General features: G+C 35.1%; 1 long non-coding RNA gene across 1 annotated transcript; it reads left to right on the top strand.

Annotated features, from left to right (window-relative positions):
• Positions 1-3,904: 3,904 nt before the first annotated feature.
• Positions 3,905-99,248, top strand: LOC123652007. The gene is made up of 3 exons (XR_006741026.1): positions 3,905-3,974; positions 92,446-92,541; positions 98,970-99,248. It is a non-coding gene; the product is annotated as an uncharacterized LOC123652007 (long non-coding RNA).
• The last annotated feature ends 44,931 nt before the right edge of the window (positions 99,249-144,179 follow it).

Consider the following 144,179-nt stretch of genomic DNA (forward strand, 5'->3'; position numbering starts at 1 on the left):
TATGCACCACACATGAATCCTGTTTTCTCACATCCTGAGGAAGATGACAGTGAACCCCTTCTTGCTCCATCTGATGCCACACAATCACATCACATGTGTCTGAAGTACTAAGTGAATTACAAAACAGTTTGGTATATAATATGTAATAACAGAATGAGTCAGGCACTCTTTCATATACTTAACTAGGGGCCCAAGGCACAAATTTGTGCACCTTGAAAAGAACTGTGGGCTGCAAGGCTGCTGTGGGCACAGGGGTGGGTTTTGGCCTATCCTTCCTGCCCCTGCTTGGCCCCTTTCACCACGGCCCCTGGTCCTATCTCTGCTGGAAGCCCTGCTTCTGCCACTGCCCTGATGGTACTGGACCCACTCTCATCTCCTGACATTGAAAAGTGATTTGGACTGGCGCCAGGCACCAGCAGTGGGTGCCCAGCAGTGGGTGTGAGTCTGGCCATCACTGGCAGTGGATGTGAGAGGGGGCTGTGGGCCCTGACCCTCCTTCAGGAGCAGGGTGAGGTGGAGAGGCCCTCGGGTGATTGGGGCTGGCAACTGCTGCTTGCACCCACTGATGGCGCTGGCAGCAGGTACAAGCAGAGCCCGCACCAGAAGCAGGCATGAGCACTCAAAGGTGGGACCATGTGCAAGCAAAGAATTTTCAGTAACCATCAGAGGCTCTCCCTGATGACAGTGACCAGTGCCCCACTTTGGTCTGGAGCCCCCACTGCTGCTGACACCCGCCATGTTCCATGCGCATCCCCTGGTGGTCAGCGCAGGTCATAGTGACCAGTTGTTTGGTCTATTTGCATATTAGGGTTTTATATACTAGTATATAGATATGAATTACTCATTTAATCATATAGGTAATGAGGTGGGCACTGTAATTTTTCACTTGTTAAATAAAAATATAAGCAAGAGAAACTAAGTGAGTTAATAATAGTCCACGAAGCTTCAAGTAAACAGATTCAAGTTGAGGAAGTTTAGCTCTGGAACTTGAACCTTAACTCTTACCAGATATGGTGTACGTGAAGCTCATTGCTCTAGACCAGAGATTTCAACTCCTTTTATCTCATGGCACACATAAACTAATTACTAACATTCTGTGGCACACCAAAAAAAAAATTTTACTTTTTTTTTTTTTTTTTGCCAATCTGACAAAAAAATAGATACAATTTTGATTCGTTCATACTAGCACAGCTATGGTTGTTGGCTGTTGTCATTCTTTTATTTGACAATCTAAGGGAAAAAGATGTCAGTGCCCCTGACTAAATAGTCAGGTATTGCATCTATTAAAAAGCTTTGTGGAACAATGGTTGAAAATTGCTGCTCTAGATAATTGCCCAGTGAGATGCCAGTATGAAAGCCATTTGTAGTTCAGGAAGTAGTCACAGCATGAGGTTAATTTATTACTTCCCCCCCCATGGCCTGACTAAAGCAGTTCCAACCACTCTCAATTGTGATGCGCTCACACCTATGGAAAAGTCTATTACTGCCAAGAATTCATGTTGCTTCTGTCTTTTTGGATATCCTATGGGAGACAAGAGAGACCATAACAGAATCTAAGGGAGGTTATCTCGTTTTAAACTCTTGGAAGCAACAGCATTTGAAGTATACAAAAAAGAAAATTAGGAAAATGACAAATGCATTTATTAAGAACTGAACCAAATTCCCCCAGCAAAACAGTGTTCTCCCAAACGTTATAGCAACTGCTTGAAAGCCTGCCAGCACCAATCACTGAAGAACAAAACAAACGGTGTAGCATAATGCTTAATTGTCTCCTCGGACTAAATATATTTGACTATCGAGAGCCGTGACCTACCGAAGGAAGCAAGTGGAGCTTTCAGCCCCAGCGTCCCTCAACCAGAAAAGTGATGCTTAGCCCAGAGATTTTGACTTAGGAAATCCTTCATTAGTTAAGGCATTTTCCCCTCCTGTGTAAACATGTGCACTCCTTGGAGCAAAGCATATTAAGTCTCACTCATTACTCAGGCTCTGGTGGAACTAGTTAATTCAATCCCATTGCTGGCCAGCTGAGAGGAAGTCGATAAAGACCAGAAAGAGAGGCAGTGCAGAGTGTTGGAAAGACACAGATTTCAAGGTCAGATAAAATGATCTACATCTAGATCCATCACTTAGAAGCTAGGTAACAAGGAACAGATTATGAAGCCTCAGTTCTCTTCTCTGTGAAATGGGTTTGATGATACTTTCAGGGTTTTATTGTGATGATTACGTGAGATAAAGCCTTACATCAGGGAACTCCCTCTTGATTAGGCTCTTCCCTTTAAACTCCTCTAATTGCTGTCCTTTGGTCAAAGGAGTCTCTGTCAGATACAGACACCAGAGAAATTGCTCTGTATCAAGGGATGCACCTTCAGTCAAACTGTTAAAAAGCCCAGAATCCCCAGAGGGATCCAATTTCCCAATGATTCCTTGATAATAACAGAACAACAGAAAGTAAACGTGAAATATCTCCAGTGGCCTGTGTTCTGCAATCTACTGACATGGGATTTTTTTTCTTGCTCTGAAACTAGTTGGATATTTCCTACTTGAAATAAAATTGTGTTTTTGTTTAAGTTTAAAAAAACAAAAAACAAAGAAACAAAAAACACACCCAGGCTATAATATCTAAGATGTTAGTTCTGTTTTATCCTAATGTTTCTCTGGAAGCTGTATTGAGAGTCGGGAGTGGGGGTGGGGCAATTAGGTCACTTCTGCCTCCAGAGGTCTGGGTTGGCAAAAAAGGAGTAAGAGAAAGGACAAATAAAACAAGAGCGATTTGGAAGGAGGTCCTAAATACTAAATCAAAGAATTCGGCTCTTTTGAACCGTTCATGATTAGACCAGATTTATTCTCTTACTATCTCTCTCATTTTTTTCCTTTGTAAAATACTCTCTATTTAAAAATATTACATTATAGCTTAGCCGAAACTGGTTTGGCTCAATGGATAGAGCATCGGCTTGGGGACTGAAGGGTCCCCAAGGGTTCGATTCCGGTCAAGGGCATGTACCTTGGTTGCGGATATATCCCCAGTAGAGGGTGTGCAAGAGGCAACTGATGGATGACTCTCTCTCATCGATGTTTCTAACTCTTTCTCTCTCTCCCTTCCTCTCCTTACAAAATCAATAAAATATATTTTAAAAATATTACATTATAGGGTCAGGATCCCCATAAAATAACCATCACAAGTCCAATTTATTATCTGCTACATTGCTAAGGCTTTGCTTTTATAGAGCTACAAGCTAATGCCCATTCTTAAAGTTACAATTTCGTGATTAGTTAGTTTGACATAGTGCTGGGTCTGGGAGGAAAATACTGTCTTTGGGGTGGGAAGTGGGGAGAGAAAATATCTACTTTAAGTGAGAATAGACTAGGCAAAATTGAGTGGCATTTTTTTCAAGCTCTGGGAATGATTGAAGGCCACACTTATTGTAACTTGTATGTGCAGTAAAACCGACCTGCATGTTAGAGAATAAAACAAATGAAAAAGCCAAAAGCATCTCCAGCACTCAATTCATTGTTTCACTTTAGAGAAAGGACACTGTGACTGTAGGAAATGACTTTGAAGTCTCCTCACTAGCCACTCTGTCTTATACCCAACCCTTCCTGTTTTTCCTGCATATTTCTCCCTCTTCAGTCAACAAGGTTAAATAGTCAAATTAAGGTTAGAATTCCCCCAGAGGCATTTATTACTATTCCCTTCAAGCCAATCGGAATAGAAATGCTAATATCAATCCACAGATGAGGAGCATTGAGATGATGGGGAGGTCTTGGATCAGGGCCTTCTATGAAATGGCCCTCACCATGGCAGGAACCACTCTCCCTGGTTGCGCTTGGTGACTGGTTCTAGGGCAGCTGATGCATTGGTGCCTCCTTTTCTACTTCGATTGCCTTTCCTTCCCTCTCTGACTCTTCCATTCCTTCTTTCCCCAGGAGGTGAGGCGCGGCGAAGAGAGCAGGTCATCCCAGCGGCTTTCTTGAAGGTACAATTTTGATTATATTTTTGGGAATTTAAATGTTCAATTGACACAAGTGACATCCTCAATGCTATCTTTTTCATATTGCCTTTAATATATTCTTGACTTCAGTTGTCTATTTTGAAAAAAACAAAACAACATTTCTGGGGCTAAGTCTCATTTAAACTGGAAAAAAACACACAAAACAAACAAAAAAACACACACAGGTAAGTCCTCTGCAGAAACCAGCAAGCAGCACCGGTTCAGAGGCCTTCCCAGCACCAGCTCCTGAGGAGATCAAGGTAAGGCTGCATCAGTTGCTGATGCTTTCCATTGCTAACCTGCTGTTCTAGATCAGAGCTGCTGCGGAGATATTTGCCACAGTGAGTTCGCTCTAAAATGTAATGTTAAGATAATATTCCGTATTGGAGATGATAACCTCCTGAATGGTGCCAGTGTGGGAATAACTTGTCCCACATCCACACACACGTGTAAAAGGAGAGATTGTGGGCCTTGTTCCCCAGAGAGGCGGGGGGCATCAAAGGTATTAAAGATTAAACATGGAAGGGATGTTTTTACCAGCATTTGTCAAGTGATAAACCTGTGCACTTTTTCTCTTTCTTCTGATTATTGTAGTAGCTGAAATGTGTTTTTTTTTTCCCTTTGGGGAGGGGGGAAGGGGGGAAGGGAGAGTATAAAACAAGGCTTTCCAATACAGCTGAAAGCATACATTAAAAAAAACTCTGACTGAAATGTGGTAACTTGTTCATTCAAGAACAGCAGGAGCATCTTCCGGAGGGAAACCTTATGTTAGGTGCTGGGGCCCAGGGTGAACAAAACAGATGTCCTCTCTGAGCCCAGCAGCTTACATTATTAGCGGGAGAGAAGCAGGGAATAACCAAGTCAGACAGGACATCGACAGTATCCTTTCAGATAGGAGGGAAAAACCCGAGGAAAGAAAGCAACGTAAAGGGTGAAGTATTCTCTGCATGGAAAGCGGCTACAGTTTCAAATTGGGCGGTTGGAAAAGGCTTCTGATAAGGTAGATATTTAGCAGCCACATAAATAGAAAGTATCATAAAGAATTGTATTTCACTATGGAAAACACAGTGCAAGATTGTGATAAAGTATGTATGGTATTTAAGTAATTGTTTTGACTTGATTTTCGTACATGAAGATCATAAAACATTTGTGTTCCTTTTAGATGAATTATATAGGCATTTGCCTACAATCTAAAGTCACAAGTAACTGTGCTGTGTGGTGCTTTGTGGCCTTCCTCCATGCGGCCTCAGATTTCCCTCAGTCCCACGTAGCAATGGATGGGGAATATTGCTTTGGGTGCCAGATGATTAGCCCTGCAGGGTGTTTACTTTTTTATGGTTGTGTATTGTGCATAAAAATATAAAAGCAAGCTGGAGGTTTAGAACTTAGTTTTTATATAACATTGTCAAGTAGATTCTGTATCTGGGATGATTTTCTAATACTGCTTTCCTTTTTATACCTAGCGATAGCTTTTCTTTCACCGTTTTGTACTCTTCATTATTTTTGTTGTGTCAATGTCCAAAAAAGATGCTCTGACTTTTAACAGGCTCTCCTTAATTGACCTAATTATTCAAAATGTTCACCTTCAAGTAGCTATCTGGACCTTAACTATGTTTGTGATCGCAAGAACTAGATTATCACAAAAGATAAAAATTATTGTGTTTTGGCATGGCTGAAGATATTTACAAAGAAAATTTAGCACAGCCTGGTGCGGTTCAGTGCTTGAGCATTGACTTATGAACTAGGAGGTCATGTTTCGATTCCAGGTTAGGGCACATGCCTGGGTAGCAGGCTCCATGTCCCATATGGGGTGTGCAGGAATCAGCCGGTCAATGATTCTCTCTCAATATTGATGTTTCTGTCTGTCTCTCCCTCTTCCTTCCTCTCTGAAATTAATAAAAATATATTAAAAAAATTTAACACGGTATCATGACTGTGAATTATAAGAGGCTGTGAACTAGAACTTTCTCATTCAAGTTAAATTCCTCTAAGACTTTGAAGAATCAATTGTAACAGTGCATTTTCTTGATGTTGACACTCACCATCTACTGATGCATTTCACACTGGCCGCCAAAGAGTGGCATGTGGGTGCTTCCCCTCTCTGTCACATAGTCATTGGTCACATGGTCCCATAAGCTCAAAGTTGTTTGTTCTGTCTGTGGGGCTCAGTAACAAAGATGAATTAAAGTGCTGCAGCATGATAAAGGAAAAATCAGACTCGAAAAGGGCTACAAAACTCAAAGTTAAAATAGTAGCAGCAGTGCCCTTTTTGCCATGTTTTTTAAGTATCTTAATTAGAGCATAAAAAAGGTGTTCCACCCCTTAATGGCAGGAACATATATGTTTTTCTAATATATATCAGTGATTTAAAAATCTCTAACAATGGGTAGGTATCTGATTGTAGGAATCCTTTGAACACTCACATAGCATGTGAATTTTTAATGTTATAAAGACATACTAGAGTACATGTAATTTTCATTGACAACGTAGTGGTGCGAGAGCAACAGACCATGTGGTTATCCACATCCATTTTTATCACACTCAGAGAAAGTAAAGTCAAAGTTGTGTAGAAAAATTCAATAAAGTATTTCAAAGGCATTGTAACCTAGTTCTAAGTTTTTTAAGAAAGCATGTTTCAATCTAAAAGTCTAAGGTGAGAGTCACTCTGATGAAAGAAACCTTAAAATCTCTAGAAATGTGGTTTTGGGAAAAATCGTTTTAATTAGAAATAATGCTGAGCTCTTAGAAACTATATCTTCCAAAGCAATGTATTATAGCTCACATTTGATTTTATATTTGTGTTTGTATACAGATTCATAATTTATATAGAGAGACTAACTTTTCTTTAAGGTGACTATTTGCGTTATAAGCAAAATCTAATATTCAAAACATCCATATAATTTGGGGATGGGACCTAAGATTTTGACGTTAGTTTAGCAAAGGGAAAATTAATTTCAAAGGAATTAAGTTACCCCAGTAAGGAAAGATCATTCTATACTCCCAAATAAAACCTGTTTTTCAACAGACAGATTAAAAATTAAAAATCATTTTTTCTTCCCTCTCTGTCTCTTTCAGGAACTCACTATGGTTCTTTGTTTATATATTTATTTGTGTGATTTATACATCTCCCAACTTTTCACATCATCTAAACACCATTTGGTACTGCATTTGCTCTTCTTAAAGATAAAAAAAATCATTTTATTTTGTCAAATGATTTTTTAAGTGATGCTAAGTGAAACCACATTAAAAGTACTGTTTTGAAACATAGATTGGAACATGATAAATGCAACTCTGTGCTTCATCCCATTGAGAACATCTTGATAGTTTTTAGTCTTGATTTCTTAGGAAATAAATGGACGTGATTTACAAAAGGTCAACTGTGACCTTTCACCTACTATCACACCAATATTTTCAAATCTGTATGGTATTTCTACTTTAAACTCAACCCCCTTAAAACTCAACATGACTAAGCATGTACTTCTCATTCTTCCTCGCCCTGGCAAAAATAGTATTTGGATTTACCATTTTACTATTTCAGACTCTGACTCCTTTAAAAAAAAAAAGTGCCTTTGACTTTAAGACTCAGTCTCCAGGCTCTACTCTGATATCCTATCCTGAGAAGAATCTCTCTTCCTAGTATGTCTCCTCTAGCTCTTTCATGAGGCTTTTGGATCCTGACTGATCCATACTAGTTAAGAGAAATTCTTAGTTTAATGTTTCAAGTCTCACCTACCAATTACTTAGCCTACTGCAAACTACCATCTCATGTAATAGATAAATCCAACAGAAAGTTTTTCATTCTTATCCAACTGGATTTTTTTTTTAACATTAGATTATTCCCTACTTTTAAAGATTCTGTATTCCATTTGTTTTCATGACCCATTAGGCTTCAGTTCTATTTGTGTCCTGCTGACCACCCTTTTTCTTATACAGTATGCATGAATTGGTCGAGTTCATAGGGGCTTGTCTGTGTCTGCCACTGCTTTTGCTGATCACCACAGTTGTGACTGGCTCACAGGCATAAGGAGCGTTAGCTAGCCAAGTTGTTGGGAGCAAAGCAACACTGATAAACAAAATCATGCAAAGGAATAGGTCTTAGAGCATATGATGCTTTTAGGAAACTTTTGGTAGATTGAAAGATGAAAGTCGAGTATCTTTATGGGTATAACTAAAGAGGTGGGTTAGAGTCAGATTATGAGGAATTTCAAATGCTGTGCTAAGGGTTTGGACTTTGTACAGAATATTTGGGTTTTTAATAATAGATTCTAAACAGTGAAGTTATAAAGGTGCACTTGAATTTTAGGAAGACCACACTGGTGAAAATTTGGAGAATAATTTGAAATCGTGTAAGATTGGAGGTGGAGACAAATTGGGTGGTTAGTCTAAAATCCTAGGAGATTGATGATGAAGATTTAAACCAGAACTTTCTCAGTGAGATAAAGAGAATGGAATAGATTCAATAGCTACTTGGGTTGCAGAATTAACAAAACTTGAAAATTAATTAGATATGGAAAGGGGTTGAGAAAGATAGCAGATGAGTACTATTCTCACAGATAAATGATATTGAAATAAGGGAAGGTAGATAACATTTTTGAAAAAAAGATGCTGAATTTAGTTTTGGTCATGATTATCAATTGCATGAACAGCACTCAGGTAAAATTGTTCAGGAAGCATGTAAAAATGTTTATAGTGATTAGGTGATTTTTCCTGGGAGAGAAAAATATTCTTTTGGGGGAAATAGTAATAAAATAATAATAATAATAATAATAATAATAATAATAATAATACATACATACATACACACACACACACACACACACACACGACATTTGAAGCTATGATTATAGAATTATAGACCAGGGATAGAGAAAATAGATGACTCTATCAGTCAGGGTAGGTATGGTTATGCTACAGTAACAACCTGCTCAAACCACAATGATTTACGATCACAAAGGGTTACTTCTCTCTTTTGCTACATGTCCCATGTGGGTGGGCTTTGACTCTGTCCTTATTTCTGGGACACAGCCTTCCTGAACAACTTCTATGCAGAACAGCACTTGTGCCTGCTGGATACTTACAACTTCTGCTTATAATACATGAAATTACTCACATTTCCATGTCAAGCAAGTCACAAATCCTGACTTCTAAAGGATGGGGAAGTATAATGCTCTCCCCAGGGGAGGAGAGAGCAGACATTTGGTAAACAAATGCAATCTACCAGATTGCCAAGTCAGGATCTAAGAGATCATAAATATTTAAGTTGCTCTTAGAGAAAAAAAAAAAAAAAGCACCCTTCAAGAAAACTTAAAAGGAGTGCCCAAAAATATAAGTGGAAAACACAAGAGAAGCATCTTTCCAGAAAAGTGAAGAAACATATTTTGAGTCTAAGTAATCATGTATAATTGGAGGAGAATACAGGTATGTTTCTTGCAGAAGAACCACCTTGCCAGATGCTTTGCCAAGGGAAATGCAAAGGAAAGTGCAAGGAGAATGCATTAAGGCATGGTTTGGATATCCTCTCATATAAAGGCAGGAATGCTTGGTAAATTTCTCTTCCTAGTCAAAATACATGTTTTCTTAGAACACTAAGGATAGTTTTAAATTTCTCATACTCTAGGCTTGTTGAAGACCTTGGGACTGGTGGTTATTTGCCCCTTTCCCTTCAGGCAGAAGGAAAACTCCTACAGATGACTTTTTTTGTGCTATGATGTTCCGTTCTTTAAAATGTGAATACAATACTAATTACTTTTCTGTTGTGAAGAGCTGAGCAAGCTTCTAGAACTGATACCTGAATTTGCCGTTAATAAAAAAACCATGAAACATTAGGAAGTGGAAGTGGTTTTGTCTTATTCTAAAATAAAATGTGGAATTAGGAATCAAGATTTTAAATGTCAGTAAATCCAAGATATCTAAGAAATTAACTGGCTGTTGGTAGCTCTGCAGAGTCATAATAAATAAACTCATAGACTATGTATTTGTGCACCAAAAAATATATTGTGTTTCTATGGAAATCAACTGTGAATGAAAGATACAAGGCCCCTCTCCCCCTTTTGTAATTTACATTAAACTTGAGGAAACATATGTTAATCAATAAATTGTACAATTAATAATATAATTATATTATTGCTAAGTGTCAGGAGGTAGAAGTATGATTTCTAAAAGATGATTTCATCTAGTCTGGTTTCTCTGAGAAAGGGATCTGGTGTGGACAGTTGAAAGATGAATAGGCATTAGCAAATTGAAGGAATGCAGAGTCGGTTAAGGGTAATCAGGCTGGCAGGAGGGGGGCAGTTAGGGGCAATCAGGTAGGCAGGCAGATGAACAGTTAGGAGCCAGTGGTCCAAGACTGCAAGGGGTACCAGATTGCAGAGGGTGCAGGCTGGGCTGAGGGGGACCCTCTGTCCCTCCTCCCCCAAGCACAAATTTTGTGCACTGGGCCTCTAGTTTATTATAAAGGTGCATTTTATAACATCAAGTTAGCCATTTCTGACCTATTTTAATACAAAGATAATTTTGAGGGATTATTAAAATTGATTGGGTGATTTGGCATTTGGGAATAGATACTATAATATTAAGCAATTTGTTACCAACCACCTCTAAGTTTATTCCTGGCATTTAGTAATAGTGATGATAAAGATGATGAGGGGACTTATCATTTGCCATTAAGCCCTTACTATGTGCCAAGCACCATTCTATGTGCTTTATATTTATTTGTCTCCCCAAACCCTGGGTACTATTATAAACACTCTTACAGATGAGAACAATGAGGGATAAAATTCTCCCGTACTTATGTGTATATAGCTAGTAAATGAGAGAAACAAGATTTGAATACAGTTAGTAAAGCTGTGGAGTATAAGCTCTTAAACTTTTTATGATGGAATTGGGCTGCAGTGAATTCTGGTGTGCAGAAGCTAAAAGAATTTGACTAGAAAAGGGCAAAGGTCAAGGGTTAGGATTGTGCTTTGGGGACAAACTGCTTTCACAAAAAGCTAGTAACTGCCTCATAAAATGTAACCCTAGGTTTGTTATTAAGGCTGATGTTTCCTTGAGTGAGTGGCCCCGAGTGAGAGGTTGGAGATGATTAATCACAAGAGTCCTATAGTATCATAACCCTAAAGAAACTCTAGGCTAGGGGTTGGAGATCATTGCATGTAAGAAATATATTACAGTCATCTTTGTATTTTCAACATCTGGAAAGGGCTTGATGAATGACAATATGAAGTGAGTGTTTAGTGGGAAAATAAATGAATCTTATAGTTTTAAGTACAGTTGACCCTTAAACAACATAGGTTTGAACTGTGGAGGCCCATTTATATACAGAACTTTTCAAAAAAGACTATAAATGTATTTTCTCTTCCTTATGTTTTTCTTAATAACATGTTTTCTCTAGCTTACTTTATTGTAAGACTATAATTAATGCATGTAGCAAACAAAATAATGTGTTCATGGACTGTTTGTTATTGGTAACACTTTCAGTCAAAAGTAGATTATTAGTAGCTAAGATTTTTGGGAGTCAAAGTTACATGTGGATTTCTATGCTGGGGTCAGTACCCTGACCCTGTGTTGTTCAAGGGTCTTCCGTAGCTGCCAGGTGTCTTTCTGATGAGTTGTTGAGGAAGGAGATAAACTGTGTAAGGCTGAGGACTGAGTGTTTTGTTTGAAGTCTCTCAAATTATTGAGAATTTTCATCAGGTACAGTGGTGCCTCGCATAAAGAACGCCTCGCACAGCGAACGCTGCACACAACGAACTTCATTTCATGATTCATACAACGAACTTTGTTTCACACAACGAAGTTGCCCGAGCTTCCACGACTGCTTCGCCCGAGCTTCCACGATCGCTGCCGATGTATTGCATCCTTCCGCGCAGGCACTGCAGGCAGTCGTTAGTCACTGCGCTTAACTTAAGCACGTATCGCGGCAATCGTTCTTCATTACGAATTAAATCACGCACGTATCACGGCAGTCGTCCTTTTAAGTTAAACTCAATATTTTTTTTATATCATGGCTTCTAAAAAAAGCAGGAAGGTGATTTCTGTTGAAATGAAACAGGACAATGCTCAAAGGGAAGCCTCATCTGATAACAAGGAGCAACAATCAAACAATTAACCAATCCCAACTGCTGACATCAAGAACATCCTGGTCAAATGGAAAGCAGTTCAGGAGTTTACCAATGCCCACTATCCGGATTCAGCTGAAGCAAACAGGATCAACGATCTTTACTCCGATACTCTTGTCCGTTATTTCTGGCAGATGTTGGAGAAAAGAGAAAAACAAACGACTTTGGACAGGTTTTTCATGAAACCATCGGCCAAAAAGCAGAAAATGGATAAAGATGTGCAAGATTCGGTAGACTCTACTTAGTCTGTCTTAAAATTAAAAAAATGTGTGGTTTTTTTTTTAAAAATTATGTTTTTAGATGTATCTAAATAAAAATAATAACAAAAAATTTATCTTTTTTTATGTCATCTTAGCATATTTTATGCTACAGAACGAATTATTTTTTTTAACATGTATTGTTATGGGAAAACGCGTTTCACATAACGAACTTTTCGCATAACAAACTTGCTCCTGGAACGAATTAAGTTCGTTGTGTGAGGCGCCACTGTATAATTAAGAATGTGACTGAAGTAATAAATCTTGTGTTGTGGTGAGCTTCTGATTGATTCCAAATATAGCTACAAATACTTTGATGATGTGTTAAGATCAAATTCACTGTAGGAAAATTATAACATTTTATAATTATTTATCAATATTTCTTTTCCTAAATTTTTTAGTTAAACCTCATGCCATCTGTTGAAATTCAAGGGAAGATGAGACTACCGCCAATTTATATAGCAAATAATCAGAGCAAACAGAGAAGAGATGACTTGCTCACTTACAAAGTGAGTGAAGTCTAGTTGAATTTCTTAATCTGATGAAACCATACCAGGATTTTAAATTCCTAGTCAACCATACTGATTTTTGAGTAAAAGACACTTTCCACTGTCACGCACTATAAGAAACCTATTATAGTGCTCAGTTTGGTGTAACTTGTAGCTTCCACTTTTAAAAGCTTTGGGCCTGTTCATTTATCGCTTTACTGGCCCTACTTAATCCACTATAGATTCCAGGGACTATTAGACAGTGACTTCTGAGTGAATTTTGTGAGATGGTCAGCCTTAATATTAACTGTGTATTTTGAATTATAATCATGAAGTACCAGTTTATTTTCCCCCCAAAATATGAGAATTGCACACTATTTGTCAAATATGAGATTATTTCATTTTTGTTTGTAATAAGAGAAAAAGTATAAAATTTTTATTCAAACTCACTTTATCTTGTTGAGAGATCCTATAATTTCTAAAGAATTCTAATAAAGTGATGAGATTGATTTTTTTTTCTTTTTATTGAATTTATTGGGGTGACACTGGTTAATAAAATTATACAGGTTTCAGGTGCACAATTCCACAATACATGAGATTGATTTCTTTACATATTACTCTGTGAGCCTCTTAAATGCTTTGTCAATAAAATCATAGAATGCAGTTGGTGTGCTTATTTGATCTTGTTTCGAAAAAAGATTTGCCTTTCAGCTGATATAGATTTATTACTATAGCTTCTTTAAATTCAATCAGTTTTAAATTCAATTACTCATTGATTTTCTATTGAAAACTTTCTATGGGAACTATATAATGCTATGTTTGAGATCCTGGAAGAAATATTATATTATAGGCAGAAAGAGAGAGGAAGATAGACCTAAAGTAAAAAAGGTAATAAAGGATTCATATTTTCCTAAACATAATTTCCCTAAATACATACTACTGTGTTTCCCCCAAAATAAGACATCCTCCGAAAATAAGACCTAGCATATGGAAAGATAAGACATCCCCTGAAAATAAGACCTAGCACAACTTTGGGAGAAAAAATTTAATATAAGACACTTATTTTGGGGGAAACAGGGTAAATGGTGTATTTTGTTGGCTATCATGTTATAAATTATAAACTTGCTTTTCTGAAAATTTAAAGAATGTGTTTTCCCTTTTCATCTTGCATGTGTTGGATGCTGATTCTACCTTAAGGCCAATTATGATTAAATATACATTATTAAAAACAACAATAGAGTTAATTTTATGTCTTTTTAAAAAATGACATAGCAACTACATGTATGTTGGGAATAATATATGGAATTTGGATTAAAAAAATGGGAGATCAATCCTGTAATTAAATTGACTTTAGATTTGCTGATCACTAGAGTGGAGTCACATTAAGGAGAGGGCAAGGAAGGTGAGTTATGGGGATAGAGAGCGATTCATGTTATTGATATTGTAATGTGCTATTTACAGTGAAATGAATAGCTTTCTATAATTTATCTTGCTCATATGTCATATATTATTGTGTCAGGAAACACCTCAACTTCTTTGCCTATATTGTTTTTAATCCATAGACTTCAGTAGATATAGAGACAAATTTTTCTTGTTAACCATTTCTATTTTTTTTCAATTACATTGAAATTCATGGTGTAGGAGCCAACTAGAACATGAATTACATCTTTCCTCTGGAAGGAACTCTTTTAAAAAATAGAAGGGAAAACAAAACCAGTACCTGAATCTGTGAGTTTTCATGGTGCTAGACAACTTTAAGAAAAGTAGGAGGTTTGGGAAATGAAAGACCAATTTAAGAAGAAAAGTTTTACCTGGCAGTACTGTTTGTCTCACCTATGTAATGACCTAGTTAGAAGTTTTCTTTTAACACCCTATTTATTTCAGCAGTATTTCTATTCTGAATGGGTTGGAAAAGTGAGTAGAGTTTTTAAAAAGTTCTAAAAGTACGTAAAGATTTAATCATGTGTTAAAAAGTAAAATACTTTTTATAATTCATGAAGCCTTTTTTCACAATCAGAAAAGGAGGAAGGCCTCACCACCTACCTATACATTTGTTAAAATTATAAGGAAACCTGTACATTAATCTTTGGAGCAATTTTAGAGGAAAAAGAACATTGCTATTTATAGTGATGTCATTCATTGGTCTATAATTGCATGTGGGAATTGTCTGAAAGGTATATGGTTTTGTTTTAAATTGAGCAGTAGTTTTATGGTCGTTTTCTCTTTCTAACACTCGGATCTATAGAGAAGTCAGACTGTGTTCTATCTGAGGTTGCAGAGAATGGGGTAATTTCATTTAAAGCTGTATATTTGCTGCTGATAAAATGGTCAATATAAAATTGAACACCAGATTGCATGAACATTGCTTCCAGTATTTTTTTTAAAGTAAGTTAGCAAGAATGAAAAAAGTAAAACCTTTGAAGTTTTAGTAAGAAGTAGCTTAAAAATAAAGGGTAGAAAATTTGGAACAAGTTTCCGAAGAAGAGCTTAAAGGATCAATGGCATTTATAACAGTTTGAGCTTCTCTGGAATTAGATGCTAAAATGGAGAATCTCCAGTGAGTGGCTGGTAAGAAGTGCTCTTGGGAGCAGCACCTGTGAGGAAGTAAGGGGCGAGGGACTGGGCAGGGGGAGAAGTTGAGCTGTTTTCAGTTGCAACAGAGGGTTCATCTGGCACAAGTGGGACCCTGGATCTGGGATAGCCCTTCTTAGGTGTCCCAAATTGAGGTAAGCTGGTCAGGGCATTTGATGCAAGCTGTCCCTGAGAGGAGGGTGCAACTGTGGATAAGGCAGTGACCTCCCTCAGAGGGCATTTTATTATAGTATGAGCTCTCAGCAGTCAATAGTCTCTGTAGTTGAGAATGAGAATTTGCAATTCAGTGGGGGCTCTTGCTGAGTTCCCTTTTACAAGTGTTTACTTTCTGTAAGGATGAGGCATCCAGAACTGCAGAAACTAGGATTTCAGGAGCTGGAAGCACTAATTTCCAAACAGGAAACCAGGATTCTTAATTACCATGGTCTCTTCTTATCCACCATCTTGGTTCCACACAATCAACCTATTAAAGAAGCAACAGTCATTGGTTTGGGCTATATTCTGAGTCCTAGAGGATAATGCTTCATACTGTCAAGGTTATAATTTCTAAGCAAATGTTTGCACCTTCAAAAGTCCATTTCATTGTTCTCTCTGGCTAGCAGCTTCTGTAGGGATGGTATAGTATGTGATAGAACTACTATATCCCATGACCATGTTCCCACAACCACATTTCTTTAATATAAGTTCTCTTATATTAAGTATGATGTTACTTGGGAACCCATGTCATTCCGTTATCCTTCAGATCTTAACACTCATTGCTCTTTGAAGCCCTAGAGGTAAGAAAAGCAACTATTAATGATATGTGTAAATCAATCTCAATCAAGATGACTCACTGTCTTTTCAAGGACAAAAAATGTTCAATATAATCAACTGGCCACAAGTTCCTGGTTGGTCTCCTGAAGGGACGATACCATATTGGCAATGCTGTGCTATAGCTGGCTTGAGTTGTCTCTCAATTGGTGATGGTGCACATCTCTTCACACATCTGCATTTAGTAATATCTGGTTAGTAACTTATAATTTACCATGCTGGTAATATTAATATCTCAGAAATAAGAACTTCTTTTAATAATCAGTTGTTACATACTTACTAGTTTTCCACTGTATTTTGGTGCCTGAGATTTGGTCTCTGTAGCTGAAAATGTAGATATTTAGTACTGGTAATAATTGCATCAGCTTTAGTGAATGGAAATGCATGCTATCGGGCCCGTGTATGGCTTCTATCTCTCCCATCATAACTATTCTGTTCAGGACTCCAGAGCACTCTGGTAGCTAATGACAGAGGCTGGCTGATGTCAAATGGCTCATTCCATCTATGATATTAGTGACATTTCTGTGGTGGATGTTCTTGGATGGGTGTTGACATACAATACAATGAAATTCCCATAGATTTATTTACATACATTCCCCTCAGACCTCCTAGTCTTCCAATTTTCTCTTTCCATGCCCATGACCTAGTAGCCAAGTCATTTACCACCACTTATTAGATGATACATTTTCATATTTCAGGCCATTTTTCCCACACCAAGTAGATGGCCTACTCCGTCAGAAGTTCTGACCACTAAGGATTTCTCTTATGGCTGACATCCATGGCCATCCCTAGAGGAAGATAACCTGCATTTTCTGTTAATTATTCTATTAAATTCACACAGTGAGCTGATATACCCATGATTCCAGGTTGCCTCTTTTTCTTTCATGGTCTAGTCTTAAGGGATCATCTCCTGGCATACAGGCATTGTCAGGGGGTAAGAGACAGAACAGAGAGACCAAAATCTGTTTTTCCTGTTTGTGAACAGACCCTGTGCCATCTGTGTCTGTCCTTGCCTGATTCCACATATTCCATTTTCATTTTTAAAAGAGATTGTTGTTGGGTTCAGTACATTAGGACAGAATGCAATTCACAATGTGGTATTCTAGCTGCTTGGACATTTGGCATAGCTCTGCCAAGAGCCAGGAGGACAATACAGTTTGTTTTCAAATAACATTTAACTCCCTGCTGCAGATGGTATGGCCTTGATCATGAACCCTAGGAGTCTATGTTGCAATTTTTCTGTTGGAGAATTCTACACATTGTATCTTTCCCCACTATATCTCTATCTCTATCTCTATCTCTATCTCTATCTCTATCTCTATCTATAGTGTGTGTGTGTGTGTGTGTGTGTGTGTGTGTGTATACATATATGTAAAACCCTAGAGTCTATTTGATCATACAGCCCAAGAGGCAGGGATGCTTGCATTGAAATCTACACCTGCTATAGAGCTGTATTCTTTTCTTGGTTCCACTCAAAATTGGGAGCCTTTTGTGCAATCAGGAAATGCATTTTATATTTGGAGTAAATAATGGGTTTGGATCAGTGTTCTGCAATCTTGGATTATATTGCTTCTAGATTCTGAAGAGTCCAGCCAGGTGGTGTTGTTTCCTTAGTGGTGGGAGAAGTTATACCATACTTTGTCCTTTACAAAGGTATGTGTCCTGGCATACCTCAGCCCATAGGACATATAAAAACTTCACATATATGGACTGTGTATATTCAATGTATGGACTATTGTAATGTTCTGAAGATGATATAAATGTTGTAGAGTATTTCAGATACCATTATGACAAAGTGCAGTAAAGTAAACTTAGCCCTGGAGGAAAACTTGAAATGTATACTGTAGTCATCCCCATGTGAATGTGAACTGCTTCTTGATAGGTATGGGGGGAAAATGGGTTCAAATTAATGCTAGTGTACTTCAGGGCTATTGATTTTTCCCTAACAAAAATAGCACATCAGCCACAGAAGATGAAACTGGGGAACTACTTGGTTGAGTTTGCAGTAGTTCATTGTTATTCTTCAGGATCTGTATGGTTTGTGAGAGGGCTAGAATGGAAAAGTTAATGGGGTTATAATGGGGACCATTAGCCCTTTACCCTTTAAGTATTTATAATATTGTATACATTATTTGATATAGTTAGGTAATTTAATATCTTGACTGAAAGTAGGGTTAGTTTCAGAGACGTCCATGTGTTTTTTCCAACTGTAATAGCTCCTGCCTCATAAACCATAGGACCAATGTGGGGATTTTGACAACTGTACTATGTATCCATTCTAATTATGTATTAAGGGACGAGGGGAATTACTGTAAAAAAGATTTGTGGACCAAGTGGACCTGCAGAGGTCAGGCTTAGAAAGGACACAGATTACTGCTTGCCCTCCACAATCCTTACTTTTGACAAAGGTGGAGGTGAGGAATGGACGTGTAGATACTTCAGTTTTTTCAACTCAGAAAATTACTGTCCATGAGTCACAAAAAATACGCTTATTCATTTTCCTCAATGTAAAGTTCAGTAAATGGTCACAGATCCCTTGGGTAATGTGCTAGAGGACATTTTTCTACATACCCTTTCTGCAGTAAGAGAGTCCTTTCTCCAGGGACCTGGCCTATCATTTAAACAAGGGGTTCTGGATCTAAAAATTGACTCAGTTCTGGATACTCTGCAGGGATTATGAGTTTTAGGAGGTAGCCACCTTTAGCTTCCTGATTACCCAACCTTGATTTCTTTGTTTGTATTGACTGAATAACACCTTATCATGTCCCTATAGACACTGTTCTATTAGCCTTTTCCCAGGGTCTATGTGTCAGGCCACCCCTGCTACCAGTCCAGACTTGCTTCTCATTAGGATAATTGTTCCAACTCTGGTCTTTGGTTAAGTGACACCATATGGCCTTTACTATTTTGGGATTACATCATCCTTTTTGCTATCAGAAACCTATTTCTGTAATAGCATCTCCTACTGTTATCCTTGTCCTACAGAGGACAGCCACCACTGAGCTTCTTAATAATGTCAGTGCCTTTCTCACAGACAAATTTCTCATCACTTTTCTAGACAAAGGGTCCTCCTGGTTTTTCTGTGGAACATAGTTATCTGGTGAGTTTTTGGACTTTTCTTGTTTTACATAGCTTACTTCTGCTAGCATGCTTACTTCTCTGGGTCTTTTGAACTTTGCTTCTAACATTTTCCATGACATTTTTCACTTTCACTTCACTTAATTATGAATCATGACTTTTTCTATGATTCTAAGAGCCATCCTAATATAATTTTGTACTTGTCTCCTAGGTCCTTGCTAGGACTTTAAATATTGAATCAATAAAACTGTCCCCATTTCAATTAACTCAAGTTTTACGTGCCTATTCAAGAGGAAGGAGCATCAGTCATGGAAAAAGAGCAGTGACCCATGCTTACAGGACCAGAGGGGTCCTGGGGCATGTGGGGACTTGATATATTTTAGTTTGTATACACAGGTTTTCCAAATTTCATTTTATATCTTCACAGCTTCCCAATAGTAGATATGACCTTAACATAGAAGACTTGTTGGAGTTGAAAAGTCAATCTAACTGGGAGTTTTTTCTACTCTTAAGTCCTGGGTGTGATACGAATCATCTCCTATCTGCATGATGCAGGAGATACGATTGTTTTTATATTTTACCAGGGAAGTCTTCTGGCTTTCAGACTCTGGCTTGAAAAGTCTACCTTTTTATATTTTTTCTCTGATGTATCAATAACACACAGTAAGGGCCACGTGGTTCCATGGTCATTATAATTGCTACTACTCTGAAGCTCTCAAATGTGTCAGTATATTCACCAGCACATTCCCTTCTACTGATGTCCTACCCCAGCTCACCAGCAGGGAAAACCACATGCCAGAGTCTGTCTGTGCTTCATCTAAATCTAACACCAGTGATGGGGATGTTGTTTGGACAGTGGATGCAATGTTTCCAAAATCTCATGCTAGGCTCTGTTTCCCAGCACTAATTATCATAAGTCATTTCCTCCTGGAAATAGGATCCAGAATGGACATTTTCATGCAGTTGGTGTACTGGTATAAAATTGATACCAATAAGAGAGTGAGGGATGAGGGAATGGGGAAGGGAGAAATTGAATAGTGATGCATTATCAATAGAGGGGTCATCAGTCCCCAGTGGAGCTCTGAAACTCAAGTCCTTCAGACGTATTCACAATTGTGGCAAGGAGGATAGATCTCTGTACCCCAACATCAATAGTATTATTAGATATTGGCTGGGAAGAGTATGTAACCGTAACAGAGTCATCTCTTTTGTGGAGAGCTATTTCTAATGAGGAGGTCATTGTGATCAAGAGAAGGCAGCAGTTATTGCACCTGGGGATGAGTGCTTTAGCCCTAAAGGAAAGATCTGGGTGCCATATTAGAGTATCTACTACAGAGTCAGAAAGATCCAGACATATTAAGATTTTGGTATGTTAGATAATCTTTTATGCTTTCTAAATAATAAATGAGAGCAAATCTATTGTTGAGCCTTTATATATTTCATGTCTAAAGTTTCAAATTGGCATTATATTTTCATACATTTCCATATTTTAAAAGAAAATATCCATGGAAGTCACTCTTGCATATGTATTCAACCTCTCATAATGTTTTTATATCTAGAACATTGAAATGTTGAGGTAACAAAAAATTACATATATATCTTATATAATAAAAGCCCAGGTGGCGTTTCGTGATGTCACAAGATGGCTTCTGTGGCACCATCACAAGATGGCCACTACAAGATGTCACCCTCACATTGTCACAAGAAGGCTGCCACAAGATGGTCACCACAAGATGGCCAGCATGGAAGGGCTGTTGGGGGTGAACAGACCAGCAGGGGAGGGCAGTTGGGGGCCATCAGGCTGGCAAGGCAGGGCAGTTGGGGACAAGGTCAAGCCTGCAGGGGAGGGCAGTTGGAGGCAATCAGGTTGCCAGAGGAGTGGTTAGGGGGAGATCAGGCTGGCAGGCAGAAGTGGTTAGGGCCAATCAGGCAGGCAGGCAGGCAGGCGAGCAGTTAGGAGCTATCAGTCCCAGATTGTGGTCCAGATTGGAGAGGGTACGGGCCAGGCTAAGGAACACCCCCCCCCCCCACACACACACAAATTTCGTGCACCGGACCTCTAGTACAAAAATAAAAAGGAAGGAATGAACTATTAATCTGGAGTAGTCATATTTATGTAGTAATTTAAAAATTTGTGAGAAAGTATCAATATTGTTTAAAAGCAAGACGTACAATGACAAAATCGGCAATGTGATTAAAATGAAGAAATATTTTAAAATATCAGATTAATATGATTTACATATAAAATTTGAGTTTTGTAGTTTTAAGATCTAAAGGCCATTTTTCTTCATTTTTGAAATAGAGGTACCCTGTACTATATAGAGAAGTCCATAATAGCAAAAGAAAAATAAAGTGCCATGATAGCCAAAACATATCAATGAATAACTTATGATTAAATGCTAAATATGCTATATTAAAATTATATATGTAATATTTATCTGAAGGAAATCCAACTTGAATGAAATAAATTAAACTTAAAAAGATCTTTTAGGAATATGTACCACATTTTAAATGTCAAAATAACGTTTTTTTTCTGACATGTTTCAATATGCCTTTTTGATGTTGATTGAACATCATTAATTTGTTTTCCAAGTAACATTGTTATCAAACATAACACATGCCACTAAGAATTTTCAATTTCTAAGGGTAAATACAGGTCAACTTCTATGCTTTCAGTTGGTACAGTTTTCCTTTAGCAATAGCTGCTATAGATAATACTCTTGTATAAATGCATGTCTGCTCAGGAGCAATTTATTTTTAGTATTAAAACAACCTGGAAAAACAAGGTTTTTCTTGTTGGTTATGGAAAAAGGTCATGACTTTTAGTGGAAAATTTCAACTCATGTTTTAAAAAGTATATCTATGTAGAATTTTGGAGCACATGATATGTTTATAACCAAACTCTAATGTGCATAATGGCAATACCTGCATCTCACATAACATTCCCAATATAAAAGTAAAAGCACTATTTTATTCTAACAGTATAAGGTACTGTTACAGAAACAATTCAGTGTGATAAGTATTTCTATTTTGATTTATTATTTTTACGGAATTACCTTTAAATGTTTCTCTGTTCTGTCTTTATACAACCTTTCATGTAAAATCCTCCATAATTTTTTAAAATTTCATCTGATTTTCCAAATGTATTATAGTAGCTTCATAATTTTACTTTCCTGCCATGAATTATTTTATCTTAAGTTACATGATATTGAGTATAAAGTTTTCCATTGAAAAATAACTGTGTTGATGGACTTAGGGGTGGGCATCATGTTTTATACCTGAAAACTCATGACCTCCACATTCTCAGGCAGTAGGGATTCTCTGGTTAGTTTACACCAAATCTAGAAGTTACTCTTTCCTACAAAAGTAATAGGTTATAAAATGCTCTGTTCTTTTCAATCTCTGCTGTGTAGGCAGAGCCCAGAAGCAGATGGCTAGAGAACACAATGTCCTAAGATTAGAGTCAGAAAAATCCAGGTCCCCTCAAATAGAAGTCAGTTCACAGTACCAAGCAATGCAGGCCAGACATTTGGTAGCTCATCACAGAGAGGAACTAAACTAGCTTAATAATTACTTGGATTTAAAAAAAAAATACTTAAGGTGATCTTAAAGTAGGGACTGAAGTTCTGTAATGCAAGGATGAAAGCATCCAGCACAGAATAGTATAGCATGAGGACAATGGGGGGAGAGAGGGAGGTAGGTAGGGAGGAAGAAAGAAAGAAAGAGAACTGAAGCCCAGAGCTGAGACTCTTCTCTTAGAACATCAGCAAATTGTTAATAATCATTAACAAGGCTTTCTATTAGTTCCTGATCAAGAGGAAAGTGGAAATACACAAAACTCTATATTCTTCCTACCAAATGATGAAGGAAATTATATTTTTATTGACTTTGGATAGTATTTCTTATAAAGTTGGATTTTTTTGAGAATGATTAAATTCAATTTGTTATCTATATAAAGTGCTTAAGAGGCATTCCTGAATTGGACAGGCTCTCCTGGTAATTTTAAATACCTAGAGAAGACAAAGCGAGGTTGGTAGTAGCCATTGCATCATGCTGTTTTAACCATTTTCATTGTGAATGGCTTTACATTGTATGTGCTCCCTGCTTTTGTCCTCACATGTCTGGTCAGGGTATGTAATTGCCTGAAACAACATTCCTGTCATTTGTATACGTCACTACCTTGCCTATATTTTCAAAGCCTAGCTGAGATGATATCTATGTATGCATTTCTCCTTTAGATCTATACTGAATGCCTCTTATTTAGTTAGGAGTCAAATGATAGAACCATAGAGAAATCAAGGAATGTAGAATCAGGCAAAGGTAATTTGTAAAATTAAACAGGAAGTACAGCAATAAAATTATTTCTGGAAGGGAGGAAAAGGAATTAGAATTCTGTTTTCTGTAGGAGATGACAGATGATCTGTCTTATGATGTTAATTAATGGAAGAGAATGGAAAGGTATTACTGAATAGGAGGAGCAAGAGTAAGTGGAAATATCCTGATATTTGTGGAGAACTATAAAAATTCAGTGTGAACAATACAAGTGAGTGAAGACATGGTGAGAACTGAAATTGGAGAGGTGGACAAGGTTTACTGCATGGAGGTCCTGGAAGATACTATTATAGAATTTGATTGATTTTTTTTTTTCATCCTCACTGAAGGATATTTGTCTCATTATTTTTTTAAGAGAGTGAAGGAAAATGGAGGAGGGAGAGAGAAAAAGAAAAAAAAAATCTATGTGAGAGAGAGACATTGATTGATTGCCTCCCATTTCACCCCGACCAGGGCCGAGGATCCAGCCTGCAATCGAAGTATGTGCCCTTGTCTGGGAATTGAACCTGTGATCCTTTGGTCCTAGGGCAATACTCTAACTAATGAGAAAACTGGCAAGGACTGGGATTAGAATTTTTACTTGTAAGTTATTAAGATTCACTAAATGGTTTAAGTAAGAGAATGGCAAGGCTGAGAATGGCAAGGCTGAGCCAAGAACTTTCACTTATCTAAAGTAGAGAACAAACATGACCATGCTAGGCCATTGTTTACCATACTTAATGAGTATAATACAGGAGTAGAAGAAAGGTTTAGGGAGAAAGATAAGAGTTCAAGTTGAGCATGTTGAATATATATCATGCCTGGTAGTAGGATGTTGACGATGTCCTCAAATGATTTGTCAGCTGTGTAAATATCCATACTATAAAGATAGAGAGATAACTATACACTTTGTCAAGGCAATCAATGTGCTCTATTATTTCAGACCTAAATACAATTCAGTAGCTTGATTTGGCTATTACAAAAGTTAAAATGATACTACCTGAAATGCAGTAATAAGTGTGTGCCAAGTTAAGACAGTGCCAGTGTGTTATGTACTACTCAGTTATGACCTGTAGTGTTGGCTTTATTTGGGGCCCAGGTCTTACTAAAGCAGACAAAAAATATTCACAGAACACAAAGATAAAAGATTGGGTTAGGACTAAGTGAAGGACCAACTTTATCCTTTGAATTTTGGGGAAAGTACAAGACTTAAGAAGAGCCACACCCACCATGGCTGCCTTCTAGGAATTTTTATTTACTGAATTATTTTTATCCAGGACTATTTTAGTTATACTTGATATCATTATTTTTAGATAATAAATTGCTTTTGCCAATCATGGTTTTGCCACTTATGTCAATAGAATCTGAACTCTGTTGCACTAAACAACTGAGTTCCAGGCTGTACAACCCAGATTATTCTGACTGGTAGTGATACCATCTTTTTAACTAAAGCAAATGTTCTACTATTTCCAGATGAGGGCTTCTTGTTGCCTAATAGCTTGACACTTTCTTGAGACTCTTATACTTTTTGAATGACCCTAGTATAGCAATTCAAATAACTTGTTGAGAAAAAGTTGTTTTTTCCACTTCATGCGAAAAGGCATTTAATTTAACTTTTAGTGAAGAGACTGAATTGACATAGAGTTGCCCGTGTTTGTGTCATTAGTTTAGATATCTGCACTTTACTGGAAGGTGGAAACATAAAAATATAAAGGGATTAACATAAATTTACTTTAAACTTAGCAGCCTACAAGTCTTTTAGGCAGTTGGTTTTGTAATCTAAATTCATCACATTTATTTATTTTTTATTTTTTACATTTAGACTTTATATTTTATTTCTCCTCATGGTTTAAGGGAATGTTCTTGTTTAAACTGCAAGATCCAATTTTAGATCATCATTGTGAACAAAATATCTCATCATGTTTTAGTCTATATCTATTGCCCTTGACACATTCACAATCCTGTAGTTTAAGTTCACACTTCCAGCTGTAAAATCTCTCACATTTATTTAGCAGCACAAAGCATTTTAGCCTATCCACATGTACTAATCACATTTCGATTATGCCACCATATATTCACAATATGCCTCAAGAAATTTTATAATTGTGATCCCAGTTAAATCATTAGAAAAGTATGTCATGCCACGTACTAATTTATGAAATTAGATAATGTATCTTCAGGTATGTATTTTGCTATCATTCAACTCTATTTTTGCTCAGTTAAAAGTCCAAAAGTTTTATAATGTTAATGCCAAATATTAGCAGAAAGCTGGATATTCAAGGACTTAAAATGTAGTAATAGGTATTTAGCATTTTGAATCTTAAAATGGTTTGAACTACTAGCTATATTTTAACTTTTATCTAAATTTGAACAAATATGAGTTTATAGCTTTACATAAAGTCCACAAAAGCATAAAATAGTATTTTTATTTATTTATTTTTTACAAGTCAAAGCCATGAGGGTATTGGAGAATCATCAAGGAGTTGAATTGAATAGTAGACAGGGTAGTTTTTCCAGGACTTAGTTTTTTTTAGGTATATTCCTTTAATTCATTAGGTAACCTTTTACATCCAAATATTATTTGCCTGTATTGGACTTGATTTTGTGGTACAATAACTTTAAACCCTTTGGAAGTAAACAAAATGATTGTATAATAACTTCTCACCATGTAAAGTAAAAATCACTTTTCTCTGTTCAGTTTAAGGGTTTCTTTAAGTGTTAAGGAACTCTAGCATAACATCCTATATAGCTTATATATGAATATTTTGTGTTTTCTTAACACTGGAGAGAGAGCCTAACTTATGATGGTTAAGAATAGACATGGTTCAATAGAAATGCAAATGAAATAAATCTTCGCTCCTGTCAGAGTTTACCTTATACTCCAGAGAATCAGCTCATAATTGCAATATACTAAATATATGGTAAATATAAAAAAGTATCTTTCAACCAATATCAAATAAGCTAATTGCTATAGAATATTCTTGCCATGATAACTTAATCCCAACACAAGCAAATATGTCACAGCCCGGCTGTCTTGGTCTCTGTTCTGGAGGGTCCTCTGGGCTGGGAACCAATCGAAGGAGGATGTTTTAACAATCTTTTTTTTTTCCCCTCTTTATTGCTATTTCTTCTGTTCCTTCATTTCCCCATCTACATTAAACGTAGGATGAAAGACATTCATTGTTCCTAAGTGGGCTATTAGAATTGATTATCTTTCCTTTCATAAAGATCAATGGAGCAGTTTGCATATTTTTCCTCTATAAATTAAGTTGTCTCTGGCTTCCAGGAGAAGAGATTTGTATTTATTAGAAGAGAAATGACAGTGTTTCTATGTATATTGTCTGTCATCTATTTTTTGATATTTCAATAAACTCTTCAGTTAAGAAGCACCTGCCCCTCACCATTTCCCCCCCTCACAGTAGGAATTTATTTTTATTAAGTCCCATATTCATCAACTTAGTGCACTGCTTTCCATGTTAACTCATAAATGATTCAGAGATAACTTGTATATAGCTTACAAATTGAACTAGTTAAATCACTAGAGACAAAAGGGAACCAAAACTCTTAAGTTTTAAACCATAGTTTAGGAACTGTATTTAGAGTTTAGAAAGTACTCATTATTATTCAAAGTCTACCTTGATTACTAAGTGTGGATAGAAAATTATAACTTCATTTTGAAAAAGATTCATTATAAAGTTTGCAGTTATTTTTGGTGCTAATTTAAATCCCCAGAATAAAACTTTTCTTTTATTCTGAAATCATGCTAAGGTTTGTCTAATCTTACAAGCTTCATATAATTAGACTAAGTAACATAATTTCTACCAAGCCTCAGCACTATAAATATTAATTATAGATTCAAGAGGTGTTGAATGATAGAATGATGTTTCATTTTCATAGGGAGTAACATTTACTTTAAGTTTAATCTTTGCAACCCCTCCCCAATTCCTAACCAATTTAGGGCAAGCCAGGAAATCAACTCAAGATTTCAGACTGTGTGCCCTATTTTTGTGATTATGCTCTGGGCTATTAGAATAATTCTAGGCTGGCTTCCACTTTCTTAGTCCCTGAAGAATTGGAGAGTAGGGAAAAATAAGAAAGACTTATTATCAAGGATTATGATTCCGTTTTTAATTTTTAAATGCAAGTTCACATTCTCCTTTGAGTCTCCACCACTGAGTTCTTTTCTTTCAGTCACTTGGGAAATTTGAAATGCTAGTTCTGCTTTTCCAAGACACAATGTACTGGACTAAACATAGGGACACATTATAGGGACTTGATAATGGCAAATAAATAAATTCTTTCCCTTTAAGCAAATGCACTTTAAATTGAAAGTTAAAGCTAATCTGTGACCACATCATTCAATCATACTGGGTTCCTAACAGAATGCCAAACTACAGAATAGAAGGAAAAGACATATCTGAATATGTGAAATTCAGAATGGAAAGTTTCAGATTTTGGAAGGATTAAACAACTAAACATCTATAAAACTGCCTTAAGATCTATATAATGTTGTTTTCATTTATATATTTTAAGGGATAATTTTGAACAATGCAATGTGTAAAGTAATTTATAAAACCAATTTTACTCATCCATCTTAATTATCCACTTCTATAGGTAAGGGCATCTTTGTTTTCCTTATGATTTCTTGGTAAAATAGAAAGGAAAGTTTAATTAGAGAAAATTAATCATGCTTTAATATCAAGAAGAAATCACTTACCAAAAAATGAATAATGTATTATGTTTTACTGGTTTTTGTATACAGGCTGTTCTAGACTACTCTGAAAGTTTCAGTAGTATCTTTTGGTGAACTAAGTCAGAGTTTATATTTCATACTGATGGAAGCCTGGGCATCAAAGTCAGCCAGACTACAAGGACCAAGAGCACATGCTACACCTCTCTGAGTGCCTGTGACAATGGTAGTACTTCTCTCAGTGAGTTGTCATGAGTAACATGTGAAATAATGTAGAATTAGCAGTTTGTGCCTCAATGTTGTAGAGTTCTGTCCTACCAATAAATACTCAAATATCTTCTAGCGATAGAAATCACATGGAAGAGCACTGAAGAGCCAGGCATGTGAGTGAAGTTATGTCCCAATAAATTGAAAATATTATAAGTAATTGAAAATGGAAAATATTATAAGTAAAAATGTAAATTGAAAATATTATAAGTAAAAATGAATTGAAAATAGAAAATATTATAAGTAAATTGAAAATATTATAAGTAAAAATGAATTGAATAAATCTAACCTACTTGACATCATTGCTTAGCCTACTCAGTTTCTATTGAATGAATATTGTTTTGCATATTTCTGAACACGATGCCAAGCACTGTTTCACCATTTTAGGGATTTAACAGTGAATAAAACAAAATTTCTGCCCTCATGAAGGCTGTAGTCTAATTGGGGTGTCAGAGCAACATAGAACTCTCTAGTATTATGTGTTCTGTGCTAGGAAGGCTTGTTTTGATTCTGATAATAAATTAGGGTTTATTTATTCTTAGAGGCTCAGGGTAGAATGTGACAGTGAATTAGATTATTCATAAATGTTGAAAGTGGTTCATTTATACAAGGAAAAAAAGATTAAAAAGGAAAATAAGGTTTATTTTGATATGCTGTGGGAATATATTTAACCTTTATATTTTACATCATATTTATGTAAAAAATAATTATCATTAATTATATTCACTTTCCACAAGTATATCCGGTACTCTTAAAATGATACGACAAATATAATTTTAATATTGGAGTCAAAGTCTTTCTGAGTGAAGAAACTAAATTTGTTCTAAGTTAACAGAGGGTGGAAAGTGAGCTCCAGAAGAAGCAAGTTGGGAAGATGTAGGGAAGATATATAGGAACTGATATGAGCATAAATTCAATGGTAGGGGGGAAAAAAACAACAAAAAAATGAGAATAATGAAGACACAGTGAGGCTAAACAATGGGGTAAAGGGCTGGAGCATGAGGAAAAATATGTCCAACTCTGGAAAGTCAAGGGATGTGCAGAAACAGAGAGTATTTCTCTAAGTCTTTCACCTATATTGAATCTTTATTGCTTATGTAACTTTTTTTCTTGCAAAAATCAAGGATAAAAATTAGTTTGGTATAGGAATCCTCATGGAGTAGAGAGAAACAAATGTCAGCAGATGGTGAGATGAGAGGGAATTTGAGAGTTCGTTGAGGCAGAAACCAGGATCCAGACCTGGCCATGAATGTAAGCTCTTGAGAATCTGCTGAAATTTTAGAGAAGGCATTAGATTTCATGTAAAATTTGAGGTAGAAGATTGAGGTAATTTTAGCAAAATATCCAAAGGCAGGCTGTTATGAACTTGATATGTCTGGTACATTATATATGAGGGGAAATAGAGGATGAATCACATGAAAAATTATTCTAGAGAGAAAAGTTTTATGTTGGGGATTGGAGTAATGAGCAGGAAACTAATATTTACTGAACAACTGCTGTGTACTAAGAACTATGCTACATGCTTTGCATATTTTTAATCTTTGGAATTTAATGACTCTCTATGCTAGTTATTATTACAATTTCCAAATGACACATGTGAGGTGACTAGAGACTACAATATAGCTAGTAAGTGATAAGAATTGGATTTGCCTTCAAACTTGTGTTCTCTCTACTACATCCCCTTGTGCATTCATGAAGTAAGAAATGTGATTGCAATTCCAAGATGCCCCTGAATACGATCTTACCTAGTTCTAGAAAAATATTCTCAAGTAGATTCTTACATCAGATGTAATGTGAGGTACATAATAATATCACTGGTATTTTTTAATGGCAAAATCAGTGTTGATCCTAAATAAATTTGACTGAGTGTTGCTAGATGTCCTCTCCTTGAGTTCCGTCCTCTAATGCCTTCCTGAGAAGCTTTATAGAGACTAATATGAGCAAAACAACACAGTGGATATAATTTATCATTAGTTTACTTTTTTTCTTGGAGTTATTTATATCTTAAGAATAGTCTTTGTTTTCTTCCATCTTTTCCCACTGCATTAGTTGGCAATGCCCTCAACATAGGATTTTGTCAAAGCTTGCTTTAAGGTGAACAAATTAATATCTGACCATAAAATTTCAGGCATCATCCATTGCTCTCGGATGTTGTGGATAATCAGGGCTCTTTTTGGTGCACATTAACTTCCCCAAAAATTTTAAGTAGAAGTTACAGTGTGAGCAATAGAACAAGAGGAAAGGAAAATCATAAAAAAAATCACATGCAGGAAATATATTGAAATAGAGGCTAGACCCTTTACTATTTATAGGCTATTTGTTTTCATTGTGAATTCAAGAAATATTCTCAGAAAAGCTTTCTTGACAATATAAAAATGAACAATAGACAACATTATGGGAAATGGAGTGTATGTTTCTGGGAGCATCTGGCATAGGCATCTGTTGGAGATGGGACACCAGCTCATTGCTCTTTTCCTGTGTGGAAGGTCTAATTAAGTAGCAGACAACCCTAGAAGCCCTAGGGTGTAGTTCAGATCAGTATCCAAACATTTATATGTGCTCACAAACCTCTTAGATCAGTAATACTGAAGTGTGAATCTCAGCAAAACTAGCTCAAACTTTCAAGCCTAGGAGTTGAGAGAACTTTTTATGAGGCATTGTCTAGCTCCAAGGCAAGATAGAGAAGGACTAAAGTAGAAGGAACTTTATTCCCAGCTAAGGAACTTCTATTTAAGCACATTCAAACCAGTTCAGAATGAGAGCTGTTTACACTTTTCTACATAATCCCCAGGGAGTGATTTTTTGCATTAGTGTCTAACAATCTTTAGAATCAGGGAATTTTGTTCACTAAATTTTATCTTTCGTCCATCCTCTCTCTTTCTTCTCTTCCCTTTAATCTCCTTCTTCCCTTCTTCTATTTCTCCTTTTTTTCCCTCCATCCTTCACTCTCTCCTTGCATGGATATTGAATTATTGCTGATATTCAAATATATATTTAATTCCACATATCTCGTTTTCCTCCTTCAATGAGTTCATCTCTAGTCTAAGGAATTTTTTTAGAGGTTCAGATCACAGAGCCAGTCTGCCTAATCTCTGCTCTCTTTGGAAGATGGGCCTATCTAATTTTTCTCATCCTACTTATCTGTGAGATATAGACAACATAGACATAGACAGATTATCAAAATGTTCACCAAATTAAATCTTCTGTGTGTTCCCTTTCTAATGTATTGCTCTCTTTGAAATTGGCTTAAAAGTTATTTTAAATTAATCAAACTATCACTTTGATATATGGGATATCCTCTCAGCCCCCCAGCCATTCTTGGACAAGCTGAGTGGGTACATACTTGCTGGACACCCATCCATGTAGCCCCTAGGATTGTTATGGTTCTATTAATCCACTCAATAAAGGTCTAAATACCAGGCCTTTGGGGCTACAACTGCAACCTTGTCAATCAATATGACCCTCACTTGCAACCTGCAAACTCAGCTACTTGGCTCTTTACAGCATCTGTGATCTTGGTTACTGTCAACAAGCAAAGGTCTGTAAAAGGCCTTGCCTACCTTTAGCTCCGGTCTAGAGAAAAGAGGAGTTAATTGTTAAGTTTTTATGCCTCCTTCGAGGCATTCCTTTGTTTTTATGTCTTTCCTTAGAAGGAAATAATCTGGTGGGTTCTGAACATATAGATTATATTTATTCAAGTATGCACAGTTACCTGAGCCTTTGAAATTCATCCCCTCCCCCACCATCTGCCACAGCAGTGCAACCTTCCTTAACACCGACCTTCTCTTCCTGTTTCCCATTTTATGAGGAACTATCTCCTGAAGTCTTTGCTTGCTTAAAATCCTCTATCTTAGGAGAGTACTTCAAATCTATTAACTCTTCCCAGTCACTTTTGATTCTGGATCCATTGAATAAGCACTCCTATGCATATTCCTTCAGTTTTTGCAGGTCCATGCTAAATAGTTCTTGCAGTTCCCATGGGATATATGACCTTTCCTTTCTTAAGCCTGGTATATCCTCAACTAGTCTATACGACAGTTTAACCATAGCTACGAGCCTAGTGACCCTGGACAGGAGGCAGGGCAGGTCCCAAGGGGAAAACTGCTGCCTGGATGGGGAGAGGCCTCTGCATTGCTGCAGGCAGGAGTGAAGCGCTGGCTCTTCATCAGATCAGCCACTTCTGTAGGCCCAGAAGGTTCGAGGAATCTGGGTGCCTAAAATCTCAGAAGTTTCTCCTTGATGCCTTCATTGATCACGACTTATCTGGCTAGACCATTTGTCCTTTGGAAGCCTCGCAATCTATAGTATTCTGGGGTTGGTCTTCTGTCCAGGATACACAATTTAGTCTGTACTCCTGAGTAGGAGATAAGGGCATTTTATGTTACCAAGGAGGCCTTCAGGCTTTTATTCCTGGGTTTTATGCTTGGTAACTGCCTTCGGCATTTCATTATCTTTCTCTACAGAAGCATGTCAAACCCAACCCATGGGCTGCATGTACCCACAATGAATATGTTTGCAGCCCAGCCAATATAACAGTGTGATCAGTTATTTACAGTTATGAAAGGAAATAAGTCTTCTGTCAGATTCAGAATTACTGACATTCACCTTGGGTCAGTTTTGAAAGTAATCACTGTGAACAAGATTTCCCTTGCAGTAGGAAAGATAGTAGCAGAGAAGAGATGCCAAGTGTCAGGAAGAAAACATTAATTTTATCATTACTCTTGTTCTTTATTTTTATACTATTCAAAATAAACCTACATTTCTAAGAAAATTGAAGCTTATTATTTTTTTGGCCCACATAAACTTAAACCTTGTTTATTTGACCCGTGTTAGCCTTTTGAGTTTGACATGTTTGCTCTACAGCATCAATGAGGTTTAGAAATAACCATGCAATCCCACTGAATTTATAACTATTCCCTACATAGTTTCAAGTGCTTGGTACATTGTACCAGCTAATGCATACCAATTTACCACTGGTAAAACTTTACAAGGAGAATGCCAGGAGCTGTTTATGATTCACCAGTGTTGGGAGAGGGAATGGGAGATTCAGTCTAAAATGTCCAATTATCATCTACTTATTTTCTCCTCTGTCAGATCATTTCTAGACCTTGGCATCCAGGAGTTAGGTACTTAAAAAAGGTACCTTCTGGCATAAGCATTGTGTAGGGCTCATTTATTTTTATAAAACATCATAGCCTCTGAGTAGTGGCCCTTTCTAGCCACTGAAATAGATACTTAGTCTGGAAATTCTGAAGAAGGTAGTAGTGGGATCTCCACTGTGTCCAGGCTGAACCCATTCACAGTGTCTGACCCTCTTGCTGCTGCTTGCAAAGGAAAAATCATGTTTTAAAGAGGGTTATATTTAAAATCATATTTTAAAGAGGGTCTTTCACTTGTTTCTTCCCAGGCCTGCCTCCTATACCAAAAGCGATGGTCAGAAATACAATCACTTTCTAGTTCAAAATTTACATATATATGCATAACCAATGGCCACAGACACTAGGAGGGTAAGGGCATGTGCCCAGGGGTGGGGAAGGTGGGGGGGGGGGGTTTAAAAGGGGAAAAAGAAGACACATGACATGTGTACTACTATTTATAATACTTTAAACAATAAAAATAAAAATAAAGACTTAAAAAAAGAATTTTCTGAGACTCAACAAAATAAGAAATCTTTAAAGACTGCTAGTAGAGACATTCTATGTCCTAAGTGAAATGGGAGAAAAAAAAAAAAGTATATTAGATGTTTTGGCTGAATACAACTTTCAAACAGCAGGTGATCTTTGCTACAGCTGACAGAAGGCCTTTAGACTGTTCTGAAGTTTTATTTTCTTCATCTTACACACAGATAATTAAATTGCAGTTTGCTAACTAAGACAACTTTAGTTGGTGAGGCAGGTACCATTCTGACATTTTGAAGGCATTTTTGTTTCTTTAGCCATGGAAAAATAGGATACTAAAGGCAGAAGGTTTCCAGAAAGTATATTTTTTAAAATGACAAATGATTACTACTTCTGTGAAGAGAAATAATCCTATCTATTAAAATATTTTCAATGTTCTCTATAATCTTGATGATAGGCTTGAAAGCATTATTCTTATGTTAATAGTAATATGGCAATAGTAATAACTTATTGAACATATACCAAGTCCCATTCATTAGTTAAACAAGATAATATATGTGTTATCTCATTTAATCTTGTTTTATAGTAGGGGAAACTAAGGCTTAGCTAATTTGAGTATTTGGCTTTAATCATTTGGGTAGGAAGGAGTGGTGCTGGATGGTGAAACCAGATAATATATTATAAGTCCAGGGCTCTGAGCCATTATGCTAAAATATTACTTATATACTCTACTGCCTCTTTTAATTCTCAGCTCCTGGTATAGCATCTGACACTTAATGTAGAAAATAAATGTTCAGAGAATTAACTGGAGTTTTAGTTATAGGGAATGGCCATTACATATAATTGCATAAATATAATTATTTGGCTACCTGGAGCATATTTTATTGTTTATTATTATTATTATTATTTTAATCCTCACCTGAGGGTATGTTTTAAATAAATTTTTCTATTGATGAGAGAGAGAGAGAGAGAGAGAGAGAGAGAGAGAGAGAGAGAGAGCGCGAGCGAGAGCGAGAAACATTGATGTGAAAAAGAAACATCAATCAGTTCCCTCTTGCATGTACCCGGACCAGCCACAAACCTGTGACCTTTCAGTGCACAGGACAGAGCTTAACCAACTGAGCTACACCAGCCAGGGCTGTTTTTAATGATCTTTTTGTTTGAGAGAGACAGAGACATGAGAGGAAACACCAACTGGTTGCCTCCTGTACACACCCTGCCATGGATCAAACCAACCTGGGTATGTGCCCTTGACTGGGAATTGAACCCGTGCCCCTTGATAGGTTATGTAGGTATGTAGGTTAATGCTCCAAGCACTGAGAAACATTGGTGAAGGCTTGCTGTAGGTTTTTGTAGGTGCCCCTGATCAGGCAGAGGAAGTTTCTTTTATTCCAAATTTATTTAACTTTATCCATAATGGATTTTGATTTTATTATACCTTTACCATTCCTTTTTTATTATTTATTTATTTTTATTAAATGATTATCTGTGTATATATCTTACTATTGTCCCCCTTCCTTATAGAAGACCATGTTGATAAAGTTCAGCCTGTTGATAAATAAGTTAATGACTTTAATTTCCTAATGGATGAACCCCACTTCTGATATTATACATACTTTGAATAATCATTAATTCCAATGGGTTCCATCTGAAAAAAAAAAACACATCAATTGAGCTAGCATCTGTAAAAGTATGTATACATTCTGTGGGGATACTATATATATATATGGTGTCATATAATTTTATGGGTTACAAATGCATATAATGTAAACTTTTCATCATTATAGTATCATGAAGAATAGTTTTACTGCTCTAAAAATCCACTGGGCTCCTTCCATTTCTCTCTCCATATCCTTGGCAACCACTGATTTTTTCACCAGCAATGTAGTTGTGGCTTCTCCAGAATGTCATATAATTGGAATCATACTGAATGCGACCTTATTGGGCTGGCTTCCTCTAGAAGAATTGTTTCTCCATATATTTTTATGACTTGATGGCTCATTTCTTTTATTATTGAATAATCTGTTTGCACTATTGGGCATTGCAGTTTGTTTATTCATTTACCTATTAAAGAGATATCTTAGCTGCTTCCAAGTTTTGAGAATTAAACGTTCACGTACATTTTTTTTGGTGCATACCTATGAGTGTGACAGCTAAGAGTATGGTAAGACTAAACTTCGCATTTTAAGAATCTGTCAAACTGTATTCCAAAATGGCTGTACCATTTTGCATTACCACTGGCAGTGAGTGAGAGTTATCTGTGTGCCATTTCCTAGTCAGCATTTGGTATTATCAATGTTTTGGATTTTAGCCATTCCAATATGTTATCTCATTGCTGTTTTATTTGCAATTACTTAATGATATATGATTTTGAGTATCTTTTCATTGCTGTTTGCTATCTACATATCTGCTTGGTAAGGCATGTGTTCAGATTTTTTGTACTGTTTAAAATGCAGTTATTTTTTGTGTTTTAAGAATTCTTTGCATATTTTGGATAGAAGTCACTTGTCAGACGTGTTTTGTAAATATTTTCTTTCAGTCTGCAGTTGTCTTTTTATTTCTCAAGTACATTTTGCAGAGCAAAGATTTTTAATTTAAGTCCACATTCTCAATTTTTTATTTCATGGATCGTGCTTTGGGTTTATATTAAGAAACTATCACCAAATCCAAGCCACTTAGAATTTCTTGTATTATCCTCTAGAAGTTTTACACTTAAAATCTATATTCTATTTTGAGCTCATTGTAGTGGACAGTTTAAAGTCTGTGCCAAATTCGTTATTTTGTACATGGATGTCCAGTTGTTCCAGCTCCATTTGTTGGAAAAGTATTTCCTTCCCCCATTGACTTGTCTTTGCTTTTTTGGTAAAGATCAGCTGACTCTATTTTTGTTGGTGTATATCTAGGTTCTCAATTCTGCTCAATTTATCTATTTGTCTATTATTTTGCCAATACCACAGTCCTGATGACTATAGCTTTATGATAAATGATAAAGTTAAGTAATGCCAATCTTCTAATTTTATCCTATGCTGTTTTAGCTGCTCTGGGTCTTTTGTCTCATCATATTTACAATTAGTTTGTTTATATAAAAAATTGCTGGGATTTTCATTATATCATTGAATCTGTATATCAAACTACAGAGAACTGACATCTAAACAATACTGAGACTTCCTATTTATGAACATAAATGATCTATTTAGATTTTTGACTTTTTCATAAGCATTTTGCAGTAATCAGATCTTATACTGTTTTGTTACAAGTATAGCTATTACTCCATTTTGGCCAGAGGTAGAAATCAAGATATTTGTTCTTTGATAAGGGAATTTATAGCTCTTTGTGAAGAACTAATGAAGTTTTAAACCTGAGTCCATGTTCATTTCCATGTTCAGCGATTGCACTCTAGTTGCTATGATTATTTTCTCATTCACTTACTTATTCAGTCTTTTAATTAATATTTGAGTTTCTGCTATAAACCAGGCCCTTTGAAAGACCTTAGTGATACAGTTATGAATAATAGATCATTATTAAATTATACATTTTGATTATCATTTGGATTACATAAATGATAAAATTGCCAGCTTCAGGCAAAACAATATATTTGGAATGTTTATCTTGGTTCCCATCCAATTTATTGTTCATTGTTATCATTCAGATAAGTTATTTTGTGGCTCATTCCTGAAGTGTCTCTGTGCTAAATATTTGTAAAGTGTAAAAGTTGGTAATTTGTAATCAATGAACATATAAATCAGAGATGACCACTTACATTTACATGGCCATTTGCATATTCACTGGAGGAATTTTAAATACTTTAGGTATTTCTAGGCTAAATAATTTATTAATACAGATATACCTTAGAGATATGGTGTGTTCATTTCCAGGCTGCTGCAATTATTACAATAAAATGCATCAAACAGATATTTTGATTACCCAGTGCATATAAAAGTTGTGTTTATTCTATACTGCAGTCCATTATGTGTGTCTAAAAAACAACTTATAGATTTTTAACTAAAAAGTACTTTTGCTAAGGCATGCTAACCAATACGTGAGCCTTCAGCAAGTCATAATTTTTATGCTGGTGGTGTGTCTTGTCTTATGTTGATGCTGCTGATTGGTCAGGGTGGTTGTTGCTGAAAGATGGGATGGCTGTGGCAATTTTTTCAACTAAGGCAACAATGAAATTTGCCACATTGATTGACTCTTTCTCTCACTGAAACACTTAGAGGCCACTGCAGGATTATAAATTGGACCAATTTCAATATTGTTGTGTCTCAGGAAGGCCCAAAAAAAGAGAGAGAGGCATGGGAATGGCCAGCCAGGTGAGCAGTCAGAACACACAACAACGTATACTGATTAAGTTCACAGTTTTACTTGGGTGTGCTTCATGGTGTCCCCAGACACTGACAATAGTAACATCAAAGGTCACTGATCACAGGTCACCATAGCAGATATAATAAAAAAAAAATCTGAAATATTGCAAGAATTACCAAACTGTGACAGAGACACAAAGTGAACAAATGTTGGAAAAATAATGCAAATAAAAACTTGCTTGACACAGGGTTCCCACAAACCTTCAATTTGTAAAAACCTATTGAAATGAAATAAAGCAAATCTCACTATAATGAGGTATTTTAAAGCTACCTTTGCAGAAAAGATAATTTGGGACAAACTGATTTGAGAGAAGGGATGATGCTATTCTGATATAAGTTTAGGTTAACCTTTCCTGGAAATGATATGTTCCTAAGCATATTATAACTATTAAAATATGTTCACAATGAAATCTTTGACCTCTCTGTTCCAGGTTGATTATAAAAGAACACAGAACAAGGCTAGGATCTTTAAACCAACACAATCTCAATAAATTTTATTGGCTTATGGCATCTAATATGCTATGGAGGTTAGTCTAGTGCAGGGAAGACTTAGAAAGGAAGAAGGAAAGGGCCAGAGATATTTTTAAAACTACCAAGTTACAAAAACTTGCCCTACTTTTCCCCAATTCCATTCATCTTTCATCACCTTGGGAAGTGGAGAGGTCCTCAATGCAATAGTTATAATTACTTAGAACATTGAGTCTGGTGCTTTTTTTCTCTCTTTCTCTCAAAAAAAAGGCACCTGTGCTTTAAATATCATGTGGGTAGCTCTTATCAGGGGGAAGTCTTGAGATATCAAAAATAAAATAATTATTTGATAAACAAAGGAAGCAAGAGGAAGCCACTACTCAAAGTGAAATAAAGCAAAGCAAAACAAATGCATGTTTAATTACAGGCATCATGCCCATAGAGGCCTAAACTAACAACTGGACATTCCCCAAGGGGTCCCAACTTGGAAAGGGTGCAGGTTGGGCTGAGGGGTCCAACCCACCCTCCCCCGTGCATGAATTTTGTGCATGGGGCCTCTAATATATATATACATTTGAAATTATCACCTTCAAAGGGCTCTCTAAATTGTATTGAACTTATCTATCAAATGTCAGAGTTCAGCCTTACAGTGAGACTTGAGCTCACTCAGAACAATATGAAAAATTTTGCCACAGCTTTTAAAATAAAGATACAATAATTAGCTAATAAAATGATAACATGATCTCTGATATGTGAACAAATTATGTGGGCACAATTAATAAAATATTAAAGAAATTTGGAGAGACTTTTTGTAAAGTCAACTACTATATTTTTAAGGTCTCCTTTAAACTCTAATTGAATTTATTTTCTTACCTCAATAATCTTACGTACCCAATATTGACTGCAAATATAGTTAACACTCAGAAAAAAAGTATTCCCATTTAAGTCCAGAAAACCTTCAGAAGAATCATCTCTGTAGTGTCTAGAAAAGGTGGCAGCACCGAGACCTACCATTTGTGTTGGCTGCTTCACTGTCAGCTTCATCAGACATTTCAGTCCACATCACTGACATGCCACAGATTCCCTCCGGGGTCATAGGGCTGTTAGGCTTCCATCGAAAGGAACTCAATCTCCTGCCCAGCTCCTCACGTGCTGCTTCTGTCCTCGATGCTGCCACTTACGTGGGAACTAAAATTGGTTTGCCAGGGGAGAGTTCTAATTAATGCAACTTTATTTCACAAGCCACTGAAAGTAAGAAGAAATATCTGTATGAATTGGCCATGTTAAAATAACATTAATCTAATGGCACATCTGGTTGGCACCCCAACTTTATTTATTTATTTTTATTTTTTTAAATATATTTTATTGATTTTTTACAGAAAGGAAGAGAGAGGGGTAGAGTTAGAAACATTGATGAGAGAGAATCATCAATCAGCGGCCTCTTGCACACTCCCTACTGGCGATGTACCCACAACTAAGGTACATGCCCTTGACCGGAATCGAACCTGGGACCTTCAGTCCGCAGACCGATGCTCTATCCACCGAGCCAAACTGGTTTTGGCATTGGCACCCCAACTTTAGATGAGCACCTTTGAGGCTCTGTCAGGCACCATCGACCATGCCAAACAACCCTGCTCTCCCTTCTTGAGGGGTCTGGCTGTCATTAAGTCGAGATTCCTGCTGACTCGCTAGCACCTGGAACTTGCAGAGGCCACGGGCAGCTGCTCAGGAGGTGTGCAATGTGGCAACCTTTCTGTGTTCTGCCGTGTTCCACCCAAAGGGAGAACGATGAACTCCTTTCAGCGTTGCAATGTGAAACAGGTCCATGCTACTGTGTCCCTACGATTTGAAATTTCCCAGAGTTAATATGAAAAGTATGGTTTTCTACTTCTTAAAGGAAATAGGGTAAGCCTACCAGTCTTTATTGCACAAGTCCTAACTTACTATTTATTTTTTCATCTTACTATATATTTTTTTTTCCTCAGAAGCTGCTTAATCCTTCATTTTAGTGTGAAATGGATACCATTGAGATTACCAATAAATGTAGCCACTGTTTCTGACGTGGCTGTTTCTGATGACTGATACTGGTGATCATGTCTTGAAGTGTACAGTGTTTAGCCAGTGTTGCCTCACTCTCAGTGCTAGGACTTAGGTGTGCAGCTCTAATGTATTGTAGTTGGGGATGACAGCAGACATTCTCTGACCTTGCCTGTGGATTTACTTTGTATGGAGTTAGTGTTAGGTTACATTTTTAACATTAGAAATATTGAAACCATATTTTCTAAAAGTTCAGATAAAGAAAACAGAATAATGCAACACCAATGCCAGCATGGCAGAGGCATCGCTGGAAAAGAAGACTGAAGAACAGTGCTGTGTTAACGACAGATGGAAGGACATATATAACTGGCTTAGGGATATAATGAACACAGACATCTGTGGTTGGGCATGGTGCAGCAGGAAGGGTGAAAGCACAGATGGAGACCAAATCTCACAAGTCCTGTATGAGACAGGCAAATACATCTAAATAAATAAAAAAAAATGTTTTGTTTCCCCAAAAGACAGCAGAACTCAGCTGAAAATAGTGGCTGCTGAACTAGCTTGGGAATACCCCACATGCATTTCATATCATCCCCTTATTACTCTATCAAACTCACTGCTGTTACATTTCCTGAATCAGAAATTGCAACTAAAAGTCTCTGTGGGAGAAAAAAAAAGGAAACAGGTTTTTTGTTTTGTTTTGTTTTTTTAATATTTTTTAAAATGGATTTTTAGAGAAGAAAGGAGAAGGGGAGAAAGAAACTTTGATCAGCTGCCTCCTGCATGCCCTTTAACCGGGATCCAGCCCCTAACCCCAGGCAGGATTGGACTGGCAACCTTTACATGCATGGGATGATCCTCAACCAACTGTGCCACACAGGCCAGGATAGACAATTTTGATCATACTAGTAGTTATGTTAGTCCCTTATGTGATAAAATTAATTCTGTCAGATCTGTTAGTCTTATTAACATTGAAAATATTGTGTTTTTATGTGCATATATGTGTGTGTGCCAAATTGAAAATTTTTTCTTATTAGAAGGATTAAGTGCATTCATATTTATTTTTAGGGTTGATTGGATAAGTTTCAACTGCACTATAATTTATAATTTTGTCTTTTGTTGCATTTTCTGTGTTTACAGAATGTGCATTTTCTTCCCTTTTATAAAAAATGGATACTTCACAAAGTTGAATGGTTTGTTCTAGAGGCTAACATGGTGCTTATCTCCTTTAGTGACTTCCGTTCCCTGTATTTTTAATTTAATCTTTAACTATCTGCTTTATCAGTGTTTTTGTTTTGTTTTGTTATTTGGTGGGATTCTTTAATACCTTCCAATTGTCTATACAAGAATAAAATTGTGTTTTCCTCTTCTCCATTTTTCTCTCAAATTTTAGTTGCATTATTTCTGTGCTACAAATATATAACACAAAGGTGGTGGGTCAAAAGGTACAAACTTCTAGTTATTTAAATATTATTAGCATAAATAAGTCCTGGGAATGTAATGTACATGCAGCATGGTGACAATAGTTAATCCTCTGCTGTGTATTTGAAAGCTGCTAAAAGAATAAATTCTAAAAGTTCTCATTATGATGAAATAAAAATTGGTAACCATGTGCTGATGATTGTTAACTAGACTTATTATGGTGATTCTTTTACAGTATATGCAGATACCAAATCATTATGTGATAGCCACACCAGAGGGGTATTACTGGATGAGAGAGCCCCCTGAGCCAGTGAGAGAGGGCCGCCCCCAACCTCAATCCTTGTCTTCTCCTATAAGGGCATTTATACGAGAGACTTTGCATTGTGAAAAGCCAGTTGATTAAAGCATGCATCTTTATTGGAAAAAGCAAAAGCAAACCTGTACACCTGGCTGAGGAAGCACGGACAGGCTCTCAGCTAACCGAAAGAGCAGGTGGAGTAGCTGTCTGAGGCATTATATACCCTCCTGTCTATAGGCTTCAAAATTCCTCTGCTGACTATTTTAGTACAGATTAATTCTCAAAGTCCCCCACTCCCTCCATTTTTTTTTTTTTTAACTTTGTTGTGGCCTCCCCAGAATTCATGAAAGGCCCTGGCAACTTTATCTTGCCAAGTCCGGAGACTGCTGGCTTTTCTGGTTAGGGAGTAGAAGAGCCATTTTTTCCTTTCCCCTTTCTCATCTGCCTTTCTTCATTCCGTCCTTAGGGAGGCTGTTTTAACCATTTGTTCTGTGTCCTGGGCTGAGGAAGACAATGGTTGTTAATTACGGACTGGCTGAAATTGCCACTCTTTGGCCTTGTTTTAACTCTCCTGTTTCCCATTCCCCTGCCTTGGAATCCTGTAGCAGTTTTAGCTGGCTCTTACAGTGGTCCATGTTTCCTCTTTCCTTTCACCCCTTGACCTGACTGCCTAATCCTGTTTCTAACACCGTTTAATTATGTTGTACACCTGAAACTAATATGTCAATTATATCTCAATAACATATATACACATACATAATACAAATACATATTAATCTCCCCCTCATCTCTAACTTTATGGGTATATTTGTATATTTTTAAAAATGCTTGCTTTCTTTGAAAAGTTTCAGTCATAACTTTGGTTGGATGGAGCCTCATGCATTTTAAAAAATCCATTTTGAGTTTTAGTTTTTAATTTGTGATCCAAAGTGGCTTTTTATATCGTCACCTGGTTATTTCAATAGTTTTGAGTACATTGGTGTGTAGAGCCATAGTTTTCGTTGTGTTGATGGCATTTCAGTGCGTGGAGGGGATTCCTCAGTTAAATTGTATGTAAATTTGCTGATTTTCTGCAATAAATTTCTGCGGACTGTACTTTTCTTGAGTTTATTTTGAATAATATCCTGGTAATTTACAAGGTTCTTCTTTTAATGACACTGCTTACTGTTAGTTTAACAAAGAACTTGTAATTAATTCAGTACATATCTTGTTTGGTGGTAGAAAAGAGCATACATGTCTTTTGTCTTGCAGAACCCTGCACTTTTTTTTTCTTTTTATCACCTATTGCCAGAGTGCACTTTTTTACTTTTCCTCTCCAGAAGTTTTATGTTTAAAATACTGTTTTTAAAATTATGCTTTTCCCCCCTTTACAAGTGTTGGAGGAGACAGAAAAATGCATTTAAGTAAAAAATATTTTGTTTTTCTAAAAGACACAAACTCAGTTGAAAATAGTAGCCACTGAACTAGCTTGAGAAAGTCCATTAACAAACATGCCTGATCATTACTTTCCCTTGATTATTCCATGAAACTTACTAAAGTTACAAAGCCTGACTAAAATGCTTGTCCCCTTAATAATTTACTTCTTGAAATTGGATGCCTGAAATGGAATCCATCTATCAAAATTCTTCATTTGTGTTCTTTTAAAATCTGTTTTTTTTTAAAGAGCATGCACTTTGAAATCACCTATTTATTGTATCATCTGTGTTATACCCAACATTTCCCCAGTATCTTCAAATTTAGTGTAGATTTCATTTTTCCTGTGGTTGCTTCAGCTTATCTTGTGCTTCTCCTATGTATGTCTTGCAGTTGTTTCTGCCTCTGTTTGCCAGAAAGCTCTGAGGTGCCTGGGAATAGGTGGGAGCACAGGGCACTAAAACACTGATACCCTTATGATTTTTCTTTTGTATTCACAATAATTTGCATTCTCTGTCTTCAGGTCAGAGGGTATGATATGGCATAGAATTTTCATAGGTAAACAGTGCAGTTAATCCTGCTCTCTGGTAAGAGATTCAGGGTGATTTTTTTTTTTTTTTAACTACACAGTATCCAAAGTCTGTAGTTACAACAAAGCTTTTGCATCTGAGTATAATTTCCTTGGCAATACAGGCCCCTTAAAAATTTAGTAAGCACCTGTACCTTCACTTCCCAGACAATTCAACTTTGCTTTTTGGCCCCTCCCTTAGCCCAGTGGACTCCCTAATGAAGTAGATGTGAAGGCACTTCTCTCTTGTCTGGTTTTTTTTTTTTTTTTTTTGACCCCTTATTCACTTTATGCAAGTGAGAAACTTTTCCAGCTTTTTATTGCTCAAATCCATTTACATTTTAATCTCTTTTGTTGTGTGTGTGTGTGTGTGTGTGTGTGTGTGTGTGTAAGAGAGAGAGATAGGGGAGTCCTAAAAAATATTCAGCTTTTCTAATTCTTCAAACCTAGGATATCTTTTCATTTCTACTTGCTGAATGACCCATTCTCCTTTGTTTAGCTCTTTTCTTCCTATACATTGTTAGACAGCCTGTATTAGCATGCCCACAGCTGTGCTGGGATTTAAGAATAGTTTTTGCTACCTTTCCTAATTCACTAGGCACATGATATGGGAGGCCATATCATGGCAGCAACAGTTTTGCTAAGCATTTTGGTATTGCATAACATGGAGCATAAAATGTCCATATTCATTATTAATTTCCTTGTAATACTGTAAGCCTTGGTTCAGCAAATCACTGCCTGTGGGCCAAATCTGGCTTTTGACCTGTTATGTAAATAAGGTGGTATTGGAACTCAGCCATGGTTAGCTGTAGACGATAAGTTATGCATGAGTATAGGATTGTTGAATAGTTTAAACAGGGACCATATAGTTATCAAAGACTAAAATATTATAAGCTGGTCCTTGGGAGAAGTTTGCTGACCATTGCCACATATTTTATGTTTTTGTTATAGAAGAAAAAAAACATATCAAATAATAGATGAACACCACTTTAGAGAACATATTTCTAGATCGGTTGGAGTGAACAAGGCACTCTCCAGTACCCAATGAACTCTGAAATTTCAGAGATTTGACATCATAAAAGTATACTTTTTCACCAAGGTAAAGTTCAGTGCTTATTAGAGGCCTGGTGAGTTCCTTATCAAATAGTAACTTCAGCGTCTAAACATTTTTGATCATGTGATTGGCATTTTGGAGCCTTTCACCATCAGCGACACAGAGGGGAGAAGAAAGGAAGAGAACATAATGAATAATTACCTACCTTGGCATGCAAAAATCACCCACTACTCTCATTCATATTTGATTGGACAGTAGAGTCACAGGACTAATCTTAGTGCAAGGGATGCTAGAAAATGAGTTTACAGATATATTTCTAATAATTCTCTAGGTTTCTTTAATAGGCAGATGCCCCTGTACAGCTCCTTTACCTCTTTGCTTTTGGATTTCAATTTGTTTATAGCCATAAAGGAGTTTCCATACTTTATGCTGAGATCAGCTTTGCTTTTAAATGTTTATTTGTTGTGCGGGGTTTTAAAAATTCTTTGGTACTCTATTTTAAGAGGTGGAGCTTAATACCCATCCATAAGATTGTTGGATGTGAGGTCAAAATATGAAACTTTCAGGTGAAAGATGGTAGAATAATCACAACTTTATACACTTGAACATAATATTTCTGTATGCTCTGGTAACTGACATGCATTGTGGTTCCCACAAATACTGGAACCTAAGGCATATGTCAGGGAGAGCAGCTTTAAGCCATGGCTGTTTATGGTCTTGCTTACCCTTAACTTTACTGTTTAGAGACCATAAGATGACTGAACTCAGAGTTGCAGTGATCTTGGGACTTTAATTAATCTAGGCCCAGGCAGAGAAAACTGGGGAATTAGCATTAAATTAATTGTATCCCCTTCATTTCTACTTACTTGCATGGAAGCTGCAATTAATTTTCTCCTGGGAGGACTGGCCTTGTCTTGGCTTATGATGTAGGAATGCTATTTGCTTAGGGAAATGTTAAGTTAAAATAAAAATATCCACATTAAACAATTATACCATTAAAAAGAATATATATATATATATATATATATATATATATATATATATATATGCCTACGCAACCATCGGAGCCGAACAGACAACCAAACAGGCTGCATGGGGCAACTAGGCTGGCAGGGGGTTAGTGAGTAGGTGACCAAATGCCAGAGCAGCAGGCTGCATGGGGCAGCCAGGCCAGGAGGGGGGCAGTGAGGGGCGATCAGGGCGGCAGAAGGGGACAGTTGGGAAGACCAGGCTAGGGATTGAGCCTAAACTGGCAGTTGGACATTCCCTGAAGGGTCCCTGATTGGAGAGAGTGCAGGCTGGGCTGAGGGGACTGCCCTGTGCACAAATTTAGTGCACCAGGCCTCTAGTAAAATAAATAAATAAATAAATAAACAAAATACTGCATAAACAAATTTACTTTTTTTCTAAAACATCTTGTTGTAGGGCTTAGCAAGGAAATTTTTCTCAAGCTAGAGCTAAATTGTATGCTTCCAAATTTTTTAAGCTGAAAGTTCCTTAGGATGTGTAATTATCTATTTGGTAAATAAACACCATAAGCCATAATAAACAAATGTAAAACAAAATGTGTAACTATTGCTAAAAGGCAATGAGAAAACTTTAACAGATATCGGAGAGTATGGGTTTATATCCTACTGGAGGCCTTGTTCACAGAATTCATGCACGGACGTGGGGGGTAGGGGAGTCCCTAAACCCAACCTGTGCCCTCTTGCAGTCTGGGAGCCTTTGGGGGATGTCTGACTGATGGCTTAGGCCTGCTCCCTGCACTCTCCCTGTGGAAGTGCGCTGACTACCAGGGGGCAACTCCTGCATTGAGGGTCTGCCTCCTGGTTCAGTGCATGTCATAGTGAACATTCATTTCATTGTTCAGTTGATTTGCATATTAGCCTTTTATTATACAGGATGTTTTCTTTTTACATACCATTTAATGATTGGTCTCTGTTTCACATTCCATATAATAGAAATTACTTATTTCCCAAAAGTATTAAGTAAGACTGTGACATTTCATGATATATATTTGTTTAGATTTTCAAAGTGAAAGATCAAGTAGAATACTTATTTAAACAAATATTCAATTATATGGTGTTTAAGACATTTTGTTGGATGCTGTGAGGGATGGAAAAAATGTTTTCCCTCAGAGAAATTATAATGTAATTTGGAAGACAGAATCAAAGAACAGAAATACAACTCTGTACAAACACAAAAATTTTAAGTACTGTTTTTCAGGATTAAGGGGCATATAACACAGTAGTAGTAGTAATTAATCTAGTTAATTTTCCAAATAACTCCATTAAAAGCTCAGCATTGGACAAGTTTATGTTAGGCATGTGATGAGATGTGACATCAAAGTTGTAAAACATAACCAAGGATTATATTTGCTGCACATTTGTCACCTCCCTATCCTAAAGTTATGAATTCAGCTGATGCTGTACTAGTAGTTATATTATTTTTTCAGTGCCTGCAGAAGTTAATAAAATTGGGCTTATCTTGTTATCTGTACTTCTATCACAGGGAAGAATACGGCAGTGGAATTGGTCCTATTGATTTGAATCAAGATTGTCAATCTCCTTGAAAATGGAGATGTAAAAACATCTGAATTAGTGTCTACCTTTTGTTCACTAGGGCTAAACTCATTTAATTTAAAGGATAATTGCTCTTGCTGAAACCGGTTTGGCTCAGTGGTAGAGCGTCGGTCTGTGAACTGAAAGGTCCCAGGTTTGATTCTGGTCAAGGGCATGTACATTGGTTGAAGGCACGTCCCCGGTGGGGGGTGTGCAGGAGGCAGCTGGTCGATGTTTTTCTGTCACCGATGTTTCTAGCTCTCTATCTCTCTCCCTTCCTCCTCTCTGTAAAATATGAATAAAATATATTAAAAAAAGGATAATTGCTCTTTATCAGAGATTATTTTATATTCTACTACCATAGCTAGTTCTCATAGTTAAAGTTTCCTTTAAGCTGGCTGATTCATTAAATGTTTTCCTTCCTTCTCTCATGAGTACAATGTAAACCCAAAACTCTCAATTATTTTAACACTTTGCTAGAGATGTAAATATAAAAATATCTCTCGAAACAGATGACTAACATAGCTTGGGTTAGTCCATGGCACATTCTCAGTCACATTATAGTAGTTTATATACACACAGATCTCTACACTAGCTAAAAACCTTGCATACATTTGATGATTGCTCAATTGACTTCACTGTCCTGGAACAAGAATGAGTATGATCAGGATGCTATGCAGATTCAATCAGGTACAGAAGGCCACTGTTCTCATTCTGGCAGATAAAAAAAGGACACTGCATTTTTCAAAAAACCATTCAGGGCTTGATAATAAATGGTATTATATTTAGACATTCTCTAAGAAAATTTCATAAAAGTTAACATGTAAAATACAAACTTCTTTGGAAAATTTAAGCTTATGAGACGTTGGAAGACAATATGGTATAAAAAGAGAACTTAGATCCAAAGTCTCCTGCACGTCTCTGTCCCTTTTGCAGGGTTCCTCTAACTACAGTTCCCAGTGTTCTTTGTGATTAAACTATACACATGATGAACTTTGAACAAATGCTACCTTCGCAACCTGAAAATCCAAAAGGAAAATAAAGGCGTAGATTTTTCTGCAGCGAACTTTTAGGAGTCTGTTCCATGACTTAAAAAATGTCCAGCAGTAGATGGTATAAGTAGAATTCTGAAAAGTCAGAAGAATATGCATTTGAGAAACATCTGTCAGTTACTTGGCATGACAGCATTTCAGTCAATTTCCTATTTGTCCTTTTCCTTTGTCCACACATTCTCTTGAAGTGAGTTATTTCAAGTACAGCAGCACTTCTTTAATAATATGGACTGAAAAAACACACCATTCAAATCATTTATTTTTTATTCCATTTTAATCCTCACCCAAGGACATGCTTAGAAAGAGGAAGGAGAGTGGTGGGGGAAGGGAGAGAAACATTGATCAGATGCCTTACACATGAGCCCCGTCTAAGAGATCAAAACCACAACCTAGGTATGTGCCCTGACCAGGGATCGAACTAGCAATGCTCCTGTGCACAGGATGCTGCTCCAATCAAGTGAGCCACTCCAGGAGGGCACTAATCTCATTCATAAACTGTCCTTATGAAGGCTAGTTATACAATATATGACCTTATGTTAATAATATTATATATTTATAGATTTAAAAATAAATTACTAAGAGATTTGAAGTCAACTTGTAAATTTCTCTTATTTGAGATTGGCCAATTAAAGAATTCTCAAGAGTTATTACCTTTCAACTTTTAGACTATGTAACAACTGCTTTAATATCAGAGTCAAAGACTTTTTAGGTCTTCTGTATTTGATTTTCTGTCTTGCTCTCATAGGTGTCACTTTTTTTTTGTTGTTAAAGCTCATTTATCCTTTTCTTAAACATAAATTTTATAAATTCAATAATATATTCTTTTTGGTCAAGAAAGATACTAATAAAAATGGCTTAAAAGAACTTATAATGAGGCAGATAGATTCTTTGAACATTAAATACTGTTTGAAACATTTTATAAGAAAGAAAAATGCACCGGAAAAAAACATTAAAATCTATTGGTAAAGATGGATGAAAAACGCTGTCAAAATGGAGAGTATGGAACTTATACAGAATGAAATATATAAAATGACTTAAGTTGCATACATGCAACTCTTTTATTCATTTCTAAATTAAATGAATGGCTGGTGTTTGAAAGAAAGAAATAGTAAGTGTATAAACCAAGTACCAACTATTAAGAATTGTGACAGTATAACATCAAGCCAACTTACACTTCTGTCCCATTGCAAAATGGGCAAAATGCTTCTGGTGCCACAAAGACCCTTGAGGATATCGCCTGTTTCTAAAAGAGGAGGCTGAGAAACTAAGAGGCAATTGGACCTTTAGCAAATTTACTAGGATTAGCGGACAAAAATTTTTGGTCAACATGCACTCAGGATCAGGGTGTCTGATTTCGTTCCTACACTTTAAGTTAGTTTTCAAATAGTAGGCTACCTCCAGGAAAGAGTGAATTGGAAATATACTGGTCCTAAAGTCCCAGTTTCAAAGCATCTGAAAATGTCTCAAGTAATTTGCCAGTAGGCAAGATTTAAATGTAGATATTGATTCTATTTCTAAGAAGTTAACATCATCTCATCCTTCAACTTATTTGGCGTGTTCTCATAAACAATATCCAGAAGTCCCTAAAAGTAATCAGATACATGATGCTATATTGATAAAATAGAATAAAAATCATATATCCTATTATTTTCTGGCATGTTTTTTGTCATTGCTACTAATGCACTGGCATATTCATTGATAGGGTTTAGAAAATTCCAGGAAATTGAATGATAAAATAATAATAAAATAAAAACAATGCTATTTTCCTGGACATTTAGGATTTTGCTATATGCTCTTATAAAAATTTCTGGGGCTAAGGCAGTAATTTCGGTTACCTCTTTGGGATTAGCACAGTAATATACCCACACATAGCATATGCTATAGCCTATACATGTTATAGTTTATCATTATATATAAAAAGGTCTGAGGGGAAAGGCTTCCTGCCACTGTTGTTCATCTATTCAAGCTTCAGAAGCTTCTCTTAACTTTTTTGTTGTGGAGGAGGCTTAGTGGGACCACTGCACAAGCAACCACTCAAACTGCAAGCAAACCCTCTATCAGCACATCCCCTTGAAACTGTCATTGAACTGCATGGACCTGAGAAGTGATAAGCACTAACAATACCATGTTCCTTTCTGCCTTTCAGCTTTATTGCTACATTCCTTATCTAAACTTGGGTTTTACAGTCCAGACAAATGCAATTCTCTGAGCCTTCAAAAGTGATGCTTAACCAAGCTTTCATAGATGTGTAGGACTTTTTCTAAGCACTTGCTTTCTAAAATAACCAATACTTCCTTTTAAGTGACTTTGCTCTTTTGCTTGGATATCTATTCCATGGAAGTAGTATTGACACACATTTTTAGAAATATTCATTTACATAACAAAGTTGATTTTTCTTCATAAAGCATATTACAGCTTTCATGCTCTGATATATACATAACTTTATTTAAAGCTTCATTTTATCCCATTTAACAGTGTTTCCTAAGTCTCAGGACATTTAACCTACATTAAGTAAGATATGCTTCCATTCAATTAGTTTATTCTTTCATTTAACTTGAATAATGTATTGACAATTCTGGTGGGAGTAACAATCACAAATTTAGAAGCATGGTTTTGAAACTTAACTGGATTAAAAAACAAGCCTATTTATTATCTCACTAACAAGCAGTTCTAGGATTTCATAAATCATTACTTAAATTATTTCAGTGGGTTTTCTTTTTTTTTTTTTTTTTTTTTTGGCTTCACCATGACTGATTCTTTCTAGTTTTTATGCTAATTAGTCCAATCCAACAGTTGGTAATCAGGATTTGTCTCCTCATAGATGCAAAAGGTTACAGTAATTGCACACATCATACCCAGACAATGTTCACTTTTAAGAGTGAGAAAGCCTTTCTAAAGTATGACTTAATTATTGGTGTACCAACATGTGTCATTCTTTATCACTAGATCTATAAGGATGGATGATATGTACACATGTTGCTTGAATGATATTTAGATATATATGATCTAATAATAGGAAATTAAAAGAGAAACCTGGAAGTTTGCCTTATACTTACTAGAACACACTGAGATCCTCCTAAGACTGACCAGATGGGCATTTCTCAGTTCCCGTCATTTGTGGATGATTCATTCATCATTTTGCAAGGTTAGCTCTAGTGACCCAGACTTCCAATTAAGCTGGCTTTGGTCATTTTGATGTAATCCAAAGTTTAGTTACAATAACATTTTGGTTTAAGTGCTTACATAGCTTTTTAAACAAAAATCTTTTTTATGGAGTTCATCATTCTGCTTTTATTTATTTTCTCCAATTTCAAAGTTTTTTTTAAAAATATATTTTATTGATTTTTCACAGAGAGGAGGAGAGAGGGATAGAGAACTAGAAACGTCGATGAGAGAGAAACATCAACCAGCTGCCTCTTGCACACCCCCTACTGGGGATGTGCTTGCAACCAATGTACATGCTCTTGACCGGAATCGAACCTGGGACCTTTCAGTCTGCAGGCCGACGCTCTACCACTGAGCCAAACTGGTTTCGGCAATTTCAAAGTTTTTTTAATGAAAAAAATAAAAACAATATAAAATAATTTTTTAACAATGCCACCCATATGGGACAGTTTCGATGAACAATTTTACATTTTTTTTAGTCCCTTAATCACAGTAGCTGTTTCTTCATGGCACAATTATTTTACAATAAGCTTTTCAAGAATAGTTTCAGATGTACAGAAAATTTCCAAGAGAGTTCCCACATATTCCACATGCAGCTTCCCCTGCTGTTAAAATTTTACACGTGACATATACTTAAATGAATTAAAGAACCAGAATTGATGGATTACCATGAACTAAATCCATATTTTATATGTATTTCCTTAGTTTTTGGCTAGTGTGTTAGTTTAGGGAAGTACTGATCAGATATTTTGTGGAATTTCACTCAGCTGGGAATTTGCTTAGACTGGGATAATTTTTTTTTTTTTTTTTAAGGAAGAACATAGAGGTAAAATGCAGTTCTCATAGAATTTTATAAGGGATACATGTCATCAGCACAACCTATCACTCTGAATGCTAAGTTTGATCATGAGGTTGAGGAAGTGTTTGCCAGGTTTCTACTGAGGAAAGTTGTTTAATGACAAAAGTATTTTTTTATTCCTTTCCATATTGTACTAGTATGTGCAAGCCCAGTTTTTAGGACTGGGGAATTAAAACCCTAGAGGGAGCTTATCTACATACATTAACTGGAATTCTCTTGCTCAGGATCTTATCTGTCATTTCAGTATAGGCTGAGGGATATTTGTTTTCTAATTTGGTTTGTAATCAGATATTACTTTGCTGCTAAATCTTTATCTTTGACCACTGGGAGCTCTCAGTTGGCTCCTATGTCCTTTTGGCATATTTAAATTGGTTTTGTTTTTTAAGTACTTAGTTTCTGACAATAGAAGATGCTGCAGGCTCAGCTTCTATATCCCCTTGCTTAGCACAAGAGTCAGTCATTTCTCCAAGGAGTCAGGTTCCTATTGATAGAGAATGGTCTTAAAACTCAATTGGGTTTGCTTGTTGCTAAGGGGTGTTGTTGCTTCTAGATCCTCAGGTGATGGAGAAATAGACGGGTATAGAACAAGTACATAAAATCTATAATTATTTTTTCAAACTATAAAGATATAATTGGTATATAACATTGTGTAAATTTAAGGTATGTTACTTCACATAATTACCATGTGTGTGTTTTTATGCTGAGAAACTTTAATATTTACTTCTCTCCCACACACTGGGTCCCACGGCTTATGGGTGTCTGTGCGCACACACTGGGTCCCACGGCTCATGGATATCCCATGAATATCCCTGGTACAGTATTGTTCCTTATATTCACCAAGCTTTACATTAGACCCAAGGAACCTAGTCATCTTATAACTGAAATTTTGTACCCTTTGAACAACTTCTCCCAATTTCTGCCAAACCTGAGCCCCAGGCAATCACCATTTCAATCTCTATGATTTTGGACTTTTAAACCACATATAATATAGATCATATAATATTTATATTTTCTGTCTGACTTACTTTACTTAGCAATAATGCCCTCAGGTTTCATCTATATTGTCATAAGTAACAGATTTTCCAAAATGTCTACAGTGCTGTAGTTAATAAGGCACTAACCTTTGCAGAGGAAATACAGCATTGCATATAGTAGTCACATTTGGGGGCATTTCTTCTCTGTAGGATCATGACCCGTCAAGTCTTTCCTACTTCAATATTTTCAAAGTATTTCCTTCAGTCAAGTTAATCCCATGACTGGAAGATAAAAATTACAAATTCAGGTTAGCATTCTGTGTTTGTCCACTGTTCATTTGCAGAATAGGAGTAAAGAATTGTGTTGCACAAGGAATGGGTGATAGATTAAATCCAGAGCTAAGCTCATTCAATATTAAGGAAGAATTTATGTAAGAAAGAGTCTATGATTGTGTTTTAATCAAGCCAACTTTGGATTATAGGATATAAAGGAAAATCATTTTATCACAATCAAGAGGGTGGACTTTGGTTTTCTCACAAGAGTCAGGATTGGGATTAGAATATAACTTGGAAGGCAAAGCTCAAGTTTTTACAACCCCACGTTTTTATAACCCCACAATATTTTAGTTTTAGCTGCAGCTCCACAATGATTTTTATAGCACAGTGTTGTTGTTTTTTGTGTGTGTGTGTTGTTTGTTTGTTTGTTGTTTTTTTTTGTGTGTGTATTGCTTTGTTTTTTAATGACAAAAGTATCTTGATTTATAAAGAGGGATTTATCCTTCAATAATAGTGGATGCTAGTTTAAAGCCCATCAGGGAGCTTTTAAGTGCTCAGGCACAAGAAATCTAATTTATTTTCTGTTGGCACTCAAATTTAAATTTAGTTACTTTGCATTCTCTTTGAAAAAACACCATTAGATATTAGTCTCTCAGGGATAGTAGCATCAGTGTCTCCAATGGATTAACTGCTCCCACAAGTTCTTTCTAGTTTTAGGGACTGTATACCTAAACTTGGAAATCCTGCAATAGAAAAAAAAAACATCTACAAGTGTTGGGGTGTATATGAATCTAGTTTTAAAAATAGATACAGGGAGTGTACCTGGTAAATGCAGAAATAGCTGAGGCATCTTTATATTAATGTAGGTATGAATGTAGGTATGAATACATCTAATACCCAAATCTTTAGGAAAATCTTCAGCAATTTATAGCGAGAAAAATAAATTAAAAAGCCAACATTATCTATGAAAAAGTTTATCCAATAAATAGTGCAGTTTGAATAAGTGGAGAACTCTATTATAAACATTTGCAATCTACTTAATTTCTTTGGTAAATAATGGGGAAATTGTAATAGCTACTATTGGTTTTCATGTTAATCTGAATAGAGTGGCTGAGAGTATACAATAAAGAAGGGTGCAATTCCTCTGTTTAATGTTCTCTCATGCTCAGTAAAAGATGACAAATTTGAAAGTAAAGGTAAAACTTGCTATATCCTACAAAACAGCAAAGCTTGACTTTTCCCCCCTTTAAATCACTTCAGAAGGTTAATTTGGAAGCTGACATTATTAGCTTAGGTAGAAATGTTATTTAGACATTTGCAATCAGCATAGTGTCCTTTTAACTCTGTAATGTCATGTAAAGCTTCCATTTCATTGACTCATTATATTGACAACATGGACTGCTATTCAACATTAAATACATTGTTACTGCAAAACATTTAGTGATATGAGGTCATATTTAGGATATACTATATTTAAGTGAAAAGTGTTGCGAGCCATCCAGAAAATATGGCAACAATGGTTAAGACTTCTAGTGCATATTTTATGTATATTGTATTGATTATCTTCATTACATTCATTGATTCATTAAATGTGTATCTATACATTTCTCTACAACATTTTAACAGGAACAGTTTTATAGGGATTATTTCTAAGGTAATGTTGCAGGTGATTTTAATCTCCTCTTTGCAATTTTCTTTTAGAAATGTTTCCATAGACTAGAGTTGTCTTTAAGAGAAGTGACTGGATATGGGTGGAATACAATTAATATACATTTTAGTTGAAATTCTATTTTAAGATACATATTTCACATAACTAAAATAAATTCCAAAATTTTATATGGAACCAAACAAGACTATGAATAGCTGAGAAATAAGAACAAAGTTGGAAGTATCACAATACCAGATATCAAACTATACTACAATGTCATTGTAATCAAAATAGCCTGGTGCTGGCATATAAACCAATGGAACAAACAGCCCAGAAATCAACTCATCCCTTTCATGTCAATTAATATATGACAAGAGAAGCCAGAACATACAATGGAGTTAGGAAAATTAGTTGCATTTTATTTTTTTGCATATACCTGTCTAAACTTATATGATACACAAGAATAAACTCAAAATGGATAAATGATTTCAATGTAATCACAAGACTATAAAATCCTACAAGAAAACATAGACAGTAAAATCTCAGAGCAATATTTTTGCCAATACATATCCTAGGCAAGGGAAACTCTGGAAAAAATAATAAAAAAATGGGACTAAATCAAGCTAAATAGCTTTTTCACAGCAAAAAGAAACCATCAACAAAATGAAAACAGAACCCACTTTATGGGAGAACATATTCATCAGAGATAGGTCTGACAAGGAGTTAATTTCCAAAAGGTATAAAGAACTTGTACAACTCAACCCCAGGAAGACAATCCAATTGAAAAGTGGGTGAAAAACTTGAATAGGCACTTCTCCAAAGAGGACAAACAGATGGTCAATAGATCTAGGAAAAAATGTTCAAGGTCACGAATTACCAGACAGATGCCAGTACAAACTACAATGAAGTATCACCTCACACTTCCAGAATGGCTACTATCAATAAATCAACAAACAAGTGCTGACGATGATATGGAGAAAAAGGAACTCGGGTGCACTGCTGGTGGGAATGTAGTCTGGTGCAGCCACTGTGGAAAACAGTATGGATTTTCCTCAAAAAAAAAAAAAAAAAATGGAACTGCCACTTGACCCAATGATCCCACTGCTAGGAATATACCCCAAGAAATCAGAAAGAATATATGCACCCCTATATTCAGAGCAGCCTCTCAGTCTTTTTGTCAGCCTTTCCTTCAGTGACGAGCTCTAGTTCAACTATCATGAATTTCTTTTTTTCAGAACATTGAAGATAATTTTTCCAAGATACAGCCAAATGCTCTATATTATGCAAACAGACATAAAAGGATAGGCATGTCAAGCCATTTTCTAAATTAAATAAGGTATTGGTGGGTGATGAGAAGTCTTCAGTAAGAACAAGAAATGTATTGAGCCAGGATTGTGTTTAGTGCTGGAGACAAAGCTGATTGCAGTGGTCTATGTTTGCTGAAACACATCTGAAATTGTTTGTTTGCATAAGCCCTAAGCTGACACAAGTAGATGTGAGGTGGCTGTTCTCACTCTAATTGCTGAAGCAACCACTGCCCTTGATTGAGGTCTGCTTCTGCTGTCCTCACTTGGAACAATTACTGGCTCCGTATACCTCTGCTTGCACACCAAAGGCAACCATAGCTAATAGCAGGTAGTGGACTTTCAGAATTCTATTCTTTGTACAGCTGGGAGTGTAACAACAGTGTTTCTAGTGGGCATTGCTACCAATGATTGAGGGCTTTCTCAACATTCAATTTTGAAGGATCCAAAAAACTTCTTACTGTGGCATAAGGCTTTTAAGGTGTCCAAGTTATTGAAGCTACCCCTGACAGCTGGCTACCTGGTACACAGAGATAGAGCCCACGTGAATATACCTACGGTAAGCCCACCTAACCGGGTGCCTTCATAGAAATAGAGCATAATGGAATTTTTGCCTAATCTTTTATTACATTGCTTTTGTGTAAGTATTTCAATAGAAGTAGGCAGTATACCAACAGGTATATATCCAGTTGAATACCAGTGTGCTAAATTTAATACCGTTTTATTTAGGGAGAGGGATTTCCTGGCCCAATTTGTTCAGCAAGAATATTTCCCACTTGACTTCCCTTTCTGAATAGGAAGATCCCATTGTTGAGGGAAATGGATGTTAATTAATCATATTCTACCAAGCTTTTTATTATGCAGCTCAATTTTATTTGAAAAGCATAATTGGGGTTGAGGTAGGGGAAGAGTGAACATTGAAAACAATGCTTATTTCTTATGACAATATTGAGTAATTATGCAAACCATCTGAAGGTTTTACTTTGTTTTCGGCTGGTAACATTTTATGGTTGATTAAAGCTGTCAGAACAGCATTCAGATTAAATGGAAGGGGAGGTCACTGAACAATCGAAGTTAGGTGCCCTCAGCCAGCACCCAACACTGCTGTAGATGGGAAGAGTGCTACTTATTTTACTCCTTTCTGAAACTTGGCAATGTGTTTCATTTTTGTTTATGAATATCAGTTAAAATATGTTTTACTTGGTTTTAATAATCCAAATATTATATTAGAGCCTTACTTTAACTTTTATTTATTTATTTATTTATTTATTTATTTATTTATTTAAATATATTTTTTATTGATTTTTGTACAGAGAGGAAGGGAGAGAGATAGAGAGTTAGAAACATCAATGAGAGAGAGTCATCAATCAGCTGCCTCTTGCACACCCCCTATTGGGGATATGCCCACAACCAAGGTACATGCCCTTGACCGGAATCGAACCCGGGACCTTTCAGTCCCCAAGCCGATGCTCTATCCATTGAGCTAAACCGGCCTCGGCCTTACTTTAACTTTTAATTGGTAGACAAAAAATCCAAGCTAAAACAAAAACTCATTCTCTTTACTAATTCCTAAATTATGAAAAAACAAAATTATTTAACATAAGTGGTGATGATTAGTAGTTCCCATATCCATCTAAACATAACTATACTCCTATATTATAAAAGCCTACTATGCTAATTGTCCAACCATTCGCTATTATGTGCACTGACCATCAGGGGGCAGATGCTCTGACTGGTAGGTTAGCTTGCTGCTAGGTTCTGGCCAATCCGGACTGGGCAAGATAGGCCAAACATACCCTGGAGCCCTCCTGCGGTCCCTCCCGGACCCTGATTGTGTACCAGTGGGGTCCCGTGGCCTGGCCTGCACCCTCTCACAATCTGAGACCCCTCAGGGGATGTCAGAGAGCCAGTTTTGGCCCAATCCCCGCAGGCCATGCTGAGGGACCCCACAAACCTGTACACTGGGCCTCTAGTTTTTAATAAACGCATATGTTTTATTTTTTCTTGAAAACTAAATGGATCTCCATTGTTTTCCATGGCATCTTTATTCAAGGTGTGTCTGCACTGAAAGCCTCACAATTCAAATATTTAAAGGCTGTCACATGGTAGGGATTGCCTTTATAATGTATGAAACATAGTACTTGAATCAACACACTGTAATGTAGCAGGTGCACCAAGTACATTTGTTTAAAATTATGGTCGTTAATGCTACAAGACAATGAATTTTGTATTTATAATGCTACAAGACAATGAATTTTGTATTTATAATGCAAGGAAACAGGACTAAAGTTGAGACAGACTGCACTCCAGGGAAATTCTCCATCAGTAACAGCTCATCGCCTTTATCAAATACATTGTTGATTATATATATAACTTCAAAAGGCTCCTCCATTACTGAGGCATTCTAAACACACTCACACATTATATAACTTATTTATAAAGTTATCTAAATTTTTCATGTCAGCTTACTTGTTTTCACTGGCATTCTTAAAGGGCAATCAGAATACATTTCCTATCCCCTGCCCTCTTTCTTACCTTTTCTTTTGTTTAGCAGTGTCTATACATATCTGAGCTTCCTTGAAAAAATTCTACAACATGTTTAGAAATATGCTTCTCACAACATGCCAAGGATTTATTTGGTATTATTGTAAGGACAAAAATTTTCAAACTCTTTAAATAGGTGTTGTTTTTCATTATAATTTCAGGATTAGATATATAGAATGCAAATTAGTGTCTAAAATTTGAATAACTGGCAAGTGGTTTCTGTCAAACTTTTAGGTTGACTTTGCACCTTTAGGATCTGCTTTTGTGGTCTGGTCTCAGTGCTGCCATATCATGTAAGACTCCATATATTCCTCTTCCAGTGTCTCTACAGATATATCCAGACTCTCTCTTGAACCTGCTATCTGATGGGTCACTGCAGTAAATATGCAGTAAATAACTGGTAATTAGTTACTGTAATTGTCACATAAGTAAAGAAAAATCTGTTCATGTCAACCAATAAGTAAAGAAGTGTTACAATTAAGAAAATCACTATTTTACCTTTCACACTATAATAATTGATTCAGGAAATAATTTTTCATAAAATGTTGTGGGAACCACAATATTTGCACAGTGCCAAAGTATAACACAGACAGATTGCTTACATTTGCCAAGTGAAAATTTTGTCTTTACAATAGAGAGAGCTGGCAGTGACTACCTTAATCATCAAAGCATTACTACTGACATCATTCTCCATGTGATATAATAAGTATATAAGGACATCTAAATGTTGTTCTTACCCAAAAATGTTTAACCTAATCTAATAAAACCTGTGAACAAATATCCATGTCTAAGGAAATGAAAGAGATATAAAGAAGAGTTAAAGCTCACCATGAGAAAATAATTAGCCAAATCCAGGGTGCAGGATGAGTCTTATATATGAAAAAAGTCAGTATCAGAATAAGCTCCTAACAACACCCCTTTCCTCAGATAAAATCTGAATAGAATACTAAAATTAACAATCTAAATCTAGCAAGTGAATAAAAACGTGCAGATTTTGGAGGTGTTAAAATCTGAACAAATGGACCACCTTGTGGTGGGTTATTCACTTGTGTGGATTGAAACTGAGGGTAAACTGTGATTCATGATGGTGTGGGCAGCAGAAGCTATGTTAGAAATTCTACTATGCTGCTGACATGAGAAATTGTAGAAAAGACTTGAATGTGAGGGCGATCTTGACTGCGACATGTCACCCCATTGATCGCCAGGGTTGATTCGGCTGATCTGGCTGGCTAGGCGGGTGTCCCCCTCTTCCCTCACCGATCCATGTGCATCCCTCCTGAAGCTGTGCGCTCAGTCGAAGAGGACGACTTTCCCCCAAGAGGAGAGGACCGGTCTTCGGTCAAGGGTATACGAGTAGTTGCGCTCCCTTGCTAGAACCTCCAAACAAGCTCTCTAGAAAAGACTTTATGGTGGCCATGGTGGCCATAGACACATCCAAGTCTCTTCCTGCTTTCTAAACCATGCACCTGTGGTTATATGAGAATATTTATAACAGCTTGATTCACAGTAGCCCAAGCAAGAAATAAATTCCCATCAGCAGGAAAATGACCTAAAAATATGTACAAACTACTGATCTATGCACCACCATGGATAAACCTCAAAATCATTATTTTAATGACAGTCAAATATAAAATATACCTATTGTATGATTTTATTTATATGGCATTCCATAAAATGCAAACTTGTCTATAGTGAAAAAAAGTTACAGGTGGTTGTGTGGATCTGGGCACAGAGAGAGGGATATAGATTGCTGAATAATAGGGAGATTTCTGAGGATGGTAGAATTATTCTGTATCTTGATTATGGCTGGGTTTTTACATATTTATTGTCCAAATACAATGAGTTGTGCACTTAAATCAGGAGCAATGTATTATACTTTGATCACAAGAACAAAAGTAAATGTAATTAGCTTAATTTAAAAAATATGTAGGCACATTTAATTTTGATCTAACAGTGCTTTATTATGCTTTACAGAATCTGAATATAAAACCTTGATCTTTTTTTTACTATGCACAAGTTAGGTGTTTGACTTGCCATTGAGTGTATAAATGAATGAACAGCCATGGTTGCTTTGTTTTCTTAACCAATCTGGTTGAAAGCAATGCTGTGTGTGTGTTCTAAACTACGGAAAAGGGAGAAGCTTTAAATCTTTGCTTTTATGTTAGTTATAGTATAAAAATGTTTCAATCCTGTTAGGAGGAAGATCTGATAAGGTCTATATGTTTTATTTAGTCTGCAAGTTTTGTTTAAGATCTTTTTGTGAAAAATCACACATTTTATTTTTATGAACAAAGAGGCCCACTTGGAACAGAGTAGCCCACTTGACCCACTGCCTTCACACAATTTTTGGCAGCCAGCACCAACCTGGCAGCTATGTCAGTGAGTCATCTTAACAGTACATCCAAGCCATCACAGCAGCACCAGAAAACCTCCTGGATAACTTTAATTAGACAAAAGATTCCCTGCTCAGCACACAAGCACATCTGAGAGATCTGTGCATCAAAATACCTAAAGGTGGGCACATGGGAGCAAGCAGGAGAGGCAGGATGGGGGGAAGAATGAAGAAGTGAGCTGAATGGGCATAGTTTGGCAGCCACTGTGGCTCCAGCAGATATGCTAGCAAAGGAAGGCAGGGCCACAGGTGGAACACACTCCATCACCAGGAAAAAAAGCCAGAGATGTAGAAATGTACACCCCAACGCATCCTCCCACTGCCAGCTACAGACCTCCCTTGGCAGATTGCAAAGGAGCAGAGGCAACATTCCAGCCTAAGTGGTCTGTACTCAGTGGGGTGAAACCCAGTGAAAGAAACAAAGACTCATATGGCAGAACCAGCTATTCCATCCATCCCTCCTGTACCCATGGCGGGGGAACTAGGAAGGCAGTTGCAACACCTCAGACAATGTGGCCTGGGTAGTGGCTTCTGGCTGCAGGAAAGCAACACTGGGAACACACAGGCCAGAGGCCCCATCACCTGCCATCCCACCGCGGGTTTAGTGCCCTGAGACATAAGAAAGGACACCGAACTCTTAGGGGAATATGGAGCATTTTCCACAGAAGAGGAGTAACTAAGCCAAAGAGATCCCAAAGTACCAGTAGTGCAGGTAAGAAAAAAAACAAAAACTTCCACTGTAGCACCATCTACTGGAAAGCGAAAACCTTTACTCATGTGCTCAGGAAGAGAAATAATCCATCAAGTACCATGAATACCCAAGGTAACAAGGTATATAGTTCAGAGAGAAAATAAAACATCTCTAAAAATAAACTTAAAGACTGTAATTTAAATGATACAGAATTCAAGACTGTAGGGCTGAAAATACCAACAAGATACAAGAAAACTCAGAAAAGGCAGTACAATGAGCTCAGGAATAAGATCAATGAACAAAAGGAGTAGTTTATCAAAGATAATAAAACTATAAAAAAGGACCAAACAGAAAGAACCAAACAGAAATGATGGAGCTGGTAAAGGATATATGAGAGAGTTTAGGAAATAGGATGGGTCAGATGAAGGAAAGAATTAGTGATATTGAAGCAAGAAACCTAAAAATGGCTCAGGTGAAAGGAGTGTAGATAAAGAATAAAAAGAAAAAAACAAACTCTGTAAGAACTATATGACTCTACTAGAAAGAGCAATATAAAAATAACTGTTGTACCAGAAGGAAGAGAAAAGAGAATCTATTCAAACAATTGATGAAAATTTCCCAAATGTATGGCAGCCAAGAAGAAAAATAGAACACCTAATTGTATGAAAGTAAAAAGAACTTATCCAAGGCACATTATATTAAAGCTGTCAAAAGTTAATGACAAAGAAGGAATTCTCAAGATAAAGAGAGAAAATAAGACAATAGTAACCTATAAAGAAAATCCCAATAGATAATGATCAGATTTTTTAAATGGAAACCTAAAGCTAGGAGAGAGTGGAATTACAAATTCAAACTCCTAAAAAAAATCACCAGCCAAAAATAACATATCCAGCAGTTATCTTTTAGATATGAATAAGAAATACTTTTCCAGACAAACAGAAGCTGAGGAAATTTATAAACACAAAAGTCCTACATTACCAGAAATGTTGAAAGAATATTTTCTAAATTAGACAAAAGGGCAAAAAGAAACAAAACTATGAATAAGATGATTAACAGACAGAAGCAGGAAATCGCAATACATGTTCAGGATAGGGTATTTAAACACTTAAATATAACTTAAGGTTAAAAGGGTAAAAGTTTTAGGTTGAGCATCATCCTGTGCACCTGATCTATTCCTGGACAGGAAGCATAGCTGGGTTATGAATTTATTACCAATAGATGTTTTTTTTGCTCCCTTTGCCTTCCTCTTCCTCTAAAATCACTGATATATATTTAAAAAGCTCAGAATAGCAGGATAGATTAAAATAAATGACTCAACTATATATTGCCTTTAGGAGATCCATCTCCACTACAAAGATAAGCATAGACAAAGGGAAAGGGTAGAAGATGATATTCCAAGGAAATAGCATCCAGAGAAAAGCAGGTGTAGCCATATTTATATCAGACAAAGTAGATTTCAAGATAAAAAAGGTATCAAGAGACAAAGGTGGATATTGTATAATGATAAAGTGGACCCTATATCAAGAAAAAAATGTATGTACCCAATCAGGGAACACTGAAATATATATAGCAGATACTAATGGAACTATAGGAAGAAAAATGACAAAAACACAATCATGGTAGGGGAGCTAAATATCTCATTGACAGCAATAGATAGATTATCCAAAACAAAATCATTAAGGAAATATCAGGCTTAAATGACACATTGGAGCAAATGGGCATGCTCAATATTTATACAGCTTTCTATCCCATAGCATCAAAAATATATATTCTTCTCTTGTGTACCTAGGCTATTTTCAAAGATAGATTATATGTTGGCACTCAAAACTAAAACTAGTCTCAAGAAATTTAAGAAAATTAAAATCATACCAAGTATATTCTCTGACAACAATGGTTTGAAACTGGAACTTAACTGCAAAAAGAAAGCTGGAAAAACCATAAGCATGTGGAGATTAAACAACATGGTACTGGACAACGATAGGGACAAAGAAGAAAAAGATAAAAACATACATAGAAATAAATGAGAATGATAACATAACAAAATTTTGGGGATGTAGAAAAAGTGGTACTAAGACTTTTCTAGCATTACAGGCTGATCTCAAATAATCAACCAAACATTTTACTTTAAGGCAGTAGAAAGAGAAAAACAAATGAAGCCTAAAGTCAGCAAAAGCAATGAAATAATATAAATGAGAACAGACACAAATAAATGAGAAAGAAAAAAAAATTCAAAAAATTATAAAACAAAGAGCTGGTTCTTTGAAAAGATACATAAAATGGACAAATCTCTGGCTAGATTCACCAAGGAAAACAAGAGAAAAAGACTCAAAATAAAAAATGAGAGGTTACAATGAACAGTAAAGAAATACAAAGGTTATTCAAGGATACTATAAAAGGCTCTACAACACCAAGTTCAATAACCTAGGAGAAATGGACAAATTTTTAGAAATATATAACCTCCCCAGACTAAATCATGAAGAACTGGAAAATCTACCCAGACTGAACAACAATAAGAAAATTGAAACTGTCATCAAAACTTCTCAGAAAACGAAAGTCTAAGATCAGATGACTTTACTAGTAAACTATCAAACATTCAAAGAATATTTAATGCCCATTCTTAAACCTTTCCAAAAAAAAAAGCAAAAGCAGCAATAACTCCTAACTTATTTTATGAGGCCGACGTTACCTCGATACCAGAACCTGGCAAGGACAATGCAGAAGAAGAAAACTACAGACCAAATCTTTGATAAATACAGAATAAAAAATCGTAAACAAAGCACTAGCTAATCAAGTACAACAAACAATACATCACAATCAAGTAGGGTTCATTCTAGGGATGCAAATATGGTTCAACATATGCAAATCAATCAATGTGATTCACCACAACAACAGATGAAAGACATGGTTACATCAATAGATGCATAAAAAGCATTTGACTAGATACAACATTCATTAAATTACTCAATAAAAGGGTTATAGAAGGAAAGTACCTCAACATAATAAAGACCATATACCAGGTCTGATAAATCCTCAGCTAATATCAGACTCAATGGTAAAATATAGAAAGCTTTTCCTGTAAGATCAGGAACAAGATAGGGATGCTTACTCTTACTGCTGTTACTTAACGTAGCACATGGATTTCTAGTCTGAGTAATCAGACAAGAGAAAAAAAATAAAAGGCATCCAAATTTTGAATGAAGTAAAATTGTAACTTTTCAAAGATGCCATGATACTATATATAAAAAACCCTAAAGAGTTCACTAAAAGATTTTAGAAATAATGAACAAATACAGGGAAATTTGCAGGATACAAAAATCTGATGCATTTCTAGTATATATTAACAATGAAATATCAGAAAAAAATAATTCTTTACAATGGCAACAAATAGGATAAAACAATTAGAAATACAATTAATGAAGGAAATAAAAGATCTATGCACTGAAAACTACAAGACTTTTCTATTTTTTAATTTAATTTTTTTTAATCCTCACCTGGTGACATGATTAGAGAGAGGGAGAGAGAAATACCAATGTGAAAGAGAAACATTGATCAGTGTCTCCATGTCCCAACTCGGGGATTGAACCTGCAATCCAAGTGTATGCTATGACCTGGAATCAAATGGGCAACCTTAAGATACACAGCGGCACTACAAGACATTTCTGGAAAGAAATTGAAGATGATACAAAGAAATGGAAATATATTTCCTGTTCATTATAGGAAGAAACAATATAGTTAAAATGATCATATTACCTAAAACAATAGTTTTAACTATATTGTTTTATAAGAGGACTTAATGCAATCCCTTTCAAAATCCCAGTGGCATATTTTGAAGAAATGGAACAACAAGTAATCAAATATGTGTGGGAGCATAAAAGACCCCAAATAGACAAAGCAATCCTGAGAGGAAGAAAAATAAAAAAAGCTGGAGGTATCACACTCCCTGACTTTAACTTATACTTCAAAGCTACAATAATCAAAGTATGTTGTTGGAAGAAAAACAGACACAGACCAATGGAATAGAATTGAGGGCCCACAACTAAACCCACACATATATAGGCAACAAATGTTTTACAAAAAGGCCAAAAACCTACAATGGAGACAAGAAAGCCTGGGAAAATTGGAAAGCCACATGCAAAATAATAAAATTAGATTGCTATTTCACACCGTACACAAAGATGAACTAAAATTGGGTCAAAGACTTAAATATTTAAGACCTGAACCAATAAAATACATAACAGAAAATACAGGTTCCAAATTTCTAGACCTTGGTCTTAAGAGAGTATTTTATGAATTCTACCTGAAAGGCAAGGAAAGTAAAAACAAGAACTAATGGGACTATATTGAACTGAAAAGCTTCTGCACAACAAAAGAAACCAACAAAGCAAAAAAGGCAACCAACTGAATGGGATTCCATATTTGCAAACCATGATTTTAAAATATAATTTAAAAAAAACTCATATGACCCAATTAAAATGGGCAGAGTACTTAACAGATACTTCTCCCAAGAAGATATACAAATGGTTAACAAAGATATGAAAAGATGCTGAACATTACTATGGAAATGCAAATCAAAATTATAATGAGATGTCATCTCACACCTATTATAAGAGCTATTATCAATAAGACAAGTAATAAGCTGGGAGGGGTTGTAGAGGAAAAAGAACTCTCATACACTGCTGGTGGGAATGTAAATTGGTGTAGTCACTTTGGAAAACATTACGCAATTTTCTATAAAAATTAAGAATGGAGCTATCATATGATCCAGAAATCCCTCTTCTCTGTAGCTACCTGAAAAATTTGAAAATGCTTGTTGGTAAAAATACATATACCCCATATGTTCATCACAGTATTAATCATGGTTAACCAAAATAAGGAAATAACTTAAGTGTCCTTTAATGGACAATTGAATAAAAATGTGGCACATATACACAATGGAATACTCCTCAATCATAAAAAGGAATAAAAGACTGCTATTTGTGACAACATGGGTAGATCCTGCTAAGTGAAATAAATTAAATGGACAAGAACCATACAATTCCAGATTCCACTCATGTGTGGGATGTAAAAGCAACAAATGAACAAAACAAACTTATAGCTACAATAGTGTGGTGGTTACCTGGGGTCAGAGATAGGGAGGGAAGTTGATTGGTAAAGGCACGGAGGTCAAATATATGGTATCAGAGGGATTAGACTTTGGATGGTGAGAGCATACAATGAAATGTACTGATGACTAAAAAATTTCATGCTTGGAACTTATATAATGTTCTTAACCAATCTAACCAATAAATTTAATTAAAAAATGTGAATTCACTGGTCCCCAGGTGAGTCACTTCATCAGATCATTCTAAAGCAGTGAGAGTATGTCACATCACAACCTGACCAAATTACAGATTAGTGAGCAAAATATTCATGTTTTAAGCATTTAAGTTTTAGATGGTTCATTATACAGCAATAAACAACTGATTTACTTTTTCAACAAAGAATTTAATCAACTAGTAATTAATACAAAAAGTTCCTTAATAAACACTGTTGTTCCTGTACATATGTCTTCTTATGGAATGTCATAATGCCATTCTCTCTCGATGGCATATGGCAGACGCCATAATAACTGATGATATCTATTATTCATAATATGCACATTCACATATACAGAGCAATTTGTATTGTAAGGAGTCTTCCATGAAAGGTTGGTGAAATCTTATACTGAAACACTATGAAACAGTAGATGGGTCATTTGCCCATGTGGTCAAAGGGGACCATTCCTGCGACTCTCACAGACTGTTCAGAGGTTCAAGTTAGGGAGTGTAGGAAAGGCCTTCCTGTACTCTAAGGGTATATAAATATAATTTTCTATTAACGTTATTGGTATGCTTAGTTTCATTCTGCCCTTTTGAAAGTCCAGGCTGAAAAATTGATTTGAAGAGTCTAAGTAAATTAGGTGCAGACTACAGCAGAGTCTTTGGTTGTTTACAGGCAGGTGCAAAATATTTTTTTCTTTTATTTTTAAGGAAAATTACTTTTGTGCTACCTTGGCTATTTCCTGAACTGAAGCTTGGATTCAAAGGACACTCTAAATTCTGCTGTGCTCAATTTAGTCCTGTCTTCAGAATTCCAAACAACTTTCTTCTTATATCTTAAAAACAGTCACAGTCATGGAATAACATTTTTTATGTGTTTAATACTCTCTGTTTATTTCATTTCCCAAAAGATAACTGTAAAAGACCTAGCTTCTTAGTAAAAAAAAAAGTTGCATCTAAAAATATTTCTTATCTTTTAGAACATATGCACAGTTCACAAACTTTCCAAATGGAAAGGAAAAAAACAAACACACCATAGCATTAGGTTGTATAAAGATAATGAATACTATAAATATTTAAGTGTTTTTGAAGATACTTGTTACCCCTGATTTGGTGATTTTATTCCTACTGGGAAACTGCAGAATTATAAAAAATATTTATTTAGCATAGTTCAGGAATGTCAGAAGAATATATGGCTATTTTAGGGCAATTTCATTTTTTTTCTTGGGGTGATATTCAAACAGCAGAATTGTCAGTCATGGGCATGTTTCAGATGATAATGAATGTTTGTAAAGGGACAGAATATGCAACTCTGCAGTTTACTCTCTGTTTGTCAAACGGGCATCTAAAGGCATTTATTATGTGGTCACCTGAAAGCCTTATGATAAAGTTACCTCAACTTGAGAATTTCATAAACTTGATAGGAGCTACATGATTCATTGACTCCTCCATCTATTTGTATGCTCATTAATTCAGGCGTACTATATTCTCTTCTGTATCTTCTCTGTGCCAGTCACTAAGGGAAGTGTTGAGGCTGTGAAAATGCCCTGTGTCAATGAAGACAGATATGGCTTTACCAGGATGAGGTAGGCCATTTCTTTGCCTGGGTCTGGCTGCAATCTAGGATCAGCAGGCCTTCTCATCATTGATAGGCTGAGACCAACATATTTTGGGAGGTAGGAAAGCCAAAAAGTCAATGCCAGAGGGTTCTAATTCATGACTTTCTAAACACCTCTTTAAATGATCTAATGACTTTCTAAAGCTTTATAACACACAATCTGTGACTTTAGATGGCTAGGGTACCTGATCTTTGTTATTAGTCCTACATGTTTGTATAACAGCATTACTTTATACTCAGTGAGATTTTTAACTACCAAATTCCTTTCACTATTTTCCCATTACTCCTGTATCTCCCTACCTATTCATTTTTTTAATCTACAAAATGCATATATACATTTTTTTTCATATTTAAGTTCATGCAACCTTTTGTGGGTATAAGGGGATCTTGTGTTTAATCTCAGCCACAATTCAGAAATTTGCACTTGGTATTCAATTCACAGGGAAGCTTCTAAAATCTTAAAATATATTTCTTTTAATCTTGCATATTACCTTTGGTCATAAGCATGATTTTCTTGGGAAAATTTACAGTATTACATGTAAAACACATGGACTAATAAAATGATAATATTATAGATACATATATATATAGAAATGAAACCACCCAGAACAACCTAAGCTAAAGGGTATTTAATGACTCACTTGACTGGAAAATCTGGGGATGGGATTGATTTCAAATGAAGCTTAATTCAGGGTCTAAATGATGCTGTCTATATTTTTTCTATGTACTAACTTGGGAGTAGGGTGTAAAATTTGATGATTATTTTATATTAATCAAGGCCTACTTCTGGAGCTGGGAGGATTATACCCTCTAAAGCTGTAAGGATTGAGAATAGGAGACGGGGGGTTCTCTTTTTCAAGGAAAAGTGTGATTGTTGGATACTGGCAGGCAAAAATGGCATCTCATAATTTTGCATGAATTTGGCAGCTTTCTCTATTTGTTTTCCTAATAAGTTAATAGAATAACAGACCAAGTTCACAGAAAAATATATTCTACTCTAAATATGAATGAGTACACCTACTAAAATAGTCACCTTGGTTTTGTTTCTAGAAACACCCAATTCATATACATGTAAATTCATGAGCATAAATCATGATTCCTAACACGCATTATCTTTGACATTGGTCAAACCTTTAGATCACTTCATGATGGACTGGTACTAAAGGTAGTAAAATTATTCATTTAGGAAAAAAACACACAAATGTAATCTTTCCACTGGTTTAAATTCTAGAAATAAACAATTAGGAACTTTTCATAGTACTCTTTAGAGAGAAGTACAATAGTATCTCAGTTAATGTATGAAAATCTCTTTTTAAAAAAGTCTCTTGAAGGTCAATTATCCTCCTGCATTTGTCTAAGTCAACTGATACTCTTTTCTATCAGAGATACTCTTTTCTATGAGAGAAAACTTCAAAAGGGCAAAATTAATTTTTTTCTTCTAGCTTGTCTCATTACAAAAGTTAAAGAACACATGTCTAAGGTAAAACTCTTGTTAGGTCAAGTTTCTAGAAAAGGTAGGCCCTATGACTTTCTTTTGCAATTGGTACTAGAATTGCATTTCAAAGACCTTTGAGAACAATGATTTCAGTTTTCTGAACTTGCCAACTCCAGTGAACCTCTTGAGTAGTAAGATACATTAGAAAGTTTACCAAGCCTAGAGAAATTACCATATTAGAAAGCATGTAATCATAAAATTCCAAGACCCAAAAAGTATTTTTGGTATTTCATTAATTCAAGCATTTTTTATGTGCCTAAATAGAGAACTGGCTCTCTAGTAGATACTTGATATATAGAGGTCTCTGTTTTTATGGAACTTACATGCTATGGAAAACCACATAATGGATGGGTAATTTTAGAGAGACAAATGTTATGCAGAAAGTAAAACTGGGCGATGTTACAAATAGTAACTGGGTAGGAAATACTAATTTATAATAAATGTTCATGAATTGCTTATCTTAGGTATAACATCTAAGTCAGAAATTGAATAATGAAACGTAGCCAACTATAAAATCTCAGAATTAAATATCCCAGAATATATTTCACAATAAATAGCATGCCAAGGAATTAGGCAAAATAAAGATACAGTCTAGTCTTAAACTCAGCCATCAACACTATATAAAAACCTGCTTTTGAAAAAAAGTTATATTTCCAAAATTCTAGGCTCTTTTAAAATATGTTGGTGCAATAAAATGACTTAAATAAACACCAATATTGAATAGCTGATAATGTTTATGGTCAAAAGCAGAGAATTAGTTCCTTAGCTAAAGTTGGGATATAAGTTTATTGATCCAAACTCTGGTCTAGGTCTCCAATAAGATTAAGGTGCTATGTCTTAGTCAGTGTCTCTTTATAAAAAGCAAATTTTACCTCTAATACCTGTGTCAATTTCACAGCTTTCTCTCCTTCAGGTATTCTGAAAAAGCTTTAACTGTTTTTGATAACTTTCAGAGACCTTGAGATATTAAGCTGGTTTCAGGGAAACCCATTTCTCCTTTAAGTTACTCTGACCGATTTTCACTAAATCTGCCTCTATTAATTGAAGAGATGACTTGGCTGATAAGTTTAAGACAGAGCAAGGATGTCTGGAATTCCAAGGGCATAGTCTAGATAATTCTCATCAATTCACTCAAAATGAATATTTGGAGCATTAAGTGATATGTTGGCATCTGTCTTTGGATTTATGTCTGGCCCACCTGTGATTTGATTAGCTTTTCTTAATATGCTAAAAACCTCTAAAACCTCCAAATAACAAAATCAACAAAGTCAGAGAAGTAGTCTCGTGTAAATGAAAAATTCCCTTTGAAAAAATTTGCTATAGAAAGTATCAAAAAAGGGTTAATATTAAATGTTCAAACTAATAATATAAATTGGGAGATGATATAATTGCCTCCAATATGACAATATTAATTTTGTTCAATTCTCAAATATCCTGATTAGCCCCATTTTATAGAAGAAACAGAAATTCAAAGGCTACACAAAGTCTTTGTGGTAGGACAGTTTATCTATAGGCAGATCCAGACATATTTAGGCCCTAATCCAGGTAGAAGCTGTAAAACACAAGGAAACATTATCCTCTGGAACCGGAGGCATGCAATCCTGCTGATACCTTGATTTAAGCTCAGTGAAACCAATTTCTGACTTTCAGTCACAGCAATTGATTCTTCATTTGAATCTATAATTTCATGAGAATATCTTCATTTGTAGACCTGGTAGGTACATCCACTTTAAAATATTGTCTCTATCTCTATTTGAACTACTTATGTATTTTGATATATGGAACTCAAAGCTTTGGCAATTATTGACACTAGTTATCTCTTCACAGAGATTTTCTTCAGAATAAATTTAGAAAATAAATGTAAGCTGAATAGTCAGAACTAAAACAGCATTATGCTTGAATGAGCAGCAGTGATGAGGTTGAGAACAAGAATGTGAGGTGATTCAGTTTTTTTCTGTTTAAGGTCAATTTTGCTTTGGTCCCAGAAATTGAAGTCACACTGAGCTTGAGGTGATACTTGAGGGCACTATTCTAATGTGAAATGCAAGGTGCAGTTCCAAAGGTTAAGAACTCAGCTGGTTCAGAAGTACTCTGCTGTTTCACTGCACCACAGAATGGTAAAGGAATTAAAAATGTACTGGATGCCTGGATAGTTTGGTTTAATAAGCTAAACTATAAGCTCCCAATGTAAGACTCAAGGTCTTAATATTTCTTCCAAACTTGTAAAACAAGGACTTGATGTGTGCTTACAACTGTCAGAAAGAAGGCAGCCAACCAATGGATGTGTCTCTCTCATCACTGATGTTTCTATCTCTCCCTTCCTCTCTCTAAAATCAATTAAATTTTTTTTGGCTCTTAATTACAGATGCATGTGAAGTAAATAAATTTTCTTCCCTCTTCTGGAAAAAAGCAGTGTATTGAAGGATAATAAGAGGAGCTGGCCAAAAATGGCAAAGTATAAAATAGGATCCAGGCACAGTACCACCATGCCCTGCTGTGGGTCTGGCAATTTGGCCATTTTGAGGACCTGGAACATCTCAAGCCAACAAAAAATACAATTGTAAAAAAATAACTGGCGAATTTGGTCAGTAGGATTTTATGCTCAACAAATACAATTTTTTAACCCATACCCTTAATATCACTTTTATTAGCTAATGTAGGATTGCCAGATAAATACAGAACAGACACTGAGATTTAAGTTTCATATAAATAATGATGCCCCTTGCAATCTATGGGACATATATTAAAAATGTGTTATTACATTGAGAAACCTACATTTTTATTTGATAAATCTAGCAAGCTTAGGCCAACGAGAGCCTCTATGTGCCTGTGCCCTGTGTCCCAACAGGAAACTTGATGGTACCTAAATGCTGTGAACACTGGGTTGTGCCACTGCTGGAATTGAAAGACATTGCTCTGTTCAAATGTTCAGAAAGTTTCTAAGTGAGAAAAGACAAATACGTTTTTGTTTTAATTAATAAAATCCATTTTATAGAGCAAAAATGGTAATGACACTATTTGTACAGTAAAATATTCCAAGTAGAGCCAAGCAAACATTTGTTTTATTCCTTTGATGTTTGAAATTATGGCTCTAAAGGTACTCATGATTTGGGTAGTGTTCACATTTGCAGATGATATTTGGGGAATACTTGATTATACTAAATAATCTATATTGTAGGACTATTTGTAACATAAATGGAGCATAATACCAATTCTTTATGTTGATTATTAGATGTTCAATGAAAACTTGAACTTCAAATACTTATTATTTAGTAAGATTGAATCAATTCTATGAAAAAGCAGAGCATATTAATTTTAATAAAGTATATTTATTTGTTATATTTTGTTCTCGATTTTGTCAAGCATGGTACTTAGTTAGTATCATTGTAGATGCACGGAGAAAAAGTTAATTCATTACACCAAAGCGATGCCTTAAGGCATTGAGCTTAATTCTCTCCTGTGACCCTGGCTGAGAATGCTGAAGGGATATAGGTTTTCATTTAATGAACAGAATAGTGCATTAGCCTTTTAAATCATAAATGAGTTTCAACAATCAGTAAAATACATAGTTGAGATGCTTGGTATTTGAACCAAGCAGCTAAGATAAATACTATATTAACTGACTATGAAAAAAATATGCATATCCTATGCTATCTTATATCATTATTTAATATATTATAAAATATACTAGAGGTCCAGTGCATGGACTTGTGCACCAGTAGGGTCCCTCGGCCTGGCTGAAACTGGCAGCCTGATATCCTCCAGGGATCCTGGAGTGCAAGATGGCACTCTGCAAAGTTGCTGTAGGTAGGCAGTGCCTGCATTGAGTGTCCACTCCCTCATAGTCAGTGCACATCATAGCTACCAGTCAGTCGGCCAGTCACTTAGGCTTTTATATATATATATAGATAGAAAAGTATCACTAATCTTATAAATTTGTATTGTGCTATTTTATTTTCTACAGAAATGTCTTCATTCCTTTACAATGCATATTTTTGCCCCAATTATTGAGCTTTTTTGTCATCCATGCCTTTGCAATATGATTTTGAAACTTCTCACACTGGCAAGAGTTTATTGTCTTAACCCTTAAAACAGGGCTGGCCTTGTGACTTGATTTGGTTCATACAATATAGCAGAAGGGATAATTAAGCAATACAAATTCTTGTATGTGTGTCCCCATAACTTGAACCCTGCTGTAAGAATGTTATTATTTAAAGAAAGAACCAGAATTCAGAGGTTCTTATCTTCAGGTTATAAATATTTTTATAGTGAGTATTTTGCCTACTTCATCAGCTACAACTATTTTGTGATATGCCTCAAGGAAGACACATTTAGAGTTAATTGCAACTTGTTTTCCATCTAAAATTTTCACTAGTATGTACTTTTCAAAAGACGCTTAAGTCAGCAACTGAACTATGTATAGTAAAACCAGAAAAACCTGGGAAACTGAAATTCTTGATCTGTCATAATGATTTCTCGAGATGTTTTGGCTGAAGCCAATTACCATGCAAGAAGATTATCTTTCTCAGTGACGTCATTAAAAAATTCTTTTAGCAGGAACCGGCTTGGCTCAGTGGAGAGAGTCTCGGCCTCCCTGGTCAGATTCCGGTCAAAGGCATGTACCTTGGTTGCGGGCACATCCCCAGTGTGGGGTGTGTAGGAGGCAGCTGATCAATGTTTCTAGATCTCTATCCCTCTCCCTTTCTCTCTGTCAAAAAATTTATAAAATATATATTTTTTAAAAAATTCTTTCAGAAACTTTCAGGTTATGACCTGACAAATTTTTGATTTGTTAAAAGAAAAGCCAACTGTGTTATCAAAACAATGTTTGGGAACAGTGAGAATTGTTCACCATATTTTCTGGCGTGTAAGACGACTTTGAAATGAAAAAAAAGTCAACCAAAAATCAGAGGTCGTCTTATACGCCGAGTAAATCCCAAAAAATCATCTCGATATGCCGCTAAATGAATCTTCCAACTCGATCCCGCATCAATCACTGCAAGGCTGCTTGGACCGCCTCTCTAACTCAGCCAATCCAAGCAGGCTTTTTATGCATGCAAATTGTACATGTTCTGTACCGGAAGCTACACCGTGTTCTAGTAAAAAGCCTGCTCAGATTGGCCAGAGTCAGAGAGGCGGTCTATTAAAAAAAGAACTGGTGTTGCCTCGGAAGTGGGGGGTAGTCTTATACAGCGAATATAGGCCTAAACCTATGTTTTAACTGTAAAATTAGGGGGTCATCTTATACGCCAGAAAATATGGTATTTGAATGTAAAGTTTATTTTCATGGTTAACACATATCTTCATTTTAGAGAATGATGATCTTATCTAGACAACATATAAATATTGCCTTTCAAAATTTAGTGTTCTCTCCAGTTAAAGCATGAACAAATCAATATTTTAAGATTATAGCAAACATCTCTTCATTTAGAAATGGGAAGTGTTTATTCCACAAAGAACCATCCAATCTAATATTTGCATTCATTTTGGATGTCTCTTTGGGTGCAAATAGATAATTGCATCACATGTTGGCAAAATTCAAGGCCTAAAATTTGGTCTGGAATTGATAGTCTGCCCTTCTGAAAGGCACAGTGGCAAGACAATTAGAAAATTTCCAGTGCTGGTAATGGATAAAAATGCTTTTACTTTCAAAAAAGTTTATGGATGTTTGAGAACAAGATACACAGAAGACTTATTTCAAGTCCTGTACATGGTCAGTTCCTAAACTTAGAACTGCTCCAAAATTAAATGAAAAAAACAAAAACAAACAAACAACAACAACAATACAAAAATCCCTCAAAATAACTTTGGAAAAAAAATACTACCTAATAAAATTTCTGCAAATTCTCAACTTGGTGGCATTTCTTGCTTAAGATAAGACAAGGAGTCAGGCAGAGGGATTTTCCTAGAATTAATTGAGCACTTACACATACAGAAAAAGAGATGTACCTTTTTGCCATGGTTCCTCAAGCACGCACCTTAATAAGTTTTGTTAGGCTTTTTAATAGAAAAAGCCATGGGAAATTTTTCAAAACAAATCTGAAAGTTCCTGTACCTTTAATATTATTTCAAATCATAGTCCCTCAAAATGTTTGTTCAAATTAGTACTCAAGTTACATCACTGATTTCATTGTTATGTTTCTGTCTTTCTATTAATCTAGAATGATTCTTTCTTTCCAAATTCTGCTTTTTCTTTTTTCATGCTCTTGCTGCATCGCAAAAATCAAGTTAGTTATCCAATGGTATGAATTACATTATTGATTTGCCTGTTTCCTTCCTTTTGATGCTTTTTAAATTGCTAGAGGAACGATTTCTTTCCCTTCAAAACTGTAAATACTAGTTAGACGTTTGCTTAGATTCAAGTTCAACTTTGGGCATGGTTCGAAGAGGTACAAAATATCTGGCCTTTTCCCTTTTGATAATAAGATTGATCATGGGCTCTGCAGGCCACGGTCTAATTTCTCCTTTGTAAAGTTCCCATCAATCTTTCATGTAATTGTTTACTCCTTTGCCTGAAACAATTATATCATTATAAATTGCAAAATGGCAGTGTTCTAATTCTGGTGTTTCTACCTCATTTAGTAACTAAATTATTTTCCTAAAAACCTTCCATCATTAGGTAGGACTATTGGGTTATACTAAAATGCAGTTAATTTGAGATTGATATTAAGTTCTCCTTTAATTGCCAATTTCAGGGTAAGAAAGTGGTACTCTAGATGCACAAGTGGTGATCAATAGTTTTTGTGTGTTATTTATTGTTTTTCAACCATACCCACTGTTCTTATTAACTTGCTGTTTGGAAATTATATATATATTATATTAAATGTACTAGTATGTTAATCAATAGAACCTGACTTTTGCTACACAAATTTTACTCTTTGTTCATTGGAAATTCATTGGAAATTCTTTTATTTTTGTCTTAAGGTTCTTTTGATTTAACTGTTATAGGCACCTCTCATCGACACTAGAGAGGTGTTGTTGGTTGGTGAGAGAGTCCCTGGGCCAGTGGGAGTGGGCTGTCTCCAACCTCCACTCTTGTCTTCTCATATAATGATTTTATATGGGAGACATTGAATTCATTGTGCAAAGTAAGCAAACCTGTTTATCTGGCTCATGAAACCTGTATATCTGGCTCAAGCAAACCTGTATATTTAGCTAATCAGAAGAACTAGTTGGATGGGGGAATGAAGCATTATATACCCTCCTGTCTGTAGGCCTCAATTCCTCTGCTGACTATTTGGTACAGATTAATTCTCATGGTCCCTTTTCACTTGGTTGTGGCCTCCCCAGAATTTTCATGAGAGGCACCTGACACACCTTTATCTTGCTAAGCTTTGAGGCTGCTGGATTCTGTGCTTGGGGAGTAAAAGGATCCTTTTTTCCTTTCCTTCTCCCTCTCCCTTTCTGCATTCTCTCATTATGAGGGAAGTTTTTCTAAGCACTGGCTGTGTCTGTGGCTAGGGAAGATAATGGTTGTTAGCTACAAGCTGGCTGCCAATGGCCCATGCTGTTGGGTCTTGCTTTTTTAACTTTCTGTCTGTTTCCCTATTCCTCCTGCCCTGGAATCCTGTAACATTCTGCACCTGCAAGATCAACATCCTTATGGGCTGGAGCTCGGCCCTGCAGTTATGTCTGTACTTTCTTCTTCTTTCACCCCTTACCCTGTCCGCCTAGCCCTGTTTCTAACTCCTTCCAGCACTCTCAGACTTTTACTGTTCCTTTGCTTTCACATATATATGTGGCAGACTAACTCTGAACATTTCTTCTATTGGTTCTGGAATCAGTCAATAATTCAAACTGCATTAGTTGCTGTAGCATTTCAGAGTTCACATTTTTTAGTATAGAGGTGTCTAGTCCTACTGCAGCTATTACTTCTAGGCCTTTTTGGTGAACAGAGCTAGGATGGATGGAAGGATAAAAAATGTTGCATTTTTTTTCAGGTACAGACTCAAAAAGGCAAGAGTCTCTACAGTTGAATGTATTAATGTAACTGAAAAGTAACTCTGTTAAAGTTATAGAAAGTATATTTTGTAGGCTTTAAAGGGGAAAAAAAAAGGAAAACCAAAATTTTAGGAACAGCTTTTTAGAACAGCTTTGAAGGTGATCTTGTGTTTGCTGTCCATAGGAAAGGGCTTCTTAGCTAATGGATTTCCATCTTGCCAGTGAGGATGACAAAGCTAAATCCCAAATGGAGATGGCTATGGGCGATTTTGGTTGGTGGACTGTGAGGATTGCAGAGCCGGGGGCAAAACTAGACTATAACCCATTGCCATTAAAATTTGGGTTGTAGAGGTCCTTTTGTTCTCAGTCAATACCTTTTTTAGCACTCTTCTGATTCCTATGCGTTCAGAAAATAGGACAGACTGCTTCTGGGACTTATTTCTATGATTACAAGTTCTGATTTCAAATAAAAAAATGCTGCTTTTTAATATATTTGTCTTTTTTATTATAGCCTAATAGCCTGCCCTAAGGGAAAGAATATGATGCTCATGTCAGTATGAGTATTCAAAATCCCTTTGACATTTATTAAGTTAAAAATGAATGATTTAGCATTCTGGAGTCTTCATCTGAAGTTTATTTCAGTTAGCCTTAGTCATTTTCTCAGCCATGGTCAGTCAGTCTCAGGCCTGATAATAGCACCTGTTTGAGAAAGGACTAGATAATAGCAAGCACTAATAATAGCCAGATTTCAAAGAAAGAAAGGACTAGTTAATTACAATGTTTTAAAGAAAAAAAGAAAAAAGAAAACAAAAATTCCTTCCTCCTACAGGCCAGAGCTCCCCAAACCTTCCAAGGAAATGTGAATACACGCAGAGCAGACTGAAGTTAAAAAAAAAGGGCTTCAAATGATCTATTTCTTTAAAATATCATAGACACTTATTATGAATTCTATTTAGTAATATGCTTTTTTTTTTTTTTTTTTTCATCATCATGAGGAGACAGAAAAGCTAGGTAGATGGGGGTGGGGCCAGGGGAAGGGAAAGAACTTAACTAGGCAGAGTCACTAAGACACGCCAATTTAGCAGGGAAGGAAGGGTAAACATGAGAAGCATCAAACTTCAAAATGTATGGATATTGCTAAGACAGCACGCAGATAACCAATCACAAGGCAGTAGGCAAATAAACTAATCCCCAGGATGTTACCAAGGCAAAACTCTTTGAAAAGACAGATCAAGACTAGCAAGGCTGTCTCCACCCCCTAAATTAAAAGGCATGCGCTTTGCTTTCTCTTTCTCTTCTACCCGGCACTCAGTGGGTTCCTGATGGTCGTTCCTGTGATGGGGAGCACATCCCTGCACCCACATGCTTATGGCCGGGGGCCTCCACACATGGACCGCTAGACTTGAATTAGCTTGGTTGCTAAACTACTCCCGACTGTACCCTGGAAAGGAAGCTCCGCACACTGGCCTGCTCCTAGAACCTTTCCCAGGACTGGCTTCTGCCAATAAACTTTGGTTCCATTCATCATTTTTTGTCTGCAACTCTATTTTTCTATTTCTCAAGACAATAACTTGGACTCCACTCACACTTTGGTTTCAATAACAATGGCTTATCATTATTGACTGTTCAGTATGTGTCAGATGTTGTACACACTTACATTCTCCTAACATTCGGCGGGGGAACAGACTACAGAAGGTTTGGTAATGGACACCTCTAAGTGACAGGGTCATGATTTGAACCCAGATCTAGCTGCCTGGATATGCTTCTAAATATTACCTTTCAGAATAACGGGCCAAGTTCCCACGGTAGTTTTCCCTATCTAGAAACCACTGTTACGAAAAAAGGCATACGGATCGCTCATTTCCAGCAGATTGCCATAGTCTCCTTTTCTGATTCCTCTGCTCCATCCAGAGGTTTAGAACAGCTGATCCAGGGTGGTCCCAAATAAGTGTTAAAAAAAAGAAGCCCCCTAAATATAATGCAAGGATTCAGGATTTACTTTAAGAAATAAAATGTTTATAGGTTTTTCTTGCACTCATTTCTAAATCAACTCATCACTCATATGCCTTTTCTTTGTAAAGAAAAAGTCAAGCTGCTGCATCCAGAGATAAATCCTACTTTACTTAGGAGGTGGCCGAGGTGCTAAGGAATGGAGAGAATGCAGGACAATGAGGCAAAGGCCCACATGTCCTACTGCTCCTCAGGCAGGATCAGGGACTAGTGCCTGGCTGCAAATTTATTTTAAAAAGTTGCCTGTCTTAGCAAGCACAAATGCCTTCTGCTTACCATGTGAAGGTATTTTTTTTTTAATTTCATGAGAAAATATTTTGTGTGACTGTGTTTGGAAGGTCATATCGGTGTTTAGAGGAGAGTGGGAAGTTGACAATATTTGAAACATTATGTACCTAATGCATTATGATACCTAGTGCATTATGTTAATTTTTCTCCAATTTCTTTTGCTAAATAGTACTGATCATTTTCTTAAAAAATGGGTTTAAAAAGGTATCTTTGTTTTTATATCTGTGTGCAGGAATTTGGCATCTAAATTGACCCTGAAAAGACACCTAGTTTACATATATTTTAATCAGACACTTTAACATAAGTATATTATGGTGAAAAGTGCCTTAACCTTTCAGAGGATTTGTGGGAAATCACTCAGAATATTTTGCATAATTTGGCAGTATTAGAGCAGTTGAAAAAAAAAAAAAGTCAACCTCTATTTGGAAAATTTAAAAATAACTTCCTAAATCTAGTTTAAAACCTCTTTATAATTCTGTTGACCACTCAGCTGCAGCAGCTTTTATACAATTATGTTCCTCTAAGAGCCCAGAATAGAAATTGTTACAATAAAATTTACTTATAAAAAATTCTCACCTGCAACACTTACAGGCCACTTTGATTCTTGAGAGTGACAGGGAGAAATCTAACTTATGTACTTGGGTGACCAACCAAAAAGTGTTGTCAGATTTTTCTTCCTGAATGAATTAAAGGGGCTTGGAGGAGCATTTTGTACCTCAGGGAGTAAAATAATATTTGGACTAAGACCTTGAAGTCTGCGACTCCAACTATGGAGAACCTAGGGTTCATCTGAGTTCAGTGCATTAATACAGAGCCACAGTACACAGCTATTTAGCAGGGCAAAACATTACTGGCCCCAGTGTTAGGGACTAGTTTTCCGCAGTAACTCAGGGAAGCAAATGTCATGGAATTTAGTTAGATCTAAGTTCTCTAGAGGTAAAGCTAGATTTCTGTCTTTTTAGTAGATTATATGGAAATAGTAGAGATACTGGATATGATGCTAATAGGGGAAATGGGTCTTCTTAATTTATCAACTAATAATAACTACATTTAGAATTTAGAATTCAAGTATATGGAAAAGGTCATGTAATTTGCAATTAGAGCACTAGAGAGCTGGCTATGAAGACCTGAGTAGAGAAATGAAAGTTTGATCTTTTCCTGAGTACTGGTAGCTTTGTTAATTCTGTGCTGGAATGCAATAGAGATGATAGCATTGGAAGACTTACCTGTAAGAGGTCTCTGCAGCCACTCACCTTGGTCCAATGCTGACTCCATCCTTGCTGGCCATCTCACATTCCACAAGTTACGTAACATCTCTGCGCCCCAATTTGCTTACTGTAAAACAAAGATAATAAAATTTTTTACTTCCCAGGATTTTAGAAGATTATATCAGTTATTGCATAAAAAGAGTTTTGAATAAATCTTGGCACATAGAATATGCCATTCTTGCCATGTATGATTTGGTCTATTAGTTTATTATTATTTTATTGATGAGTGTACTTTTAGGACATGCATATTAACATATCTGGAAAAAAATAATTTATCACATAAACAGATAAATCTGGCAACCTTGTTCAAGACATTAACAAATAAAGATATGGAATATTCAGCTAAAATTTGATCTTCATATAAGTAATATTTTTTTTTACTATGTTTCAAGTATTTCATGCATACCTATGTAATATTCTAACAACTTTTTAACCCCCTCAGTAAGAATTGATTCTGTTCTTCTGTAATTTCTGTAAAGATCTTGGATTATTTGTCATTGATATGTTTTGGAAGGCAATCTTGTAAGTGAGCCAGATACTATAATTAGGTACAGAAAGTGTCCCCACCCCGTAATAGTCATAGTGTGGTTAATCTAGAAGTCCTAGAATAAGATATAGGGTTTTCTCCTTAGCCAGGTCCAAAGAAACCATATTACCTCTGGTAAAACTACTAGAACCAGAAACAGTCTTTCCTCTGGTGGTTGAAAAGGGTTAGAATGTAAGCCAGGAGCCACCAGAGAGACACTATGCAATTCAAGATAAACAAAAACAATACAAAAGAAAGCTGAGCAGAGATGAGAAAGATAAGATTGGATCCTCAAAAACACTTTGAGTCCTGGAGCCAACTGACTTGATTTTTATATAACTGATTGGAAATTTCTATCAAGTTAACTTGATAGAAATTTCCAATCAGTTATATAAAAATTTGCAGTAGAGTCTACCCTCTTCTAACTAAGATTTCTATCTAATACAGCTAAGCTAGTCAAGGCCATCTACAAGGCTTGGGAAGCAGCAACTAGCCCAAGCTTTAGAATCTTACTCTTTATCTTATTACGGGTCCTAGCACATGATTAGTGTTCAAAGAATAATGGTCTTCCCAGCCAGCATGGCTCAATGGTTGAGTGTTGACCTATGAACCAGGAGGTCATGGTACAGTTCCTGGTAAGGGCACATGCCGGGATTGCAGGTTCTACCCCCAGTTGGGGTTGTGCAGGAGGCAGCCAATCAATGATTCTCTCTCATTATTGATGTTTCTATCTCTCTCTCTCTCTTTCCCTTCCTCTCTGAAATAAATTTAAAAAATATTTAAACAAACAAAGAAAAGGTCATTGTGAATAGCATCATCATTTCTTAGTAAATTTCTAGAGGATGAGATATAACTAATTTGGTACAAATGAGCAAAAGGACACTTAAACCAACTCATGTTATTTCAGTTTTTCTTACAGTCAATACACTTTTATTTTCTCCAAGAATCATAAATATTCTACAGCAGCACATAGCCCTTGGACACATTTTGACAAATTGAATTAGACAAGTAGAGATTTTAATTCCTTAGAAATACACTAACTTTAAAGTATAAATGGATTAAAGTTGCTGAGGCAATTTTGGTTTTGTCAAATATCCAATGATTTAAAAATTGTTGGAGGCATCAAATGACTTAGAACACAGGTTCTTTTTTCCTGTCATTTGCTTGGTGCCACAAAGTATTGGAGTATCATCATTCTGTAATCCTTTGTCTCTAAAGCTTGTTTAATAATGCAAAGGGGGCTTTTTGAAGGTTGGTATCATTCTGTACAACATCATAATTGCCGTGACCATATGCAATAAGAAATGTATGGGGTTTTGCATAGATCTTCATGATTTCATAAATTAATTTCTACAGTTCTATGAAGCCAGGTGACCATAGGTCTGAAACTCACCTCTGCTTCTTAATATTTGAATGATCTTATGCAATATAATTTACCAGAATGCATTTTTTCTTATCTGAAAACTGTACTTAATAATAGCACCTGCTTCACCTATAATAAAAGTGTAATATGCTAATTAGACCAGATAGCTAGACGAAGTTGGGGCTGCAAGGGCCAAGCCTCTGGCATGCATTTTGTGCATCAGGCCCCTAGAATGGTTATCAGGATTAAATAATTTAGCATGTGTAGAGAATTTACAACAATCTGTGGCACATAGGAAGTGGTGTGTTAGTAGTTACCTATTATAACTATGATTATTGGCCATTGCTTCTAATCTACAATCTTCTGAAGGAGTGAGCACATTTTATTATATATTACTATGCCCTGCCCCCCTCCCCTAACTGGGTAAAATTAGTAGAACTGGGCCCAGTACCTGTCACATACTAGGAGCTTAGTGAATTATTTCTGAATAAACAAAATAATCAATGGCTTATTTTTCTCAACCTCCTGTACAGATTTATAGTCAGTAGTATTTATATGTGAATAGAGAGGTACAAGTGAATTTTCTGATAGAGCACCTTGCTTATATTCACTGTTTGCTCTTTTTCTCCTTTTACAATATTCTTTGATGTCAGCTAAGCATTTGCCAACAAGAGCATTTGCTCTCTGCCTCATCAACCAGTCTATAGTGAGACTGATATGTTAGAATCATTTTCACTTTTAAGGACAAAGTGATTTCCTTTTCCCTCATAAATCCTTGTTTTTCATACTCATTGTCCTTAATTGTCACTGTCTTTGCCTGGAGCTATTTGACTTTAATATTCCATTTTGAGTAAATTTACCAATCGGGAAAATGTTATTTTGCTTTTTGGGCTAAAAATCATTTAGATCTTTATTTTTTTTCCTTTAGGAAAAGAAATATTTTCAAAGACAGTGCATTCTCACAAACATCACATATAAGAAAGTTAATAAACCATAAAAGAAAGAGAACACTTATTTTTCTTTCAGATTTCTAAGAAAGCAGAGGCTGTAAGCAGTGACATATAAAGTGAAAAGTTTTCTTTACTAAATAGAGATAAATGATAAGCTGTCAGTTTTTAAAGTTCTGACTTGGTCTTTAATTGGGCTGAGAATATTTCATGGCTGTTGGGTAGCCTGAAAACAGCACTTTCTTACAATGATGGATGTTATCTCCTTTAGCACAATAGTTTGGCATGGCATGAATAAATCATATTTGCCCTGGAAGTCCATTTTATTCTTGGACAATTGATATTACATTTGGTGCTTCCATTTTAGTTGCTGACCAAGTGACATACCCTATTCATTTGATTCATTGAACTTTTCAACCTCTTGCTATATTTTGTCTATACAAATCTATTCCTCTTAAAGGCTTGGGTTTTAGCATAGCTTTGTTTGGTGAAGATATATGACTGGACTGTAAAAATGTGTGTCAATGAAATATTATGAAATGGCTATCTACCTCTAACTTGTTCTCTAGGCATACAGCAAATAGAGGCAGACACAAGTTAAGTTTCATCAACAAAACAAAGCCCACTGTGTGGGAGAACATATTTGCCAGTGTTATCTCCTATAAGGGTTTAATCTTCTATAAAGGTTTAATCTCCAACATTTACAGGGAACTCAAACAACTTAACCAAAGGAAGATAATCCAATAAAAAATGGGCAAAGCACCTAAATAGACACTTTTCAAAAGAGGACATACAGAAGGCCAAGAGACAAATGAAAACATGCTCAAAGTCACTAAAATCCTAGAGATGCAAATCAAAACAACAATGCGGTACCATCTCACACCTGTCAGATGGCAATCAACAGACCAGTGCTGGCGAGGATGTGGAGAAAAAAGGAACCCTCGTGCACTGCTGGTGGAAATGCAGACTGGTGCAGCCACTGTGGAGAACAGGATGATGTTTCCTCAAAAAACTAAAAGTGGAACTGCCATTTGTTACAGTAATCCCACTTCTAGGAATAAATCCCAAGAAAACAGAAACATCAATCAGAAAGGATATATGCACCCTTATGTTCATAACAGTATAATTCACAATAGCTAATATTTGGAAACAGCCTAAATGCCCATCAGCAGATGAATGGATTAGAAAGCTGTGGTATTAGCTACACAATGGAATACTATGCCACTGTAAAATAGGACTTTTTACCATTTGCAACAGCCTGAATGGAACCGGAGAGCATTATGCTGAGTGAAATAAGCCAGTCAGTGAAAGAAAAATACCGCATGAGCTCACTCATTTGTGGAATATAAAGAACACTATAAACTAATGAACGAAAATAGATACAGAGGCAAAGAAGCATTAAACAGTCTGTCAAACTACAATAGGAAGGCTGGGGAAGGTTGTGGGCAGCGGTAAGAGATCAACTAAAGGACTTGTATGCATGCATATAAGCATTACCAATGGACACAGACAATGTGTGTGTGTGGTGTGTGAGGACCTGTGCTGGGAATTGGGGGAGGCCAGAGGAAGGTCAATGGGGAAATAAAGGAGACATATGTACTACTATTGGTAATACTTTAAACAATAAAATAAAAAGTTTTCTAGAATTGAACCTCTAGCAAAAGACTTGCTTAGATAGTGATGATGATGATTATTGGCATTCATAGTCTTGGAAAATACATAATACTGAAACTGAAGCATGTCGCGAGTTAAACAAATAAATACTGCCTGGACATTGTGGCTCAGTTGGTTGAACATCATCCCATGAACCAGGAGGTCATGGTATATGCCTAGTTGTAGGCTCAGCCCTCAGTAGAGGGCATGCAGGAGGCAGCCAATCCATGTTTCTGTCTCTCCCTTCCTCTCTCTGAAATAATTTTTTTAAAATTAATAAACATTAAAGGCAGAAGGATCTAGTTATCTCCTTATAAAATAAATAACGTATATGCTCTAATGCTAACATTCAAATGATGAGCCTTTCACAATAATGAATCTAATTTAACACCTCATAAGTGAACTTTTGCTAACTGATGAGGATAGATATATTCTTCTATTTTCATTCTTACATGTTTTACAATAGGCATATGCAATTTTATATGCTACTTCAGCCTTCAAAATGCCTTTTCCTTTTAGATACTTTAAAAACAAATACTATCACTAAGTAAGTGGCAGGTACTGCTCAAATTCTGCATATTTCAAACTTTAATGCAAGGTATTTTATAAATCATCTGCATATTTCAAACTTTAATGCAAGATATTTTATAAATCACTCTATTTTTTTTTTCCTAGGAAGAACTGGGAAATGTAACAGGTGATTGTGACTTCTAGTTATGTCTAAGTTTCAACTTTAAATATATTCACTCTTTTATTTCTTCAACATTATTTTTGTGAAATTTATACATTCTATTGCATGTAGCAATATTCCTTCATTATTATACTCATTTTAACATAATATTCCCCTAAAGTTTAAGTATTTGTCCAGTGACCTGAAGTAGAAAAATAAACAAACAACACACACAAGAGGAGCAACAATGACTGGAATTCCCTAGAAACATGTGGAGCAAAGTAGTCCAAAGGTTGATTGTAGAAGAGATGCAGTGATTACGGAAGTTATTTGACTTAAAACACTCAAGATTCTTGGTTTATTGGTTTAGAGTTTCTATAAAAGGGAGATAATTAAAAAGCAATAGAACATCAATTAGATAGCTCACAATTCACCTGGCTTTGGTACAGTAAGCTCAGTGGGAGGCCAGATTGCAATAGCATTAGATGCTGAAGTTAACCAGAAAATCATGCTAGATGAAAATGTTAAAAATAAACCTATTAGTGGGAGAAAAGCACTCAATGTTATTTTGCTTATTAAAAGAACATGCTCCCAAGCAAAATAAAAATTTTTTCTACAAAAAAAAAAAGGCTAATACTTAACAGAATATGGAGCATTTTTCCAAAGTCCCATGTGATGTCTACCTCCTCTTTTTGCATGCTTCTGTACTTAAACAATCTTCCATTTTTGCCAAAGGTATTATTTTTGCCAGTAGAATATGATTTTAGAGTCAGAAACAAGAAAAAAACTTCATTTTGTTCTCAATATAATCATTATTGTATTTGGTTTAGTAATACTGCATTATGTATTTCTACAAAGCAAAACTCAATGATAGTCTCTGTCTAAGCTATCTGATAAGTTGTTAGATTTTTTTTTTACAACAATGTAGCAACCTTTCACCACATGCATACAAAGTTCCCCAAAAAAGTTCTTTTTACCTTCCCTATTTTGGCAGTACTGCACACTCATGTACCTAATGGCATATTTTATCATTTGAAATGAATAAACATTACACAACATAATGGGTGGTATAGGGAAAATTGGCCGGGGTAAACAAGTCAATAACCATTTACTATTAGAACCATGTTAAAAATAGGGCATGATTCATTCTACCCCATAAAAGTCACAAAGATATTTGCAGTCTTGAGAGATCTTTGAAAAGTTGCTGTTATTTATTTTTATGCTCCCCTATATACCAAAGGAGAATGGGAGTCATATGAAAGTATTTGGAATTATTGACAAACATATTCAGAAGGGAATGCAATTCTTTTTTATACAGTTTGTAATATATACTTGGGGGTTTTATTTTCTGAAAGTAGTTCATCTTTGAGTGGTTTAAAAAAGTGATCTACAGTTAATTTTGACCTAATCATTATCAAAATTTCAAACAATAAATAATAGTCCCTTCAGGGAGAAACTACACTGTAGAAATTTTAAGAACTTAGCAAAATCATCCTCATAAATAGTAGTTACCAATAGGAAATTATAAAATTTTAGAGAAAACAAATCCAAGATCATTACATTCAATGTTTTACTCCTGACACCAATACTGCCTGACTTGATAAAGGACATGCAATACTCCACTAAGGGCAAAACCACAGGGATACATTTCTCTTCCGAGTAACCTCTCCCTTCCCTTAACATCCAATGGCTATATGTTAATACAAAGCCCATTACTTATATTTTAACAAGTTTTTGAATGTTATAAAAGATTATGAAATTAATGTATTAGTTACTTTTTTTTTTTTTTTACTAAAACAACAACACACTTTCATATAGTATTTCAGTGTTACACAGTTTTTGTTTAAGCTTTTTCTAATATAACCTAAACATACTTTTGAAGCCCTTCTGGCCATTGATCATTTTTTAAGGAGTCATCATGACTGACATATTTATGACACATAGAAGTGATCAATAATATTTTCTTTTGTATTAAGAGTAATTAAAATTGAATTTTGATTCATTACACCATCAATGTACTAATTTTTTTATAAACCATCTTTTCTGCCACTTCCCACTCAGCTAATTACACTGGTTAGACCACTTCATATCTCCACACTACATTCTTCCTTACTTCAGAACCTACTCTTCTGAATTCTCCTCTGCCTAAAACTCTTTCACTCCTCCTTTCATTTAGTTATCCATCACTCATAAGTTCCTTTCCTCCTCCTTTCCTTAAACTCATATTTATTGAGTCCCTATTTTGTGACAAGTGCTAGTTATACACTGCAATAAAAAATGATAAGCTCCATGTCTTTGCGTACCTTTCAGTTTGCCAGGAGTGACAGGCCACATAATTGTGGCTTTAAATATTATCTAAATGCCAATAAATTATAAAAGTATTCTCCAGCCTGGACATCTCTAAATCCCTAAATTCCAACCTATATAATACAACCTACTCAATATCTCTAGTAAAGTCTTCAAAAGATATCTCAAAGTTAACATTTTCAATGCAGACTTGCTTTATCCCCCAAAGCCTGCCTTTCCTGAAATCTTCATCTTTGTTGCAGCTACACTAGTCTTCAGCTGCTAAAGCTAAAATCTCATCACCCTTGATAATTCTTCTTTTATAGAAAACATTCAATTTGGCAGCAAATCCTATCAGCTCTACTTTCAAAACATATTTGAAATTCAGCTAATAGTTTATGTATGACCTCCACCACAGTGACATGACCAAAGGACACCTAATTTGTTCCCTGATTCTGATCTTGGTCCAATTGTCTAATATCCACACAGAATCTGTGGGAAACTTGTCTATTATAGCCATATCTGTATCTATGTCTATATTGACATCAATATATTTGTACTAGAAGCCCAGTGTATGAAATTTGTGCATGGGGGTGGGGTGGGGTGGGGTGTTTCTTCCTCAGCCCAGCCTGTACCCTCTCTAATCTAGGACCCCTCAAGGGATGCCTGACTGCCTGTTTAGGCCCAATCCCAATGCATATTACCACTTTATTGTATAGAATATAGACATATTTTTAAATGCCAATCATATAATGTTGCTCTCATGTCTCAAAGCTGATTAATGCCTTCCCATACCAGTCAGAAAGCAGAAAGAAGGCAAAAAAATATCATAGTAGCCTACAATGTCCCAGACCAGAAATGAAATGGGAACATTTGGCCTGAGCTGTATAAGGCCCACAAAATCATTTGGTCTGGCCCTGTCAAGGCAACTGCAGGCAGGACTTGAAATTTAATAAATGCAGGAGCTTTTTTTCATAACATAAATTTCTACTAAGTGAATTATATTAATCGAATGGAATTATAACTATCCAAATGGCCCTTGGCAGAAAAAAGGTTTCCCACTCCTGTGACTTACATGATTTGTATGTTTTATCTTCTAATCACATGTCCTCTCTAACCTCATATCCTGTTATTATTCCCCTCATTCACTCTGTTTTCACCCCACACCTGGTAATATATATACTTAAGGCCTTAACATCCATAGGTACTTGATTTTGGTCTGTTTATTTTGCCCAGAAAGCTCCCCTACAAATAATACCTGCACTCACCTCCTTAATCTTTATTCCCCAGAAACTCTCTCAATGAGTCCTCTCCTAATTGTCTTATTTAAAATTGAGCTTATTCTCTTTAGCAATTTCTTTCCCTTTCTTTCCCTATTTCTTGCTTTGTTTTCACCTATGGCACTTAGTGATACTAACATCCTGTCTTTTTACTTAATCGTTTCTGGTTTTTATCTTTCCTACTAGAATGTGAAAATCATGAGAGCTGGGAATTTTGCTTTTTACATATCGGTTATAGTATAACCATTATACATTCAGAGCAGTCAATGAATGAATGTATAAATGAATCAATTTCATGAGCCAAGTTGTGTTGAGATCATTGATGAATGAAATAGCAAATTAGCTAAAAATGTCAGAGCAGATTCTAGCAAGAAACAAAAGTAAAATTATGTTTCCTAATCTTTAGCGATCCTTATACCTTAATATTTTCTGATTTTTGAAGATAGGAAAGAGGAAAAAATTACCGAAGTATGAACTTGCTCTTTCTTCCCTCCAGGTGGTGATGGCACAGAGCTATATGGTCGGTATTGCAGAAAAAAATGCCTGCCTCATCACAGCGGCCCACAGGAAACCTTGCACAATAAAGCATTAGGTATGTCTTCCCAAAGGAGTGGCAACCAGCCCAAGACTGTGTAGGCCATTAATTGACTTATAAAAATCACGATAGGTACCTGACACCACACTGATTCATTTCATGTTTTAGAGGCAAAGTATAATGACAGGTTGGTTTAGCCTTGCTATTTGTGAAGAAAATACTCATATCACTGAGTGGTGGTGTTGTTGAAATTCTATTCCTGTTGAAAGTTTTGCTCATGTACATTTTACTAAACACTGTAGGGATTTATAATATTAGCAGCTTCAATGCATCTTTCATCTGCTGTGCATAGAGAAAGATTTGAAGCAGCAGAGGTAAATATTATAGTTTATGGGCCCTAAAGAGTAAAAGCAGCAAGGAGAGCTTGTGTGTGTGTGTGTATTAAAGCGAACTGGAAAGAGGAGGCAGGAAATTTACTTCTCAATCATTGTCAGTCACAAATGTATAGTTTGCAAAAACTGACTTGATTATCTATGGAGAGATTTTGATTTTCCAGTTTCTCAAATTCCTTTGGCTTTTAAAAATACTACTACCAAAATATGACTTTGTCAAAAGATTGAAATTTACTTCTAATTCATGAAAGCTAAGTACGCAGATAAAAGCTATGTAATTGAGTAGATGACTTTGACAAAAATGGGAATTCACAGAAGGGAACAATAACTGTTTTCCACTTCCATGCACTGCCCAGTTACATAGGTAACCATTATGAAGGGAAGCAAGCTGGTGCACAGATAGCCAGGGCTGTACTGTGTGGAAATTTTTATTCCTGCTTTGATGCCATACAATATTCAACCCCACATTACTTAAAATATAGTAAACAAAGAGCTATTAAATATCAATAGAAAGAAGCTAATTTGAAATTTGAATCAACATGAAGAAAAAAAGAAGTATAATAACTGCTGTAGCCTGTTACTTTTCCTTTTCTTTTTCTTTTTTAAAATATATTCTATTGATTTTTTATAGAAAGGAAGAGAGGGACAGGTAGCCAGAAACATCGATGAGAAACATCCACCAGCTGCCTCGTGCATACCCCACACTGGGGATGTGCCCGCAACCAGTGTACATGCCCTTGACCTGAATCAAACCTGGGACCCTTCAGTCTACAAGCCAACGCTCTATCCCCTGAGCCAAACCGGTTTCAGCGCCTGTTGCTTTCTCATTAAAAAAAAAAAAAAAAGCCACACATCTAACAACAGAAATGTTGAATAGGGGATGTCAGTGTGATTGGTAGATAATAGAGGAGGATGTCCAGATGGTGAAGTACTTGGCACAAAGTAAACAAAAACCAAAGCCAAGAGATTTTGTATTCTGAAATGGACTCCAGGGGATAAAGCAGCCAGGGGTTGTACGTATATGATCATTTAGAGCACAGCAGAAAATAGCACCACGAAAACATGATAGAAGTGAATGTGCCCAGCAAAAATAAATACCAGTGTGACTCAGAAAATAGAGAAGGTGACAAAGTGGTTGTAGAGACCAGTATGTTCCATATACAGCACTAACACCAGGTCCACCTGAATTTAGGCTCAAGTTATGCGGATATTTATTGAGGAAAACGCATTTTGTGATCTTATCGTTGAATACTTTCATGCTTGATGACATCTGAACACTAGAAAACTAGTTCTCTCGATAACCATATTCCACTCAACAAAGCAATTTAATAAAGAATGTAGAACCTCATGAAATACATCTTAAAAGTGCTCAAGAATATGTGGATTTATCCAGAGGGTGTGTATGAGTTCTTTACAGATAATACGGCAAAATGGAGCCCTCTTGACTTATTAGTTTGAGAATTTTGATAATGTTGTTCAATCATTCTATTTAGATTATGTACTTGTGACAGAATCAAGAGCCCTTTTTGTTTTGCATTTGAAAGTGAAACTACGTGCACTTTTTTTTTTGTATATCAAGTATATAATTTAAAAAAATTATACTTGCTTTATGTGCCCTGACTGAGGGTGAGAGCATACCCATAACTCAGGTACTTGCCCTTGATAGGAAAATGAACCCATGACCCTTCAGTACATGGACCAACATTCTACCCATTGGGCAACACTGGTCAGGGCTAAGTATTTTTCCTTTAACATAATATCTCTGTACTCTGTTGACAGTAGCATAAAATATGAGTATGAAATAAACTTTCTAATACATACCAGAACTTATATAAGTCAAATATTTATTGTGTTCCTAAATCATCACCAACCTGACAGTATTCTTTCAATCACTGACTTCTCTTTAGAGTAGCAGCTCACCTGGAATTAGCTAGAAAGGCATTTTATAAGTGCCATAAGAAATGTAGTTACATTTTCTGTGGTCAGACCTTGAATTGCTCATTATGCCATCTCTTTCAGCATATCTATCTATCTACTGCTGACATCTATGCAGCCAGGCATATTGTTGGCTTGAAGGGAGAATTAGTGATATTGCAGCTGTTGAATAACACCCAGGAAAAACAAAAGGCTCTGTTGAGAAGATTGGGGTTTACAATGAGGACGATCAATTTTGTCAGAACCCTCAGCAGCAGCTACCACATCACCTGCCATGAAGTACAGAGTTCATTTTTTTCCAGGAATAGTAAAAAGCCAGTTACATATAACTTCAAAACATACACACATGATAGAAATAATTAATACTGTGTCCCACATGAGGAAACCAGAAATGGACAGAATAAGTATTTGACCAATGTAACAAGTTTAAGTGAACTTGAAAGCTAATCCAAGCTGATCTCAGCTTTTAAATTTGCCCTTGTAGCATCAGCAGATGCGCAAGTTTGATTAAGGCACTCCTGAAAAACGCTGGAATGCTTGAGAGGCTGATGCAAATGAAATATCATTGTTTTTGTTGGATTATCTTCCAAAATGTTTTAAAACATGCAATTGCCTTCATTTTTCAAAGAAATTTTCAATGTTCCAGAAGGAAATGCTATGGCTCTGTACCTTGAGGACTATTAGTGCCTTCTGCTTATAGTTGGAATGACATAAAATGTTTTATGAGTTTCTTAAAAACCAAATCAAACCATCACAACAGCTGGCATAAAGAATCAAGCAAAAAAAGACTTTAAATATAGAAAAACAAAATCATTTGGTTTTTGTGAAGTGTACAGGAAGTAGTGATTCAGAGAACCAGTCTATGTTTTCCTTATTGATATCACAATTAGATCTGAAATTTGCTACTGCGAGTGTTAAGAAACCTGTTATGAGAAAATGCAAATTGATTAGGTTAATGCTTGCTGTATGACAAAAATTGATTTGATGACTTATCAAAATAATCTTACAAATAATTTAAAAGAAGCAGCAGGACCTTTAATGAAAAGCAAATTTCCTTGCCCTAGCCAGTTTACTCAGTGGATAGAGTGTATGCTCAAGGCCTGAAGGGTCCCAGGTTTGATTCCGGTCAAGAGCATGTGCCTTGCCGAAACCAGTTTGGCTCAGTGGATAGAGTGTAGGCCTGCGGACTGAAATGTCCCAGGTTTGATTCCAGTCAAGGGTATGTACATTGGTTGCAGGCCCATCGCTGGTTGGGGGTGTGCAAGAGGCAGCCGATCAATGACTCTCTCATCGATGTTTCTGACTCTCTGTCCCTCTCTCTTCCTCTCTGTAAAAAATCAATAATATATATATATAATATATAAATAATATATAAAAAATCAACAATATATTGTATATAAAAACATGTGCCTTGGTTGCAAGTTCCCTGGCCCTGGTTGGGGTGCATGCAGAAAGCAACCAATTGATGTGTCTCTCCCACATTGATGTTTCTCTCTCTCTGCCTTTTACTCTCTCTAAAAAATCAATGGAAAAATATTCTCAGGTGAGGATTAACAACAAAAGAAAACAAAAAAGCAAATTTTCTTATTTGTTACAACCTACTTTGACATCATTATTATCCAAAATTTGTAGTTTTCATTAGGGTTAATGTTAGCTGATTTCTATTTTATTTTCACATTATGTTGCAAAAGTAATATAAGGCATATGTATATATATTTCTCCAGATTCCTCAACTATTTGCATTTTTCCCATTGGATTTTGTATTCCTCTTTTTTTCAAACCATTGAAAAATTGAAAACACCATTCTCTATTATCTTGTAAACGTTAGGCATTTGATAACATTAATTACCTAAATATTGTACAATTATAGAATTAGGAAATTTGAAATTTAGCAGTGACAAAATACTATTAACAGTTTTCTCTGACTGTGTATGTATATAAATATACACACATATAATATATATACATATATATGAATATGAAAGGAACCAGCTCTGTATTTTCCTTACATATATAGTAATTTGTATGTATATACAACATATGTAGTATTATATATAGTAATATTAATTTTATATACACAAATAGTTTTCAAATAGTTTTGTAGACATTTAGAATGTCATGAAATGTCACTAAAACTTGGGGCGCCAGGTGACATTAAAGTTTGCAGTGATGGACACTAATGAAGCAGCTCTGTTAGTAGATTAATTGATGGCCATACATGCCACTGGAGGAATGCAGTGTTCACATGACTCATTCCCTTCTCGGGTTTTAAAATGAGGTGAGAATATCAGAGACAATTGGTAAACTGTGAACTGCATAAATCTCTTTCTCTCTAATTACCATTCTCAGTTTCCTCTTAATCCACTAGGTTAATTTTTGGAGAGGAACAATATCTACAAGTTATTAAACTGGCAGAATATAGGAAGAAACTTTTATTCTATATCAAGCATTTTTGTGGCTATATAACTCACTTGCCTTTTCCTACACCACCGTAATTTTCTGAGTATTTTTTTAAACATTGCAAAACATGGATTGTGAAGGTCAGATATGGATAGTATTGTAATTCTTCATGTTTTTTTTAAAAAAATTTTTGCTCATTTTTAATTTGTATTTGTTTTATGTTTTATATTTTATGAGTGTGTTTACATTGCTTTGAAAATCCTATATAGCAATATTGAAATATTAGTTTTGATACAGAGGAGAAGACTAGGCTTTAACCTTCAGTAAATTCTGACAAGGTTAATGTGAACAATAGCAAGCTTCTGAACCATGTACATACTCACTATAGTGCATATACACTATTGCAACAAAAGACACTAAAGAAGTTCACCCATATAACAAACGTATGTAAACTTTTTTCATGACTAGATATTCCAATTTTCCCTATTGCTTTTCCATAGTTTGCAACAAATAACTTACAAATAAAGCAACAGCTTCATTCAAATTGAAAGGAAACAACTAAAAATGACTTTTATATGAGAAGAAAAGGTGCTGATTTCTTTAACATTCCACTCAAATCTTAAAACATACAGAATAAAGCATTATTAAAAATGTCACATTTAATAACAGTTATCAGGAAGCAAGTTATTTAGTTCAAGTAATTGATGCCTAGGATAGGAAAAGTCTTGCCATTGAAGAGGATCTGATGCTAGCAGGTAAAATTATAGTCAGTAAAATTCTAGGACAAGTCTCAGTGTGCAAAATCTAAACCATTTCATTCTCAAACAGCAGGAAAAGTCAATATGCTAAACAAGGTGTTTTTTTTAATAACTGAAAAATAGCAGTTCTATTCAGATGATGAGCAATCCTATTTCAGCAATAAGTATCAGGCTCTAGCCTTTTAGAGTTTTATAAATGATGATGAAATTTAGGAAAAAAAATTTCTGTTGCAAAATACTGCTTGAAACAAGCAAAGGTAAAGACATACTTCGTATTTTTGTCTTTATATCTAGAAACAAAAGGACTATTTTGGAAAAAACTATATCGGTATCTATATTTATCATTTTCCATCAGAAATTTGTTTTAGCAGAGGTTTTGACTCTTAAAGAAAAAAAAAGGGGGGGAGCGAAAACCCTGACATTACAATGCAGAACTGTTTTCCCACAGAGAGATGCTACATCCACAATTTTTAATAATAAATTGGGGGGAGGATATGTATAGTTTATGAAAATCCTGGCTTTATTATTCAAAAACCAGTTCACGTGAGCATATTTACAAACTATGAAAATGCAGACAAGGAGCACATAAATCATCTGCTAAGTGAAGACCGTTGTGATGGTTTAGCAGAGGAAGATTGTGAGACACGACGCTCTAGCCAAAACGCGAGCTACATGAGAACGTTTAAGAAAATAGCAGGCCAGATTTTGCTTACTGCTTTGAAGGTAAAAGAATGAGTTCAAAACTAATCTGCTTAAAAGAGAGTTTTCAACACATCAACCAGTTGAACAAGTTTCTTCCAGGCCTTGGAGAAAATGCTTTGACTTCAGGGAACAAGGTCCTATGAAATATCATGTTGCCAAAAAAGCCAAAACAACAAAAAAAAATCTTGAACTATAGGCTTGGACAGAGGAAAAATAATCAAGCCTCAAATCTAGCAAAAGATTATATAAAAAAAAAATTGCAGACCAAAGTTTAACAGTATTTGCCTTCCCTTTCTAGGCTGAGTCGTGCAATCCTTCTTCAGAACCTGCTGTTGGGCAGAGAATTGGACTTTGAGAGAAGACCACGCCAGTGAGTTGCACTGCAGTTATACTTGCTATCCTAAGCAAGCAGTCCATTTCTTTCACAATTTCTGTGACAGAAGATCAGGCCATTCTTAATAATGCAATAAACATTTTGCTCCTGTTTTCAGCTTCTTACATGTGTGACTAAGCTGCTTTGTGTAACAAGCATCTTGAGCAATGTAATTAATGTAATTTCTAATTGAAAATAAATGCCTTTGTATCTCCCAATTTTATCTGAGAATTGAGTATTTTGTATAACAAAATGTAAATACTCTTTTCACATTAAAGACATTTTATTCTTTATTTTGTATTATTAAAAATAATAATTTTAAGCACACATAGGCCTATAAGAAGAGTTCAAGAAACCAGCACCTTTCTATTATAATTTTGTATCACTATGCTTATATATTATCTTTTATGATACCACACAGTGAAAGAAAGTGTTTCTAAGCCTTATATAAATTAGTATCTTAGGCAAGTTTGTATACATATTGTTTGGATCATGTTTGATCAGATTTGCTATTTGAATATTGTCAATTTCATCAATAAAAATAAACTTACAACTTTTATTTAAATTAAATATATTTAGCCTACCTTTATAAATTAAGTCCCATTTTCCCATAAGCCACAATTTAACAAAAACTTAAGTTTGCCTTATAGTTTAAAAAATTTTTACAAAGAAACAAAATTAAATTCACAAAAGGTAAGCTATGCTGAACCACCTTTCCATTATTTCCAAGAAAGGTTGTCTACAGATTTAAAAAGAAGGAAGCTTGAGGGAGAGATCAACCAAAGGATTTGTGTGCATGCATATGGGCCTAGCCAGTGGCCATGGACAACAGGGGGGTGGGGGCATTTGTGGGGAGGGGTTTGGGTTGAGGGCAATAATGTGATACCATAATCAACAAAATTTAAAAAAATAATAAAAAAGAAGAAAGCTTGAAATTGTCCTTAAACAACAGTGCCATGTATATGTGTGTGTATATATATATATATATATATATATATATATACTTCATTAGATACTTGCATAGCAGAAATCTATAAGAATTTAAGACCTACTTGGATACAAAAAATGGAAAAACTAAAAATTTTTTTATCTGCCTCACTGGCTTACATTAAAGTGAATGCAGTTAATGAGGAAGGGCAACCATACAAAGGTCATAGGCTAATGAACTGGCTAAAATAAGCACATTCATAGGAACATATAATTTTCTACTTAAAATTGTTATAACATTAGATCTATAACTTACCGCCCTCATTAAGTTACTAACAGCCAAAGGTATATAATTTTGCTTCTGAGAAACCTTAAAAAATATTTCAAGGATTTCCCCAGAATAAAAAGATTGAGAAATATTGTTGTCTTTTATACATAACATAGACCAAAAGAAAGATACTAAAACAGAGAGAAAGATGGACATAGTTATTTTTTCTGTTATCATGTCCCTTCACTCTTAAAAATACTCCAGGTTCACTCTCCTATATTACCGCCATACAACTCATTCATTTAGGAAATCAAGACTCCAACAATGTTATCTTCTAATCCACCAACTCTGCTTTAATTTTTTCCAAATATAACTTATTTGGAAAATATATCATTTTCAGTCCACATACCTGTACAGAAAATAGTGTTGCTTCTAATTTTTAGGTCTCAGAAATCTTTAATCTGGTAGAGTTGGTTAATCTGTCCCTGTCTCTTATGTCATTAATAGTCTAGAGCCAGGGTCAGCAAACTGTGGCTCTTTGGCTCCTTGAGTGTGGCTTTTCCACAAAATACCATGGCCTGCGCTAGTCTATTTTGAAAAAGTGGCATTAGAAGAAGTTTAAGTTTAAAAAATTTGGCTCTCAAAAGAAATTTCAATTGTTGTATTGTTGTATTGTTGATATTTGGCTTTGTAGACTAATGAGTTTGCTGACCACTGGTCTAGAGTGTTACAGGCCTTCTGTGCTAGAAGACCATGAACACCTAGGTCTGGACAATGCTTCCTCATAACCAGACTCAGGTTTCTCTGTGGTAAAGTCATTGTATAGAGAGTTATTCCAATATTCCACCAGCATACTGTTCTTTAGCAAAACTTCAGTCACCATTATGATTTTTCCAAATTATGATCATCTATCATTCCCTCATTATTTTCAGTTATTGTTAAAGAAGAGTATTTTCTCCCTATTTTATGAAATGAGGTATAATCTGATAATTTAATTTATTTTTATGCTCAAATTGTTCTAAGTTTGCTCAGCAAGAGAACCTTCAAACAGGCTCTTAAATATTTTTGACATGTTTTTATCATCCTTTGTGCATGTCCTGGACAAGTTTTTAATGCTATTTCAAAACAAGAACTTTTCTGTGTGCCATATCATGGAGTCTGCTCATATGTATGTATGTATACACACTTAACAGCTGATAGCTCAATTGGTGTTTATTTTCTGATTTAACCCACTGGAATTAATAATTATTCAAAGAGTATATACATTTTGGGGGGATACCCTGAGTATATTTCAGCAACACACACACACACACACACACACACACACACGTGCGCGCGTGCATATATACAAAGTTGTTTCTCATTATTTAAAATAATTTTGCTCTATCAAGTCCCTGCAAACTCCAAATTAGGGAGCACTAAACCATTTCTATGAGCATCTGATCACATTTTCACCAATTGATCAATACCTAAACTTGTATTATGTATATTTAAAGACACCAGATTTAATATGTGCTATGGATTCATTAACACTGAACTCTTTGCCCAGCACACTGTAACTCCTGTCTGAATAAAAGCATATCTAACACATGAATTTTCTCCATAGGCTCATCATAGTTGTGTTTTGCTTAGGAAGATTAGACAGAACTTTAACACTTCGCGTGGGGGGCATTTTAAACAGCCAAAGCACCAACAAAAAACAAAAATGTGAAACAGAGTGAAACAGAAGGCAGAGCATTGCCTTGATCAACCTCAGCGGGGCCCGGGCCAGTCAGGCAACTAAAACTTTCACATGTCCACGAAGGACCATGAGAGCTGTATTGACTTTGGAGTTACAGATAAATTCTAGCAAGCAAGTGAATTCTCAAATATGTAATCTGTGAATCCTGAGGAAAGAATATACATTTAAAAGAACAAAATACATTTCATTCCTCTACTTCTAATGCAAAAACCTCAAATTCTACTAAGCCTTCTCTTTTTCCATGGTTGTAAAATAATTTCTCAATAGGTAAGATACTTGTAAATCCAACCAGTCCCAAATTATTGACTTATTTGACTAATCCACAAACTTATTTGCTCAGTGTAACAAAACTCCAATCACTCTGATTACCTCCTCTGTCTGACCTTGTACCATCCCATTCTCCAGACTGCTGAAAACCATCCCATTCTCCAGACTGCTGAAAACCTATTTCCTTTCAACCCTGGATCCCTATCACTGCCTTTCTCTCTCATTGGCGATGAAATACTCCCCCCTCAATGTCCAGCTTCCTCCTGTGTCTGACATTACTATCTTCACATGGATGATCAGGAAGCGCACTCACCCCTGACCACCTGCTTCCTGGAACATAGATGACTTAGGTTGAGCCAATAACTAGGAATAAAATCACTGGGTAATACAGAAGGTATATGTTTAATCCTATTAAAAATTGCCAATCACAGTAACATTTTACCAAGTTCTTCTTCTCTATATTGTCACCAACATTTGATATCATTTTTTAAATCATTCTGGTGTGAGTGAGATCTATCTCCTTTTGATTTTCTCTTTCCTGATAACTAAAAATGATGTCTTTTTTTAATCAAGTTTCTCTATAAGTTTTTGCAATTCATTTCATCTTTTTATTAAAGTATAATTTACCTACAATGAAATATTCAGATCTTAAAATTACTTGACAGTTGAACTTTGAAAATCCATATGCTCATATAGCCTGCATTATTATCAAGGCATAGATCATTTCTATAGTTCTTGAATATATTTATTGTGTCTTTTCTCAATCAATCATTTTTCTACCCCAAATGCCCAGAAGAAACACTGATGTTATTTTTATCACGATATAGTAGTTCTAAACATTATGGAGCTTCTTATACACATATTTATTTGTGAATAAAACTCTTCAATTAAGTATAATTATTTTTGAGATTCGCCCATGTTGTTGCACACATCAGTAGCTAATTCCTTTTTATGACTAAGAGGTATTTGATTTTATTAGAATACTGTAGTTTTTTTATTCATTGCCCCATTTATGGACATCTGTGTTATTTCCACTTTTGAGTTACTATGCATAAAAAAGCTATAAAGATTCTTTGTACAAGACTTTTCATGGATTTACTTCTTCAGTTCTCTGCTATATATATATAAAGCAACTGGCAAAGAGTTTTCTGAACATGTTCTACCTTTTGTCTACTTTAATTAGATTGTCTGCCATTTTGCTTTTGAGTTATGAGTTCTTTCTTTTACCGGAAAAAGTCTAACCAAAACAACTGCTTCTCATTGTACAAAAAAACAACAACATTATTCCAAGGTTTTAACACAGCCAAAACTGTCTTCTTAAATGAAAGCAAAAAGGAACAACTCAACAACGCTCTTCTAGAAAATGATCCAAACTTAAGGTCTTGTTTTGGCAAAATTTACATATTGCCCTGTGCTAATAAACTACTAAAAAGTAAAAACCTACATTCATTACATTTTTCTTCCCCACGTGCATAAACTATGAAAGCATCAGAGAAGGCCATGCCTTTCACTGCTACTGATGACTTACAACTCAGAGCTCCTGAGTTGTATGTAGGAGGGGAGACACTTTCCCTCTATACTCCGAGGTTTAATAGTTGAGTCTATAAAACAAACTGAAGCAAGCAGATTAAGAGAACAAAGGTATATACAGTTATTGATTTTAATAAGTTAATAATGGGCAGGATTATCATAGGAAAAGAAATGAATACCTACTGTATTTTTGGCATATGAGACGACCCCCTTATTTTACAGTTAAAACATAGGTTTAGGCCTATATTCGCTGTATAAGACTACCCCCCACTTGCGAGGCAACACCAGTTCTTTTTTTAATAGACCGCCTCTCTGACTCTGGCCAATCTGAGCAGGCTTTTTACTAGAACACTGTGTCATCTTATACGCCGTAAAATACAGTAAATGGTGTGACATTTGAGAGTTTATATTCCATGTTAATATGGAAAGGGGTAGCGGGATGTAGGCATCTTAGGGGAAAGAAAATAATTTTTAGGAAAGATGAATGGGCCTGACAGTTTGTGACAAACCATGTCTGGGTGTGGTTGTCACCTTCTAGATTTCTTCTGGTAATAAGAAGCCATCTACTCTGGTGGATGAAACCCCCAGGGAGAAGATTTATGAAGACTTGAGTTTCTTTCGGAGGATCCTTTTTTAGACAGATGAGGGAAGTTCAGAGAGAGCCTTCAGCTCAAATTAATCAATATAACAAATGGCATATATTTGGGAATGGCATGTTCTGAACTCCTTCACTGTCAACACAAAGCAGTTAATTTAGATTAATGTCCCTATAGAAAATCTGGAGGAAACATCTACTTAAAGGTGATGTAAAGTGAGCAAAAGCAGAGTGATACCAACTAGGGGTCTACAATCACAATACAGAAATCACTCTTATGGAAATAACTCATTTGTGGGTCTTTATTCAAGTACAATCCCTAATCCTTGGGCTGCTTGCGAAGGCAGAGAGCTACAGTGTTAATGAATTGGTATGTCACAGAGCACAGATTTCAGGGCTGGGTGAAAACCACATGGGAAGGAGGGAACCAAGGAGGAGAGCACTGAAATGGGCATGTAAAATCTTTGGAAATCCTTTGCTGACCACTGAGCTATACAACTTTGGGAAGGTCAGAAGGAGGTTGACAAAGAAAAAGCAACTTCTGGAAACTATGCCCCACTTCCCACCCCTATACCCAAAGGCACATGAATGTTAACAGTAGCTTTATGCATAATCACCAAAATTTGAAAGCAACTGAGATGTTCTTCAATATGTGAGTGGATAAACAAACTGTGGTAAGGTCAGATATGGAATATTGTTTAATGCTAAGCTGAAATGAATTAAAAGCCATGAAAATGCCTAAATACATTTTGCTAAACGAAGGAACTTAATATTAGAAAAGTAAATAGTATATGACTCCAACTATGAGACATTCTACAATAGAAAAGGCAGTACAATGTAGATGGTAAAAAGATCAGTGATTGCCAGGGGGTTTCTTGGGGTGGGCAGAATGGAAGAATGACTAAGTAGAGAAAGGGCACTACAACAATTCTGTACGACACTAGATATAGTTGTCAGGTACAATGAAGCATGTTTCTCCATGAACTTCTGAACTGCTCATTCTTGGACCTTAATCTCTTCCTCACCATGACAACCAGACCATCTACATTCTTTATTTTGAAAGGAGCTAACCCATTCTACCAACCAGCTTTCTTCATTTGCATGTTAAACGCAGCCAATCCTTATTAACCTAACCAGAATCCTTCATTTACATACAGAGGTCCAGAATGAGAAGGATAAATGTAACGCAAGCCTTTCAAAGCACTCTTCAAACTGTTACCTGAATCAGTTGTAACCACTAACATTAAAATATAATTTTTTTTCCCTCTCTTAGCTTAAGCTTCTTTCTTGGTTTACAACTTTTAGTAAAGATACATGTTACATATAAAGATACAAAGACACTGAAACTAAAAGGAAAAATATTATACTAGAACACTATGCATATTGAATCATAATAAGGTTGGAGTGACTACATTTAGGAACAAATAGCTGTCAAGTCAAAAAGTATTACCAAAGGGCACAGTGACATTTCATAATGACTACATGTTCCATATATCAAGAAAACATAACGTTTATCAATGTGCATTTCCCAAATAATGGGAAATACATAAAATATGTTTTTGCAAAATGGCATGGCAAATCCATAATCATACTTGTAATCTTTAACACCACTCAGTAATTGACAGATAAAATAGATAAGCATCAATATAGATATGAAAAATCTGAATATCACTATTGATTACTTTAGTCCTAATGATATTTATAGAACACTACAGCCAATACCTTGAGAATACAATTCTCAACTGCAAATGGAATATTTACCAGTATAGACATTGAACTGGGCGATAAAACAAGTATACAAAAGAAAAAATATGAAACCTTAATACCCCTGTAGTTCCTAAACTAGGCACTATAGAACATTAAGATACACAATGAACTCAAAAGTGGTTCACAATATATATTAAATACATTTCACATAGATGTAAAAAATAACTTTAAGAGAAAAACTTAGGTGAACATTATGGCCCTAGAGAAGACCAAGATTTATGTATTGGATGGAAAAGGGTTAATTAAAGGATTTTAGTAAAAATAGAAACTTTTGCTTATAAACTATTAAGCTAGTGAAGTCAATAGAGTGGAGAAATAATATTAGCTTATTAGAATATTAACAATATCATAATTCTACTAGTATTATATAATAATAGAACAAAGCTGGAGAGATCACAATACCAGATATCAAACTATATTACAAAGCCACTGTTCTCAAAACTGCCTGATACTGGCACAAGAACAGACATAGAGACCAATGGATCAGAACAGAGAACCTAGAAATGACCCAACCCATTATTCTCAATTGATATTTGACAAAGGAGGTGAGAGCATACAAAGGAGTCAAGACAGTTTCTTCAATAAATTGTGTTAGGAAAATTGGACAGATACATGAAAAAAAAAAGAAAGAAAAAGAAACTAAATCACTATCTTACACTATCTTACACCATACACAAAAATAAACTTAAAATGAAAAAAGGACTTAAAGATGAGGGAAACTACAAAAATCTTAGAAGAATCCATAGGTAGCAAAATACCAGACACATGTCGTAGCAATATCTTTACTAATACAGCTCCTAGGATGATGGAAGCTCAGTAGAAAATAAACAAATGAGACTACCATCAAAATAAAAAGCTTATACACAGCAAAAGAAACAATCAATAAAACAACAAGAGAGCCCACTGCATGGGAGAACCTATTTGCCAATGTTATCTCTGATAAGGGCTTAATATCCAAAATATATAGGAAATTCATACAACTTAACAAAAGATAAAGAATCCAATAAAAAAAAAAGGGGCAATGGACCTAAATAGACACTTTTCAAAAGAGGACATACAGAAGGCCAAGAGACATATGAAAACATGCTCAATGTCATTAATCATCCAGAGATGCAAATCAAAACAATGTGGTACTATCTCACACCTGTTTGAATGGCTATCATCAACAATTCAACAAACATCAAGTGCAGTGAGGATGTGGAGAAAAAGAAACCTTCGGTGAACTGCTGGTGAGAATGCAGATTGGTGCAGTCTGTGGAAAACAGTATGGGGTTTCTTCAAAAAATTAAAAATGGAACTCCCATTTGACCCAGTAATTACTCTTCTAGGTATATATCCAAAGAAATCAGAAACACCAGTCAGAAAGGATATATGCAGCCCTATGCTCCTAACAGCTAAGATTTGGAAACAGTCTAAGTGCTCATCAGCAGAGGAGTGGATTAAAAAACAATGGTACCTTTTACCAATCAGAGAAAGGTAAATATCACATGATCTCACTCATTTGTGGAATAGAATGAACAACATAAACTGATGAACAAAAATAGATCTAGAGACATAGAAGCATTGAACAGACTGTCAAACCTAAGAGGGAAGGCAGAGGAGGGGGGTGTGGGTAAGAGATCAATGCAAAGGACTTGTATGCATCAAACAGTAGGGGGTGAGGGCATGAGCTTGGGGGTAGAAGAAGCCCGGAAGAGGTCAATGGGGGAAAATGATATATATGTAATAATTTAAACAATAAAGAATTTATATATATATATATATATATATATATATATATATATATATGTGTGTGTGTGTGTGTGTGTGTGTGTGTGTGTGTGTATATATATGTGTGTGTGTGTATATATATATATATATATATATATATATATATATATAATCAGCATTATAATAATAATATTGGCTCCTCCTGACAACAAGTTGGATTTTTGCTAAATTATAGAACCATCAACTCAAAATCTATGGGACACAGAAAAAGCAGTTCTCAGAGGGGGAATTCATAGCAAATGTGGGAGATGACAATATGATATCTGAAATATGGGGGGCACAAATGCCGAATTGTTGGCTACTATAGCAGAGACAATGTTAATTTCTAGGAATACAATTACGGGTGAAACATTATGGTTTTTGCCTTCATGGAGATTCGGCTTAATAATATAATAAAAAAAAAGAAATCAAATGTGGTAAGTGATTTAAAAAGGCTAAATGAATGATGCCATATGGACTTTTAATAAGGCAATTCTACCTTATAAATCAGTGCTGGCTAGAAGGTAAACAACTCTCCTTTAGCAATCTGTGCTCATCATTTGCTTTAAACTCTTGGTTTAAGAATTGACTTCCCTAAAAAATATTACTAGATTAATTCTATTTCACCTTGAATATCCCTTAAACTTGAGTGTTCTTAGGCACTTGTACAATATTAGGATGCATTTACATATAATATCTCAGTGGTGGCTTAGCATATACTTGTATGGCATCTAGTCGATTAACAGTTTTCCGGGATATTCTGGTCATGTTACTGCTCATAGTACCTGTGAGCTTCTATCCACACAGAAGACTTTCCTTAGTGCTAATCGTGTTTAATAAACATGGACTGAGTTAAGGGGGTTATAAAGAAGTAACTGAGAAACCCTTTACATGTGAAATATCAATTCTCTAAATAGAGCAGCATAAGTCCTTGGAATTATCACGTGGGGACACTCACTCTATTTTATTTGCTCAGTTCAAAATTCACTTTGTGTGTTCCTGGCTATGATAGACATTTTAGTGCCAGGCAGAATCTTTTGCATGAGCACAAGCAACTCTAACCATCTAAGTTATTCAGATTTTATGCTTATAATGAGGCCGATCTGCAGGTGTTAAATTAGTCAACAGGGAGCCTATTTGCCTATAAAAGAAAGTAAAAAGGATTTATGTAGGTGATATGAAGCATAAACCTCGCTCCACAGATGAGAACAACTTTAATCTACAGAAGAATAAAAGGGGGAAAGAAGTGGGGGGAGGGGGGAAGGGGGTTTATTTTCTGCAAGTTTTTCAAAGAAGAAATAATAATGGAGTTTTATCTTTTTTATGCTGCTCTACTTAATTCACACTATAAAGAAAGTCTGATGTATGCATGTTAAAGGCCATATATCAGCACCAAAAGGCCTTAATGTCTACATATACTGAATGAATGTAAGTGTTTGATTCTTCTTTAGTAGCTCATCTTCATCTGATGCCTCAGTCTCATGGAGCTATCATATAATTTAATTGTAAACTTTTGTTTGATCTTTCTAGCAATTTTTAAAAAAAAAAAGATTACTCCTACTAGGAAATCTTATATATTTTGGAATCTCAGAGTATGAGCTCATTTAATGTGTGTTCTAAAATAATTAAACCTGGAAATACAGATTTCCTAAGATATATTTATTGCAAATGATTACTTTGCAATAAGTATATCTTTGTTTTTCTATACTTTTGATATACTGGGAAAAAGTTTTCACAGAGATAGAGCTTGAAGAGCACAGAAAATAATATTTGGAAAGACATTACTGATATGTGCTCTCTGACATTGGAAGTAGGAAACTTATTTTTAGTACATTAAATAGTGGGAAAAGGAAATTACATGATTACTGTCCTTTGTCTAGCTTGAAAAATTTCTAATGATTCTTATAAGATTGTGAAGATATATGATAACAGACTATATGAGTTATAGAAACCTATACCTATCACAGGAATGTATTTGTACAAACATTATCTATTAAGAAATTGGATATTAATACAAGTTATATGCCCTCAAATAATGAAATATTCATGATAGCTATCTGATTGGTGACTAATTAAATAGTAAAATTACTGCAAATTTGAACCATAATGACTTTTAGGGGGAGAAAAAAATAAGACAACTGGAAAAACATGAACAAAACTTTAGAGAAATTAAGCCTTATTGTTTATCCTTCAATCTGTATGAATACACAAAATATCAATCACTTCCCATGTTTCTGTTGAATTATTTTCAATATATTTTTTCCAAAAGATTAATACCATTATCAGCATGTAGAAAGAATATAAGAGATATTCTTAGCATCTAAATTCATTGTAAAGTCCTAGTATAATTAAAATTATATTTATGTTTTATGTTGTTTATTTGACCTTTCATTATCTTCCTACTTGTGCTGGCACTGCTTTAAACCAGGTAAGAAAGCAGGATTGGGAGAGTGGAAATAGTAACATACTAACAATTCTTTAAATCTAAATCTGCAGCCTGCCAAGAATGCTGACCAAACACTTTAGTACAAAATAGCTTGTGCCACTCAAATGCATAAAAAAAACATAAATGAGAAAAGCAAAGCCAGCTTTTGAAAATCCAAACAAAAATAATTTTCAATGAAATGCAAGATTTTTATGATTTTAGAAACTTCTTACCAGAATTTGTTTGCTTTGTACTGCCAGTATTCATGAGAGTTGAATACTAGTACGTTTTGTTAGTTTTTAGATGAATCTAAATCAAATAAGTGAATATTAAATTTTACCTTTAGGGAAGATTTTCCCTCTTGTCATTAAGTTTTAATTAATTTAGGCTTTGCAGTTTTAAAAGGTACTTTTAATTTTTGAATGAAGCTGCTAATTTAGCATTAGTTCTTAAAAAACAATTACAAAGCCCTGACAAATCTAAAGCATATAAATGCAGAATAAACCATTTGCCATCAGAAGAAAACTGATTGTGCTAGCCAATACTGTAAATTATTTCCAAGTGAATGATTACCTGTATTGTTTTTACTAAAATCATATTGACTTTTTACTTAATTTTGGAACTTCTACTACTATAAAGAATGCACCAATCGAATTATTTTCAAATTGTGGTCTCCTACATTATGAAAGCCATAACAGCATTTTTAAAAATTCATATATATATATATATATATATATATATATATATATATATATATATAATGTCCATATGACCAATCATCTGTCGATCTAACTGTGACTGACCAATCGGCTGGTACATATGACATGCACTGGCAATATTTCCTTAAAAATAAACATTGACTTGTAGGTGCTCAATATGCTCTTGCCAGAATATATTATATCTGAAGACTATCTATTGGCACAATGTACCTCTGAAGTTGAAAGAAAGCAGTGTTTGAGACCAACTATTGTGACCTAACATAATCAAAGCTGAAGTATTAACAGGATCTGTGGAAGGAGATGTTCTGCTTCCAAGAACTGATTTGTCCCTGTCTGACACTGGCCTCCCATTTAAATTAACTCCAAGACAGTTCCCATGATGACAGCATTTGCAGTGACTATTAAAAAATCACACAGACAAACTCTAGACAGAGTAGGAATATTCCTACTGCACATGTTTCAGACATGGTCAGTTACATGTTGCTTTCTCTTGAGTTCAAAGAGCGTGTGATGTTAAAGTTGTAAACACTTCATCACAAGGGAAATTAGCCAAGCATTCTGAAAGTGTTTTTACTCAATGTGGTGTACAGGGAGATATTAGAATAAGTTAATCAATTTATCAGTCATTGTTTTTATCAATGTTGTTTTTATAGCATGTTTTTAGTATTTTTTTATCATGTCTTTGTTGTTTTATTTCATGTTATTTATTAACATTTTTATATTACTTTCATATACAATTTACCAATTTTTCTTTCATCTCTGACACTTCTATTATAGAGAAAAGGTGACTAGTGATATTAAAATATTTTGTATTTTAATTTTATAATACTTTATTATATATACTATTTTGACATGTAATTTTTGCATTAAAGTAATGCTGCACGAATTTTCTAATTAACTTGCTTTGAATGTGCACAAATCCATGCACTGGGCTACTAGTTTTACATGATGTACAAACATGAAAGTATTATTTCCTTCAAGAAAAAACTTTAATCTAACCTAGACTTTAAAATATAAAGGATTAGCTATAGCAAATAGTCATTTAGCTTTCAAATTTCATATAATTATTTCATATTCAATAATATAAAAAGATATCATGAATTAAAACATTGGAGAGCTTAAAATATAATAGTACCAGTCACCAGCCATCAGATTTATTGGTGCATCTTTGTCCAGAGACAGGAACAGATTAGATATATGAATGTTTTTCTTTTTAAAATTAAATTTATTAAAGATTACACAGTGTTTCTTGGTAACATTTTAATTCATATCTTTAGAACTCTGTTGGGAAACTAACAAGAGAACGTGCATATCGATGAAGTGAAAAATGATATTGGCCAGCCCAACTATGATACCATGTTTAGTTTTGGCCATCTGTTTTGTAGTTCTCTATTTGATAAGTGTGTATGTTACCTGTAACAATTTAAGCCAGATTTTAGAGTTTTTCTGAATACCACAATACCACTAAAGATGAACTAGGGTTAAGTTCAAACTGGAAACTCATGTTTAAATATACCAAAACTAGAGGCCTGATGCATGAAATTTGTGCAAAGGGCTTGGCCCTCGCAGCCCCTGCTGGCCCTTGCAGCTCCTCGCAGCCATGCCTTCATCCGGAATATTGTACGGACAGTCATTCAGCCATTCGGTCTAATTAGCACATTAGCTCTTTATTATACAGTATTAATACCTACATATATTTTGAAAAAATTATGCAAAAATACCAGCTAATTACAATAGAAGAACACAGAGCCTATTCCCTCTTGTTTCTTTGTCCTCTGTCTTCTTATTGTTCCCTTTGTTTTAATCCATTATATGTTAGATTTAATAAAATATGAGAACACAGAATTTGACAGTTTAATAATATATCACAAAGTTAACATGTGGTTAATTAAGGCACTTATAAAACAGAATATAATCAGCACACCATAGTCCCTCTAGAAATCTCAATTATGATCTATTTACTGTTACTTCTATCTTGACATTTGTGACAATGATTTATTTGCATTTATAGCTTTTCTTTTTTTTCCCCTTTCTTTATTGAGGCATTATATATGTGTCCTTATCCCCCAGCACTGCCTCCCCCCTCATTTCCTCACCCCCATTGGCTATGTGCCTATATGTATGCATACAAGTCCTTTAGTTGATCTTTCCCCCTAACCCTCACCCTTCTCTACCTTTCCTCTGAGGTTTGACAGTCTGATTGATGCTTCTCTGTCTCTGGATCTGTTTTTGTTCATCAGTTTATGTTGTTCATTATATTCCACAAATGAGTGAGATCATGTGATATCTTTCTCTGACTGACTTATTTCACTTAGCATAATGCTCTCTAGCCTAATCCATGCTGTTGCAAATGGTAGGAGATCCTTCCTTTTTATAGCAGTGTAGTATTCCATTGTGTAGTATTACACAATTTCCTAATCCACTCCTCTGCTGATGGGCACTTAGTCTGCTTCCAAATCTTAGTTATTGCGAATCATGAATTCCTATATAGGGCTGCATATATCCTGATTGGTTTCTTGGGATAGATTCCTAGAAGTGGAAAAATTGTGTTAAATGGGAGTTTGGTTTTTAGTTTTTTGAGGAAACTCCATACTGTTCTCCACAGTGTCTGCACCAGTCTGCATTCCCACCATCAGTGCTGGAGAAAGTTCCTTTTTCTCCATATTATCACCAACACTTGTCATTTGTTGATTTGGAGATGGCACCTCATTGTCATTTTGATTTGCATCTCTTGAATGATTACTGACTTTGAGCATGTTTTCATACGTCCCTTAGCCTTCCTAATGTTCTCTTTCAAAAAGTATCTATTTAAATCTGTTGCCCATTTTTTGATTGGGTTATTTATGTTCCTTTGTTAAGTTGTATGAGTTTCCTATATATTTTGAAGATTAAACCCTTATCGGAGATAACATTAGAAAATATGTTCTCCCATGCAGTGGGCTTACAAAAAAAATTGAAACTAGACCAACAATTTACACCATACACAAAAATAAACTCAAAATAGATAAAGGACTTAAACATAAGATGGGAAACCATAAAAATCTTAGAGGAATCTACTGGCAGCAAAATCTCAGACACATGCCGAAGCAATATAGCTTCACCAATATAGCTTCTAGGGCAATGGGAATTAAAAGAGAAAATAAGCAAATGAGACTACATCAAAATAAAAAGCCTCTGCACAGCAAAAGAAGCCATCAACAAAACAAGAAATCCCACTGCATGGGAGAACATATTTATAGCCTTTACACCTCATTTTACTTTATGTAAATGAAACCATATGAGATGTATACTTTTTGGTCTGGCTTCTTTTATTTATGTTTGCTTCTTATGCTCAAGATTATGTTTGTGTGATTCACTTGTGTTGGTGAATTTAACTACAGTTTGATTTTTATATAATTCACTGTATTCCATTATATAAGTAAAACACAGGTTATTTATGCATTGTACTATTCAGGGGAACTTGAGTTGTTTCAAAATTTTCATTAATTAACAGATGCAGTTATACATTCTTACACACAGATAAATTTATGTTTTCACGATTATAGTCAGAGCTTACTCTAAATATCATATATATATATATATATATATATATATATATATATATATATATATGCCTAACTGACCATCTGACATGCACTGACCACCAGTGGTAGAGCTCAATGCATAGGCATGGAAACATAGACTGATGAATCTCAGTGGGAAGGGCAGGAAGAGATTAACCAAAGATCTTATATGCATAGTATCAATAGAAATGGGATGCATGGATTTGTGCACCCATGGGGTCCCTAGGCCTGGCCAGTGGGGATTGGGCCAAAACTGGCAGTCCAACATCCCCAGAGAGGTCCTGGATTGTGAGAGGGTGAATCAAAGATATATTTTTCTGTATTAACTTCTCAAGTTTAATTATTTTTCATTTTACATGTTGATCCATAATATAACTGTAATTTAATTTGTGATGACATTAGGCAGAAATTGTTTTCTTTACTTCCTTAAGGTTATCTAATTGATTTAGCACCATTTACAGAAAAGGACAACCTCCCCCCTCCCTCAGTACTTTATAATGTTGATTTTTCCTAAATTTGGTCCTTGGCCCATCTCTGAATTCTCTATTGAGTACCACTAGTCTTTTTTTTTTTTTCTTTTCTTTTTTCTTTCCCCCCCCCCAAAAAAACCCACATTATTGATGACTGGATTTTATCAAAACTTTTGATATCAGTAAAGCAAATCTTTCCTCATTATATTTTATGTCCCAAATATCTATTTTCATGTAAATTTAAACTCATTAGTCAAGTTCTACATAAAACAAAAATTATGAAATATCCATTGTGATTACATTGAATATACACAGTAAACTTGGAGATATTTACATATTTATATTGTCAAAAAATTAAGGTTATGCTGGCCTCATCAAACTTTTATAGTCTATGTAAGACTGGTATTACTCATTCATTATTTATTCAGTATAGCTGTCTTAGTCCAGAATTTCTGTTGAGAGCATTTGAAATTATAGATTAGATTTCTTTAATAGTTTTAAAAATATTAGATTTTGAATTTTCTTGGTTAAATTTGCAAATAACAATTTTTCTTTGGATTTTTATATGGTATGATTTGACAGTTATTGGAATAAAGTTATCCCTAATATTTTTTTAATTTTTAACTATGTGCAAGAAATAGGTAGTGATTATATCTTTTAAAATTTATGATATTTTTGTTTAGTAGTTTTTACTCACTTTTAGTAGTATCTTTGAAAAATAAAGCCTGTAATTTATATTTTCATTTTTAATGTTATTGAATGCCATACATATCTTTAAAATTTAAAATTTGAGGGGTTTAGTTTTCTTTATTTTCTATCGGATGCATATGAAACACATTACAAAAAATACTGAAAATACATTACTTTAAAGTTATATATTTCTAAGTTTGGCTGCATTCGCAGTTTTGATAAAAACATTAACACATTTTTATACATTAATTTTACAAAATACAAATTACCAACATTAAGGATTACAAATTATTTTAATAATGTATCACAATGATCAAATAAAGACAACCATAAAGGTAAGCAAAAGCAAATAAAAAACATTCACTACAATTGATTGAAGAACTATCTTAAAGATATGCAGAATCGTTGTCAGGAAACTCAGTAAGGACAAAAGACAGAATGCATGTACTTTATGGGGCATACAAGCCTTAGTATAGGAGAATCCTAATACACAAATATGGTGTTTTTAAATAGCCAGATTACATTTGTATTAACATTGTGCTTTTACAGTGGGTCCAAAACTGGCAACTTTACGTGCTTAAAACTGGAAGTAGTCCAGTTATCAAGCAACTTGACAGTTTTTATGAGAAACTTTCCTGGAAGCCCACACATAAAAAGCAGCATATTGATTTCCTAGGATTAATAGGCAGTAGGAGAAGTGACAGCGATTTATTTATGAAACTCCTAGAGTGACGCACCATATCTCTAGACAGGATTGGATGGCTGTCAACCAAAGCAGACAGATTATCACCAGGTACTTAGCAAATGATCATGAAGACTTGAGGCAAACATCTCCTGAAGGTGAGGGACAGTGGTGCAAGCCTGACTGACAATTGACTGTAGCCCATAAATATGTTAGCTTGAATTTCTGTGAACATGGAAAACACCAACAGTGCTGAAATTGTTAAAAGTTCCTTTCTCCAAAAGAATAATGAAATTAAAATTAGCTTTGAAATTTAACAACATAATTACTTGGAGGGGGGAAGCTGGTTTTTTATAATGCATCATTGTAGAAAAGAAAAAAATCCTAAGAAGACAAGCATGTATTATTTTTTTCCTGAAGAATATTCATTCCCTATTGCATATTTTAATCAAATTTCTTCCCATCATGTAGTTTTTAATGATTGAGTGACTAAGACAGAAATAAGTCTTTAGTATTTCTTGTCGAGTTGAAATAATTGGTATTCTGGGAATAGAGTAATAGAAAGAAGAACCATTTTTATTTGAAAAGGCATAATGCAAATTCCTATCAATTATGCCCTGGATATTTGACTATATTCTACAATTTATATTCTAAGATTGGCATAAACACTGCATTCTATCACACCAAATAAAGAGAAAACATCTCATTATGTAGAAATTAGCAGTAAGTGCTAATTTTAAAGAAATATTCTGTTTAGATAACTGAATATTTTGAAATAGATTTATATACGTTGTCCAATATTTGTCCTCTAAAATAGGGAAGCATTAAATCACCATCATTTAAGTTACATTTTTCAAATTCTACTGAGGTAAGTTTGGGTTAAGAACACTCAGTCCTGTGGCTAACAGGAAACATAGACAGGCATGATCTGTTCCAAATACTGCCTCCTTAATGATGTTTAACCTACAGCCAGAGAGAAGAGGAATGAATTCAAAGTATGAACCACTTCAAGTCATAAGTAAATTAGACCAGTGCTCTTCAGATGTTTTTCTTATTGCAGAAGATGTTTTCTTTTCTTAAAGTGCAGAGCTATAAATTCAGTGAAATCTCTGGTTGTGATCCAATGTAAAACAGAGAAAAAAGCAGAGATACTCTGGATAAAACAGGTCAGGCTTGCTTGGGTCAGCTTCATGCAGTTAAGGCCACAACTCTTCAAAATCTAATAGATAATGTCACAAAAGCCTCATTGTGACTCACCACAACTTTTCCATTAACTTTTATTGCTAATCCAAATAATGACAATTCCTGTGGCTATAACTTGACACTTGTTAAACCACAAAATGTCCTTGAAGGGGTAATTAATTCAGTCTGTTATCAATTATTAACTCCATAGAAATATTTTTCAAATCCCTACCTTAAGGCAAGAATATATATGTAATAAAACAGTATAAAGAAATATTACAGAAGTTTAAGATACTAGAATTAATTAAATTTTAGCTCCTTCAAACTCCTGTAAGATAATAAAATTTAATTAAAATTGTATAAGAATAACAGATATTGACCATTGAATTTGGAAGACCCACAGAATTATGGAAGTGGAGTCAGGAATTAAAACATTCTTGCTAAGAAAGAAGTGAGTTATGATTGCAAATCAACGGTAGCATAAAAGTCTTGGCACTTGGAGAATGAGCAATCACGAACATGTTTTTTGTGATTCTACACATTTTACAAAGGGCAATGGACAACATCTGATCTTGACATCAAGGATTTTTTTATAGCAATCAGCCATGAAAGAGATTAGTTTTCTTGCAGGTTGTTCATGTCTTCTTGTGGGGGTTGAGGGAGGGGCGGGGGAAGGTAAGGCAGGATTGCCAGAAGCCCTTTCATAAACCTGGTAATTTTCTAACCCACCCAAACCACATTGTATTGCCTGCTATGCCATAAGTAATAAAATCCTTTGTCTCTGGCTCAGGAGTCTTGTGTCTTCTGCCAGCATCTATAAAACTGTGGCAGGCTAAATTGCTAGCTTGGAAGTAGGGTTAAATCTCAAACCTTTTATTCTCTTTACAGTATTCTATCATATACAAAGGTCAGGAACTGAAAATATCACACCCAGTAATTACTGTGATGGGGCCTGTGCTGGCCAAGAATTGATAAAAATTCTACTAAAGCTGAGTTGAATAGAAAAAATAAAATTAGCTCTCACAGGTCACTGGGAAAAGTTGAGACTAAAAAAAAAAGAGAGAGTGTTCCTCAAAGGTGCTATGTCTTAAAAATGATTATTACCCTTGAGACTATCCGGTATATTATTATTATGCTCTCTATCTCTATCTCTATAGGTTATCATAAAAAAATCCGAAGACACATACCATTCCTCCTGTCTTTGCTATAAATCCATATTGTTGCCTCCCCCCTAATCCTTCCTATACACTAGGGGTGTCGAACTCAATCAGAGAAGGGGCCAAAATCTAAAATCCAGCCTAAATTGCGGGCCGAATGGTTTACTGAACAGTCATAAACTGTCATTGTGAAGGAAACGCAGCGGAGTGCAGTGATGACAGCGCGGTGCGGGCCACATTGCAAGGCCTGGCGGGACGGATTTGGCCCGCGGGCCTTGTGTTTGACACATGTGCTATACACAATATCTATCCTTCCTTCCTTATATTTTTTCTCAAAACACTCATAACAATATGACATATTATGCATGTTTTATATTACCACTTTCTTTGACTCCTTGCACTAGAATATAAGGTATAAAATGGTAGAGATTTTTATGTGTTCTATTTATTTATTAATCTGTACTTCTAGCACAGAGTATATCATTGCATAAGTAATAAACTTTAGTCAAGATGAATTAATTAGTAGATCAATGAATGAACATGAATAGAAGTTTGTGATTAAACACTTCCGTTTATGTCAAGTGCCTTCCTTTCAACATCCACTTCTTAATATCTTTTTAACATTTTCTTTATTGATTAAGTTATTACATATGTGTCTTTAACCCCCCATTGACCCCCACCCCACTCATGCCCTCATTTCCTGTTGTCTATGTCCATTTATTAGGCTTATATGCATGCACACAAATCCTTTGGTTGACCTCTCCCCCTTATCCCCACTCTCTCCTACCTTCCCTCTGACGTTTGACAGTCTAATAGATGCTTCCCTGACTCTGGATCTGTTTTTGTTAATCAGTTTACTTTGTTAATTATATTACATAATGAGTGAGATCATGTGATATTTATCTTTCTCTGACTGGCTTATTTAGCTTATCATAATGTTGTCCAGTTTCATCCATGCTGTTGCAAATGGTAAGAATTCCTTATTTTCTTACCACAGCATAGCATTCCATTGTGTAGGTGTTTTTTAATCCACTCATCTGCTGATGGGTATCTTAATATCTTTACTTTGATATATATGTTTTATTGATTTTGTACAGAGAGGAAGGGAGAGAGATGGAGAGTTAGAAACATCGATGAGAGAGAGTCATCGATCAGCTGCCTCTTGCACACCCCCTACTGGGGATGTGCCCGCAACCAAGGTATATGCCCTTAACCGGAATCGAACCCGGGACCCTTCAGTCCCCAAGCCGACGCTCTATCCATTGAGCCAAACTGGCCTCGGCTTAATATCTTTACTTTGAAATCCTGGATGGTGGACTAACAGGATATTTTTTCAAATATTTCTCAATAGTGACAGGCACTTTCCTCTTTTTTTCCCATTACACTTGGACACTATCTTCCTCATTTTACAAAACCTATAAAGAACATGTACTATGAGGGACAAACATAAATGTAGTATGTTTCTCTTGGGATGTGTAAATTTAAAGCCAGTGATTAGATTAACTTTGCTGAGTGATATCAACATAGAGAACAAAGAAAAAGATTGATACCTGTCTGAAATATTATACAAGACATTTATAAGGGTTAATAGTATTAGTCAATGTTTTACCTTCAGAATAGAAGTCTAGGTGGATGCTTTATTAAAGATTTAGTTTTTCTACAGAAAACTGAGTTACAATCCATGACCCTCTTCATTTTTATATTAAAATTATCTAAAATAGTTATTACATAGTCTTTATGAGCCTTTCCTCATTGGTAATGGACTGCTCTGTGACTAACAATGTCCTCAGCCCTCCAACTAAATAGGACTTGTTTGTTTTTATCAGAAAATGTGATAAATAAATATTGTCAATGCAACTGGATCTTTTAAGTTGTAATGTTTTATTTTGGACTGCATTCTGTGTCTCAGGTTTAATAGTACTGTTTGTGGAATTCTCTACATTCAATTAATGCACAGTTTATACTAACCTATGAAACCCAGATTCAATCAGAACCAAATCAAAATTTTATTTTTTCCCCTGAAAATAAAGCTTTATCATCATCTCTAACTGGTAATTGTTTATAATTTCCCACATTGTCTGGTTGCAATTAATATCACACACACACACACACACACACACACACACACACACACACACATATTCATATATTCATAACCCATGGACACAGGTGAAGGGGTGAAGGCCTGGGTGGAAGAGTGGGGGCGAGCTAGAAGAGGTCAATGGGGGAAAAAGGGGCATATGCAATACTTTCAATAATAAAGATTTTAAAAGTCTATAGCTAAATATATAGTAACATTTTAAAGTATATATAATTTGTATATATATAGGCATGTGTATGTATACATATGTATTTTTCAATAAAGATAAGAAAAAAATAAAATTTAAAATGCATTCACACAATTACTCTACAAACACGAACTGGGTAAAATGAGATGGGCCAGAATTACAGATTCAGTTCTACTTTTTTTTTTAATTTGTAAGAAGAAATGTTTTATAACTGATTTTGTATAAGCAGTATGCTTTGGTTGTTATAAAACCCTAAAATATGATTCTAAAATGAATTTTTCTAAGAATATTTTAATTTCTTTACTTTTTCAAAAAGATAATATTCAAGTTGTGATATGTGACATTTTTGACTACATGACAATTCACTAAGGTAGATTCTTAAAATTTATCAATGGCTGTAGCTATATGGCATTCAAATATTAGTTTAATATTTCCAACTAGAGTTCCAGATAGACTTGATCACATGGTATCATTTGTGATTGTTATGAATACATACAAATTCATAGATAAGAGAATCAATTCCAAAAGCTCAGAAAGAAATTATTAGATTATAAATTACCTTCATTCTATAAAAACTGTTTAAGCCCAAAATACCTGCCAGAGATGACTTCCTCCCACTCAACCACCTTCAATAGAAACTTTGACACAAAGCCAGAAATAAGCACCTGTGTTTACTAGGTCTAGCTTAGCCCAGGTGATCAAAAAAATAAAGGAAGAAAAGAGGAAAGCTTCTATTCTCTTCAGAAGGTTAAGCTATGGTTGCACTACCAGTATTTTTTTGAAGCCAATAATTAATGATGAAAATAATAGAGTGCATTGGGATGGGTGGTTTGGTTGCTGCATCTGGAATTGAACATGAAGTTTTGCAGATAGGAGGTTAAATTTAGCAGTTGAAATTAGTGAGAGAGGAAGCATTTTGTTCAATAAGTTGAACTTAACTTCTTCATATATTATGGTATGGTTAGAATTATCCAAAAAGAATGTTAGCAGCAGGCCTTATGAGTCTGCCTTTCACATATCTGCTCTCTCGTCTATGCTCTCACTAAGATGTAATATTTGGGTCCTTTTGTCATTACAACACTATTTAAAATGTAGTGTATTATTCTTATGCTGGGAAGGGTATGTATTTAGAAAAACACTGATCAGGGAATTCTAGTGTTTTAGAATTCAGGGCTATTTCCATGATTTATGAATATTTTTAGAGGCTTGGATCCTATAAAAATTTGAAGAAAGATCTGACTTTCCCCAGAGAAAAAAAATTTAGGTGTGTGCACAGACTCTCACATCAAATACACTTTTACTGACATTTAGATACACACACTCACACACACACACACACACACACACACACACATTTACAAAAAGTCTTACATAGCTGTATGTTTTTAAAGATATTTTAAAATTAGAATAAGAATCTGTGATCCAATCAGGGGTTAGCAAAATATAAACCCGTAGGCAGAATCCAGCCAATTGGCTGTTTTTGTAAATGGTGTTTTATTGGAAAACAGCCTTACTCAGTTGTGTATTACTCGAGGTTGCTTTCATTTTCTAATGTCAGAGTTAAGAAGCTACAACAGAAACTATATGACCCACAAGCCTAAATTTTCTTTAATCTCACTATTTAAAAAAAAGTAAAATCTAGACCAAATTTTTTCTCTACATATAGGGGAACAGATTTATAAAGGTTAAATGATGTGTAAACTACCTAGAGAACAATCTGACAATAGGATGAACTAAAATAACAAGACCATTTCCTACTCCATGATTCTCAAATGCTGAATGAAAAACAAGGAAATTCTAAAATAAACCATTGTTTCTGAACATGTTAGTGAAATTCAAATAAGAATTCACACAGATTCTCATGAGTTACAGGATAACAGACTTCTAAGTGACAAGAGTTTAGAATTTCACTCACTGACCAAGGAGACGAGGGCTGCTTATCTCTACTGTGTGAGGAGGATATACAAGATAAACACAAGTTGTCACCATAAGAGGGGGGAAAAAAATCCAACTTCTAACTTATGTCATCAAAAATTTCAGAGTCTGAACCTATACTGCCAACCAATATATTAATATGATCCAACTAACCTGCTATGCAGGCTGTTTTCACGATTCATGCTTCACAGGATTTCTACAATTTCAAACAATCTCCACTAAAAATTAGTTCACACAAAACATACACAATGGGATAGTTTCAGAAGACATATCCAGATAGGAGGAACAGCACCAATGAACTTCAGAAACAAGAAAATCTGAAAAGCCCTTCAAGTAAGTTTCTGAAGCCATAAAAGAAAAAAATTTAAATTAAAAAGTTAGACAACAGAAAAATTGACAGGCAGAATTTCTATAAATTAGAAATCAAAATACTGCTATTTTTTTAAATATTCAGCAGAAAAAGTCAACTGAAGAAAATCTTCAAAAACTCTGAAAAGTAAATAAATAATATTTATAGTTCTGCATAAATTCACCCAAATGCAGTCCTTATAAATCCCCCCGGATTCATCCTATATAATAAAGAGGTAATATGCAAATTGACTGTCATTCCAACACACAAGATGGCCGCCTCCATGTGGACACAAGATTGCCACCCAAGTTGGCCAGCAAGGGAGGGCATTTGTGGGTGATCAGGCCAGTAGGGGATGGCAATTGGGAGGGACCAGGCCTGCAGGGGAGGGCAGTTGGGGGAAACCAGGCCTTTAGGTTTAGAATAGTTGGGGTGGACCACACCTGCAGGGGAGGGCAGTTGGGGGGAACCAGGCTTTCATGGGAGGACAGATAGGGGCAATCAGGCTAGCAGGGGAGCAGTTAGGCACCAATCCGGATGGAAAGGGAATGGTTAGAGGGTGATCAGGAAAGCAGGCAGATGAGAGGTTGGGAGTCAGCAGTCCTGGATTGTGAGAAGGATGTCTGACTTTCTATTTTGGATTGGGTCTAAACGGACAGTCAGACATCCCTTGAGGAGTCCCAGATTGGAAAGGGTGCAGGCTGGGCTGAGGGGCACCTCCCCATGCAAGAATTTGGTGCAGGGGGCTTTTAGTTGAGATATAATTGATATATAACACTGTTTAAGTCTAAGGTGTACACATATTGATTTGATATATTGAAATATGATTACCATTTTAGCAAGAGCTAATACCACCATCATATCAACTATTACCATTTCTAAAGAAAAACAATATAGGGAAAGAGATTTATAGACATCAAAATATGAATGTAATAGAAATTTAAGAAGTTTGAGAGAGACAGTATTAGAAAAGATAATAATTGATCATTTTTGAGAATTGTTGAAATATATGAATATTTCACTTAAGGAGACATGTTATTATTTCTATAAATAGATACATAGACATAGACATATTTCTATCTCAACATATTACCAATAGACAAACATGTAAATTGGCCATACCTCCGCTACACCCACCAGCCAATCAGTAGTGATATGCAAATTAACCCAATAAAGATGGTGGTTAATTTGCATACACAGGTGCAGAAAGACAGGATGGGTGAGATGCTTGTGTTGCCATGGCGATGATGCAGGCATTCCACCCCACCCCACGTCTCTCAGGACCTCTGGGAAGCATAGGTAGGCTGGGCCAGAGCAGAAAGAGGTGGCTCTGGGGCCAGAGTGGAAAGGCAGTGACACAGCCAAGGAAAGGAAGGCACGTTCTAGAATGAATCTCCATCCATTGGGCTTCTAGTATCTATATAAACATCTCTATGTATAGCCACCTACACATCTCCACATATGTAGATATTATAATAAAAATGTAGAAAATAAAAGCAAAAAATAATCTTTTGATAGAGAAAAGGGCAGGCATTATAAAAATGACATTATAAGCATTTAAGCCAATGGCAGGACTCATATTTGCAATAGAGGGCAGACACTAGAAAACATTTTTTATTTGGTTAGTGATAATAACTAGCATTTAGATAATATGGCCCTAAGTTATCATTCAAGTCTAAGGACAAAAAGAACATTTACAGATAGAAGAATGAATAAGAAAATTTACTACTGATAGACCATGTTAGAAAGCATTATACTCACTGTGTATTAAGACAAAAACTAAACCCAGGATGAAAAGCAGATTTAAGAAGAAATCATAACAGAATAAATTACCGTGCAAGAAAGTGCAAATTAGTGTGCCGTTTCTAAATAATTATAACAAAGGTTATCCAACAACAAACAGAATGAATTGCTTTTTCTGTTGGAGGTAGGAACAATGTATTTTTTGCTAATATTAAGAATGATTATGAAAAGGAAAAATTAGACAATGTAACTTTCAAAGAAGAGTGGATAAAACAGGAATAAAGATAATGGTTGCTAAAGGATATGAACACATTTATTGTATTTTTAAAAAGTATTTTTTTTTTATTGATTTCAGATAGAAAGGGAGAAGGAGAATGAGATAGAAACACCAATGATGAGAGAGAATCATTGGTCGGCAGGAGGCTGATCAATGATTCTCCCACACTGGAGATTCTCCCATAATGGGGATTAAGCCTGCAACCCAGGCATGTGCCCTGACCAGGAATCAAATCTCGACATCCTGGTTGATAGATGGTTTGGTACTCAAACACACACATGCTGGTCTGAAACTCATTTTGGTTAAATCTGTTTCTAATTGGAATGGTTACAAGACTATTGGCTTGATTTACATGTAAGTCAATTTAGCAAGAAGCACAGTATGATGAGATGGGGAAAAAATATGTGGATATCTGGGCTCAGAATAATTCAGCAGAAGGAAAGATAATGGCTCCCAGCATAATAAATAAATAAATGAATAAATAAATAAAAGACAGCTCCCAGGGGAATTCACAAAAAGACATATTTAGAATAGAAAATGCATTTTTTTTTGTTTTGTTTTGTTTTTTTACCTTTTTTTGTAACTAAGGTGAGAGAGGTAAATTCTTTTCCTTCATAGTCATATATATCCTTTTAAAAAATAAGACTTATTATGCACATTGTCATTATATGGGATTTTCTCTCAGTGGATTATATATTACTGCCTACATATAGCATTGGGTACCATAAGAATAATTATTAGTGAAATCATTTAGGACATTACAATGAGGGGAATTTTAGAATTGTTTCTATTCTAGCCTATTTAGAAACTTCAGAAATAAGGAGTACATGTTATTTTCTAAATTAATGTTCTGTTGTAGGCATCTTGAAAGCTTTTATTTTTTGAGACAAGGGCCCTGCATTTTATTATGCACTGGGTCATATTATGCCAAATTATTTTTCCAACCTTGCTTCTTGTTTCTATTTGTTTGTTTGTTTGTTTGTTGGTGGTGATGTGTTTTTTTTCTAAATACACAGAATTATTTGTTTTATGTTTGTTTTTAGGAAAATTCTATTTGCTCTCACTATAAAAAAGAAAAGGTATGTGTCTGTGTGTATTTATGAAAACGTCCAAGGTACAAGAAAACTTTTAATTATCATGATAACTATAGGGTACCAGTAGACTCTGTGATACTATAATTAAAAATATGACTCAAAGATAGAAAGGTATTAGCATTTATCATTAATATTTTTGGTCTGGAAAAGGAAGAAGAAATATCTTTTCTCATTTCTTAGAACTCAATTACATAACTTTCTTCTTTGAAATAGCTACAGATATTAACCTAATATATATATTTAGAGAAATTTTCACATTTAGCTTGTTTTATACTAAATCTCTTGGCAAGAACTAAAACAATATACAGTTTTTAAAAAGATATTTAAATGAATGAGATAAAAAGGCAGCTTGGTTTTATTTCACTGTCAGGGAAATATAAGTAAATGAGCCCAGAATTCTGCACACAATTTTATCCTGAGATATTGATCAATTCCTAAATAGTGCATGCGCTGGGTGAGATGCGGAGAATGTTGAAACAGATACCAAAGGGCTATAAGAGAAATCAGAGTTTCCAGAATATCCACCTTGCTGAAGACAAAACTTTGCTATCACAGCCTTATAAGAATGGAGGGGTATGGCAATGAAGAAAGACCACCCACATTTTTCTCCCATAACAACAACACCTGTTGGCTCAAAGTATCAGACTACTAGAAAAATTCTCATGTAAACCAATACACAGCCCATCTTATAGTAATATAAGTCCTCTCATTTTAACATCATATATAACTTTATTTGTATTTCATAAATAGACTGTTTTCAGTAGTATCTCTCCCTCCCCTTCCCCCCGACCTTCCTCTTTCCCCTCTCCTTTTCCCTCCCCAATCCTCCCCCCTCCTCCTCCTCTCTCTCCTGCTTAAATCTTAAAAATTAAAAATTTCAAAAAAATAATCCATGCCAGTTATTTCCAACCCCAACTTATCGAAGTGCCTGATGTCATAAATTTTGAAAGCTCTGTGTATACTTCATTGAAACTGGATGTTTCTCACATTTCCTATTTTTGACCCTGGAGTCTGTTTTCATGTTCCATTAACAACTTTCTTTCATCTTCTTATAGTACATGGTTGTCATCATCTTTCTGTTTTCCTTGGGTCTTGTAGGTTTATAAATATTTTTTTTGTTTGAAGCCTGTATGACATTTTAATTGATATAAACCTCCCTTCTCTTGATTATCTAAAACCCTTAAGTATTCTCTGTGCAGCTATTGTTATATTAATAGAAATAAAATTTTATCAGGCCTTTAAGGTCACTAGATTATACATTCTGCTAAAAAAGAAACAATTTAAAACTATCAAAACAGAACCTGCAATGTAATGTTTAGCTTAACAATGAAGTTACAGAAACAACCTAGATTTGAATTTTGGCTTTGGCCTTTACCAGCTGTGTGACTTTTAATAGGTAGCTTAACTTTTCTGATCTTCAGTTTCTCAAATGCACATCACAAAGTTGTTGAGAAAATTAAATGAGTAGAAATGTGACAGGAGTTCTCATATACTATACTTATATGCTTTATGGAGTTGATACATTCATATCTCATTGAGTTATTTTTCCTCTTGTCTGATCTTATAGAAGTTATACTAGGGTAACCAGAGAGTTAACTATAAAATAACCCTAATGAAATATATGGGATGAATTTGATCCCAGCCTGGGTCATTCCTAGAGAAAACAGTAATTCTTGGGTATTGCTGTGTAGAGTTGGAGGCTTGGAGGAAATGGGAACTGTGCACAAGTCTGCTCACCATCTTGCAAAGAGTCAGTTATAGTTGTCTTGGATGTTGATGAATATATTCTAGCAAAAAAAAAAAGCTGAGTGTGACTAAAACTATGAATGTGACATCAGGACTTTATGGAGGAATTTTAGAAACATTTCTTATGTGCTTCTGAATACACTATATAACCTAGAATTCTTTTGTTAATAATGTTAGCCAACCACTAACCTAAAATCATATTTAGGGAATTGAGGACAGTTCTGAAAGGTAAAGGATTTGTTGAGTCAGCAACATTGTCTGTCACTCCATAGGATTGTTTTTCTCTTGCAGCTAATAGCTTATTGATTTTGCTTAGTCAGCCTTCTGCAACAAGGTTTCTTCTTATCGGCACCCTTTCATATGATTCTTAAACACTGGAATGAGGATTACAGAGTACTGCCTAATTTATTTTAAAAAATATATATTTCAATGAGATGCTGACTTTAATTTTTTTGGAAAAGATTGAAATTTCCTACAACTTTATCATCAGCAGTAATGGACACACTTTGAAAACCTTAAACATCATGTCTTAAAACTGCTTTCACATCGTTATCCTTATGTCTCAAAAGGTCCTGACTTTTACATATTGACTTTCAAGTAAATTATTGCTCTCTGTGTTAATATCTATACAAAAAATTCTGTATACTTAAGTGACAAGACTCCTTACTCCATACTGTTCATAAACTTGCAAGCCTGATTTTATTTATATTCATAAACTTATTTCCAGAATCCCTGGATTACCTAGTTATTTTTGGTGTTCACAAAACCTCAGTGTGTGTGTGTATATATATATATATATATATATATATATATATATATATATATATATTTTCAATGATATACACTGAATAATGTTAAGAAAATTTCTAAAATTTAAGAGGTTTTATTCACACATGGTAATTTAGATTGATTATAAATATGTATGTTCTGGTAAAATATATATAGTTCAGTTAAATTATATTTCCCAGTAGAATATGCAAATACTGTACTGGCTTTTCTGTAAATATCACAACTTTCTAAAAATATAAAAGTTAGACATGTTTAACCCCATGTAAAGTATACATTTTATATACTCTAAGAGGTTAGGATGTGTTTGAGATATGCAGTGCCAATAGAGATAAACTACTTGTACTTATTTTTAATTTATTCAACATATATTTTCAAAGAACATCTATCTTACAAACAGGCATGTTTTAGGCCCTGTGGATACAGTCTAGGAAAATAAATGAAGTTTGCAATAATGAGCTTGCATTTTAAGGATGTGGGAGTGAGACAATAAGTTACACACATATAAATACCCTCACAGATATATACACACACACACACACACGCTCACACATGCTCACACATGCACACACACACACACACACACACACACACACACACACCCAATAATGAATAAAGCTGGAAGATATGTAGAAGTAAAATGTGACTGAAAACAACAACAAAATAGATATTTCCCCAAAAGAATAATTAAAAACCAGTATTGGAACTCTTAAGCATAAGTGTTCACACATGAGCTAACATTAATCTGTTTATAAGTACCACCTTTTAAAGATTTTTTTAAATTAATAATTATACAATAAGTAAAAGTTAACAGTTAAAGTACACTAGCTGTCTTAACTGTGTATGTACAATAGCAGCTCCTGTACTGAATTTCACTGTCCTACAATTCATACATTTAAGTTAATTTTTTATGGTTTTAAAAGAAGTCAAGAAGTACAGATATGCACATGCAAGTAAGCGCATGCATGTGCATACACTTACGTGTGTAAGTTATATGGAAAACATCTATAATGTATATTCATCTTGTTTCTCAAAGCAAATCTTGGGCATAAACTGTGTCTCCCAAGAGACTCTTATTTCTGTGTAATCCTTTTTTCTTATCACTATAACATTTGTCTTATCACCATGACTTTGGGGTATCAGATTCTAGCATTCTTTACAAACTGTATATTCACTAATCTCTCAAGCACTTGTTAAATAAAACTAGAATTAAAAAATGAGCTGACCCATTTTCAAATTAGGAGGCTATATTGGGAGAGCCTGGATAATAGAATAAACAAATTCTATTTTAACAAAAGTTCTGGAAAACAAAATTTACCACAAATAAACGTATTTTTAAGCTGAAATTTTTTAGGTATTTGACAGGTCAATAAGTATTTTGTATAGAGGAGATATATATTTTTTTACCTCATGGTTATATTAACCATGATAATCATATTATCTGTCATGTTTAACAGCAAATATCTTGGTGTGCTTTATTTTTTAAGAATATACATTCATACACACACACACACACACACACACCAGGCACAGAGAAAATAATGGTGACAAAAATCTAAGAATGCACTTAGGTTTTCCAAACCTGAGATTTACCTGCTTGCCTTTAATGGATACAGAGACTGCCTCAGAGAAGATACTGGCTTTAAAAGTACGGTAAGTGCTGATTAATGCAATCAGATTTGTTTTTGTAACTGAAAGTCTGAGTATGCTACATACTCTTAAATATTTTTTTAAAATATCATAACTACTGTAGTATTTTTTTTGGAAATGTCAAGATCATCTAGCCCAGGTAGACAAAAATTATAGGTTTACAGAAATATTTCTACCAAAAATAAAATGCTGCAAAGATAGGCAAAAAATACATAAGAAAATTGCTCTGGATAATACATTATGAAAACACAAAATGGTCATTTCCCTGGCACAGGTATTATATTAATTTAGATAGAATATTTTCTGCTCTGCTGTATCTTTTTAATTTAAAAATTTGGATGGTATGTATGCTCAGAAAATAGTCCTACAGTGATTCTTTGCTGACAAAGGGAATATACATGCTATAATCTATGATTATTTCTAAAATTTGACATTAATAAGGCTGAAAACATTTATCTATTAACGGTTTTGAACTTTTTAGTTAACAATAAAATTAAATTACATGAACGTAAAGTATAAAATTATTCCCTTTTTAAAGAATAAATTTTATAATTTCTTTTGAAAGTTTTAATAATCATAATTGTATGTTAATTTTACTAAGCATTCTATAACATAAGAAATCTGAAGTAAAAAACTGTTTTCATTTTTGTTTAACCGACATGTACATTTTATATGTACTATATACCCAGTCCTAAAATAACAATATTTTGTTCCATATTGTTTTATTATATGTTGATGAGTTAACCTAGGAAATTAACTCTTGTTGAACATCAATTAACCTACGGTAAAATTGGTTTATTTATACATCATTTTGTTTAAAGCCATAGAACATGCTGAGCACATAAAGTAAGGACTTACTGTACATATAATGACTTAATCTCTTTAAAGGTCAATATAGGACACACAAGAATTTACATTTCTAAATCAGAAGAAAAGTATATATACATGCACAGAGATAAATTTAAGGTTAGCCTTAGCATAGATCAACAACATTGTAACAATAGCAAACAAAAATTAATTTCGGCAATAAAAGGCATGATTATTGGTAGCATTATGTCTGCATATATAGTCAATAATATTGTAAAAACTATGTATAGTGCAAGGTGGGTACTAGAAATAGTGGGGGAACACTTGGTTAAATATATGATTGTCTAACAGCAACGCTATACCCATGAAACTAAAGAAAAATTAATATAGTCGAAACCGGTTTGGCTCAGCGGTAGAGCGTCGGTCTGCGGACTGAAAGGTCCCAGGTTCGATTCTGGTCAAGGGCATGTACGTTGGTTGCGGGCACATCCCTGGTGGGGGGTGTGCAAGTGGCACCTGGTCGATGTTTCTTTCTCATCGATGTTTCTAGCTCTCTATCTCTCTCCCTTCCTCTCTGTAAAAAAAATCAATAAAATATATTTTTTAAAAGGAAAAAAAGAAAAGAAAAAATAATATGAAATAAAAACTGAAAAATAAAATTATAAAGTTTAAACATTTGTTCTTAAATCTATGTGAATATCATAATAGAAGATAGAAAAAAAATAAACTTGCTGTTCTCAAGGAGATTTTAATCTATGTAAGGATACTAGATGATATGTAAATATTGGAGATGAAAAATGGTACAGAGCAGATAGGAATGCTAGATAGTTAAACATTACTTATGACACATATTAGGAAGCCAGATGCAGCTAATGTTTTATAAAACCAAGCTGATATCTGTGCTTTTTATGACCACATATAGTCTGATTCCTGAATTACTTATCGTGTTCTCACACCAATAAAGGATATGTTAATAATGCCTAAATCTCTTTGAGGAGTGTTGTGTGTGTGTGTGTTTTTTTTTAATGTCTTACATTTAAATTATTATTAATATGAAAAAGGGAAATTCATAATAAATGCTTAAAAACATAATAAATGCTTAATAATTTTCAAACAAGTTAGTATAATAATAATTTAAAAAAGTACTAGCAGTGATATCAAAAGATCCAACTTATTTTTTCCAAGGTGCTAGAAAATTACCACTACAAAACTCTGGTTTTTCTACTGCAAAACTTAGAGGATAAACATAATATGTTTGGTCTAGCTCACAACACTATTACTAAGACCAGACAACACAAGTGTGAAAGCCTTTTGAATAAGAACTACAAAATACACATAATATTCAGAAAGCTAGACTTTTGTAGATAAATAATAATTGTAATATGTCCCTTTCTCCCATACAGCTACTTTTTTTCTGTAGCAAAACAAAACACTCATTCTCAATGGCTTACAGAAATATCCTGCTTTAACTCAGATTATGTGAGGTATGACAGATGGTTGTATCTCAAATAGTTGGCTCAATAATTCTGGGTCATGTTGGCTTTGACCGGCTTATAGAAAATTTGAATTGTGACATACAAATGAAAATATTCTCTCAGAAGTATATCAATGCATTCAGATACCTTGCCAATAAATTTTACAAACATGTCTCCTTTAATGTTATCTTTGTCCCAGGAAGGTATCTCAAGTTGCCAAGTGATACTTCTCTTCTCAAATTTATCTAGTTTAATTTAATAAAAGAAATAGTAGCAACTCCCCATGTTGAAAGTTCTAGTTCTATCTGTATGTTGTTCCTTTCAGGGAATTCCTGATTGCAAACATTCTACTTCCTTTGAATTAAACTCTTCATTATAGTCATTAATGATATAAAGTTAGTAATAAACAACCTGCAACAGTAACAATCTGTCTCTAAACTTATCCCAAAGCACATTCAGTAGGTATATTTTCCTACTTTAACCAGATGACAGTTTTATTTTGCCAAAGAAATATATTGGTTACCACTTTTCAGTTTCCTATAACAATAAAATTGATGAGCTTCTAGACAGGCTACCAAAAGTAAATAAATGAAACATTTTAAGAGAAAGCACAAATTACAAAAATCAGAAATTAATGAATGGCTATCACTACTGATGCCATGGTCATTAAAAGGTTATCAAAGAATATTATAAATAACTATCTGCCCACAAATTTGACAATTTATATGAAACAGGACATTCCATGAAAGGAATAATCTAAAGAAACTCACAAAAAGACATAGATCATCTGAATGGGCCTTTATTTAAAAAAAAAACTAAATCAATAATTAATAATACTCTAATACGAATATTATCAGTCCCAGATGGTATCACCAGTAAATTCTACCAAATAGTTGAAGAAAAATAATGCCAATTTCCTATATATTTTTTGCAAAAAAAAAAAAAAAATATATATATATAGTAGCATTGAAAACATTTCCTTCCTCATACTAAAAGGCCAATATTGCCTGAATACCTAAACTAGAAGATGATATAAGAGCAAAAAAAAAAAATCACAAACCATATCGTTCATGAAAACAGATAAAAAACTTCAACAAAGTATTAGTGAATAAGATTCAACCATGAATAAAAGTACTTATATACCATGAACAAGTGGGATTTATTTCAGATATGCAAAGTGATTTCAATATTTAAAAACCAATTAATTAATAACATTAGTTAAATAAGAAAAATCATATGATCATATCAATAGATACAGAAAAAAAGTATTTGAAAAAATCCAATAGCAGTAATAGAGGGGAATGTCCTCAACTTGACTTTTAAAGATCTACATAATGCCCTGTCTTACTAAGTTATGAGAAACTACAATAGATACATGTGTTCCAAGGAAACAGTACTGCTTTGGGTATATATCACTGTAGTAAAGCGAGTCATCATCATTTTGCTCATGGAGGTTCTTGCCTTAATTTGTAAAACACTGCAACATCTGTGTAGCATAATAAAGCCAATCACAATAAAATAAGGTATGCCTGTACTTTACCCCTAACATTAAGGCAAGGATGTCGAAATTCACTACTCCTGTTAAACATTGCACTGCAAGCCCTTGCTAAAACAGTCAGAGAAAAAAAAAATACATAAAAGGCACACAGGATGGGAGGAGAGAAATAATACACATGGCAAATTAAACGTATGAGAAACTGCTCATCATATGCTACTAGGGGAATTTAAAGACACCACCTCATATCTAGAAGAATTAAAACGGAAATATTAACACAACCAAATGCTGATGAAAACGTAGAACAACAAACTCATTCATTGCTGGCAGCAATGCAAACTGGTACAGCCACTTCCAATTGAAAGGCAGTTTATTACAACACTTAAGCATAGTCTTATATGACCCATCCATTACACTTCTAAGTATTTATGTAATGAGTTGAACATTTATTTTCTCAATAAAACATGTACATCCATTTTATACAGCTTACCGGTATTTATAATTGTAAAAAATGGAAGCAAACAAGATGTCCTTCAATAGGTAAATAAACAAACTGCAATACACCCAGACAGTGGACTATTATTCAGCAATGAAAATAAACTACCAAGCCACTGGAAAAAACAAAGAAACAAAAACAAAAACAAAACAAACAAAAAAACAAAACACCACCACACAAAACAAAAACCCAAAGAAACCCTAAATGGTTTTACTGGGTGATAATGCTTATTTTAAGTGAAATAAGCTGGTCTGAAAAGACTACAGATTGTATGATTCCAACTAAACGCATTCTGAAAAACACTAGTATGATGACAGTAATAAAGTTCCTGGTGCTGGGAATCAGGGGTAGACAGGGGGTAAGGAATTAACAGGTAGAACACAGGGCGTGTGAGAGCAGTGAAAACTCCGCATGTGACTGTAATGGTACATAAAACGACATCACTCATTTGTCAGTGGCATAATGGCTACAGCAAAAAGAGTGAACCCGAATGTAAACCACATATATCTATTAAGAAATAATTACATATCAATAATGATTGGTCACTTTTAACAAACGTATCAACGAAATGTGTTAATAATGGGGGGAACCAAATAGGGGAACTTCGTAGGGGAGGAGGGTGTATGGACACTCTGTAGTTGCATTTTCCTTTACCCCAAACAAGTCTCAAAAATAGTCAATTAATTAGAAAATAATTTCAGTTCAGTTCCGTATGGTAGGAGTTTGAAAACCCCCAGACCTGTCCTCCAAATTAATTAGAAAGCTAAACAGACGGAAAGCTTAATAACTCTTCTTGGATCTATAAGAGACGCGAGGGAGCAGGGCAAACAGGGCGCAAACAGGGAGAGGAGTGAGTGCAGGGAGTCAGGGCCTACCTGAGGCTTCTGCAGCAGGATTCTACCATTGCGGAACCAGAGCAGGAGGAAAACTTGAACTCTAATTCGTGAACTGCTGGAGGCTCAGGTCAGATAACTCAGTTAAGAAACCTCCTTCCTCCGTTTCCTCAGAGGAAGGCCCCACAAGACTGTCCCGGAGGAGCCTGACCAGGTTTTGATAGAATCCTCACGTGGGTGCGGCAGGGGGCGGGGAGCAGGAGCTAGGGCATGGGCAACTGTTGCTAATAAAGATGAATGCTCAGTAATCAGGAATCGTTATACTAATATTACTCCTACTTTAGTGAATATTCGAAATTTCCACAATAGTAAAACCTATTATATCATTAAAAAAAAAAAAAAAAGAAAAGAAAGAAAAAGAAGAAAAGAAAAATAACCAAAGCACACTATTGTTCTTAGGGCCTGAGCTCAGGTGAAACTAGTGAGCCAGAGCCTAACCTGGAGTGTCCTCAGCTGACCTGGGGGAAGGGAAACACCCGTGTCCAGCCGCTCTAACTTTCTACAGGGGAGAGGGGAAATAAATACACAACTCCAGCCAGCTCTAGCCATCCTGTCTGACCTGAGGGAGAAGAAACAGCTGAGAAACACTTGTGAAGTTCATATCCCAGAGGCATAGGCTCTCTAAAAGACCAAGAGTTTGAGATTTAATTGTAGGACTATATAGAATGCTTCTCTCTTCCTCCCTCTCCCACTTCACTGCCACTATTCCAAAGTCTTATTTATAGCTATTCCTTTTAGCCTGTACCTCACCTATCTTGGTTGCTTCCAATTTTTTACAATTATGAATAAAAATTAAAAGGCATATCGAAAAGAAACAAAACAAAACAAACAAAAAAACAAAACAAAACAAAACTCAATTTGAAGAGATCAAGTAAGCACCAGACCAGACATGGCAAGGATGTTACAATGATCAGGTCAGGAGTTTAAATCAATTGTGATGACTATGCTAGGAGCTCTAGGGGGTAAAGTAGATAGCATGTGAACATCAATGTGCAATGCAAGCAGAGAGATGACAACGCTAAGGAAAACCCCCAAAGAAATGCTACAGATAAAACCCACTGTAACAGAAATGAGGAATGCCTTTGGCTGGCTTGCTAGTAGAGTGGACACAGCTGAGAAAATGACCTCTGAGCTCGGGGAGATGGCAATAGAAGCCTCCAGACTGAAAGGCAAGAAAGCAAAACAAAACAACAAAACCTCAAAACAGACAATATAATAATCAGTGATAGAATCCATGTAGCTCTGGACTGTCTTACTAAGGAATCATCTAATTTTCAAAAACTTGATGAAAAAGTTGTCCTTCACATACACATAGAAAAGCTAACAAATTTGTTGACTTCTATGGTGTTTTAGTGAAACAATACTGAGATGCAATTAATTAAAATTTAAAAAAAAATCTTTCCTGTCTTAAAGATGGTTGAAAAGTGCAGAGTTGTTGGGGGGGAGGGGAGAGAAAAACAAAAAAAAACATTGGTAAGTGGTATGTATTTAATGTAAAATAAATTCATAATTTAAAATGAAGAAACAAAAATTCTGTTAAAACATAAAAAGAATAGATATGTTCTTCTGTGGTTATGTAAAGCATTCCAATTTCCTGGTTATGTTTATAAGGATAGGAGAATAAGTAAAAAAAAGTTTGGAGTTGAAGATATTTCTATAGTAAATTACATAGCTGAAAAGAAACTAAAATAAATTCTCACAGGAAGATATAAAATATAGGCATATTAAAACCATCTATTTAAAAAAAAAAAAAGGAGAGACTATCAGAATGAATTAAAGAGAAAAGAAAACCTATATTGACTATAAGAGATTTATTTAAGGAAAAATATTTAAAATATTTTAAAATTTAAAGGATGTAAAAACATAAGCAAGGGGTAGAAGATTAGTGGAAAATTAATATATATATATATATATATATATATATATGGCTATTATGCAAAGTGTCCCCTCGGGAGTTCGACCAGGAGACAGGGAATTTGATCACTCATTATAACCTGTGCTGACTACCAGGGAGAGGCTTGGAATGAAGGAAGGCCCCTGTCAGCAGCCAGAAGGCCCTATTGGCTCTGATCACCAGCCAGGCCTAGGAACTCTACCTGAGCATAAATTTCATGCACCGGGTCACTAGTATATTATAAAAAAACAATACAATTAAGGTTTAAATCCTAATATATGGTACTCCTTAATATTAATTACAAAAAGGGGCTTGAGTGACTTGTATGGTATATACATTATATATCAATAAAGCTATTAAATATACAGCTGGTTTTGGGCATGACCACTGAAACCAAAGACAAACATTTTTCAACATCCAACTATAGCCCCGCAAGGGAAAAGCCTTCATTAATGCATCTCACCAGTTCTTTTTTAGACTATTCCTAAGGACCATTGTATTTAAATGTAATCAATTTAGGATAAGTGGAGAAGGTATATTGTGCCTTTGAAATTACAGCCACGTAAGCCAGGGTACATTATCACCCTTGAACTGGTGATTTTGTAGGAACACTAAGAACAGCATTGTTAATATCCTCATTCTGATTTTCTTTTCTTTTTTAAATTTAATATATTTTATTGATTTTACACAGAGAGGAATTGAGAGGGACAGAGAGTTAGAAACGTTGATAAGAGAGAAACATTGACCAGCTGCCTCTTGCACACCCCCAACTGGGGATGTGCCCGCAACCAAGGTACATGCCCTTGACCGGAACCGAACCCGGGACCTTTCAGTCCACAGGCCAACGCTCTATCCGCTGAGCCAAACCGGTCCCGGCCTCATTCTGATTTTCATTTTAATTCCCCTGATGAACAGTTGACTCAACTAAGCCAATCTTTAATATCCACAAATGATTAAGTGGTATTAAGTAGTAGTCTTTGTTTCTGATTGATAATCAAATTCATCAGGCTGAATAGCCAAGATAATTAGCTTTAATGGAGGCTAAAGATCAAGGAACAACAGCGGAGCAATTGTCTCTTGACTCTCAGGGACAGCTTCTGAATATTCCAGAAACTCCACATTAATTAAGATTACGACTGAGGTTTTATATTAGATTTAGTAACAGAGAGGTGATTTGCTACTTTGACAGAAGAGTTATAGTGCCATATTGGGATGAGAGTCTGATTAAAGAGGTTTGATGGGAGATAGATGAGGGGCTGTAGATAGAAACAATAGATAATACTCTCAATTTAAAGGGCACTGGAGGAATGGGTAGAAACTTGAGGCAAAAGTCAAGTCAAAAATGGTTTTAAATGAAAGTTTGCTGAACCAGTAAATGAACCAGTAAAGAAAGAAAAATAAAATATGCCAGAGGAAGACAGAAGCATTTCTAGAATGATGTATAGGCAAGAAGAAACGAGCACCAAACACTGCAGGAATCCTGGGGATGTTTCCACGTTGTTCTTGTGTTTCATTAAGCAACGTATCATCCTCTCAGGCCTCAAGATAAATGAATACATGCCAGTAACTCTTTGTTCCATTGCTTGTTTTTTTGGTTCCTTTTGAATATCTGGCATTGTGGTTTCGTGTTGAAATGCTATAAAGTGAATTTTAACTCAGAGAAATAGAAAAGTCTACTAATCCCTTTTCCATTCCATCACACCATGAAGAAATGTTTCCCCCGGTTCCAATGCCTCAGAGAAAACTAACAAAATCAGATACAGTGTAAAGGATCCATGCATAGTTGGTATTTTCTAAACATTTATTAAGGGGAAAAATCAATTATAGCTCATGCAGCTATGGAATTCTAATCAATTATTTCTTCCTGAACTCTTAGCAGAATACTCAGTGGAATTCCAGGCGTGCTTAATATGCAGGAGATGGACACAGTCAGATGAAGGAGCAAAGGACTTGCAAATTGAGTGAATACTGTTCCATGTTATGGTTTGTGCCCCCACTGTACTGATTCTGTTGATAGAGTTTTATTTTTTCCCATTTATTCTTGCCCTTACTGTTAATATAATTGTTAGAAGCCAAGAATTTGTAGACAGCCAGAGAGAAGTAACCTGCCTCACTCATTAGAGATACTTCAGCTGAAAACCTGCTTTCAAAGCACAGGGCTTACCAGGAAGAACAAGATGGAGGCCATGACTTCTCCTTTTTCTATACTTATTCATAGTCTTGTTCTTGTTCCAATCAGGTTTCTTTAAGTCCAAAGTTATTTGGATATAACCATATTTCTTATGCTGAAAACTCAAATCTAGTCTCTTTTGTTTTTGTGCCTTGGTAATGTATGGGTAAATAAATTACTGAAAATTACATTGATATTCAACTACAGCAAAAGCAATTTGGCCACAATGACCAGCACATATGTTTATTGAAGAGGAGCTTCCTATTCCAGCAGTTTTCTTTTATTTTCCCATCATCTAGCATACATTTGATCACAGGTGGCTGCAGCAGAGTGCATTTGATCGAATTCATTTTGCCCCAAGATCCATTTGCCATCTTCTAACTTGTTTGCATTTTCTTTTTTTCATATAGTTTTATTGATTTCAGAGAGAAGGAGAGATGGAGAGAGATATAGAAACAACAATGATTAGAGAGAATCATTAGTTGGCCACCTCCTGTATGCCCCACACTGGGGATCAAGCCTGCAACCCAGGCAAGTGCCCTGACCAGGAATCAAACTATGGTCTCCTCTTGGTTCATAGGTCAACACTCAACTACTGAGCCACACTATCCAGACAATATGATTTTCAAGCAACTTTAACTTATTATATGATAACCTTACCAGTGATTTAAGAATAATACTTCCCAACTTGTTATTTTTCTCTCATAGCATTAGCAAAATCCCTAGTCAAAATCCCTGCTCTAGCACCAATATCTAGTTACCATCTTTTCAAGATGAAAATCTTCTTTGTCTAAATAAATACAAAATAAATCATATGAAATATTTCTGTCAATGTGAAACCCTGTCAAAATGGAATGTTCTTCAATTTATATGCTTAATATAGCTTTGTCTTTTCTTTTCCAGTTAGCTCATTTTACAGAAGATACCACCAGGCCAAGACAAGCTAATTAATCTCTGAATACATAGCATAGGTACTTTGCTGTCACATTAGTGTTTCTACACAGCTACTGGGAAAAGGCAGAATGACAAAAAGGCAGAATGGGGCATGAGGTCTCCTAAATAACCCTGCTGTCATTTTTCAAATTGTTGCCAAATGCCTTCTTCAGAGCAGCAATGAAATGCCAGTGAAGGCTGAAGTAGAGAGGAGAATATTGTTCAAAAAACAAGAGGCAATGGATCACAAACTCTCTGGTGTTGAAAAGAGTTGGTTACTGATTATGTCTACTATTTGGAGACAGTTTCTCTCTTCTCTGAACTGCAGACTTCCAGAAGACAGGGTGGTTTTGGCTTTGCCTAAATTAGGCTAATCGTGTGATGACAGAGTTTAATGGTGTGTGAGGTTCTCAGCTTATTATCATTAATGTGTCCTCCATCCCTACCTTGCTCTCAGATGAGCCCCCCCCAAAAGCCTGCAACATCAGCTTTCACAGGTGATGACAGTCACTTTATCCTGGCAATGCTTAAACACTTATGGTAATCAATACGCAAGACTAGAGCTTGAATATCTGGTTGGCTTATTGGCATGTTTGTCTATAAAGCATTTTATAGATATATTAAAATATATATCTTTGGAGGAACCATTGATTTTGAGGAGGGTGCTCAGAACAATTTGTTACAAGGAGAAAACAGTTTAAATCATTTCTGCAATTACTTATCTAACAATTAATGCCACGGGTGCAATATATAAGTGAAAAGTTCTAAACTTTTGCAGACTAGGGTGAGTTACTCATGCAATGGTACTCTTAATTCTTCTGGTCCATGCTAGCTAAATCTTGACCAGATGCCAAGATTCTTTCTTAGTTTCACACTCTGCTCATTCTTGTATTTGCAATCCTTATTTTCCATTTATCTGTACATTCCTTGCACTCCTGAATTTGTCTGGTGGAGGTAGCAAAAATAAATCAGAAAGGCAGAATAAATTGTGCTCCGTTTTTAATAAGCAGGTAATAAATACCACTGGTTGAGGCACTTAGGCTTTGAATGAGAAACATATTATATGGGAGATGACTTTCTTAAAATGAGCAGTTACTATTTGTTTTTTTCTTAAAAGGGAGACTTCCTCAAATGAAAATATAAAAATCTGATGTCATTTTGTGAAATGTTCACTTCAATTATATCTATTTATCTGAGATTAAAATCCTTACCGTTTGGATATGTTAGAAATGAAATGTCATTTTTAGGAACAAACTGTTTAGAGATAAAGTGGCTATGAGCTACAGAAGCATAATAAATGAGAATTTTCTGTTGATAGTATTCCAATAAAATATTGTTAAATATTGACCTCTAAATGTTCTCTTTGGTATTGCTTTGAATCTGAGTTGCAAATACCCATTACAATTAATTGGAATGGTATTAGAAATCTACATAGATTTTGGAAAATTAAAAGAGAAGGCTATATCTATTGAAATATTCATGATTTGCTTTCGCATTTGGAAATAGTACATTGTAAAATGCATTTAAACAGCTAATTTAGAACTTCAAAATACTATATCCTTTCTTCTGATTTCCCTTTTTTGTTTGCTAAGAAGAAAATTTAAACCTGTGACAAGGTTGATGCTTTCTGTAGCACTCATAGGTGTGGTCATAACCTTATATAACAAACATAGGGATCAGAGACTAAATGAAGACTGGAAAAATGAAAGACAACAGAGATTTATGAAATAAATACATACATGCATGCAAAAACTTTTTTGTCAGCTAAGCTTAAGTGATGGCACCAATTATCTAATGCAAACTATATACATTGATGCTTTATTTTTTAGAGTAATCTTGTCAAAATTATGTATTGATCTTCTATGAAAATATTGTTTTTCACTTCTGTGTGTGCTACTTGTTTAATGTCATTACCTTACTGATTTTATAAAAATAGGTTTAAAATACTTTACATTAACTGTTGATCTCTATAAAGGTGATTAAATAGATTGTTTGATCAATTTTAAAATAAAACAAATATAACATATAGTCATCATGATATATTGAGAGAAAAAAATGTTTTATTTTATTATTCAACTCATCTTCCATAAAATTATTCCCCAATGGTTTTTCTAAGTTATTAGAAGGTGGTAAGGGAGGGTTCAACTGATAAAATAATAGATTAATAGTGGTTATAATACAATTACACAATATCACAATGTATCTTTTAAAAAGGATATTTGAACTTTTCCATGCCATTCTTTAGAGTTATATGGCATGGGGTTTTGGGGGGAAAATGATGTTAAATTAAAAATATTTTTAATTCATACAATATATTTTTTCTCAAAGTAGAAACTCTATTCTTCTAACTATGTGTTTCTTTTATAATTTATCAAATGTGAGATATAATTAAAAACCACAGTTTTTATTCACAACTAATGAAATAACATCATTAAACTTTTTAAAAAGGTAAGGCAATGATCATTTTCCTTACTGGTAAATATGTGGGTGAAATATATTTGCATACATCAATTCCATCCACTACATCAAAAATTAATCTCTGCTTACATTGGTATCCCAAATACTTTATATATTTAACTCATGGTACTTTGATTTTATGTTATGGCTGACTCTGTCCCCAAAGAATAGGAGAAAAAGGACCTGTAGTAACCTTAATTTTAACATTTCAAATTCTTTTTATTGATAATTCTGAAATGTAATCCTGTGTTCTAATAGTACAAATGTATTATTCATAAGATGGACCTCTGATTTCCTGGATCAGATTCTTTTAAATAGCCCAAGGGAATTCAATTAACCCAAACTTCATAATCTAATTTATTCTTTATTTCAAACTAATCATCACTTTTATAATTTGTTCATTAAAAACTTTCTAAATTCCTATATCTGAATATCTTCACAAATCCAAAGAAATATAGTGTTTAAAATTATTTGTTTTCTGCATGAATTTCAACTTCATACAACTCAATATTTTTCCAATATGCTTTTGTTAGCTTATTGTTTCTCCGTTAGTTTATTACCATTGATGGGGTTAGTTGTAATTCTAAATCACATTTCAAATTGTCATACACCCCAACTTCCCTATTAAAGCTTATTAACCTCTCTATTAATAATTGAATTAGATAACACGTCTATACAAAATACAGATATTTAAATGGTAAATTTAAAACAAAATTAAAAAATAAAACAAATATAACATATAGTCATCATGATATATTAATGAGAGAAAAGAAAAATGTTTTATTTTATTATTCAATTCATCTTCCATAAAATTATTCCCCAAATTTATGTCAGCCATAACATAAAATATATATATAATAAAAGTGTAATATGCAAATTGACCTGATGGCGTAACAACAAGTTGGCGAGGGGTGG

Source organism: Pipistrellus kuhlii, unplaced genomic scaffold (assembly GCF_014108245.1).
Source record: "Pipistrellus kuhlii isolate mPipKuh1 unplaced genomic scaffold, mPipKuh1.p scaffold_m20_p_10, whole genome shotgun sequence".
Classification (NCBI taxonomy): domain Eukaryota; kingdom Metazoa; phylum Chordata; class Mammalia; order Chiroptera; family Vespertilionidae; genus Pipistrellus; species Pipistrellus kuhlii.